The sequence below is a fragment of the Acomys russatus genome, chromosome 4, assembly GCF_903995435.1.
Source record: "Acomys russatus chromosome 4, mAcoRus1.1, whole genome shotgun sequence".
NCBI lineage: Eukaryota > Metazoa > Chordata > Mammalia > Rodentia > Muridae > Acomys > Acomys russatus.
Window position 1 is genome coordinate 23,353,412 of NC_067140.1, and position 144,179 is coordinate 23,497,590.

A 144,179-nucleotide genomic window follows, 5' to 3' on the forward strand; every position below is an offset into this window, starting at 1 on the left:
CTTGCACTCATGAACTCACATCAGCTAAGGTTATCTTCACTAGACCTGTCTGTACACTATTGAGCAACAAGATCAGTCAGCGTTCTAAAAAATGCCACTAATTAAACCCATTGACTTATAAAAGAAGATGGGATGCGGAAGGGTAACAGATTAGGGTAACGAGAAGAGCGGGATGGGGTCTTAGTCAGGCTTGCTATTACTGCGATGAAATGCCGTGATCAAAAACACTTGGAAGGAGACGGTTTACTCTGCTTAGGTTTCCACATTGCAGTTCATCATCAGAGGAAGTCAGGCCAGGCCTCGGGCAGTACAGGGACCTGGAGGCAGGAGATGGCACAGAAGCCATGGAAGAGTTCGGCTTACTGGCTTGTTCCTTAGGGCATTCTCAATCTGATTCCTTATAAAACCCAAAACCACCTGGCCAGGGATGGGGATGGTACCGCACATAATGGTCTGGGTCCTCCCCCATAAATCACTAGTTAAGAATGTCCTACAGGCTTACATATGCTTGATTTTTAAGGAGGCATTTTCTTAAGTGAGACCCTCTCCTCTTAGATGACCTTAGCTTGTGTCAAATTGGTATGAAACTAGCCAGTACAGATGGGGAACTGGGGTGTATATAATCAAGGTATATTGTATATATACATGAAATGGTCAAAGAATAAGGGATAATCTCTTTAAAATAAAATTAGTAAAAAGTTAAGCATTACAGCCCACCCCCTGTCAACTTGACACAAAAACTCATTACATGACCACCTATTCTTTGTTCCCACATTCTCATTTATTTTATAATGCAGGCCAAATTAAAAAGAATAAAAACCAAAAAAAAAAAAAAAAAAAAGAAAGAAAGAAAGAAAAAAAACCTCCCAAGTCTGAAATATTCCGAACAAATTAACAGCCCAAAGTCTCTTAACTGTGAAATCCTTTTGTGATAAAGAGCAAGTTGCAAATTTTATACATATTATAAACAAGATCATATCAAGTGAATAATCACACCAAAACAAAAACAAAAGCTAACAAAGAAAAGATCAAATATTGCAGCTCCAGAGACCATGGGCGTCATGATACAATCTTCTGGGCCCCATCTGCAACCCTCACAGCCTCTCTTGTAGGCATGGGCCAGCTCCACTCCACATCTGCAAGTTTATATGGTGGAAAGCCTTGGCACCCTTTATATCCATTACCATGAACCCTTCCCCTTCACCAGTGGACCTTTAAGGCCTCTGCAGGAATTCCAGCACTGCCAGAAGGTTGGCACCATGTCTCAGACCATGTATGACCACTGCTTGCCTTCTCTTCTCTACCTCCTCTTCTGTAACTTTTCTTATTCCTTCCCTTCATCTCTTCGCTGCAAACTCTAAGCGTATGAGACAAGGCTCTGCCCAGGATCCTGACTCATTACCGGGGTTTCTTCAGGGAACTGGGGTCTCCAGGAAAGCCAAGTGGTCAAGCTATTTTCTAAAGGGCTTCTTAACTCTTTCTCACTGTGTGGGCTGTGTGTGTGTGTGTGTGTGTGTGTGTGTGTGTGTGTGTGTGTGTGTGTGTCTGTGTGGTGACACATACATGTGTTTGTGTGCATACACAAGCAGAGGATAGAAGAAGTGTCTCCCTCTATCACTCTCCCCCTTACTCCCTTGATATAAGGTCTTTCACTGAACTTAAAGCTTGGAGTTTTGACCAGCCAGGTTGACCAGCAAGATCTCAGGATCACGGATGTCTGCACAGGTCGTGTTGGGATTACAGACACACAGCCATGCTTAGCTTTTACATAGGTGCTAGGAATCTAAACTCAGGTCCCTGTACTTTCATAGTAAGCATTCTTAGCCACTGAGCAATCTTCCCAGCCCCCATACTCTTTATTGTCTAATAAATTTTTATGCAGCCTTTGGAACATAGGTATATGAATTAGGTGTACAAATCAAACACTGATATAAATCATGAAGAAATTCATTTAAAAACAATTCTTTGATATACACATAATTTTACCATTTATTAAAGATGAAAGCAAATTTGCATGCTAATGAGATGGACGTGCTCGTTCATTTTTACATAAAGAATTAAATCCTGGCTGAATATTTAATAGTGCGGGATGTCGAGCATTTTCAATGCTTTTCAGAGTTGCTCAATATTTTGATTTTATAATCATCAATGCTGAGAGCACCACTTTGCATAAATACACAGCACAAAATGGTAGAAGTGTGTTTAGGGCCATTTCAGAAACTGTTGGAAATTCTGTCCTAATCCCAAGCCAGAATTCACTTAATGGGTTTTTAAAATGCAACTCAAGTCAGAAACTCAAACATCAACTCTTAAAGTCAAACACTCTAACACAGTACAATCCAAATATATACTAATTTGATGTTTACATGTTGAGGAGTGACAGACAGCAGGAAATAGGAAAAGCCTTTGTTTTCTGTAATTAAACAGTTCTGTTACTTTGAGAGCAGGAAGCTTTGCATGTGGAGTCGATGCTCTGAGGTCCAGGCTAGGAAGGCAATCCAGTCTGTAACACTTGCTGCACACGTGTGAGGACCTGCGCTCAGGCCTTAGCTCCACTTACATATGTGAGTGTGGTGTCACACACTTGTAATCACAGTGCTAGAGAGACAGATAGACTGATCTATCTGTCTATGGCTCATTAGTTAGCCAGCCTGCCGCTGTGAGCCTTAGGTCTGAGTGAGAGACCTTGCCTCACAGACAACATGGATACTTCCTCAGGAGTGACATCCAAGGTTGATTCTCTCTGTCTCTCTGTCTGTCTCTCTGTCCCTCTCTTTGTCTCTCTCTGTCTCTCTCTTTCTCTGTCTCTCTGTCTCTGTCTCTCTGTGTCTCTGTCTCTGTCTCTGTCTCTGTGTCTCTGTCTCTCTCTCTCTCTCTTTCTCTCTCTCTCTCTCTCTCTCTCTCTCTCTCTCTCTCTCTCTCTCTCTCTCTCTCTCTCACACACACACACACACACACACACACACACACACACACACACACACAGAATGTACTCCCAACAAGCCACTTCTCTTTCTAACGTGCAACAGTCTGGAATCTGAGCTGATGAACCCATCATCGGATGGTGTGATGAAAACATATTACAAAGCGATCAGAACCAAGACTTCAGTGACATAGTTGCATGGTGCAACATGGGTGAACACTGCAAAAACCACCTTAGATTCATGACGCATTTCATTTTGAAGCAACTTGGTTGTTGCCTGTTTAGAAACCTTTTCCTGGTGCCAAATGTGTGTGTGTGTGTGTGTGTGTGAACATCACTTCCCGTTTCATGACCTTAGTGTAAGAAACTGAGTTCTAGAAGTATCTGTGGCATGCGCTGGAGAGACTGAAGGCAGTGTGCAAAGGCTGACTGTGACGTGTAATCTCTTTACTACGATAGGTTGGATACCAACTCCCTGCCCACGGGCTCATTTTTCTTGGAAGGAACTCAGACACATCCCCAAAATTCTTCAAGCAAGGCCAAGAATCCAGTGGGAAGAACCAAGTCAGCACTAGAATGAGTCAAAACATGGGACTGAGCTGATGTCCACAGTGCACTAGAGGCACTGGTGCAGAGCAGCGTGTCCTACTTAGCTGTCAGCTTAACAGCCCAGAGTCGCCAGAGAAGGGAGTCTCCATTGGAGACTTTCAAAGTTGGATTGGCATGTGAGTTCATTTGTGAAAAGATGAAGAGGGCGCAGCCCACTGTGGGTGGTACAATCCCTAGGCAGGTAGTCCTTGGCTGCAAACAAAACTAGCTAAATCTGAACCTGGGAGTAAGCCAGAGGACAGTGTTCCCTTACAGGTCTCTCCTCCAACTTCCTAGGACAGCCCCTGCCCTGACTTCTCTCAACAACAGGCTGCCCTGGAAATGTAAGCCAAGTTGCTTTGGGTCGGTATGTTTTGTTGTCATTTTTGTTTTGTTTCATTTTAATTACAGAGACAGCAAAGAATTTAGAAGAGAACGCAGTACTGGGGAAGTGTGGTGTGGCTGTGACGTGGCTTTCTATGCCTTTGAACTAGTGAGTTGGAGGAACTCTGGCCTGAAACTTCTCTGGGATCCTAACGGGCCACACTTCTAGGAGCTTGGAAGGCAGTGAAGCCTAGAGAACTGTGCACTGCGGAGGAGGCCTGGCTTGTGAGGTTTCATAGGAAGCTAAGAGTCTATCAAGATGTGGGATATGGTCTCTTTGTATGATTTGGCGGAGAGCGGGGGGGGGGGGAGTAAAATCTGTGAAGGCTGATCACCTGGGTCTGATCACCTGTGATTGGCAAGAAAGCCACACCCCCGAAGTACACAGGAGGTGTGGTCCAGAGGGGCCAAGGCTACATCTCATGCTGGCAGCCTAACTTGGCAATGTGTAAGAGGGCCCATGCATCAAAGACATGAAAGCTGCAGAATTGAAGGGGGAGGGGGTTCTCAATAGAAGGAGGCGCTGGCCACCATGTAGAGAGGTCAAAGGGTGCACTGGTGAAGGCGTAGGTAGTCTCATTTGCAATGGAGAGCCCAGCATACTGGAAAACTCCAATATCCAGAGAGGCCCACCAAGAATGATAGCAAGTGTAGAGTGGAGAAAGTCTGGTCCTGCAACAAGCTGTGTGTGTGTGTGTGTGTGTGTGTGTGTGTGTGTGTGTGTGTGTGTGTGTTGTGGGTGGCAGAGGGGAGGGAGCGAGACTGCCTAAGCCTTTGAAGGCGGAAGATCATGATTTAGTTCCAGATACTGGGCATGAGCTGCAGGATCTGGGTTTACATTGCTGGCGTTTGGCTTGGCTCTGATCAGATGCTTTCCATGCCCTGGTTCTTCTCGCTTAATATAAGAAAGTGCACAGTTCGGTTTGTTTTGTTTTATGGGAACTACTATTAAGGGACTTTGGACTTCTAAAGAAACATTGAGTTTGAAAGCATTAGAATTTTTAAAGGCTGAGACCTTTAGAAAAAGATTTTAAAAGCTTGAAATATATGTGTGTGAACGTTTGCTTGCATGTGAGTATGTGTCCCACACGGATATTTGGTACACACAGAGGCCAGAAGATGGCACTGGATCCTCTGGAACTAGAGATACATGTGGCTGTGAGATGCCACGTGGGTGCTGAGGACTAAACCCAGGTCCTTTGTTAAGAGTAGCCAGTGGCCTTAACCTTCTAGTCATCTCTCCAATTCCACAGTGTAGGACATTTAAAGTTGCATTATGCTCTGTTTTTTAATATTAGCACAGTATCTTGGGGACAAGGAGTTCAAAAGTCATGATTTAAAACACTGTGCACATGCGTGTCAAGTTGCCAGGAGGTGGTATGAGCACATTATCTTTAACTGCAACCAGCACAGCCGAGAGTGGCGTGAGAAAGGTGTCTCAATCAAGGGCCTGTTGAGACTGGGTTGACTTATGAGCCTGTTTATGACGAGAGGTCCCAGCCCACTGTGGGTGGAACTATCCCTAGGCAATTGGTCTGGAGCTGTATAAGAAAGTTAGCTAGGCATGAGTCAGCAAGTACCATTCCTCTACGGTTCCCGCTCTGACAACAATCAGTGACGGACTGTGGCCCGGAAGCATAAGAAAAATAAATATTTCATTCCTCTAAATTGTTTCTGGCTGTGGTGTTTGCGTCAGAAACAGAACGCAAACTCAAACAGGAGGAAACTGAAAGGTGAGACCGATGAGGTGGTAAAGACCTGGCCTCAGTTGCCCCATTTTCTTAGTCAAGCCCTTACCCGTTGCTTTCTCACTGCTGTGACAAAAAACAAAAGCAACTTACAGAATGAGAAGTTGGTTCTTGCTCAGAGTACCAGGGTATAGTCAAGGCGGCTGGAGCTCAAAGCAGCTGATGTAGTAATGCCCACAGCCAGAATGGGTCTTCCCCCTTCAACCAACCACATGTAGATAATCCTGCCCACAGTTGACAACTGAGATTAACTGCCACAACCCTTTCCCACTACTGGATCCTGTTTGAGCACATGACGCCATACTTGGCCTGAACTCAGGGTGAGCTTTGTACCATCTTTTGTGAGCTGTGTAATGCTCCTGTGTGTGCAGGACTAGCTGAGGGGAGACCCTGAGAATTCCTGAGAAAGGTTCTCCGGAAGTATGCTGGGTATCATCTCTAAGGCATGGTGTCAACACTAGGACTTGCAGGGCATCCATACCCAGCGAGCATGTGCACCTGGTGGTTATCTTGTAGGCACCTCAGAGGGGAGGCTCTGTTGATTGCTTCCTTTTGGAGTCTTAGCATGGATGCCATCATAGTAGCAAGGAAAGTGACAGGAGTCTCTGGAAAAAGCAGCCGTATCAATGGTGACAGTGGGACAGCTTCAGGGGCTGTGGGATGGCTGCTCTTGGTCTTGCTACTGGAAACATCCAAGTCCCAGGAGTATGGAGAACATCCTCTGGAGGGGCTCCAGGGCCCCCCCTCTTCTCTCCAGCTTCCTGTCCTGACAGCATCCTATGTCAGAGGGCTCGTGAGGTACTCTTCCCACCCAAAAACTCAAACAGTGATGAAACATTTGATGATCCAGTTTCCGAAAGACCTACTCCCAAGAGAGCCAGTCTTCGAGTGACTGTCAGTTCCTTTGGTGCCAAGGCTGCCTCCCATGGGGATCAACATATGGAACTTGTTTTTTAATTTAAAATAAAACAGACTCCCTAAGAAACCCCTTCCTCTCTTGCCTCTGTCTCTTGCTGGCTGATGCTCTGACCATCCTATAAACATGGGAGTGTTGATGCCTCCAAGCCGCTGTCACTGTGCTTAACCTGGAAATGATTACCCACTCTTTTGGCTTGACCATTTCCCCAAGGGCCCTACGGCAGCCCCTGTTGCTGCTCGCCTCAACCTCCTGCATCCCTGGACCTCTAAACAAGTGTGTCTGCGTTGCCTCCTTCCAAACATCTGCCCTCTCCTGCTTTTGGGAGGACTGAGACAAGTCCAAAGAGTTCTCCTCAAAACCCGAATCCTCAGGGTGGGAAGGACTCCGCTGGTGCGTTCTCACCTGCACATGGCTGGTGTGGCACCTGTGCTTGCCCAGGGGGGAAAAACACACCTCTCAGCCTTGCTGTGTGCTGTTTGTGTTCACCTCTACTACGGACCCATTTCCAGGGGAGGGAACCAAGAGAACAGGTGCCAGTTGCTAGGTCAGTGGTGTGGGTCTATATGACCTGTCACTGGTTCAAACCCCAAAGCATGCCTTTTTAACTCCATGGGAGTTTTCCTAGCAAAATACCACAGTAGCCATGTAAGACCATCTCAGCTCAGGGCTGGCCATTGGAGGTATGCTTTAATTGCCCTGAAGGTTGTTTTCTCAGATGTTAGATTGTTCACAGGGGTTCAAGTTTCTTAGCCATGAGCAACAAAAGAGGAGGTGGGGGAAGAGAGAGAAGACACCATGTGGCCAATCCAGCCTCCAACCTATCGCACATCTCTCTGGGCCTCCCTCAGCTCTAGAAGCCCCCTACCCAGCTGTGACATCACCATTCAGCCCCCGCATATGACAGCCTTGTGATCCATCATGAGCCATCTGCTTTCCTGCTGCCAGGGACAGGGGAGCCTGGAGCTGGCCCCACTGGGCTGAGAGGCAGCTGCACCTGCCCATCACAGCCCACGAAGGGCTGTTTGCATTTGTCTGTGTTGGTCCCTCCACACCCCCCCCAACCCCCACTCTCTGAAGATGTGACATCTTCCCATCCAGGCCTGGAGTTTCTAACCAGTCAGACAGCCTCAGACTCGGCAGTGAGATTGAGATTTGATGAGATAAAGCCTTGGGCATCTGTGAATTGGTTCATGGTTCAGGCAGTGATGAAAGGGCTATCTGCTCAATAGATACCCACAGCAAATTCAACCCAGGCCTGAGAGCTTCAGAAAAGTGTCTCTGCTTTAACCTCTTGAAATTTGGGGGCAAAATCCAAACACTTGTTGGTCTTAATCACCCCCTTGAGAAGGAGTGTATTTTGTAATGTGACCTAGAACTATTTTCAGAGAGAGAGAGAGAGAGAGAGAGAGAGAGAGAGAGAGAGAGAGAGAGAGAGAGAGAGAGATGCCCTGGCTGCTTTAGGGGCTCAACTCCAGCATCTTCGTCCTCTAGGCCCATACAGTAAACACTGAGTCTCACTTCCAGTTTCTAAGGGGAGAGGCAGATGAGAGGTTGAAGTAGCTAGAAAGGAAGTGAATACTGAGCCTTTGCAAGCTCTTGTTTGTCTCCTAAAGTATATGGGAGAGGTAAGCAAAGAGAAACCAATTGAACATCAGACGCTTCTTTAAAAAAAAAATGTAAAGGGCTCTCCTCTGTCTCTACCTTGGGACAATGACCCTCCCAAGACAGCAGCCCCACGGGCCCCTTCAAAAGGGCACAGTTACCCCCGTGGCGTCTGTCGGTTCTGCTTGACTTAAAGAAATGGCTCCCTCCTCGGAGTTCCTAAAACATTTTTCATGCCAGCAATTCCCCAGGCGATTAATCAGGTGCTGCCTTGACTATCTCTTCCAGTGTTGTATCGAGCGGCTGTTTAACCCTTGTCAGCAGTGGGGCTTTAGACAGCTTGTCGTTCTGACTCAACAGGAGCTTCTAGAAGGCCAGGCAAAGGTCCATCCCTCTCCGTGTCCTGTGTCCAGTCTCTGAAGATGCCTGGTCTCTTCACCAAGGGAGGGTCTGTCTATCCCCAGATAGATGGCATTTGCATGCAGGATGCTTAGCACAGGACTGGGGCCCACAGTGGACACAAAAGGGCCATCTGTACTGGTACCCTCGGGAATACTGCCTCTTGTTTGTTTGAATATGATTAAGTATCTGAGGGTTTTATTGTTGTTTGGATTTTTAAAAGATTTGTTTTTGAGAGGGGGGGGGAATATAAAAGCAGGTGCCCTCAGGGTCAGAAAAAGGCATCCCTCTGAGCTGGAGTTACAAACAGTTGTGATCTGTATGACAACAGCTCTAGAAACCTAACTTGGGTCTCTGCAAAAGCAGCAAGCACTCTTAAACCATCGATCCGTCTCTCCAGCCCTGTTTTAAAGCTGTATTAATGATCAATATGGGATGCCATGGCCTGTGTGTGTGGAGGGTTGAGGGCAACTTGATTCAGTCGACCTGTTCTTCTACTTCCAGAAACTGAACTCAGGTTTGAGGCTTGCATCACTGGGTAGCAAGAGCCTTCATCTGTGGAGCCATCTCACTGGCTCCCAGGGCCGAGCACCCCTGGGTGCTAGGCACTGTGCTTCCGCAGACACCAGGCTCTGGTCTTGTTCTCTATCTACCTTTATTCTCCACATGGCAGGCTCTTTGCTTCAAAGTGACTGTCACAGACCTCCCAGGCTAGGTGAAAGCAGTTGTTTTGATCTCAACTGTAGTGTGCGGCTTTCAAAGGACAGAGGCTTTGTGGATAGCAATCTCCCACAGTTCCTCCCCCAGAAGTAAAGAAGGGGGGGGCATGTCTACCAGACAGAGCCCGGCAAAGCTCTGCTAGTCTGGAGTGGGGCCTCTGAGAGGCCCATGCCCCCAATGTAGCTGAAAAACATTCGTTTGTGACTCAGCAATTCGTTTCTTTGGCCCAAGCATAGGAAAGAGTGCCACAGGCAGCTCGTGTTTATGGGATGGAGGCTGCAGTCCTTCCAGGCATGCCAGCCACTGCTGGGCCATTGGTTGTCCTGTAGCTGTGTCAATTCCTCACCTGGGGGTGCAAGGGAAGCTGGGAGGGGTCTGAACTAGGGAATTCTGGAGGAAGGAGAGAGAGGCCTCCTGCCCTCCCAGAACTTTGTGGACTGAACTTCTTGCCCTTTCCTGATCCCCTCTGTATTCCAAGACCCCAGGCATCCCTCTCCTCGATATTAAGGCTTTCCATTTACGGATGTGGTGTGCCCTGTGTGCTGGGAAGTGTGCAGAGCCTGCAGTGCATCACAGTACAGGCGGGCATGTGAATCACCATGTTCCTGCCATGTTTGAGAGCTTTATAGAAACCCCATCTTGGAGCTTTCTTGCAGCCAGCTAGACCCTGGAAGTAGAGGAGCCCCTGAGCTCTCCTAGGCTGCAGATCATCCTATTCAAATGTCAACATTCAAACCCTGCCTCGTTCCTGCCCGAGGTTTATGACTCTCCCGGGGTCCATTCCACACCCCACTTCTCAGCCAAAGCCTGATTTGGGGGCAGCTGAGACCAGCCCCAGGCCCCAGAAGGAAAGAAACCTACATCTCCCTAAGGGCCACCAGCCAGGGACAATGGATCCTCTGTCAGCCAGTAGTGAGTATTACAAAAATCTAAAGACATTATCCTGGCCCTGGTGAGACGTTTAGGAAATAAAACAGATTTTAAAAACACACATATACATGAAAAATGAAATAGAGGCACGGCTGATGGTGAGGGACTCCAAGGTGACCTCACCTCGGTCTGGCCCTGAAAGAAAGGAGAATAATCTGTAGCTGTTCTGGAAACCCCACGCTATGGGCAGACCTTCAGGGAGGAGCTTACCCCAGTCAGGGTGAGGTCAGCCCAGCTGAACCTCACAAGGTGGCTGCGAGGGCCCATCTTATTGTCAACTTGTCTTTACTATGACAGTGTCTCCAGAAAAGGTTAACTGAGGCAGGAAGACCCACCCTGAATATGGCTGGCACCACTCTGTGGGCTGGAGTCTCAGCCTGCATAAAAAGCAAGCTGAGCATCAGCTAGATATCTATCTCCCTCCCCCCCCCCCCTCCTTCACAACGGTGGTTGGAGTGTGACCAGCTGCCTCACATCCTGCGGCCATGCCTACTTCAGCATGAGAGGCGGCTCCCTTGAACTGTGAGCCTAGCAAACTTTTTCATCCTTACGTCACCTTTATCGGGTGAGTTGTCATAGCAAGAGGAAAAGCTAACTAATACAGTCACCTTATTTGGAAGTAGGTTCTTTGAAGATGTAGTTAATTATGTAGATTCAGATGCAATTGTCTTTAGATAATCCTGGATTGAGGGAGCCCCAGTATCCAATACGGTGGGGGTGGGGGGTGGGGGGGGGAATCCTTGTGAGAAGAGAAGAGGATTTAAAACACAGGCAGTCATGGAACAACACAACAGAGAGTAGAGTAATTCATCCACCGGCCAGGGAGTGCCGAGAGTCACCAGAGGCCGAAGGGAACGACCCCTGGAGCCTTTGAGGACAGCCACACAGCCAGACTTTCTTCTAACTCTGGTCTGGAACTGCTGGTGGCCACGAGTGCATTCCTGACTATGCTGTTCCGTATCTAAAGAGCATGATTTTTCAGTTGCCTCCATGATCGCTGGTCCCACGGTGGCTACTCCATGCTTGACTGCACTGCTCACCTGAGCCCCTAGGGTTGACGGGTGGGGAGTGAGGAAGGCAGATTGGGCAAGGACATAAGCTTGTGCAGGAGACACAGCTCACCTTGCAGCTTCCCATGCAGGAAGAGGTGAGAGTAACTAGCGCGATGCCCAGTGCTCTGCCGGAATTCTGGTTTCCATGGGCTTACTTACCACTGACCTTCCAGAAAACCACCAGAGCCTCATCCATCTCAGTCTGCAGCCATATACTTATGTGGAGCTGCTAAGTGTGGTGTCAGAAAGGTGAGCAGGCCAGGCCAGTTTGTGCCTTAGAAGAGATAATCATAAAAAGATGAGGTGCCAGGGTCTCCTGAGACCTGCTGAGGCCAAAGCTGGAGTCATCTCTGGGGAGGCACCCATAAGGCCGGGACCTAGACAGTAAGGAGTAATGTTTCAGACAGAAGGAACATTGCGCGTAACAGGCCTGTACAGCGACTCCACCAGCTCCGGAGACACTTGTTTTTGTTGTTTTGTTTAGGTTTTTGTTTTTGTTTTTTGAGACAAGGTCTCTCTCTCTAGACTTGGACTGCGCTATGTACACCAGGCCGGACTCACACTCACAGAGATCATCCTGCCTCTGCATTTCAGATGCTGGGATCAACGTGTGTGTTACCATGTTCAGCCTTTCTCAGATGCTCTCGAGGACTCAATGTCTAGGTAACATGACGGCGTGGGCCCCTGGGAGGACCAGGGTTTCTCATTTGTTATTTAGCTGAGGACAAGTGCCCGAGAAAGGAAGGCCCTTCACCACTCCCCGGGAAGCCTCTCAGCCGCAAGACAACCTTAGTAGAAGTAAATAGTGCCTCCTGTCCTGGCGCCCTCAGGCTGAGGAAATCTTCCTTGGGGACCGTGTGTGTGACAATTAATAAGCAGTGCCTGGCAAGAATGGGCAGGGAAGTGGGGTCATCCTTCATAGGGAGCTCCTCTCCAAACCCTAACCCAGTAGCATATATGTGATAGGTACTTTAAAATATTTATTTGACTGGCTCTCCAATCTAGGGGAGGAGAGAGGGAAAAGAGACTGTAGGTGTAAAAGCATGTGGCTGCTACATGACAGATGAGATGCTCCTCGGAGGAAGGCCAATCATCACAGGGCACCTGAAACTGCTTTGTATGCTTGGCACCAGGAGCTGGAGCTGCCGTGGCTCTGCCCAGGAAAGAACCTTTCTTACAGGGGGCGAGGGGGGGGAGGGTTGGGGGGCTTGAGACAGTGTTTTACGTATCCTAGGCTGACCTCAAAGTTCCTATGTAGCCAGGGCTGACCTTAAGCTTAACTTTAATTACTTTTCTGTTGCTCTGGTAGGACACTGTTACCAAGGCAACCTATAAAAGAAAGAGCTCATCTGGGCCTTGCGGCTGCAGAAGGTTTGAGTTCATGATGGCGAGGAGACTTGGCAGGACGGAGGTGACCAGAGCAGCAGCAGTGGACGGCTCACATCTTCAACTGCCAGCAGGAAGCAGCAAGTGCACTGAGGATGGCAGGAGGCTTTTGGAACTGTGAAGCCGTCCCTGGTGGCACACATCATCCAACAATGCCACACCTCTGATTGCAAGCGGTTCTACTAACTGGGACCAAGCTTTCAAGCAAATGAGTCTGTGGAGTCCTCTCACTCCAAGCATGGAAGGCGCCTTCTCCTGCCTTTATCTTTTAGGCACTGGTGTAACAGATGTGCATCACCACACACGGAGTCTAACACTGTAGCCCAAGGTGGCCTGGAAGTAAGTATCCAGCCCCTGGACTTGGGACAGATTTCCTGTCTCAATCTTCCCAGTGCTGGGGTTATGGGTGTCAACCAGCCTTCACCTACCCCAAGGAGGGGACTGAGCTCAGGTCTTTGTGCTTAAAAGGCAAGCACTCCATCATGTAGGTCTGTCCTCAGGCCTACTTTTCTCTTTTCGACTCATGAACCTTTTCCTGGAGACTTGCTAGCCTCCCAAGTATGTTTGGTTTCTGTTGCCGTGACAAAAACTCCCGTAGGGAAGAACGTTTACGTCAGTCAGCTCACCATTCCAGACGCAGTTCACCATTGCAGGGGAGTTAAGGCAAGAGGACATAGAAGCTTCTGGTCTTATCATATCTACACAGGAAGACTTTAGTGCATGCACGCCTATGCTAAGATCACCTTTTCCTTATTTTATCTTCCCACTCAGTTAATGCGATCAATACAATTCCCCACAGAAAAGCCAATTGGATCTAGATACTCCCTCTCTGGGATTTTCCTCCCAGGTGACTCTAGATTAGGTCAAGTTGATAATTAAAACCAGCTCCTATAACTCCACCTCTTGTCAACTGATACACTGCCAAGCTGCTTCATTGTAAGCCGTAACTTTCCATGCCTTGTCCTCAGTTCCTCATGGTTCTTTCTCATAACATTTAAAGTCCTAATAAATAACAATTCCAGGCCCGGTGTGGGGGCGCACGCCTCTAATCCCAGCACTTGGGAGGCAGAGGCAGGCAGATTCCTGTGAGTTTGAGGCCAGCCTGGTCTACAAAGAGTGTTCCTGGACAGCCAGGGCTATACAGAGAAATCCTGTCTTGAAAAACAAAAACAAACAAACAGACAAAAAAAGTTCCAATTTTTTGAAAGTCCAAAGTTTCTCTACTGTGAGCTCTTATGAATGTAAACCAACAGGTTAGGCCAGCCTACCATGTAATGGCACAGGGAAATACCCTATCCCCAAACGGAAGCGTGCTGGTTTGGATGAGTGTGGCCCTCAGAGTCTCATAGATTTAAATTTGTAGTCACCAGGGAGTGGCACTATTTCAAAGGATTAGGAGGTGTGGCCTGTTGGAGGAGGTGTGCCAGGCCCAGTATCTCTCTCTCTTCCTGCTGCCCACAGATCTGGATGTCGAACTCTCAGCTCCTTCTCCAGCACCATGTCTGTCTGCATGCCACCATGCTTCCCGCCATGATGATAATGGACTAAACCTCTGAAACTGTAAGCCAGCCCCAATCAGATTATTTCTTTTATAAGGGTTGTTGCGGTCATCATGTCTTTTCACAGCAATAGAGCAGTGACTAAGACAGAAAGTATCAGAGCATTAGCAGTGAACAACAGGAAGTACCAGGGCATTAGCAGTGACCAACAGGAAGTACCAGGGCATTAGCAGTGAGCAACAGGAAGTACCAGGGCATTAGCAGTGAACAACAGGAAGTACCAGGGCATTAGCAGTGAGCAACAGGAAGTACCAGGGCATTAGCAGTGAGCAACAGGAAGTACCAGGGCATTAGCAGTGAGCAACAGGAAGTACCAGGGCATTAGCATAAGGTGAACAAAACCAAGACCCAACAAGGAAACATGACTCTTACGGCTCCGTATCTAGCATCTTGGACTTGTAACCCAATCTTCTGGGCTCCATAGGTCTTAGCAAGCCCCACCCCAGCTCTGCCCCCGCATACACAATTTCTCTTTTAGATATCGGCCTTCTCTACTCCGCACCTGTAGTTTTTCTTAGCAGACATTCCATAACCCTGGAAACCCCAGTATCCTGGGGTCACAATGAAGCTTCACCTTCATAGCTCCACACATGGCTTTTGGGGTCCTCTTTGCAAGGACTCCAACCCTACCAGATAGTGCCCGACCTCGGCTGAACTCTACAAAGCCGCTCAGTCTTCCGTCTTCGCCACGAACCTGGTGCTATGTGGACAATGCTTATGTCACTGACGAGTTCTGCTGCCAGACGGAGATGTATCCACGCCCTCCTGAACCACAGATACACCACCTTCTGTGTGATGCCCTTGAGCAATCGTCTTGGCATCGTCCCAGGAAGGACAGGGAACTCCTCCACAACGCTGTCCATCTTTCCTCCATCAACCGCAACTGACAGACAATTCAGCAGCACTCCAAGTGCTATCCTGCCTCGGAATTGCCCTGGCAAACAAAGCAGCGGATCATCTTCAGACTTAACCCTCCTGAAGCTCTCAGGACACATGCAGAATACAGCCAGGTTCTTGGCAAAAAAAAAAAAAAAAAAAAAAAAAAAAAGGCACACAAATGCTCCTAGCCTAATTCTACTCCCAAGCCCCGAAACTGATGAGCTGGCCTTCCATTGTTCATGTTTCTCTCAGTGGTCTCCTCGTTCAAGCTCCCACACAAATACCTCATGAAGTTGTGTTCACAACATGCAATGACTTCTAAGCTCCCCTACCCAAATTCCAAGGGCTTAAAAACCACATGGCCAGGTTTATGGCAGCAAGACCTTGCTCCCCTGTACCAACTTTTGTTCTAGTTTCATTTTTTTTTTTTTTTTGTCACCACTAAAATCCTCTGACAAAAGCCACTTATTAGAGAAGGGGTTTATTTTAGCTCATGGTTCTAGGTAAGAGCCCATCACTGTAGGGAGATCAAGGCAGGAGGGTCACATCTCATCCACACATAAGAACAAAGAGAAACAGGAATGCATGCTTGTGCTCGGCACATTTAATTTTTTTTTAAACCTTTTTATACAGTCCAAGACAAGCTCAGGGAATTGTGCCACTCACAGTGGGCAGGTCCTCCCCTGTCCATGAACATAACTAAAATGATCTCCCTCTAGACACTCCCATGGGCCAAGCTAATCTAGACAATCTCTCATTGAGATGATTCTTGATTGTGTCAAGTTGACAAGTTAACTGTCGCACTGCAGAACAAGAAAAGGTGAATCCCCGGCCCCTGGGCTTGTGCCCGTAGCTAGTGCTACAAATACCTCACCCTTCGTGGGGCAGAATGTGCAGAGTTTCCACTTCTTTCTCAGAATGGAAAGGTCCCTGCCGCCAGTACACACATATGGCCCTGATTTACTTGCTTGCTTGTTGGCCAGGGCTCCTCTGGTTACCGCAGATTCTTTCCTCCTCTCCAAGTGAACAGTCACAGGGTGGTCTCCCAGGGAACCTTCTCCAAGCTTGTCCCTGGTGGAACCTGATGTTGTGGAAATGCCAGGAGCCCTCTCTCTCTCTCCGGAAGTCTCCACCTCCTTCCCCTACACAACATCCTCCAGGTGGACACGGAGCCATGTGTTTCCAGAGTCAACTTTCCAGGTGATCAAAGGAGGCCACAGTGAACAGTGTTACTACTTTACAGTGAGTTTCATGGATCGGTGGCTCTGGCGACATGCTCCCCACAGTGTGGAAGTGTTTCCAGCCCTGAGACAGCAAGAGATTCTTATCAGGCTCAGGAAGCTGCCAGCGATGGGACAGGACACTCCTGCTGTCAGCCGGGTGATTTTGCCTCCAGTGCACATCTGTAACATCTGGAGCTTTGAATTGGCAATGTGTGGCATGTGCTATAGGATCCAATAGCTGGGATGCTGCTGTGGTCTCAAGAGCCATCAGCTCCTGGCATGGGACACCCTAAACTACAGAGATGCTCTCCTGGCCTGCTTACTCCCCAGGCAATTGCTCACTGAATTCCCTTGGGCTCTAGAAATAGCCACACCCGCCCAGGGCACACACTGGCCCAAGGATCTATGGGAAGAAAACTTTCTCAACGACAACACGGTGTTATTATCTGCCTTGCATCCCTCTGTGCTCGCCCAAACTTCCTCTTTTATTCCTCTACGTGTAGCTTTGTGTGCCTTAAAAACAAAATCGAGTGAGGCGAGAGTGCACGGTACTCCTCCCCTTATTCCAGTACAGGAGAGAATGAAGTCATCCAATAACGCATCAGTCAGAGACAAAATACACATCAAAATGGGTGGGGAGAGAGGGTGTGGGAGGGAGGAGGGCGGAGGCAGGAAGGGGTCCCTACTGAGTCTTCTTTTGCTGGCTTGCATAGGTCTAGACATTCTGTAGAATCTTTTGGAGAGTGGCTTTGCGGTCTTTCCATCTGGAGAAGCAATGCGGGCACCCGATCACACGGATGCAGGAAAGAGACCACCCAGCAGAAGGGAGCCTGCCAGCCGAGCTCTGAAAAGAAAGAGCGCCTGGAACACTAGCTGGGAAGGTCCTAGTTCCTGCTTTCTGCCCACCTCAGGGCTGTAAGCATTTCAAAAGCAGAGGCTTACAGCCCTGTATCAACTGGCACTAGCCGAATTATACTTACCCCAGGCAAGTCCTTTACCAATGGTCTTACTGGTCCCTGACCCTTTGACCTCTGCCACTCACAAGCTTTCCCCCCCCCATCCCCTTCCTTTCCCTCTCTCTGCGACACTCATTCACTGGAAAGTTCCCTGGCCTCTTCCACACCACCTCCTCTGGAGGCCTTTTTTGAGCATCTTTCTTCCATGTCCACTGTGTGCTTTGCTGTCCGTGTTTCCCTAGCAGCCCCTCTGCCGGTGCCTCAATGTTTCGGTTGGCTTTTCCTCTCTTCGTGGGCTATTATGCAAGGCCACTGTGGATATTATGAGTAGCTCTCCAAATGACATCACCGAGAAGTGAAAGAGTGACCTCAGGATAGCCACAGGAACTCCCTAAAGCTGCTTCTTCACTGGAGAAATGAGAGGGCAGAAGGGCTTTCACGGAGATGATTCATTAAGGGTGCAGAACCGTTACAAAGATGGCACCCAACAGGGAGAGGGAGGAACAGGCAGACAGCTTCCCCAAGGAGTCGTGTGTTGTTTTTGTTTGTTTGTTTTTACCATGAACGTAGAGCCTGGGATGTTTCCTTCTTATCAGCTGGTTCCACATCCCGTTTGCCTGTCGTCTGAAAACACAAAGGAGCTGTGGCAAGGGAGCCCAGAGAACACCTCCAGGTTGCATGCTTGGCCCTCCACTCCCCTAGCCCTGTGAGGATGATCTACTGGGGCCTCCAGCTTTTGAAAACCAAAATATTCTTGGTTCTCACACCACCAACATAGGCCTAACACTCTACTGGCTAGGCCCCAAGAAGCCAGATTGGGAACAAACAGAGACACCAAGATGGTAGACTTGGGCCTCTCCCCTATGCCATGCTGGCCTTCATCAACCCTACCTTAACTCAAAAGAGGAGGCCTCCTTCACACTCTGTTCCGGGTAGGCAGGGGCCCAGCTTCTAAGTGGCAAAGGATTTGGTTGTGTTCGTGACTCTCCTGTTATACCAGATCCACCTGGTGCCTCAAAAGTTCCCTAAGACTAAGGTCCATCCACCTGGACTGCCATGTCTGTCAAGAGCAGTCCCTTATATCACAGCACACTGTCTTGAGCCTACCTGTCTGTCCTCCATCCGCCAGCTCAGAGGTCACACCTTGAGATGAGACAACTACCTGCTGCATGCCCCTCCCCCTAACTTTCCCAACAATCTGGGTCCCCAGGACTGCCAGGTAAACCAGTTATGTCAGATGTGGCGCCCACAGTGGCCTCCTGTGACACTCAGTTGGGTGGTGGCTTTATCCCCACAGTGAGGACTGCTTTTATCTCTCAGGAGGTTCAGCCAGCCGTTGACTATTCATTTATTCCTTCATTCACTTAACAAATATTTACCCAGCCCTTGCTCTGAGTAAGGACAGAGCAGAAATGAATTACGCACACACACTCTCACAGCTCTCCATGGTGCCAGAGGGGGAGATAAGAAAATCTGTGCCAGCAAATCATTGTGGGGCTCGCTGTTCTTTTCAGCAGCTGGGTTCTGCTGCTAATACCCTGGTTTTCCTTAGGAAAGTGCTACTGTGCCCTGTTCTCACCCAGTGTGTTGAGGGTGGGGATGGGGTGGGCAGTGCCAGACAGCTAGATAGCAGATAAACTGAACACGGCCAGGGAAGGCTCAGTGGCCTAAGGGGGCCTGTCAGGGATGAGGAGAGGTGATCTGATTTCATTTTGATGCCTCTGCAAGGATGACCCATGAATCTAGTAATGTCAGAAGTTAACCAACGTCGTTTGCCAAGGAATTCTGTCATCAGCCTAGGAAGGTGTCCTGAGGGTGGAACTTCCTATCCGGACAGAGGCAGAGAGAAGTGTTCACAGCCAGTGTCCATGTGTGGCCACAGGTCACCTGTTGACCAGGGTTAGGTAAAGGCATGCTGTGTGGACAGTGGGCTCAAGGTCTTCCACTGAGTGGGTTGTTCTCGCCAACCTACCTCCACTTTTGAACCTACTCTAGGTCGAAGTGATTTTACCCCAAAGTGAAAAGTAAATACCAATTAGTTAGCTGGTTGTGGCCCTCGGAGGAAACTAAGGCATGAGGATTAAGTGATTAAAGCTAGCCTGGGCTACACTGAGAGATCATGACAAAATGATGATGATGATGGTGGTGGTGGTGATTATAATGAGAAGAGATTAGTTGTCCAGTCAGCTAAGCAGTGAGCCATTGGTTTTCACAAGGACAAGGAAAAATAGAAGAAAAAAATTGTCTGATTCTTATGTTTGGTCTTTTTTAAGTTTCCCAGATATCTTGAATGTTTTGTGTCAGTCACTTTTTAAATTTAATATTTTCTTTGACAAATGTATTGATTTCTTCAATCGTGTATTCTACACCTGAGATTCTCTCTTCCATCTCGTCCATTCTGTTGGTAATGCTGTGTCTGTAGTTTCCATCTCCTTGATTCTGTAAGCTTGTATTTCTTTATTGCTTATATTTCCATTTTCAGGTCTTGGATAGTTTTATTAATTTTTCCCTTGTTTAGTTGCAATTTCCTGTATGTTATTAAAAGATTTATTCATTTTGAAAAAAAATTGTCTGAGATTTGCTCAGCTTCCCAAAACTTAAATAGTTTGACTTCAAGTTCAAACTGTCCCCAAGCCATTGTGTGACCCCAGGCAAATAGCTTCTTTTCCCTGGACAATACAACTTTAGGTATCTGTCCGATAAATGTGCTATTTCTGTGTATTAGCTACATTTCTTACTGCTGTGACAGAACAGCTGACAAGAGCAACTTAAGGGAGGAAGGTCTTGACTGGAGTCAGCATTCAGTCATGTCCTGTCCTCATGGGGAAGTCACAGCTGCAGCACTGAAAGGTGGCCAGCCGGCATCCGCTTGCTTTCTCCTCCTTATTCTAGGACTGCAGCCATTGGGATGGTGGCACCCACATTCAGGATGGGTCTTCCCTCCTTGGTTACTGCAGTTTAGAAACTTCCTCAGAGATATATCTGGTGGTTTGTTTCCTAGATGACCCTAGAACCTACCAAGTTGAATCAATATTCACCATCATATTCAAAATCGATGAAAGAGAAACACCCATAGCTGAATGGGAGCTAGAGTCAGCAGCAGGCCAGTGACCTGGGAAAATGGCTGCCTGCTATGGGGCTCCAAACCCTGCAATGGCTGCATCATTCCCAACACAACTACTCAGCATTGCTTCCTCCCTGTTTTTTCCTTTGATCTCAGGCAGAGCAGAGCAGGACACTGACTCAAATACAGACCAAAGTGCTTGGGTGTTGCTGTCACATGCACTCTGGGACCCCAGACATTGAAAGGGGGACACCCATATTCAGGATGACTCTCTCTCCTTAGTTACCATGGTTTAGAAATACTAGGAAGATGACACGGAAAGCCACAGAAACGATCATATGTCCATGATACTTTTATCTGAAGAGAGCTCCTTTGTGGGAGGAAGGCTGCTCCCCATGAAAAGATGGGGTTCTGAAGAGGACAACAAGGAGCCAGGCCCCCATACAGGGCTGGGCACGAAGGTCTTTGAGTGAAGTCCAGACAAGCGCCGGCACCTTCAACTCCCAGAATCAATCTCTCTCTCTCTCTCTCTCTCTCTCTCTCTCTCTCTCACACACACACACACACACACACACACACACACAAACTCACCAAGAGAAAGACGGAGACAGATACTACTTTTACCATTACTCTTCAAAGGAAAACCTTCGTGGCTTTCCTGACCCAATTTGAAAGATGCCTTCCCTCAGGCATGCTTTCAGAGTAAGATCCAAACTCCATCCTGTGTCTTTCCAAGCCCAACAAAACCTGAGCCAGCTTCAGGTTCCCAGCTTCCCCTGCTGCCCCCCCCCCCACCTTTCTGCTCTAGCCTGCTAGACTCCTTCCTGTTCCTCGAAGACACCCTGCCCATGCCACTGCAGCCTCACCCTCAAAGTGCCTTCTGTCTCGGTGGCCTTTGCACAGCAACACCCTGCTTCCCTCAGCAGTACGTGCTCAGAAAGATCTCTTGAACTACAGAGGTCTACAACAGGACACTGGCTTTCTATTGGCAGTCACACCTCTCAGAGGTCTCATTTGCTGCTCGCTTTCTGGCTCTTCTCCTCAGAAAAAGATTGCAAGGCAGGGCTGCTCTCTGGTCTTGTTCATCTTCTATGAGCTGGGAGCCGGGCCTGGGCCAGGATGGGTGTGTCTTCCAGGAAAGCAGAAATAGGAGCTGTGTATAATAAACCTGCTGGGATTTATAGAGACTGACTGGCCAGTTCTGGAAGCCGGCAAGGGAACCTGCTTATGAATGTGTCTCTGGCCTGCTGTGGATAACTGACATCCGTAGAGTGCACCACAGGGAGGAAGGCAGATTCGAGGCAGGAAGAAGGGGAGCAACCTGGGTAGAGATCGGCACGACAGAGCTGTGGTCATTGTTTCTGACTGTGGGCGGAACAGCTGAGGTCTGCACGATGGCCAGGAGTCAGTTCGCAGACATATGGGTGTCATTGGGTGGCACATTGGTTTTAGGCAGGCGGAGTTGCCCACACAATGTTTGTCGATTACAAAAATGGCCACCACTCCCCCTTCCTTCCATGTCTTGCAAGTGTCTCTGGTGACCCAATGAACTATAGACATACCAGGAAGAGAATTCTGAGAGCCACAGCTGCACCAGCCTAGGGATACACTTCCCCAACCATCAACACAGGTCTGCGGCAGCCCTGATTAACGCAGTGCGGAACAGCTTTGGGCTCCTCTATGAAACCCCCAGAGACAGATATATCATCCTCTGGGTGGTCAGGTTTCTGCTGCCAACCCCAACATCTGCAGGCCTGTGGGACTGACCTCTCTATCCCGGGCCTGAGCGTCACCCACCTTTAACAATCCCAGTCTCACACAATACCTCCTTGCAGGCAGTTCACACTGAGGCTGAGCTGAGCTGGTGTCTGCACACATTTCCCAGTTCCTTTCTGTGGACCCACTATCAACCTATTTTGATACCCCCATAGTCAAAATATACAGTTCTTATTTTTTTTTTTCACATGAAATTCTGGATCTTGAGTTTTCATAATTTCTTTAAAAAAAAAATTTTTTTGTTTTACATTTATTTACCTAGAGGGGGCACATGTGGAGGCCAGAGTTCAACCTCCAGGAGTCAGTGGTCTCCTTCTAACATGTGAGTTTTGGGGACTGAACCCAGGTCTTCAGGGTAGCCATCTTGTCTTCTTAGGGTTTTCTTATTTTAACATTGCATCTCAGAGCTCTTTCCACATAGACACACACAGATCCCCTTTACTCTACTTGGGCTGCTTGGGGCTTCACAAACACAGATGTGAATTAACTTAGCGTGTTACATTTTTTGTTGGCCGCTGAGAAAGTTCCCATTTCCACGCAGATAAACAACAGCTCCTTCTTGCGCATCCTGGCTTGTGTTTCTGCATCCTCCATGCACGGCTGACTTCTGGTGCTCCACAGGACTTGATAGAAATGTCTCCTCCGGGAAGCCCACCTAAACCATTTCACAGTAAGTGTTAACGTGGTTTGTCTCAGTCTCTCAAAGGTCCACAAACCAAAACCTTGGTCTGCCATTTTGTGGTGTCATGGAAAGATGGTGGACTCTCTAGGAGGTGGGCCTAGTGGAAGTGACGTCATTAAAGTTATGCACAGGTATGAGGTATTGGCCACCAAGGGGTCAGCAGTCTCTTTCAGCGTACACCCCTCCCTTGATGTTCTTTCTCTGTGCAGGCCCTGAAACCACAGGACCAAATGACCATGGACTGACCTCTCTGGAAACAAACATTTCTTCCTTCTAAGTTAATTGTTTTCAGCTATTTTGTCACAGCCACACAGGCTGCCCTCTCTCCTTGGCTTCCAGGCACAAGCGCATGCCTGCTGTGTGACACTGTTTCCGGGAAGATGTCATCAAACGTGTCTCACCCCAGACAGGGAGCCCACAATGGACCAAATAAGGAGACCATCAGAGTCCACCTTGGGTTTTATTTGGGTTACTTACAGGAGTATGTGTGAGGGGTGATTCACAGCCACAGCAGCAGCAGAGATGACTCATTTGTCAGATGTATCACCAAAGGCCACCCCAGCAAGGGTGACAGCTCATGAAAACTGAGACCCTAGAGCTCGCTGCACAGCCCGCAGGCAGCTCAACAGGTCAGAGACTGTCTCCTCCAGGCAGCTCTGCTGGTTTCAACTTCTTCCAAGCAGCTTGTCCCATCTGAGCCTCACCTAGGCATCTCAGCTTGTCTGAGAGTATCTCCCCCCACAGCCTCTGTTGTTATATAATCTTGAGGAAGGAGGAGCCTGGTATCTGGTCAGTTTCAGGAACTTCCTGAACCAACGTAGTTGTTTATTTCCTATGTCTGAAGGGACTTTCCTCCAGAAAGGAATGATTCGCCTTCCCTTTGACCATCTTGAACCTTAATGAATTGCCTCCACTATAAGAGATTGATGCGTGCCTGTCCTTCCTGTGTCCTAGCACCGTTTACGTCACACCATTCAACACACATTGGGAACTCAACAACTCTTTGAGTTCAGTGAACAGCAGACTTCAGTGGCCGACTTTCAGGGGCTGTGAGTGTTGTCTCCCTAATTTCACACATCCACCCCTCATCTCCCAGACTTGTAACTACTCTCCTGAGACCCGCTACTCCAGCTTCCACAGTGTCCCTGCTGGCAGCACTCTCCCCCCTGGAGGCCTTTCCCCATCGCTCACACTTGGGTCTCCCTGCACCTGCTCTGTCATGAAAGCTTCCATTGAAACACATCTCATCTTTCCCCCACTGTTGCCGCCTGTGTAGTCACTTAAGCATATTTTTCCAAGCTCCATTGCCCACTAATTGTTTCCCGTCTGTCAGCTTTGTGTCCCTGGGCTAGACTGTGTTCTTTGAGAGTGTAGCTGCCTCTGCGATACTACAGCGTCTCCCACAATGCAAGGCTTATAGAAGCTGTTCAACGGTTCAATAGAGCAATTGGTTCCTCCATCCGTTGGGTCAGATTCCAATACTAATTGCTGGATGTTGTCCCTGGGGCACCAAGTAAATGCAGAAAACGACAGTCCTGCTGTCACAGCAGTGGTTACAAGTCACATAGAAAATGCCCATGCTGGCCCTTCCAAAACACCCCATAATGTAAGCTTAGGACTCACATCCTAGCCATCAAGGACGAAGTTGGTTGAAGTCACCCTCCATCCTTTGGAAGATGCTTATAATATGCACCTCTCATTCCTAGCTCTCGAGGTTACCCACACCACAGGAGAAGAGGAGGAGAAGGAGGAGGAGGAGGAGGAGGACCTGGAATGAATGGAATTTACTCAAAACCTGGAGTCTAGATATATTTTCAGACATAATTTTATACAAGTCCTGCTCCTTTGACCTTTATTTCCATAAAAAGGCATGAAGTGAATTTGCCATCCCACCCTGGTGGTACAGTGATGTCACGGGTGATATGGCCAGAGGAAACCCTGGTCTGGGCCAGCCTGTTCTGTAAACCATGTAAGACTGCAGTGCTTGTGCTCAGAGAAGTGGCCGAAGTCTTGGCTGGGGTGGGGACGAAAGGGGGCAGGCAGTGTTTTCTTGTTGGCACCAGAGGTCTAGCCTGAAAGGTGAGGAGAAAATTTTGCAGAAGAGGATTGTGTGGAGACAGGTAGTCACAGGCAAGGATAGCAAATCTAAACTGGACAGAAAGGGCAGTGTGGAGGGATTGGAAGTGGGCGAGGCAGGGAGGACAGAAAGATTTCCGGCTTATTAAGGCAGTCTGGATCCATTTTTTCTACAGGCAGAAGGAAGACAAAGAAGAGATATCAACAGCAGAGGTACATGGACAGAACGATCTTTTCTAGACAGGAGATGGTTTAAGAAACACCCCACAGCTGAGCCAGTGCTTAAGTCATGGAGTCCAGCTAAATCAGCTATTGCTGTCATTTCCCAGACTAAAGAAGACAGGACCAGTGCAGAGGCTGTGGGCAAGGACTGAAGGCCAGACCCAGTGTCTTTGAACTCTGGTTATGGATGGCATGCCAGCTGTTGTCAGAACCAGTGAGAAGCAAGGCTGGTAAGAGCATGATTGACTGATGACTCTAATCAGGCATTGGGGGTGGGGAGTGGGGGTGGGAGGGAGAGAGAACCTGGAAGTTCATGCTGCACTCGTGGGATGTTCTAGAAGCTCCATGCAGCTGGCAACAGAGAGAAAGTGAAGGGTGATGGGTTGATGGAGATGGTCCAGAGGCAGATGACTCCTGAAATGAACATAGATGAGAGGTAATGGGATAAAAAGCATAGGGCTGGACCAGAGGCATAAGAATCAGGAGTGAGTTCTGGGAAGAGGAGATGGCATCGTGTAGACCCCACAGTGGGTAGGAAACTGACTAGAGGCAGAAATCTGTGGTACCCGAACAGTGGACATCCACATTTTTGGTTATAACTCACTAATTGATAGAGTCTAACCCTGGCCTCTTTGCCTTTCTAAGTTACTTCAAGAAGTCATAAGACCAGCACAGGGAATAATCTTACCAACTTAGGGAGTTCTTACCAATTTAGGGTTCGGGGCAAAGGATGTGACCCAAGACTTGTCATTGAGAGTCGACTGTAAGGCTTTTGTCAAAACCATTGAGAAGACAAGTGTCCTGCTCCCTGCTGGGGTTGTGATATTGTAGGACACCAGTACAGAGCTTTTTAGACACCAATTTGTCACCTCTCGGGGAGGGCTGGCCTGAGAATGAAAACCAACATAGAAGGAGCGAGGGTGAGCATGCACTGTTCACCGCCCCCAGATCCTGCTGCACCGAGCATTTTTATTTACTTGAGCCAAGAGAACTTGCTTTTCAACTGAAATTCGTTTGATCTGAGTTCTGTCATTAGCAACCAAAAGAGTGCTGACCCACACATGGCTACATAGCTAATGAGAAGCCTCTGATGGCAAAGGCACGTCAGGGAAAAGGCTACCATCTAGCCCTGCACTTGCACACCACACAAATTACCAGTGCAGGTCACTGGTTCTAAAAACAAACAAACAAACAAACAAAAAAAAACAAACCCCAAACTAGACATTGACAAGCTGGCTGCACCTCAATACCTGTCAGTGAAAAAAAAAAAAAAAAACACAAGAATTTCCTTTCTATCCCAAGGAGAGGGGTGATACCAATGAGGCCCGGCTTGGCACAGCAGCCTCACATGCCTGCCAAGGGCGATGGCTATGATGGGATCGGATTGATTTGAGGCCACATGTGTTAACATCATCCCAGCCAAAGCAACGCAGACATGCTCTGCTGCTGTGTGCTGTTCCAAAAGAGGCTCCCTGGTTGGCTACAGAGACCAAAAGCTAGGATGCCAGATAGCATGTGAGCCCTGAGGTTGACCAAATGTGGGCTCAGAAGGAGGAGAGTCCACTCCGCACACCATGGATTTAGTAAGAGAGTGGCTTTATATTGAGTGGACATGGGTTGTGCAAAGACTCAGAAATAAGGGACACCAGGTGCTTAGGTGGCGTGGGCAGCCACTGGAGTGGCTGAAGAACCACACTGGATGAGAACTGAGGACTTCATTCTCTCTGTCCACACAGCCCACTTACTATCTTATCTTTACTGGGGGGGGGGGGCGTGCGTTCCTGGCACCAAATGCATTCAGTCTCATCTCTCTCCATGCAGGAATCCATCTATTCTTTCCACCCATTCCACAGACACTTATTGCACCAAACTGTAGGGGGCGCTCAATCTGGAAGGAAGCGTTTCCTAAGCAGACTAGGAAGAGCCCACACTTGGAGAGAAAAGTCCTTAACTGAAGCCTTGGAGTGGAAGCTGCCTTCCACTGTGGGGCCAGTTAGAAAGGGTTTTGGATGCTGGCTTTCCATCCCAGGAGCTCCTCTGCTGAGGGACAGAATGGAGACTCTGCAAGCCCAATACCAGGAAGACTGTGATGGACACCCCTAGGATGAATCAGATCAACTCCCACACTACATTCTAATAGAGCAATGTGATAGCAGGGACTGACACTTTAAGAGAAAATGAGGAGAGAAAACACTTAAGATGGAGACTAGTCCATCCATTAGCTTAATTCTTCTGCCAACCAAGAGGAGATTGTCTCTACTTAATATTAGCGATAGTGCAGTGAGAGAGAGCTCCTGTTTCATGCACGGCCTGGTTGAAGGGGCTGTTGTGGCCAGAGGGAGCTGTCTCCGGGCCTCGATCAGGCAGTGACATGATCAGATTTGTGCTCTGGAAGGGAAAGGTCACAGCAGCTGCACTGCAGAGGATGGATGAAGGGAATGAGACGTGCGGTTGTCATGGGGCTGTTGGAAAAGTACTCATGATGAGAGTTAGAATTTGGGCACCTCGCGTGGAGAGCCAAACCCCTCGAGGGCAAGAGTTTGGGTCTGTTTGTCCCCTTTTGACCGACAGCTAGCCCCTGCCACCAGTAGGATCTGAGAAACACTTACAGAATTGAATTGCCTAGGACAGAAAGCTAATGGGGTCTGTATGAAACAACGCCGGTGCCTTCTGCCATTCTCTGCTTCAAAATGAGCATCAGAGCTGAAAGCAGAGCCAGGATGCTTTCCGGGGTCAGAAACCCGGGAGCTTGTGAGCAACAATTTAGGTGGACAGAATGCAAAGTTCCGTTTCCTGTGCCTGCTTATCCTGTCAGATCTGTGCAAGTGAGCTATTCCTTAGGCTTAGGGCTGTTTGCTGCTTGTCTGGGTAAGAGAATGGCCACCTGCCTTTCTTTCTTTCTTTCTTTCTTTCTTTTTTTTTTAAAGGTCAGAACTCAGTGGTGTCCATTGGGACTAGTTAAAAAATCCCTTCCTATGAGAGAACATTACAGGCACATCTGGATTCCCAAACCGTTAAACAAGAATCTGCAACACATGCTTGGATGCTGTTCAGTTTCTGTAACTATGGCTGTCGGCTTCTTCTTTGGGCGTGTGGAACCCAACCAGTGTTTTCAGATGGCTGGACTGCTGCAGGAACGGCCTCCCGTCATGCTCACTGTGCTGAGCTGGGATTAAGGGCTTTTCCAACCACCTTTCCTTTAAGTTTCTTCCCTGAAGGCTGTGTGAGTCTCCAAAGGTTGTGAGCTCATCCTGTCAAGCCACTAGCCTGTTCTTAAGAGCCTGTACCTGCTGGCAGCCTGGGTTCACAGTGAGAGGCCATGTTTGTGGGCCCCTTGGGCACTGATTAGGATGGTAAGTACGAAAGGACTTCTTGTATCCATAGGCAAAACATTAGAGAGCGGGTCTGAAGCCCAAGAAACAGGACACTAGGGCTAGGTAGGCTTGGGGAGTATTTCAGAATCCTACCCCAGGCTAAGAATGAGTCACAGCTAAAGCCTTTCAAACAAAAAACCATCAACCTAGATTTCAGTTTTAGGGCTACACATACTTGGCCATGAGGGATGCTCTAAAAAATGTTTCTGCAGCTACTTGACAGAAAAATAAAACAGCTAAGAACATCGAAATATAATAACCCCTCACCCCCTACCCCCACCCCCCACCATGGGTCAGAGCCTACAGGGACATAAACCCAGATAGGCACAGAGATTGGCTTTCTCCCCAGCTCTTAGCTCAAGCTCGTGCCCAGAACCGGGCACCTCCACGAGGCTCGGGCTCAGCAGCTCCAGGCTGCTCTCCAGCTCCTGTGCTGAGGCCCTGGACTCCTCGTCTCCCCGTTCCCAGGCCCAGGAGTCGCTTGAGGTGCCTGTTTTGAGAATAAGAGGATTCTTGTTCTATTATTCATATGCACGAACGCTGTTCATTTCTCTTGAAGAAAGAGAGGCAAGCTTGGCTGGTTTCCTAAATGTCTTACAATAAATATGTAAAATTGACCAGGAAGGGTCGTCATCATAGGCTAGATAGAACATAACACCAGGAATTATTCTGCTAAGCTTCCTGAACGCAGAAAATGAACAAACTACCATTCTATATAATATTTGTCCAGGATCTGACAGTTTACAAACTGCTTGTATTTGATCTTCACAATAACTCTAGAGATGCGGTCAGGGTACAGGTCGCAAAGATTATATAAACTGGATATATATGTATATATATGTGTGTGTTTGTATATATACAGTATACATTAAAAGAAGGCTCTAAAGGCTTTAGAGACGCTGGTTGGAGGTCAGAGCATTTGGGAACGTAATTTCAGGTCTACAATATTCGGGCACGTATTTAAAAACCATTTATTCAGAGCTTGTTACAAGCCAGATGAGATGGCAGTGGGTACAAAGATGACTAAAACACAGCCGTCCAGCGTAGGAGGGAGATCAGGTTCTAGCCAGAAGTAAACAAGCCCCTGCTTTGCAAGGGGGGGTGGGGTGGTGGTGGTGGTGGTGATGTGCTCTAAAGAATAGAGAATAGGCCCACAGCTCTAATCCAATGTTCCTGCGGGAGACCTGCTCTGCAGTTGTTTACTAAACGCCGTGTGCACCGAAAGGAGGAGGAGGAGGAAGGGGGGCGGGAGGGAGGAGAAGGCCTTTGCCACGTGACTGGGGTCAGCTCTCACCGAAGGGGTCTGTGCTGCCTGAACTCTTACCTCATTGCACAAATATCCTCCGGGGTCTACACAGGATTCCTCGCTTTTCTTTCCCTGAGATAAACCCGGGGCCTGTGGTTTTGGGGCAGCCAAGTGCACGGTTCTACCGCCTCAGCGGGGTCTGGGCTGCCTGTCGCCCCCTCTGCTGACCGTCCGGTGCTGCGGGGAGTGGGCGCTGCTGTCCTCAAAGAGCTCGGCTTCCAAGGTTCTGAACATCAGTGCGCACCGCTGCTCGCCGGCGCCTCGATTCTTCCATGCATTCATGGTGCTATGTGCCTCAAAGATACTTTGCAGACGAATGCTTAGTTGCACACGAACGCACGAACACGCGCCTTTAGGAGGAGAAGCACCCCGGGCTCCCGCCTGACCCTACTTGACTCCCATGTCTGTCTCACCCGGGCGCTAAGCTCTGCTTGGTTGGCACCCGAGAGACTCAGGAGCTCCCTAAGTGTGGCCAAACTGTTCTCAGTCAGACGCCAGAGCTGAGGCCAAGAGTGCAGGCAATGCACCCCACGAACTCGCGCTGCAGATGCAGGTCTGTCACCCAGGCTTGCTGATGACCCTGGACTCCTGGGCCGCTCTGCTCTAGGGATGGGGCAGCTGCAGCCCTACGGCCCCGAGGGCAAATCGTCCCCAAGCCAAGCCAGGATAGCAGCGAGTTGAATACGTGGCTCCAGAGACTGGGAGCCGACCCGAAGCCCAGCTCAACGGATAGCCACGACACAAAGTTCTTCTGGGAGAGAGTGGGACTAAGGAAGGGGGTCTCCAAGTTACAGGGAACTTTCCCACTTGACCTGCACAACACCGTAGTGCCCCTTGTAGAGTGTGGCACCAAGGGTGGGTGTCAGACAACCCCTAGCTCCCCGCAGCGAGGCCTGAAAGGCCTAGAGCTCAAGAGTTTTTGGGGGGGGAGGCTGCGGGTGCTGGTTGTTTTTCCGGATACTTTTTTTTTCCCCACAGTTAAAAAAAAAAAAAAAAAAAAAAAAAAAAGGAACACCATCACAGCAGTGCCAGCCTCCTGCAGTGGAGCGTGCCTGGCCTGCAGAGGCAGTCGTCTTCCACTTTTCCTCACTTTTCCTCCACCCCCGCATAAAACTAGGCTCTGCAAGAGCCACATTCTTCCTGCTTGGCAATTCTACCAGAAGTTCACAATTGCCTGGACCCCAGTGGTGGTTTTCGGCCCCAGGGCCAAAGTTTTGAAGCTTTTTTTGGGCCAGGACACCCGCCCCAGAGCCTGAACACACTTAGGAAAAGGGAAACAGGGCACTCCGGGAAATACCCCAGAGAGGGCGGAGCGCTCCCACCCCCGGGGCAGGGCAATAAGGGAGCTCCCGCTCCCGGAACGTTACAAACAAAGCTCATGAACGTCGCAGGGGGGCACCCGCGAGGGACGGACAGGAAGAGGGCCGGGGGAACGCCAGAGCCCGGGACCACGGCACGGAAACGGTCCTGGGGCAGGGTTGCAGCCATGTCTCAGGATGGAGGGTGCCGGTGAAGAGGAGTAAAGAGGCCGGGGAGGCAGACCGAGAGGTCCTCGTTGGTGGCCTGCAGTCTGCTGGCAGTGGAGAACCAGGCCACCCAGGAAAGGAAGGGGTCGGGTCACGCTGAGCCCTGGAAGGCTCAGTCGATTGGAGGGAGCTGTAGACGCTTTCTTGTAGTTCTGGGACCGGCCTGTTTCGTGTTCTGAGCAGGCCTTTTGTGAGGAGAGTTAACCAAATTTCGGAGTTAGAGCCACATGTCAGCCACGAAAGTGCTAAGTTAGGGTTAGGGCGCCAAGACCTTAGGGGAGGTCTTCAGGAATGAGTGGGTAGGGGGTCTTCTCCGTTCCCTAACCGGATTGGCGAGTGAGACGCTTGTAGATCCGTGGTTGGATTGGGGAGGGGTCTCCAGCACGTTCGATTTCAACGCAAGGATTGGGGGGATTCAAGTGCTTAGAGATCTGAGCCAGGCCTTGGGTAGGGGGAGTCAGACAATTGGAAAGCCTAGGTGGTTATTTGGGGAGGGGGTCTTTGCGCTTTGGCGGAGCGCAAAATTGCGCCTTTTTAGCCTAAGGCTTTTTCGAGAGGTTTCTATGCAAGGGTGGACCAGCTAGACCAGACCAAGAGAAAGAAGTTAAAAAAAAAAATTGGGAATCTAAGGAGGTGGGGGACCCTGAGAGGGGGGTCACAAAGAGTGAGAAATGGCCACCAGGCGTTTAACCGACGCTTTCTTGTTGTTGCGGAATAATTCCATCCAAAACCGGCAGCTGTTAGCCGAGCAAGTGAGTAGTCACACCACCTCCAGCCCTCTGCATTCACGTAGCATTGCTGCGGTGAGTCTCCTGGCGGCCCCTCCAGACACACACACTGTGTGCACTGCGGCTCTGCCTGTCTGTCTGTCTCTGTCTGTCTCTCTGTCTAAAAAGGAAAAAGGGAAAGGAAAAAAAAAAAAAAAAAAAAAAAGGAACAACAGCAAGACAACGACGACTAGGAGTGATACCTAAGTGGAAGGGTTCCTTGGCCAAGGATCCAGGGGCACCCACAACCCCCAATGGGGACCACAGTATCAAGCCCTACTCTACCTTACTTGACCCTTCTTACTTTGTGGGCCTCCTAGTCCTCCTCCCCCACCCCTCCATCGTCACAGCAAGACCAGCAGCTTCCATTTACATATGTTTTAACACGAGGACTTGGAACCTAGGCCTTTCTCCAACCTTCTTTTTGTTTTGTCTTGTTTTGTTTGGAGGCTCTCCCCCCCCTCCCCCCGCAATGGCCTCACTTTGGTTCTGTGGACCAGGTGGTTGGTTAGCTGACTCAAATCCTTGCAGAGCAACCCTCCCCCACCCCCACGTACACACACGGAGTTGTGTTGTTGCACGTGTGTGTTTCTATGTGTGTGTGTGCGCTTGCTTGCTTGCTTGCTGATTTTCTTTTACCACCATGTTTCTTCCAACGGCCCTAAGTCCTCGGTGTGGCCATGCACCCTACAAATAATTGCTCTTCTTTCTCTCCCCCCCCCGTTGGTGAGACTGCAAGGTGCTAGGCTAGGCTCTTCGTTTTCCATTTCCCACACAGGAAATTAAGCTTTCCCCTCCATTCGAACTTAAAAAAAAACCATGATTCGGATGTGAAAATTAACACCTCCTTCAAATAGCACATTGGTTTTGATTTTATTGAGCAGAACCTCACCTCATCTAGCAGTAGAGGGTTTTTGTTGTTTTTGTTGCTGCTGTTGTTCTTTTTCAAAGCAATGTTCCAGAAAGCTTGCTGTATTTGGTTTGTTTTCGATGGAGGCTTTGCCTTCTTGAGCCTCAGATTACTGCTCACAGATAGGGGGCAGGTCTCAGTGATCCAGCCAGACGAATATTGTTAGCTTTGTAATAATACCCTTAATTGAAAAGGGAAGGTTTGAATGGAAGCAACTCTAGAACATGGGGGGGATGAACAGTCACCCCAAGACCTTTGTGGATTGTATTTAAAATAGGATTTGTGAAACCCTTTGCCTTTCCCACCTTTTAGACACTGTGTTGCTCTTTTATCATTTATGGAAGTGCTAATGAAAAATTAAACTCTGTGTCATGATTGTCAACGTGTTGTTAAGGCAGTTGTCCCTTTTTAAAGTCACCATGGAAAATATGTTTGGCTATATGATTCACAGAAAAGGGACTTGAAGCCGTACAAGCAGTTTTAGGAATTAAAAAAATGCAGGATGCAAACTTTGGTCTCAAGCATGGAAAACTAGCTCTGAGTGTGTTGGGGCTTTGGTTACATTTGTGTTGGAAGGATTTTTATATTTGTAAACTGAAAAAAATAATATTGCATAGAAATAAGTGGGGGGAAAATCTTAGCATGAAACCGGGTTCATTCTGACATGGTTTTTGAAAAGACTCTTCAGAAATAAAGGGAGAAATAGTGAGTGAGGATGGAATGAGTGCAGTCTGGTGGGTCTTCAGTTATGTTAAATAAGGGTCGCCTGTGCTTTATGACTTAATTTTATGTTACTGCATGGGGAGGAAAACAAAAAAGAACTAAACCCACGCTAACCCTTCTAGGGTCTCAGTTTTAATTGGTGAAAAACATGTTCTTTGTTTTTAAATTTTTAATTCTGTAAAGTTTAAAGGACCCTGACCTTTGGGTAACATGAGAGAAAAAATTTAAGCATTAATTCAGAGAGTTTAAAAACACAATGTCTTAGACGGTCGGTCAGCTTTAAAAAAAAAAAAAACGTTGCCGAGTCCAGCTGCTCAGCTCAGCTGCTTTTTAAATGTTTTTCTAAATTAGACTGTTTGAATATATATATGTTTGTATATCAATATATATGGAATAAAATAATTTAAAATGGTTAGCTATAGTATATGGTTTAGAAAAGTAGTTAATGTCAAGAAATATATGGATATATTTGGCAAATTCAGACAGTTTTTTGAAAGTGATTTATAAATCCAACAAACATTCATATTGAAGTCAAGAACATTAAAAATATATTATGTCACACTATTGAATATATTGAATGTTTTTATTAGCCTGTACTTCCGGGATTTTTCTTAGATGACTAAAAGGAGTCAAGTCCGTGGAAATAACCTGTGTGATCAGGTTGGACTACAGCACCCTCCTCCCGCAAAACCCAAACAAACCAAAAAACAGATTTTTGCAGTCCAACAAAAATAGTTTGCCTAACTTAGAATTTAAAAAGCAAAAATACATTTCTATATTTTAATTCTGTTCATTAAAAAAACCACCATGCTATTAATTCTCGGTGTTTAGGACAAAGTAGTATTTTTCAGTTTGTTTGTAAGTTTTTATTTCACAAATTATTTCTGCACAGAAAATAATCAAGAATGACAACACTATAAACAGAGATTACAATTTTTTATAACTGCTGGAAGTCAAACAGCATTATAAATATTTTGAAGAAAAAGATATGCTTAAGACAATTTTTAAAAACTACAGCATCGTTCATACAGTGCTTCTAGATCAGAACAAATTTGAAAACCACATTTTTGGCTTGCAAATTTCAAAACTATGTAGTAAGTGAAACCTTTATCAGTCAGCTTTGAATATGGGCAATATTAGATAATATTTAATTAGCCAACTAATCATAATTAAATTTGTTAATTTTACTAGAGATCTATGGAAATGTTTAATATTGAAAGTGCACTTATATATTCTGCTCTCAAAATAGAGGAAGCAGAAAAACAAAACCTTTTTAGTTGTTAAATCTAGTGATGCATTTCTATATGGAACATTTTACCACGTTACCTTTTTTTTTTTTTTTTAGCACATTTTCAGCTTGGAAAAATTACAAAAAGTTTAAAAGCATATATTTGCCTTAAGTCAAATAAAACAAGAGACAATTTTTAAGTGTATGTTTAAACTTAGATAATTAAAAAGGAAGTAACCAAACCTGAGAATTTAATTTTTAAAAATCATTACCTGGAATTTAAAATTTCTAATTAGAAGAGAAAACTAGACATTGATTTTGGTGTGTTTGTTGTCTCTTGTGTAATTTAAAGTAAATATCTAAAATGATAGACTTTATTTAAAAATTTAATATTGAGCTTTCACATCCTTATTTGAGGCCAACACTGAAGAAATGGATTGCCGAATGGCATGTAAATATGCATCTCTCAGACAACTAAAAACAAGCCGCAGTGGAAGCCTCAAAATTTAATAACATTAGGCCCATATTTTTTTATAATAATGGTTTGAAGAAAAAGCTACAAGTTTGCTGGTGATGATTGCTGTAGGAGGCTGTTCGTCCATGTAGACTTACAGCAAGGTGCAGGTAGATGCATCACAAACAAGGATGGGTTTAAGAAGGACTTTGAACAGCAAAACAAGCAACAGAAAGCCCCAAGAGCGACTGGACCTCAATACTTTGTCCTGATGTCCCTTTTTGTGGGACCCTCATGTTTCCTGTTGTGTGATCAATAGGACATTCGGCAGCTGTCACCTTTTACTTCTGCGGTGTCTTTTCCTTTATCAGTGCCAGCAATTTTCCTGTCTCCCACTCTGTCTCTGGTTTCTGCTATAGCGGATACTAATTCTTCCTGCATGTGGACCCCATGGCTGCCTTGATCCCTAGAGGGTTTCTAGGCTCAGTCATCCCGGCTCAGACGTATAGGTTAAGTTTCTTCCCTGTGAGTGAGGGCTGGTTTTTCTGTCTTCTTTTTAAAATTCAGTACAACATCTTCTCGTTTATGTTTTTGTGTTCATATTAGTAAAGTTAATTGTGAAAAACAGATTGAGATTTGATTTTTATGTCTAAGCCAAAGGCACTTGTTGGTAATTTTCAAGAGTTGTGTTCTGCCGTGGGTTTGGAGCATCCATCACGTTATCCCTCAGGCAGCATATGATAAAGGGAGAGTGATGGATGGAAGTCTGGGAATTTAGTCTAAGCCCTGCTCTGCTGTGGATGTAATCTTTTTGGACATCTTTTGTCTCGTTTCTAAATTGAGGATTTTGAGTGAGGTGATCTCTGGTGGCCCCATCAATTCAACAGTGTTTTCTGCAGTTCTGTTTTAATACTTGTTTCTCCTGACCAAAGCACACAACCTTACTTTTAAATTGAAAAGGAGAAATCCATAGTCAACAGCGGTGTTGTGGCTGTCAGCTCAAGGTTACTGATGAAAAATACTTAGAAGTAGCTCCAATACTGTGCAGAAGTAACTTTTTGACATCGTGTCTGCCAAGTACAGTCAGTGCCTCATGTAGGTAATTGCAAGCAGTTAGATAAATGGATTTATGAAGTTAAATTATATATGTGTGTGTAGTGTGTATGTATATATAAACAAATATATTTATATTATATATATATATATATATATATAATATATATATATATATATATATATTTTTTTTTTTTAAACAAATCTTGGAATGGCTGAAATGGGGAAGCTGATTTGGTTGAGATGTGTGTTGCTCCGGTTTCTTGTCTCTTGTGATGACTCTAGCCAGGGTGGGAGCTGTTGGTTAGTGTTGACAGCCTGACCTATGCGCTGCTAGGGAAGCATGCAAAATCTATAAATGGAAGCTGGAGTTAATTGCTCCTAGATTAGTTTGAAACTAGCACATTATTTTTAATAAAATGTGTGTTTGGGGTGGAAGAAACCTAAGGATTAACTATGGTTATGAGGACCCTGAGGTCCTTACTCAGTCTTGACTGTAATATTAGTGAAGATTTATTGAGTGCTTACTGGGTGCCTGGCAAGGCTGAGCCTTTTCCACATGTAACCTTGTGGTGTCCTGGATGAAGCTGGTGCTCATGGTTCATATGAGCAGAGTGATGGGTAGAGGAGTTAGGAACTGACCCTGGTCACCCACCTCACAAATGTGGGATTGTGGGTAAGGCCCTGGCCACACTGGCCTTGGCTGCTTCCCAGGGGGTGTGGAAGGACTTAGTTGTTTAATTACATTTTCTTCCTCTTTCAGTAGCTAGCCTGGTTTTTTATTTCTTTTTACAGCTGTCCACAGTCAGTTTTAACTTGCTCATCGAAGGGCCTCAGTCTGCTGGAAAGTCATGTCTCTGTTTGTAGGCTCCAAGTATGAAATCATTGTATATTTCTTTTTAGATGTATTTGCTTTTCTGCGTGTAAAGATTCCATTTGAGCAGGGAGACTGACCTGTGAATGGGGGTGCTGTGTTGGATGAAAGTGAGGCAAACTTTGATTTTGGCAGCAAGAAGAGTAAAGTAAACATCAGTATAGCACAGACCTGTGCTTCCAGCTTGCTTTGCTCAGCTCTTCCAGACCCCTGAGCAAACACAGATGGGTTTCCACTTCTCAGTTTTATGTAGAAAGTTCTTTAGACTATAAATTCCAAGTGCTATTTGGAATTTTTCAATGTTGGCTTGATTGTGTGCCACGGGCAGGTCACAAGCCTCGGTTTAGACAATGTGAAGGTTTGGAAGGTGGTGATGGGCACCAAGGTGTTTCCCTTGGACTATGCTATGGTAATTTTCTGATGGTAATTCTTCTGTTTTAACACAAGTCTTGGCTAAATTTCCTGGTAATTTTGTGGCAGGGGTTTTGAAAATGTCCTGTTTTTTAAGAAGTAAAAATGAGGTTGGTCTCTGAAAAGGTGGTGTTCTGAATTCAGTCCTGATGTGCAAGTAACTCCAGGAATGATTAATAAAAATAGAGGCTGGAGGGTGGGATGGGGAGGAGCGCGGTGCACCTGGCTGCCCCTATCCTTGCCATCAGCAAATACTGCGACTGTGACATTTTGAAGTGTAGTTTTGAGTATTTGTGTTGCTTTTATTCCTAGAATCTCATGATTGTAATTTCCCTCTTAGTGCCTAGTAATTGTAGGAATGAAAAGAAGAGGATGTGTGTGGCCAGCTAACAGCCCAGCGGCACGGGCTCACGTGAAGGCTGCTTCCACAGTGGTTGGCAGTGCTGCAGTCCACTTTCCACGCTGGAGCCCTAGAGGACCCTCACAGGGGCCCAGGCTGCAGCTCCACTGTGTGCTTCGTCTTGCACCTGGGTTAGATAAAAAATGTCCATGCTTTTCTGGATCTGCTAAGCTTTTAAAAAATAGATATTTTGTTTTCTTTTTAAAGCAAAGTGAGATGAGATACGGTGAGATATGTCTGTGGCTTAAGTGTCCTCAGTCTCAACCTCAGCAGCATGCCCATGTGACACGTCTTCGCACCAGCCGGGGAAGTGCAGGAGTGCGGAGGCTCTCAACCTAGATTACTATACAGGAGCATTGTGTGATCACTCTGCCTGTGGACTTTGTTGTTGTTGCTGTTGTTGTTTTGGTTTTTTGCCTGCATTGTCTAACACTATTTTGGTATCAATAGTCAAGTCTCATTTGTAGTACTAATCTTTAAATAAGAAAATTATGTTACTTATTTTTTAAATTTACTGCTAAACATAAAAAAATCAACACAGTTGATTATTGAAATTCACAACTAATTATTTCCATGATCAATACTGTAGAAAAAAAGGACCTTGTTGTTTAGATTATCTGTCATTAGTAACTGTCTCCTCAGAAGATAGAGTTCCATGTTGATCTAAAAAAGAATCTTTAATTTTCAACAGAAATTTAACCCTCGAGTGCCCAGTGTTCCCTTCCCACACTGGTTAAAACTGGGTCCTTTTGCCTCTGCTTTGTCTCTTTAGCTTGCAGCACTGTGTCACACTCTGCACAGCTGTGCCTAGTCATGCCCAGCAAATGCAGGAATGTCGCTTTCTCTTCCCACAGGTGTCTCTATCCCAGGGGATAAAGCCGTGGCCACAGGACTTAATTTGTACAGTCCTTAGGTGGAGTCGCTGCAATATTATTTGAATGCAGTTATTGGTAGACACTTTTGTGGGTTGTTTATATGTTAATTTTGTTGCATTCGCTGGGTTGATTGCCATGGTAAAATATGCATTTATATGACACATTAACATTATATTTTAGCATTTATTTTATCTTCAAGGAAATTCACAAATGATATTGCGAGTTATAATTGATATTTATGAAAAAGATTAGCACTGTACTTTAGTGAAACAGAACAAATATGTTTTTGCTTCTCTGCACTGTGCTTTAATTTTTACAACTATTTATTAATTACTGTCTCCTTTAACAAAAGAACTACAGTAAATAAAAATACATGCTGATGTAGCCTTTTATAACAAAAAGGATCCAAGACAACCTTTTAAGTGTTGGGCTTTGTAGTCTGTTTGAGTAGCTTGATACATTCTCCTCACCTGACGGCCTTGTGTGTCTGTCTGTCCATGTTTTTCTCCTGCTCTTCCTGCCCGGATGGCCCGACGGCAACACCACAACCACAGGAGCTGGACGAGGTACTGTGCTTTGGGTAGTTCTGTGTGTTGGGTGATGTTAACGTGTATAGTAACTGTTTCTCTGCAGTCTTTGGTCATACGTACGACGCCAGCCCTGGAGTACATTCAGAGTCATTTGAATGACTGTGTGAAATGCATTGAGTTCATACTTTGCCTAGGAGCCATGTCTCCTATTTGGGAAAGTTCTCAACTTGGAGGCAGCCACGTGTGAGAGTTGCTTGAGTAGGAAGCAAGGTACCTGCTTACAGGATGACGGTGCTGGGTTCCTGATTTCTGAGATAAAGGAGATAGAGTGGAGCAAGGGGGGACAGGCCATCTAATGGAAGCCTCAGACAGCTAGGAGGGAGCTGTAAGTGCTGCTGCCATCTCACTAGTCCCTGATGCTCCAGATGAAGCGAGGGATGCCCTCTGCTTCAGTTGCTGCTGCAGTGACCAAGTCTGCCTGCTCCTGACAGCACGTGCTTGGCCTTCGTTTCTTAGTGCCTCGCCCTGAGGTGAAGAGAGTATGCACGTGCATCACTGGAGTTTAGTAGCCCTGCTAAGAGTGGTGGGGGACAGGGATGTGACACTGCTGCTGGCCACATTAGTCTCTCTTTCTGTCTCAGCAATGAAGGGCCAGCTAGGGCTCTTCTGAGGGCTGAACTTTTACAGAGGAACAGAGGCCAGGTTGGTTTGTTTTAATATGTAAGTTTGCAAGGGAAGGCAGATCAGGAGATGAGGATCACTTCATTTTATAAACCTGCAGGTGCCGGATCATGGGTGTGCTTTAGCTGTACATTGGAAGAACCTAAACTTACAGTTGTGATGCTAACAGACTCAAGCATTTTTCCTTGGGAGCTAGTTAAGCAAAAGGCAGAACTCTTTAATTTTTGTGACTGTGTAAGAGAGTCCCACCCAAGAAGGCTAGGATGAATGAACTTTCTGATCCACAGTCAACAGAGGAAGGGGAGTGAGTACAAATGGTGACAGAATCTTAGTCCCCTGTGGAAGAATAACCCGTACTCGTGTGTTATGAAAAGATACATGGAATTCCATTAACAGTGGGTTCCTCCAGAGATTGGGAGGGAGAATGGGGTGAAAAGAAGTCTTTGGCTTTGAGCCCTGCCCTTACTGTACATACAAATTTAACCATTGATATGTGCCACTTCTGTACTAAAACACACCCTCAGTCTGAGGCTCAATGCCCAGGTAGGTGCCAAGGCTAAGCCTCTTTATCCCAATCTAGGGTCCTTGGTGCCAGCAGCCTAGGCCTTGAGCCTTGGACAAAGGAGGAGTGAGGTCATGGAGTGGGTCTCTTGGGGCGCAGCAGATGTAGATAGGTTTGCTAGTGAGACTCCTGCTAGGTTAAGGTCTGACACAGACCATGGTAGGCACACATGGAATATGGTAACAGAGCAGGGCATAAGGTGGTGCGTCCTCACTGAGCCGATTGCAGCTTCCAACACTCTAGAGAGCTGAGGGAAGAGCCCTCAGGAGAGCAAGAGAGCCCGAAAATGTTTTTAACATCTTAGGGTCAGCCTCGTGATCAACTTGCTTCCAGGCTGTCCCCTCCTGCTCTTGAGACTAGCCTTGTGTAAGAGGGGCTTTGCAGACCCTTTTGTGTTTCTTTCGGGCTTTTGAGTTGGGGGTCTCAGCATGTAGCCCAAGCTGGTCTCCAGCCCTTGGCAGTCCTGCTCCCTCAGCAGCCCAGGTACTGGGGTCACAGATGTGTACTGCCATATTTGATCCCTATTTGCATTTCTTATACTTAGCATCTGCGAGCGAGCGGGGCCCTGGTGGAAGTGGGTGCATTGCCGTGTGTGGAACAGTCTTTGCACTTGTGCTCTTGGCTCTGCACACCTCAATTCCCTCCCTTCTCCAGCACCATTATGTTTTTCATGAAGTGCAGCTTTCAGAATTATAGGCGACATACTTTATTTACCTCATCCATCCATTCCACCCATTTACTGTTCCCTCACTCAGCTAGTTATAATCGTGTGTTCATTACTGTGGAGCGCCAGGTGCCAAGTGAGGAGCTAGGGCTGTGCTTGGGAAAGGTGTCCAGAGGCTCACCTCACTCGGGGAGGGCTGCCTTCAAGGGAGTGTCTTCTGGGAGTAGCAAACATCTGCCACTTGGGCATCCTGGCATGAAGCCATCGATCTGGCAGCCCCTACTCCCTGCAGGTAGTCCTGCAGGCATACATGCTAGCTACTCTCTTGTTCAAGCTGAGGACCCTGGAGACACTGCTCGGGAAATGTGCGGGAGACTTCTGGCTGAGGAGGAGGCCATTCTCTATCTATATTGTTGTCAGGGCAGTATCTGCTCTCTCTGTCTTCTGTGTCTGGTATTTGCGCTTTCTGCCTTGGAGAGATAATCTTCCAGAACATGGGAGCTATTAAAATATTAGAGGGTACAAATGTCAGGATCCCAAACCACCTTGACCTGTGATCCAGCTCTTGTAGCCTTGAGCAGGCGTCCATGGCCCCACTGAAGGTGGGGAAGGAGTGTCTTCACTTGCAGAAGCCAGATCTGCAGACGTGCTCAAGGCTGTGATGACGGCGGCCGGGGCTACCGCTCCTCTTGTTTTTTAGCTTGTGTATATTGAGGAAGGAAAGTCAGTAAATTAAGAAGATTATCAAGATAGTGTGTGAGATTCTCAAGGTTTGTGTTCTCTGTTTTGTGTGCCGTTTAGGAAGTGTTTTTTAGTCATTCCATAATGAGAAGAGAAAGCATTATTTGTAATCTCAGATTAAGATAATTTGGTTGTGACATCCCGATTCCTCCGTCCACTTCCTTATCCACTCCTCTTGAGCCTAGAGACTTGGTAGGCCATGGCGTCTGTCCTCCTGCTTAGACTTCAGGACACACAGCCTGCTGCAGGAGTTGTCAGGCTATAGTCTGCAGCCTTCCTCCTGGATGCTTGGATGTTGACTGCTCATGCAGGCCAGTTGCAGAGCTGCTCTTGGTCCACGGTTGCGTTTGGCTTAGATCTCCGTACTGTTCCTCAGTCTCACTGAATTAGTCTATAGGTGCAGGTGGGTTCTGTGAAGAGTGGGAGGCTGTGTGTCAGGAACTGCAGGATTGACAAGGCAGGGTGCATATGTTTCCTCCCTGGGTTAGGTGTCTGAAGTGCAGGCAGGGTGACAGACACTTCTGTGAGCACTGCCAGGGCTCAGAGGCAGGCCAGTCACCCGTGCTTCTTGGAGGACACAAGAAATCTTAAATTTATTTTATTTTATTTTATTTATTTTGGTTTTTCGAGACAGGGTCTCTCTGTGTAGCCTTGGCTGTCCTGGACTCACTTTGTAGAGCAGGCTGGCCTCAAACTCAACAGCAATTCGTCGGCCTCTGCCTCCTGTGTGCTGGGATTAAAGGCATGCACCACCACGCCCGGCTAAGAATTCTTAAATCCTTAATTCTCTAATGTACAGCTTGCATAACACTATTTCTTATTAAAAAGAAAATATTTTATTTTTTACTTGAGATATACAAGTTCATTTAAGAAAAGCCTTAACTCATGAGGGCTTTTGGAGAGGGAGAGTTGAAATGACGCAAGGACCGCTGGAGAGAAGCATGGCTGCTTGTGTGCTCTGTGGGAGGTGGCAGCCTGCAGGCTGGTGCGTGCTCAGCACCGCGGGTCGCTAAAGGGGAGGAGGTTCGGAAAGTGAAAGGGTGGTTATTTATTGTGTTCGTAAGATACATTTTCATGTTCCTGTTTGTTCCCGTTTCAAGAGGTTGACGTTATCTTCAATTGTTTTTCCTTTTGAAAACACGTGTTCTTTTTCAGTAGTACACATTGATACACAGTACAAACCTGCACTGATAAGAGACATGGAATGTTTCTTCTCCGTAGGACAGGGTTTCTGTCATGATGAGCTATGGCCATAGACTCTATCAGGGACAAATAATTGGCCACTTGCTAGCCCACAGTCCTGGTGCAGCGCAGGAAAGCAGGAGTGGCTGTCTAGGCTGGCACCTGTTCCTCTTGAGGTCTCCTAGTTTGTCAGCTTCCCTAGGACCCATAAGCGAGTGTCCTGACCTTAGTTTTGATGTACATTAGATGAGGACATGGCTCATATAAAAGAAAGTGCTGCTTAAAACAGCGCGTTCCTCGTCCGCTGGATATCCATACATGCTTTGTGACTTCTAGTGAGAGCACAGGTGAATTTAAAGATACCATCACCCCACATCCTCCAGTTTAACGTACATTGGTTATCAATGAAAATAGCACTGCCTATTTGTTCACAAATTGATCCTTTCTCTTTTGAAACATGTGGGAACGATGCAAATCGGAGATTAAGCTCTGTGGCTCAGTAAGTAGTCGGCATCATAGCTGTTTACGGTTGTGATTTCTGTGGGTGTCTGGAGTTGAGGTCAGGTTCCACCCCCTTGTAGCACTGTGTCTGTTGGGCTCTGCTAAACACAGCAGGCCAGAGCTGGGGTAAGCAAGAGGCTTGCCTCTGGCCAGGACACTCCCACAAGGGTGTTCCTGTGGAGTGGACATGCTTCCACATGGTCACGACAAGCCTCTTCAAACTGGCCCTTGAGTGCCAGGAGCCTTCTCCAGCCTGTGCAGAGGGTGCAGCAGGATCCGAAGCCCTGCATCTCCTTTGCTGTCTGTTTACCTGTCCACTGTATCCTGGTTTATTTGCTTGGTGAACGGCAGTTGTATTTCATGGGTTGCTAAGAGTGAGCTTGTGGATGGGTCGGAGATTCTAGAGTTAGCTGGCTGAGGTTTTCATCTGTCACATCACCAGTAACAAGCCTAGTGGCTTAAGTCAGGCTGCTCAACTCCTCTGAGTTTCAGTTCTGTATTTGTAGATTGAAATAATATTCCTTAGCTCACCTGGCTTTTGTGAATATTAAAATAATAATTAGTGAAGACTTAAAGTGGTAGAATTGCCATGACTAAAGGACACGCCATTAATTTAGGTGTAGCAGTATGGTGGTTCTGCAGCGGTGAAGTTGACCAAAGTGATATGGTCACAACTCCCAGACCTTGGTCCATTTCTGGCATTGTAACTAACCCTTGCTGGATGCTCGGGGCGGTGGAGACCAGGCTACTGGAAGTGTGTGTGTGTGTGTGTCGGGGGCGTGGGGGTGCATGTGTGTGAGTTATGTTGGGGGATTGTTACAATTGGACTTTGAGTGTGAGCTCTGTCTCCAGGATTGTTGGGCTTGTTACTTGAGTTTTTAAGACTTTTTGTTTCTTGTGTGATAGTTTTCATTTGTGAAAATTTTGGATTTGCCTCTTTAATGTTAGGTAAGCAGATAGGAATTTGACAGATGCATAAAAATAAATGTCGATGCTTACAAGCAAAGAAGGGTGAATGTTGCTCATTCACAAAACACTGTCTGTGAGGGCATCTGTGGACCACTGCCCATTGTATCGTGTTATCATTTGGTTCTTTTGAAATTAGCATTTAAAAATCTTATGCTTTGGAGGACCTCTAGATCCTTTCAAATCCACTCATGGCCTCCAGGCAGAATAAATAAATAACCAGGCCAATCCTGTGATTTTTCCCCTTCCACTCTCAGGCAATATATATTGCAGATTTAAAAAACAAAAACTATCTGTCATTTCAAAGTAAGGGAAGTGCTGCCAGTGTGCATGCATCTGAAGCAGACAGGACTGGCTACAGAAGGTGGTGCGGAGACTGACGCAGGATTGCTTTGGCCCCTGAGGAGAGTCCTGCTAACCTTCTAAGCAGTTCTTGGACACATTTTTAACATGTGGTTAGTGGCCTGATGACTGAGGTAACTGGACCAACATGATTTCTACAGCAGCCTATTGCTGTCACACTTGGCCCAAGCTCTGTTTCCAGCACAGCCACACCCAGCACACTCCACGCTCCGCTTCCTGCTGTCCTGGCTTAGCTGTGTTACTGAGAGGCCTTTCCTTAAGGAATGGGGTCTCTGACATTTTCATTACATTTCTGTAGCCAAGTCAAAGCCGTGTCCACAGAATGTCCAACAAGTTAAGAACTGATGCATGAAAAGGTGGGAGTGGGGTTCAGACCCTAATGTGTCAGGCAAGCTTGTAACACAGCACAGGCGTCTCTCAGGGAGGGTAGGGAGGCCCACATTCAAACTGACCTCTGATTATGCCATTATTCCCCGTAGCTTGCTGATGACCGCATGGCACTGGTGTCAGGCATCAGCTTAGATCCAGAAGCAGCAATCGGTGTGACAAAGCGGTCACCTCCAAAGTGGGTGGATGGAGTAGATGAGGTAAGTTAAACATTAGTTTCTAAGTGTTTGCTTGATTTTTTTTTTTTTTCTTTGAAGTTTGGATGACAACATAGTTTAGAATATCTGTCATATGAGTCAGTTCCGCCACAGTTAAAAGTTGTATCTTCAGACACACTCACACTTTGAGTTTATTCATTTATATACCACATAATAAAGTAAGAGAGCGTTTGTCTGTTTGCGCATGCCGAGATTTAGACTGACCATTAGCAGCAACTGTCTGAATTATGGAAAGAAATGAAAAATTATGGAATAAAGAAGAGTGTGTGCTTGTTTGTTTTAGATTTATTTATCTGTCTGTCTGTTTCTTTGTTTGCTTTGTTTTTTTCTAGGCAGGGTTTCTCTGTTTAGCCCTGCCTGTCTTAGAACTAGCTCTGTAGACCAGCCTGGCCTCAAATCCAGAAATCCATCTGCCTCTGCCTCCCAAGTGCTGGGATTAAAGGCCTGTGACATCACCTACTGGCTTATTTTACTTTATGTGTATTAGTTTTTGCCCACATGTATGTCTTTATGCCAGGTATGTGCCTGTGGAGATCATAAACAGGCAGTGAATCCCTGGAACTGGAGTTACACAGATCATTGTAAGCCACCATGTGGGTGTTGGGAACTGAACCCAGTGTTCTATAGGAGCAACAGGTGCTGTTAACTGCCTTTTTCTTTGTCCTTTGTAACTTGAATTTAAAAATTACTCCTGGGTCAGTAAGCCTCCAAATTCAACTGATGCAGATTCTGGTGTAACTAATCGTCTTGAATACAGATGGACAGCTGCCAGGCGTGAGTGAAATTGTAGTGACTTCATTTGTTTAGATACAGTATGGTGTTGGCCGGATTAAGCAGAAGATGAAGGAGTTAGCCAGCCTTCATGACAAGCATCTGAACAGACCCACCCTGGACGACAGCAGTGAGGAAGAGCATGCCATCGAGATAGCCACCCAGGAGATCACACAGGTGAGGTCGCAAGTCAGTCATGGGCGGTGGTGCCCATCCAGCCAGTGATGTCCTGGCTTCCCACATTCCAGCCTAAAACCCTCATGGGGCGGGCACTTGGAAAAGGCCAAGGGTCTAGGAATGGTTTTCACAGTGTGTGGTTTTCTTGGAGGTATGGGCACTATATTTCTATTGTTTGTAGATACCGCTGTTTTTGATTACATAAAAATTAGCTTCAGCATAGTAAAAGAGTTGATCATTTAATGTTAAAATGTATAATTACTATGACACACTAGGACTTGCACTTTTATGCTAGGCACAGTTCTGTAAAAAGATATATTGGGTATTTTAATGGAAGCATGATATGCTTGAACTAGTCTTCAGGTGATGTGACTATTGTCGAAGCTTTGGTGTTTGTGCTATGTCTCCTTTGTGCTTTGGGAATAGGCATTGAATGTTTGAAACAGCCATGAAATGTTTTGCCTTGGTCTCTAACTCAGCCTTCTCATCTGTAAAGTGGGCATAAAAATAACACAGTACCTGCCATGGACTCCTCCTGTAGGAAGTCAGGGCATAGTCAAACATGCAGTGTCTAGTTAGGCCTTCAGGGTGTGCATATGAAACCTCCAGTTACCCACTTCCACCCTGAAACATACATGTGCGCAGAGCATGCGTGCGTCTGTGTACACACACACACACGCACACACGCACACACACACACACACACACGCACACACACACACACACACACACACACACACACACACACACACACACACGCACACACGCTGCCTTGCAGAGGCCTTGGCTAGGAGAGGCTTTTGATGTAAGCCAGAGCTATTCTCTCAGCTCTTCCATAGGTGTCAGCATGCTGTGCAGGCCCTTCCCAGCCGGGCACGAAGGGCCTGCTCCGAGCAGGAAGAGCGGCTACTGCGGAACGTGGTGGCCTCCCTGGCACAGGCCCTGCAGGAGCTGTCCACCAGCTTCCGGCATGCACAGTCCGGCTACCTGAAACGTGAGTGCTGCCGGCCCTGGTTGAGGGACTCTTGAGTAAGAAACATTGTGTTTTCTGTCCTCCTTTGGGGCTGTCTCTCCCGTTCAGCACTTGCCTTTCATTGTTAACAGCCAGTTAGGCACATTCACACCTTCTGAGCAAGAGGAAGCTGCCTCCCTAGGGGACCCTTGTTGGGGAGAGAAGGCTTGGCTCCTGTGCAGTGGTACAGACAGTTCTTGTCCAGGTGAATAGCATTCATCTCTGGCTGTCCGCAGGCTCTGGAAGTCACCGTGTATTTAGAGAAGGCTTGTTGATGTGACACTGGGCTCTGCAGCACTGATGACACGTGTGACAGCTAGTTGCTCCACACAGAGTCATCTACATGGCCCTTGGGACTTGAAAGCAGGGTACAGATAGTCTTACATCAGCTCACCCTGTTACTGGGTTGTTCTGTATTGTCATTGTAATGAACAAAACCCGACTTACTCCTGCAGCCCTACTCCCTCTCCCCCAACGACCCACATATCCGTGTCTTTACTTTGTTCCTCCAGAACATGGTCACAGTGCTTACTAGAGATGCTCCAGAAAAGAGATGCTGACGTGTGCTAATGTGTTATGACAGCAGTTAGAATAACTGTTTCTGTTTCGCTTAGAGAGTCTGAGATGGTTGTGTCCTGTCTATCTTGGCGTCTCGCGAATTGGGCATTTAGAAAGTGGCTGCCCCGAATACCCTGAACACTTGCATGCTGTTGCAATGCTTTAACGCAAGGCTCCCCTCTGGAGGTGGGCTTCTTTAGACCTGTTTAAGGGCCTCCCCTTGCTATTGGGTTTTACTCTAGATTGCCTTTTTAATGGTAGAGCAGTAGCCACAGGCATTCAAGTAAAGTGGGCTCCTCTCTGCTAGGCATGAAGAACCGAGAGGAAAGATCACAGCATTTCTTCGACACATCGGTGCCACTGATGGATGATGGAGATGATGCCGCCACTCTCTATGGTCAGGTACATGATGGACAGCCATCTGCTTCTTCTTTTCCCAACTTCCCTGCTCCTGTGCCATGCGTGGGGACGGGGGCTGGGGGGAAGCTGAGTAATTCTTGCTGCAGGAGGAGTTCTCTCTCCCACTTGTCACAGGGCAGCCTGCGGTCTATTTCCCAGAACCCAAGAGGCAGGAAGCCATCCCTGGGCCTGATGTGGTCACAGGTGGCTTCCTTCTTCACCCCACTTTAGCTACTGTATTGCACACCATGCTGTTTGGGGTTAAGGTCCTTATCTGTTGCCAGAAGCTTTATAAAACTGTTTCAGAGTTTATTTTCCCTAAGTGTTGTCTGAGCTGGCCTGCCACAGCTTTCCTAGCAGGGAGACTCTTGTTTGGACAGGGCTTCACGGACGACCAGCTGGTACTGGTAGAGCAGAACACACTGATGGTGGAGGAGAGGGAGCGAGAGATCCGTCAGATTGTACAGTCTATTTCTGACCTCAACGAGATCTTCAGGGACTTGGGAGCCATGATTGTGGAGCAGGTGTGTGTCCTATAGGCATCTTGCCCATCCTTCCTGTGGTCCCTTTACATATTTAAACCTGTGCTCTTCATATGCTGGGGTGTGTGTGTGTGTACGTAATATGAGCCATTGTCTTTCGCTTTGAAAATATCAATGTTTTTTTTTTTTTTTTAAATCTAAAGAAAGAAAATATGGAGTAGTGTTTTCTGCCCCGAAGATATGTGTGTGTGTGTGTGTGTGTGTGTGTGTGCGTGTGCGCGCGCGCGCGCGCATGCACGCACATCCTTTGGAGGCCTGGTGGACTCTGACCGAGCCCAGCCTGACTGCCAGTGTACAAGATTCCCTTCTGACAGTGGCAGACTGCTGTGTAATGGCTGCTGGAACCACTAGCTTTCAAGTAGAATTAAATCGTTATTCATTGTTACAGTCTGATTAGGGCTTATTACTATTAGATTTTATTATCTTGCCAGCAGGGATTTGTTTGGGTCCTGGTCCCATGAAACCAGCTATAGAGTAGAGTGTTGAGGCACAATCAGAGTTGGCTAGTTAACTGCCATGTTTCCAGTGATATGCCATCTTTCCTGGTCCATCCTCCATGCTTCCTGAAGAAACCAAGGGACCAGACAATTTAATAACCTGTCTTTGAGACTCAAGTTGTCATTTTAGACAGTGATTGAAACAAGCTGGCCAAGGTGATAGAACCTGGCTGGTATTTTCTGTCCAGATCCACGTATGTAAGCAACAAGCAGTGGAAGGCCATGGCCCTTTGTGGCCCAGAGCCAATTTCTATGAAGTAGATTTTTAAGCCCTCGCATGTCTGGACGTGGCACCTCTCTAGAGGCTGCCTCACAAGCAGAAGCCTGCTTGTCATTGTTGCTGCAGCTGACACAGTGCTCTGTGCTCATGGCCTCTGCTGCTTCGGGGCTGATGCTGCTCTGGTGTGGGTCCCGTGGTCTGGGATGTGCCTGTCTCAGGGTTGGAAGTTCAGTCTCTTGAGCTGTGATCACTCACTGCCAGAACTGTCTCTTACTGCCCAGGGCACAGTCCTCGATAGAATTGACTACAATGTTGAACAGTCCTGTGTCAAGACGGAAGACGGCTTGAAGCAGCTCCACAAGGTAGGGACGCTCTCCGTGCTGGCTCTTCAGGAATTGTTACCACATCCTGGGGATTCCTAGGAGGGTTCTTCTGTCACAAGTCCTCAACCCAAGATGCTGCGAGGTAGAAATGGACTCCATTGTTTCCACTGGGTGCAGATATGGGGCGGGGGGCGCTTACCGTCCTGCTGCAGCCTGGTTGTCAGGCAGACCTTGCCTCAAGATCAGACAAGGCTGAGCCTCTCTGCTGTGGAGCCTGGAATTTTCTTTCCTGTTTAGAAAAACAAAACAAAACAAAAACCCAGCCAATGAGGCCTTGCTTGTTGTGTGCTTACTGCTGCTAACTTCAGGTGTTGGGGTTCACTGCTGACGAGTTGCTGGTGGGGAGCTCACAACAAGGGTAAAAGTCTAATTATCCTTTACTGAATTGATCTCCAGAGACGTTTGTGGCAGCGAGGAGGGTTGTGCTCTTGTTGACAAGGCCTCTTTTGTGGGGCTCGCTGCATGTCTGTCTGTTTAAGAAGTTGTTGGAAATTGTTTTAGAAACCCACCCTATAACTGTTTATGAGAAATGGGCTTATGAATACTTGAGGTCATGGGTGTGGTTGGGCAGGTGGCCCTTGTGAAGGGAAAGTAGCCAGCTGGGCGTGGTAGATGTAATCAGTCCTGTCCACTTTCAGTGCCATTGATACCTACTGGTACTGCTGGCCTTGCAGCAAGCTGTTTCCTATGTCACGAGCAGTCACATGTTCTTTCACCGTGGTAGCAGGTTGTAGGGTCTCAGCGCTGTAGGCTCTGACCTTCAGCACCCCAGCACTATTACCTCAGGGTAGGACAGCCTTACTTAGTAAGGCATTTAGAGTCGCAGAGGCGCCAGCCCACCCCACAGGCTAAAGCTTTGTCAGCTTCCCACTCTAGCGGTTTCTCCTTGGGCCGGTGTGAGGGCTGGATGGGACCCAAGTAAGACTTTGGTTTTTGTCTGGAGTTATTTGAGTTTTCCCAGTGTGTGGTTTGCATTGACTCCTTGGTTCTTGGGTTGCTCTGAGGGATGGAGCTGTCCCCAGTCCACACTGTGGGAAGGCAGCTGAGACTTAGGAGTTCCTCCCATTGGCCATCTCTCGAGGTGATCTCCTGTCCTGTTTCTAGGTGAGGAGGGGCTTCTCTGTTTCCTACGGATGGTCAGCTTCCAGTCCCAGCAGTCTCTGAGCATGTTCTCTTTCTTGGGGTGGGGGATGTCTGTGTCAATCACTAACCGTGTAAAGGACATTAGTGTCTCTGTACCACCACACATTGATATATGTGGGGCTCCCCAGTGCTTCTGGGTGCTGCATATTGGGGGAGGTGGGCAGATGGGCTTTGGAAGCTCTCCTATGAGCCATCAGCCCTGGGGTGGGGGTGGGGGTGTTCCTTAGGTGACTGTTATACCAACATATGGGCACATTGTCCATTTCTCCCTCAAACAATGAGGTACTCTGTTTCCAGGTTCAGAGGAAGTGACCCTAGGCCTCTTGAGGTCACTGGTTCCATGTTCTCTGGTTACCCTTTCCTGCATTGAGAAGAAAGACAATGTACATTTGTCCCAGGCACAGGGACCTTCTTAAGAAGCCAGAGTAGGAAGTAGCAGGCCCAGTGTAACTTGGTGTCTCTTGGCCTCTGTCCTCACAGTAGATCCCAGTGTGGATCAGGGTCTTGGGGGTTGAGTTCATATTGGTGGAGGGTCTAACCATGAGGCCTGGCATAGCAGACCCAAGACTTGTATCAACTCTGTGGGGAAATGACACCTTCCCTCCTCTCTTGTAGGCAGAGCAGTACCAAAAGAAGAACCGGAAGATGCTTGTGATCTTGACATTGGTTGTCATCATCGTTGTCCTCATTGTGGTCCTCATCGGTGTAAAGTCTCGCTAGTGGCACCAGGTTTTTGAGAGTGCTACTGCATGGATTCCTTGGGAGTGAGGGCTTGGCTGGCGCCCCACCACTGCACTCCCTTCAGAGCGCGGCCCACTGACTCAGCAATGGGCAGTGGACCTTCTCGTGGACGCCTCCCAGCTGGTGGACTGGAGTGCAGGCACGGCCTTGTGTTTCCATCTCTGTCCAGAGTTTAAGAACTTGATGCTGTTGCTGAAGAGACTGGCCTGTGACCAGCATAATATGACCATGTGTTTTAGAAGGTGAAAGGAGTGGAAAGTTTACAGGAGTTGCTGAAGTTTCTGCGTGATATGTATACGCTCATTTTTAGCACTCGTGTCTGAATACCATGTTAAATAATTTTTGGGGAAATTTTTTTTTAACCATCTGGTTTTTAAGAAGTTTGGTACCAAAAATTTATGAGTAGAGGCAAATGCCTCTTTATCTTCCCAGATGAAAACAAACCAAGAAGTCCTTCAAGGATTTATACTCCTTTCCCATTAACTTAATTTAGCTTTCCATCACTGTTAACGATCAGAGTAACAAAGTGTGAAAAATAAGAAACTATCATTGATGTTAATTAACACATTTAGACGGGCCAGTTAAACCAGCTTCATGGGTTTAAATCAATTGTAAATAGTGTCTTTCTCATTCAGAATTTTGCATTGCATTTTCTACTGTAAACCAAGAGAGGTTACTAAGCAAACCCTCTGGAATCAGAAAGTTGGTCATTTGAACCAACCTCACATTATGAGAAAGCTTGACAGTGTCACGAACTAGATTGAGCCTGTGTCCCCAGCCATCCTTACTCAGTCCATTACTTACATTCTAGCAACGTAATGACCTGTCCAAACCTGGCTCCATTTAATGAACTGTGAATTTACACAGAGGCCATTTTAAATGGGTCACCCCATTTAGGATTAGTGGATCTCGAATTATTAACCAAACATCACTCCATTTCAAAGTAAAATATTCTACTCATGATTTGACTTATCGACTCTTCCGTTGCCACTTAGCAATGCCAAGAAAGCAGTAATATTCCTGAGGACAGTGAGAACCTCAACTAGGGAAACCCTGTGTCTGTCTGTCTGTCTGTCTGTGTGCGCATATCACATGCATATCAGATCACCAAAGTAGGGTTCTGTTTACCTCCCTGTTAACTCTATGGTGCTTGTGTGCCTTGCAGAACTAGAGTGCTATGGGCTATGACGGAGCTTTGAAGATGAGGGTATGAGTGTCTCATTTTCCCTGTTATCAACACTGCTGTAATTTTAGTAGTCTTTGTGTAATTTTTGATGGCTTTTTAGAATTGTCTCTACCTGTCTTAAATTATGTAAGAGTATGGCCCTGTTAAGTGTGTTACATTTTTATTTGGACAGGCATATGAAATGCCTCCCTAGAGTTCACCGAAGGGTATCTCGAAACTCCAGCTCAGATCTAGAAATTGAATCAGGCAAGACCCATCATGAAGTCAGCCTCCCTGCCTGGGCTATGGGATGGTGGGGTCCAAAGGGTTACCGGATTCTTTCCCGGTTGGGAAAGAGGAGTCAGCACCTGCTTCAGGATCGGGTGGGGGATTCTGCAGCCTCCTCCCCAGCCTCTGAGGTCAGAGGAGCTGTTCCTGGGTGCACTGGTCAGATCAGGGGGCCTGCTTCAAGCACTCTGTGGAGGCCATGATGAGTAATTGTGAACGCCTTGAGGAAAAGTGACTTTTTAAGAAAGAATCACTGTTTATTTATATTTATTTCCCTGAATAGGATTTTTGGGTTGGTTTTTCCCCTAACCCAAATGGGTAACCTAACAGTTCTGGTTAGAAATTGCCCCAAGGACCTGTGGGAAGAGGGTCTGTCTCCTTCTGCCTGGAGCCAGTGTGGTGGTGGTCTGGGCCCAGCCACCCTGATGATCGTCCTGAGGGGGCATGGACAAGCCTGGCTTGTAGCTGGCCCCAGAGCCTTCTGCACTAGCTCTGTGGGGTCCCCAGTGCCCTTTTCTGTTGAGCCTGCCCTGGGGGTAAGATCAGACGCCTTTGAGGACAAAAGAGGAGCTAGTGTTGCGCCGCCAGGGCCTGAGGGCACTTGCTTTTGAAAGAGGGCTCCTCTACCTGCCGACAGCCACTGTCTATGCTCGGCCTGCCCTTAAGTCTGGTCATGGAGGTGACAATCACTTAGGCCAGTCTCTTGCTATGTCTGGGAGGCACCCTGGGGAAGAAGCCCAGCCCCTGGACACCACCTCCCTCTCTTGCCCTGGTGGCTCTTGAAGAGTGGAGTGGAAGGACAGAGAGTGGAAGTGTTGGTCCTTCAGGGCCCCTGATCTTTCCTAAGAGTAGCCGAAAAGTGCTGTCTGTCACTGTTTGTTGAGGGAGGGGGCATCGGGGTGCTAGCTGGGCCACTGTGGGAAGCAGTGTGTGTCTAATTTAACGGATGCACCACTTTCTCTGCTAATTGAGAGAGCATTATTTATTTGTTTTGACACAAGTGCTTGCAGTGTTTCATCCCAGCTAATGGCTTCTTAAAGGTAATAAAACCCTTCAACCTAATTGGTCAGATAAGACTTTTTCCTTGTATGCTTAAATAAAGCAATTAGTGAAGCGCTTCTCTCCAAAATGACTTTTTTTTTTTTTTTGTCTTTTTTTTTTTTTTTTTGTAACTAATTTACTGTTACTGGAAACTTTTTGTACAATAAAGCAATCTCACAGATTGAAGAGCAGTCCCGCATTCCTAGTATTAATTTTAATGATGGGGGTCATATTTTCTTCAAATGTGTTTGTTTTAGCCGTGCCTGGGATCTTTGGGGCCATGGCTATTTATTTTGTGCCTGAGGCCTCTGCCTCAGTGTCTGAAAGTCTATTTGTTTGTCTAATGGAGGCCCGCAAAGGGACCAATCAATTTGCTATCCACATAAAAGACAGATAATTATTTTTCTTTATGAAAACATGCTTTATGTGAGCACTAGGGCGTGCTTGGCACTCTTCAGATTGTGCCCAAAGAGGCTTGCGATGCTTCGTAAATGTCTTCCTTCAGTGTGGTATGACAAACTTGAAGGACAGTGTTTGCTAGGAGTGTCCTGGTCCTCCAAGGAGGCAGCAGAGTATTGGTGTTTGTACACATGCATACCTGGAAGAGAGCAGAGGTGGCCTTGGGGATGTGATGGAGGGCCAGAGTCTATCACAAGACTTGAGTGGTCAGTCTTGAGCGCTCCACACAGAAAGTGCAGTCTCTTGTGTCCTGCACTCTGTTGTTCTTGTACTGGAAAGTACGGTCCTTTCCTTCTCATCAACCATTAGTTAGCCCAGACATCACTCACTCTCAAAGGACAACCATTTCCCATAAGGCTAGAAAGTCAAGTCCAGTGGAGTGGCATTTAACCCCTACATCTTGATGTGGCTTGAGGTGGGAAGGCCTGTGAAGAGAGTCTATGTAGCCCAGGTTGCCCTTGAACTTGTGACCCTGTCTTGACCTCCCAAGTGCTGGGATTTACAGGCAAGCACAAATGCTGCCGTGCACACAGAGCTACGGATGGCTATACAGTGGAAACCGTAGTCATCTTTGCTATGGAGTCTTTGGTGATCTGGGCTTAGAATGGTCACACGAGAGTTTGCACGTAACACACAGTGCCATTAAGCAGAGTGCTCTGAGATTTGGGCGCTGGGTCAGAGTTGGTGGACCGTTGAGGTGTGACCCCTTTGATTCTTCACTGTTGGAGAACAGGCTGGGTGTGAAGCTTCACGCCATCGTGTGTGAAGTAAGAGCAGCCTTCCTCGCTTGCCGTTGGGAAGCCCATCTACCCGAACGTGTACAGATGCAATAGCACCATGCCAACCGGGAGCCTCCTGTCCCATCTATGTGGGGACCACGTGAAGACCTTTCCATGGTGGCTCAGGGTTAGATGGATGAGGGAGGCCAGCAGCATCTGTGTCCAGGGTTAGTACAGGGCAGGGTTTTCCTTCCCCTGCTCCATCTCAAGTGTGTTTCGGAGTCTCCTTCTGCCCAGTGCCTGTAAGTGTGGGTCTCAGTTGTATTCCTCTGTCTGTTGGCCCTTTGAAACCTCTGGGTTTTCTTTGAACTCTCTTGACCACCCACACGGCACCTTTAACCTTGTGTCTGATGTTTTTGTTTAGTTTTGAAACTGAAAGGAAGCAGACCCTGCAAGTTGACGGGTGTCAGAACAAGCTAATGAGGGCACTGGTGGACATATAGACCGCTCGTGTAGAAGGGCTTCCTGTCTGGGACTCAGAAGTAGACTGGGGGACGCCGGCTGTGTGCGTCTTGTCCCCCATTCCATACCACCTTCAGAGAGACTGAACCCTTCTATGCTTTTTTTTTCTTTCTTTCTTTCTTTCTTTTTTTTTTTTTTTTACCACATCAAGAGACATTCCACAGAGCCAAATGGCAGAGACGCGTGCACAATTATCTGGTCAATTGAGGCAAAAGAAAATAATCATTTGTCCAATTGTGCAAATGAGCTCCCTGGACTGTCCTGAATGCTGAGATAATTGTGTGGCCCTCCACTTTCATTCCATAATCTGGCCAAAATGGGCCATTTAAGCAAGGCTCCATTTGATAATGCACATTCAAATCAGCCTTCGTTAAAACAGGCCACTGGATTTAGCATTTTCTGTTTGTCAACTATAAATCTATTAATTGCTTTAAGCTCATCATCCGAATTCCACCATTAGTGGTCACTGTGTCTCATTTACAGATGTGATGGAGGCCAAGGACCTCAGTTTGTATCATTCGGTCTCATTTTCCCAGGAAGTACTAAGGGAACCAAGTGCCTGTTTTCTGATTTGGCACTCCGACCCAGGGTATCACAGTGTTTCTCTCTTTTATCCACTGTGGGGGATAAAGAGCACCTCCAACACTGAGCCTCTCCCTTCTCCAGATGGGGAAACTGAGGCCCGTGCCCAGGTGTAATGCAGGTTAGAACTGGAGTTGTCAGCTTCCGAATTTTTAGACCAGCATTCCTTTCTGCTTATTCCATTTTAATTGTTCATTTCTTTCCATAAAATTAAATGACCTTCTTCAAGAAAGATTTAATGGTCAAGATGTGATTTGGTAAAAAGCTTCCTCAAGGGTTTTTTTTCTTATTACAAAGATGAGACTAGGCTGCAGCTAAGAGAGATTTGCAGACAGTGGTGAGCCATTATCCCCAGTTCAGTTTTTTGTGTAATTGGTGTGAAGAGATTGCTGCTGATGAATCAGCCTGCCGCCGAACAGAAAAATAATGATTGTATGGTGACGTGGCCGGGTGTACGCACATGTGAGCTTGCAGTTGTTTACAAAAAGGTATATGTCTGCATAAAACACTCAGTGAGGTTGGTAATGTCATTTTAAAGCTGTAAATAATAAAAAATAGTCTCTGGCAGACCTGGTTCTACAATTGCCTGAGAATGCGGCACTTCATTTCAACACTATGCGATGGCTAGAAATTGATTTTTTTTTTTTTAAATCCAATTAAGCCTCAAGGTTGGTTATCCATTTAAAAGGTCGGATGAGTTAAAGAGTGACAGTACCTTGGGTTCATGTAATAATTAGATTTACACAGAACTCCAGCCCTCGTGTCTGCCTTATGGAGGCCTATGTTTTCTGTTTGCACAACTCTGAGCTAGCCAAGCCCCCAGCTCACGATGCAGACAAACCAGCCAAGCAGGGCCCCAAACTTCCTGATTCCCCAGCAGTTAACTGACCCCTTCAGATTTCCAGTCTGCCCTGAGGAGTGTGGGGCCCAGTTTCCGGACACCTTCTTTTCTATAGCCCGGAGAGTCCTGGAGGTGGGAGGTACCCTCTCATCAAAGACTCAGTTCGGTCCAGCTTCAGATGCTGTGGGGTTAACAACAGCACCGCACAGCTCACAGCTCGATGCTGTGAATGCTTGGCACGGGGAGAGGAAGGCTTCCACATGGTGTGCTCGGGTTCTTAGGGGTGGCGTTTTAAGTGTTAACTAGATTATGAAGATGTTGGGGGAAAAAATCATGAGCCTGAATAAAATGCTTTTTTCTCTGCTTGAGCTGGAGTGTCACTCGCATTTTATAGATGGTTGAGAGCTAGCATTTCACCCTGCACCATAATGTAAGTAAGGCATTTCAGTGTGCTCCATCCATAACTGAACCAGCCTGAAATAAGAGAGCATCTAGAACATTCCACCCATAACTATGAACCATTCTGAAATAAGGGACCTTCCGGAACATTGCATCCATAACTATGAGCCAGCCTTGAATAAAGACCCAAAAGTTTCCATCCATAACTTTGGAGCAGCCTGAAATTAGGGCCTCCCTGATGCAGTGAGAATATTGAATTTGCTCTGTTGCTCACCACTCCAGACAACAACAAAAGCCTTAGAATTTCAGGTTAGCTTTCTGCCTCCCCCACCTTTCCTCACACCACTCAGTTGCCCAAATCCTCAACAACAGATTTATGATTCCTTTTGAAAGGTCTGCGTCGGATAGCACAGATAGACTTGTAATAAGCACACGGGGTTTTGGAAGCAAATGTGACGCAGGCTGCAGTGAGTCATCTCAGCACCCTGGAGAACTCGCCTTCTAACAAGATCCTGCCAGGGAAGGTTTCTCCTCAGGAAAAGATTTGATCAGAATAAACATTCTCCCCCGTTTTGCTTTTCTGTAAGTCTGCACGATTCCGGGTCGAGTTTGCTTAAGGGAATGTGGGCCTGTGCTTGCCGTTACTCACATCCCTCACCCTCTCCAGTCCCAAGGCTCTAGGTCTTCAGTATGCCCTCAAAAACTTTGGCAACTACAAAAATAATTGTGCTGGTGTTCGGAGGTATATAGGAATTTAGCTCCCGAGACATGAGGGTTATTGCTACTTCGAGCTCGGAGGCTAATTCAGGGACCAGCTCAGCCCCTCTTCTCCAGGAGTCTCAAGATCCGGTGTCCAAAGGACCAGGTTCAACTTGTTAATAAACAGTTCATCTAGGACATTTTTATTAACACACTTTCTCTTGTCCTGTTGATGGCAGAGAGTGAAGACAGTCACAGAGATGAGATTGTACCACGTGTGCTTTTCAAGCCAAGTCCAAAAGACTGTGTGGCATCTTTTGTGTGAGGTGCATGGAGGTACCAGCTATATTTTTCTCAAAGAAGAGGCAGGCAAGATAAACCAGAAGCTAGTAGAAATGGCTACCTGTAGGGGTAAAGAGGCGATTTGTGAGGGATGAATAGAAAGCAGGGGCGGGAACAAGCCCTTTTTGAGCATCCCTTTTTACAGCTAGAATTTTTGAGCTAAAGAAATGGTTCGAGTATTCAGAAAAGAAAATACAGCAAGAAGCAAGAAAAGCAAGTCACCACTTGAACACAAACATGAACCTAAGTGTCTATCACAGATAAACTATACAGAAACAAACCGAATGGTGGGCAGGCTGCAAGCATAAAAAGAATAAAGATGTGTGGTCCAGAGTGGACCTGGTACTGTTTGTGGTGGAGGAAAACAGGTGAGCATCCGTGGGAGGGTAGGTGGGTGGCAGGAAGAAGCTTATGGAGGGATTGGGATGGAAAGAGCCTTGACATCCTATGTTGACCCATCTCAGCCCAACAAAAGGACCAGAGGCAAGGAAAGACGCCATGGCAAGCAGCACTGTGGGATCCAGTGTGCCTCTACTTAACCCACGGGTTCCAACACCACCCAAGGAGCCACAGCTTCCTGAAGTGGCTGGCTGGGTTTTGGATGAAAAGGAACAGTGAGTGATTCATCTCATAATTCTAGAACCGCCCCCCCAAAACAAAACAAACAACCCCCCAAAAACCCCACCACCATCAACAATAAAACTATTAGAATGTGTTAGAAGGACATGTGAACCCACCCAAGGGGGCTGCTACTGGCCTGAGTGACTGTATTGAAAGACAGGTAGTACCTGTGAGCATACATAAGGAAATGGGGCCAGGGTGCTGGGCACTAGGGCCTCATGCTTGCTTTAATTCCCTGACTTGTTCCTTTTGGAAACAGAAACTCTGCTTCTTTACTCTGTGTTGGACTTCTTACCTGTTGTGGCCAGTCCTGGGACACAAGAAGGAAGCCGCTACTTGGAAATAGTTGGAAGTTACAGTCTAGAGGTTGGAGCCATGGGACCATTATTTGCACCTAGTACAGTGTTAGGGCTGGACCTTCACTGACACTGAAGACACTGAGATCCAGGGCATCCTAGCAGTCCCAACGTGCCCTTCCAGCCCTGGCAGGGGTCTCAGTTTCCCCATTAGGAAAAGAGAGAGGATCTCGTAGGGAGAAACTCAACCCCTCACAGTGGGTGAAATCAAGTGTCTCTTCTGCTCTCTGGGCTCAGAATACCACATTAAGACAATAGCAACAGGCAGGTTCTTTGGTCCTCTCCGAGAAAACAAGGCCAACAGTGTAAGCCAGAGCCCTTTGCTGCTGTGCATCCATTAAATAAGAGAAGTAGGCGCTGGGAATGTGGCCCAGTTGGTGGAGTGCTTGCCTGCCTAGCTTTCAGGAAACACAGAGCTTATTCCCAGCTGGGAATGGCACACACCTGCAGTCCTTGCATTTGGGAGGTAGATACAAGAGGATCAAAAGTTCAAGGTCAACATCAGGTACACTCAAGAATAAAAATAAGTGACAGACATAGTGACTATGAATGGCAGAATTGGTCTGTAAAGTGAACACTGCTTTTAATTTTATTGTTTATAAAGAGGACTTGTAATTTTACCAGAAAAGATGCCTCAGACTCCACTTGAATCAACAGTAAGGGACACTTAGACCCTGTACCCCCCTCATGAGGGACAGTGGAAAGCATGATAGAGATTTTTGCCAAATGCCTTTAACCCAAATCTAACGGCGAGGCAGCAGGCAGATGCAGACTTGACGACATCTCTGTGACATGTCCATGCTGTGAAAGAGGGGGAGTGTGGGGGGCAGGGATTATTTTGGATTCTAGGCGACCAGAGAACCTGACAGCCAAATGAAACACCTGATCCTGGCTTGGATTCTGGATGTGAGAGGAAAAAGCCACAGAGGATGTCTGAAGAGGAGGAGGAGGAGGAAGAGGAGCAGGAGGAGGAGGAGACTGTTAAAAGATAGTATTGTTTGAATCTTCCATCTCCGATGTGTCTCACTGGGCTGTTGCTGGGATGAGGTGGTCCAACCGGTGTCCTTTCCCAACACACACTCTGAGGTGCACAGGGAGCCATGTTTGCAGTTCGCTTTAAACAATAAAGAAAGATATGCTTATACATTTGTATACATGTGTAAAAGTAGCTTTTCTTCTCCTGGCTTAGTTGTCTGGGAGGATTACCACCTCCTGCTAACTTAGGCCTGGTTCTGGAAGCTTCTAGCCTCTGCACAATCTTAATCTAGGCCTCTGAGACTTACTGCTTAATGAGCTCACCCTTACTTGTTCTTTCTGAGCTCTGGGCTGGTTCAACTCAGCTGTTCTGGCTTGAAATCTTCTCCCTGCAGATTTATTTAATCTGGGCCCAAAATTGCTCTGATTGGCCTCAAACTACCTCAGCAATCTGCTCTAATCTTCTGGCTTGTTCTGTCTTCACTGGAGTTCTCTCTCTCTCTCCCTCCCTCTCTCCCTCCCTCCCTCTCTCTCTCTCTCTCTCTCTCTCTCTGCAACCCATCTCTCTCTATTACTGTGGTAGTAAAGCTGCCTCCTTTCTCTGTAAAACTGCCTCTTAAGTAGCTTCGCTTTTCTCTCTTCTCCTGAGAGTTAGGCGTATCCTATTCTATTAAATCTTCTCTGATTCGTCACCTTTTCTGCCACTCAGTTACACATCACTTTCAAACATGGGTGCTTCCATCTACTAACTAACTTTACCTTTGTTTGCAATTAAAGGCATATACCACCATGCCTGGACCTCGGCTTTTCATTACCTGATAATTGCTCTATACGAGGGTGGCCTTGAACTCAGATCTGTTTGCCTCTGTCTCCTGGCAAGACATGTTTGTATTCCAGCTGGCTCAGACAGACCTAGAAGGTCTTTGGATGTGATCTCTTTCCAGAACAGCCATGTTCTAAATTAGCATTCTCCTACATACATGAATATGTATTGGTTATAAACATACACAACCTTGCTGAGGGGCACAAAATTGTTCTCATTGTACCAGTTCTCCAACTTTCTGTAGTTAATGAAGGTGTTTTTTGTTTATTCACTCATTTTAATGCTCTAGAAAAATGTGTTTTCCACAGCAGTAAGCTCCTCTTACTTTGGGGGACTCTGGTGTGAAGATAGGTGAACCATCCGGTCTTACCGGTTACAGAATGCACCCAAGGCATTTCTCATCTTAGGGAACTCAGGATGTGGTGCACAGAGGCAAGACACAGATACCACAGTTGGGGCAGCCTTCACGGAGGTCACATCAGCATCCTGGTTTTGGCTGGTCTGGGCTCACTTCTATGTTGGTGATTTCAGCAAAGGGTCATAGAGTTGGGGCCACCAGACCAGAGCTGGCTTTCACTTGCTATGCGTTCATTGTAGATCACTGTCACCAGCAGTGGACCTACGTTCATTTCACCTGAGGCTTGAGACACTTCTGACCACTGTTCACTTGGGTACAAGGCCAAATACAAATTCTGGCCGAATGTGTATCTTAGACTCATGCTGGGTCTGGTCACCCGCGTTCAGATGTCCTGAGTGACTGTGTCCTTTACCACTCCAGGGTGCCCTAGGAACAGTTAGTTCCCTACGCAGGATCACACAGCCAGCAAACTTCAGCTCATCCTTCAAGACCAAGTCAAAGGTCTGTCGTCCACAGGGCCTTCCTTGCCTCCATCTCTCCCAGCCAGTGGGTGTCTGGATTTTGTGGTCGTGTGACTCCTCCTATCCACACATTTAAGCAGCTTTCACACACTGCTGTTCTCTTTGGAGATAACAGGGCCCTATAGCTGTTCAAAAACTGTTTGCTAGATAAATAAATGTTTACTGGATTGAGGAGGCTGAGGCAGGAGGATTGCAAGTTCAAGGGCAGCCTAGACTAGAGATGAGCTAAGACCAGCCTAGTGACATATTGAGACCCTGTTTTAAAAGGAAAACGAAGAGAGATCTGGGGTGTGAATCACGGCTGAGCACTTTCCTAGCAGCACGAGGCCCTGGGGTTTAGTCCCTACCACCAAAATAAATCTGTGAATGCATATATGACCGGTGAACGAAGATGCCGTAACCCATGACGTGTGCCTTCTCATGCCAGATACTCTAGCTCTGAGGAAGTGTGTGGATCAGTGAGCGTAATCAGCCTTAGGGGACACGGAGGACATTAGAGCCATTGTCCCAGAATGTGACCTATTAACTCCTGAGACTTTCCTCTGGTTTCTTCCAGAAGCCTTTGGACGTTTCTTCCATTTCTGGGCTGCAGCACATCCCTGCTGGGTGTGGACTTGGTTCCAACTCATCAAAATCGTAAGTCACTGCTTGGGTTGCAAGATCTGGCCATTTGTTTTAAACTTTCCTTTAAAAAAAAAAATTCATACCTTCATAAAAATGCCTATCGACAAAGCACCCTGTCCTGTTTGTGTTACTGTCTGTGAAGTCGGCTGTGACAGGGAAAGATGTTGCCTGAGACTTTTCCCTGTGGCATGTTTTGTCTTGAGGAAACCCATAGGCATCCAAAGGGTAATGCTCAGTTGGGTTTGAATTTCTCTATTCGGGGATGGCATGAAACCAGGACTGGAGAATACTTGCTTGTGGGAAGCATCTAGCTAGCGTTCGACCTTGCTGTGCATGGAGTAAGTGTTCAGTAAAGGTTGGCTGAGCGAAGCTTCTCGTCATCTTTGTTTGTGGTTCACAGAGGTTATTTCCTTTATTTATAAATAGGGGAGAGTTCTGTGAGTAGCCAGGCCCTATTGTCAGAAATGCTTGTGTGTGTGTATGTGTGTGTGTTCATATGTGGGTGGGGACATGCACATGTGTGTGAATTTACACATGTAAAAGCTAGAGGTTGACCTTAGGTGTCTTTGCTTTAATGCATCTCCATCTTGGGTTTTTGGCAGATTTTATCTCCCCGTAATGTATTCATTTTGTGTTTGTGTGAATGCTTGGGTGTGACACAGTACTCATCTGGAGGTCTACCAGAGTCGGTCTGCTCCTTCCCGTGAGGGAACTGGAGTGGAACTCAGCGCATCAGGCATAAGGAGAAGTGCCATCTCAAAGGCCCCACCTTGAGTTTTGAGGCAGTGTCTCTCACTGAACCTGAAATTAGCCAGCTGCATAAGACCAGCTGGTTGGCAAACCCCAAGGATCCTTCTGCCCCTGGGCTGGGATTACAACCCGTCTTTTTATAAGAGTCCTGGGGATTTGCCTCCTGCCTGAACAGCAAATACTTTACCCACCCACCCATCTCCCCAAGCCCTTTGAAATGCTTTTCGGATCTCTCTGTGGTCTGTAGTGGCTACAGAGAGAACAGACTGCTCACCTGCCCCTCTGCCCCCGCCCCCAGCTCCCGCTCTTACCTAGGCTGTCCACCACCCCCGCCCCCTCCTCCCTGCAGCGAACAGCTTGCTGTGGGCTGGCCTATGGAAGCCCTACTTCACCCATAGGGATCAGCTTGAGCCTGCCACCTTCTAGGAAGATTGCAAGTCGTCTTGGTCCCCTCCCTCGTGCCTCCCTCGTGCCTCCCTCGTGCCTCACACTGTATTTGCAAACACCAGAAAATCAGGATAGATCTTTGAGGAACACTTAGTACCCTTTACAAATGTGTGAAAACATTCAGTTGCTGTAAAAACTCGTTTTGTTTTGTTTTGTTTTGTTTTCAAGAAAATAACATCCAATTAGTGTTGACTTCTGTGTCAGGAGAGCCAGCATTTCAAAGGAATTCCCTGTGCTCATTCAGCTACTGATTTGTGATGCCCTTCCATACTCGTTTTCAGGGCTGGCCTACTCTGGCCTATGTGTTGCTAAGGCACACCTTCAAAGTTGAGGGGTTGGGCAGCACAGATGACTTGTGAGTAGAGACCCAAGGTGGGTGGTGCCTCAGGGTCAGTGGTATGGAATGCTCTGCTATGAAACTGGCTTTGCTATGGGTTTTGTTTTTAATTTTTAAACTCTCTCTCTCCCTCCCTCCCTCCCTCCCTCCCTCCCTCCTCTCTGTTGGGGGTGGCTAGGTGGGTGTGAGTGGGTACCTCTTAATCAATAGATGATACCTTACTGGTGTTGGATTGCTTCTTCTAGATCCGGGGCTAGAACTCGGGTCCTCAGGCTCTGTAATAAGTGCCTTTTCTCGCCGAGCCATCTTGTTTCGCTAGTTTTAAAGGCTGATAATAGAAAAGAAACTCAGATCAAGAGTGACATATACGACTGGACGTCACTGTAGGATGTCAGCCAGAGTCTGGAGCTGCCCAAACCTCGGCAGGGTGGGGTAGCCGCTGGCTCCTTTCAGATGACTTCCTATAACCTCCCCACACTGCCAGCTTTTCCTTCCCAACACAGGTGACAAAGTGCAGGCTGCAGGGGCAGCTTGCTTCCATTGCTGCACCGGTGACCTTCCTGGCAAGTGTTAGGCCAAGGAGGTGGCCTACGCTGAATAAAGAGGGGGAAAATCGGAATGCCTAATTGTCCCGCCCAGTAGCTGCTGCGGCCCCTAGCAAGTGAGGCTGGGCCTGGGTAGGAAGGAGCCCAAGCTGGAGCCGTTCCAGGGGCTCGCGCGCCACTCGCCCCCAACGGTGGCCCAGAAGGCGCAGTGCAGCCCGCGCCCCGCCTCCGCCGGCGCCCCCTCGCGCCCCGGGTGGGCCCTGCAGGGCGGCGCGGCCGGGCGGCGGCGGCGGGGAAGGCGGGGCACAGAGGCCGGGCGGGCCGGGGCGGCGCCGAGCCGGGCCGGAGCAGGGCGCAGGGTGCTGGGTGGCCGGGCCGGGGGCGCAGGGGGCAAGATGGCGAGCGTGGGGCTGCAGTTCCAGGCGAGCGCTGGGGACGCGGACCCCCAGAGCCGGCCCCTGCTGCTGCTGGGCCAGCTGCAACACCTGCACCGCGTGCCCTGGAGCCACGTCCGCGGGAAGCTGCAGCCCCGGGTCACCGAGGAGGTGAGCGGGCCGCGGCCGCCATGCGCCCGCCAAGCTGGGGCCTTAGGACACAGGCCCCGCCTCGCCCGTGCGCCTCGCCGGGTCCAGGGCTCAGGTCGGCGACAGGCCTGGCCTTCTATCCCGGAGGCCCTGGTTGCAGCGAGGCCCAGTCTGTGTCACCGGCCTGCCTGGGCCGAGCCACCTGCATGAGCCACGCCACGGGGCCTGGCCTTCCAGAAAGCCGGGTGGCAGCTTTCCGCGTGGCCTCTGGCTTCGAGACCCGCTTCCATGGAAACTGGCCTAGGCCCAGGAGCCTGGCTTCCAAGTGTTTGAAGCAGAGGGTCCCCAGACAGGCCTTGCCAGCCTGAGGCGCAGTCCCACGAGGGTGGAAGGGTGGCAGAGAGACACACACGGCCTGCCTGGTGGTGGTTGGGGTGCCTTAGACAAACAGGTGTGGCCAGCAGGGCATCTCCCAACACACCGTTTGAAGCCAGGTCGGTCTCATGTCTCCTTTCTAATCTAGCTCTGGCAGGCAGCTCTGGCCACGCTCAACCCCAACCCCACGGACAGCTGTCCCCTCTACCTGAACTGCGCCACAGTGGCAGCCCTGCCTTCCAGGGTGAGCCGGCATAACAGCCCTTCTGCCGCCCACTTCATCACCAGGCTTGTGCGAACCTGCCTGCCTCCTGGAACCCACCGGTGCATCCTGGTGAGTGCTGCTGGGCCCTTCAGTGTATACTCAGGAAGCTGGTGGCCCACCTCAGGCAGAGCTTGCTGGCCCATGTGACCTCCCCGTTCTAACTCTTCAACCACTGAGTGATTTACACCAGATCAGTTTGCGTGACAAATCAAGAGGTGCCAGCCTAGATTTATCGAGGCCTGGGCTCATGTCTGTGCCCTGCTCGTCTGTCTGGGAAAGGGCGGTCAACGTCTGGCGGCAGACATTTTTCTCACGCAGCCTCAGGGTTACTGCGGAGCGCAGACCTCTCTGGTTTTGTGCACTGTGGTGCTGCTGTTGGGACAGGGCTCATGACATCTCTCTGTAGCCTCAGCTCCACCCTGCGTCTCTCTCACTGCAGATGGTCTGTGAACAGCCCGAGGTTTTTGCCTCGGCCTGTGCCCTGGCACGCGCCTTCCCACTCTTCACACACCGCTCAGGGGCATCCCGGCACACGGAGAAGAGGACTGTCGTGGTGGAGTTCTTCCTGGTGGGACAGGACAATGGCCCGGTGGAAGTGTCCACCTTGCAAGTGGGTGACTAGAGGGCACACTGCCTCTGGGGAGCTCAGGTGGAGAGCTCTCCCCGCCCCGTTCCCCAGGGAAGGGTTACATTGATTTCCAGGCCCACCCCCACCCCGCAAGGTCTTGTTGCGCTTATGTCTTCAGGTCCCTGGTTCATTCTGTATTTGACGAGTCCTGCCCAAGTGCCCCATGTAATGTGATATGAATCTGTGTTCTTGTACCCTTGGGTACCTGGTTTTGGCCTTTCTTTCTTTCTTTCTTTCTTTCTTTCTTTCTTTCTTTCTTTCTTTCTTTCTTTCTTTTATTTATCTTGAGACAGGGTTTCTCTTGTAGTCCTGGCTGTCCTGGACTCACTTTGTAGACCAGGCTGGCCTCAAACTCACAGAGCTCCACCTGCCTCTGCCTTCCGGGTGCTGGGATTAAAGGTGTGCGCCACCATGCCCAGCTACCCCTTCTCTGTTGCTGAGGGACACAATGTGGACGTCCCTCCCTTGAAGCATGCCTAGCCCTAACTAGCCTTCAGTCCCTTGCATGCGTTCTCTTCCTAGCCACTCCGGCCTCAGTATTACCACTCTGCGAGGTTTCAGGTACCTGTAGCCTTCCCTTGGCGATGGACACTGAAGACCGTGTCTGTCCCCATCCCCAGGAGTCCCTTCTGAGCTTCATGGTCACCTCCTACCACATCCCAGCCTGGACACTTGGGCACAGCCCTCGCTTCTTTCCACACACTGGTAGCCCTGGCCACTCCCATCCCATTGGCACAGCTTTCTACCCTCCTACAGCTGACTCTCTGCATCCCTCAGCTAGCTAGGCGTGCCCACTGTCTCTGCACTCTGTGGTGCTGTGCTGCCTCCTCTTTCCTCCTCACCAGAGTACCCCCACAACCCCCATCCCTGTAGACTTTAACTAGTCCTTTCCTCCTTGTCTCCGCTGACACTGCGTCGGAGTCTGTCACACTGCCTGATGGGTAGCAGGCCTCACATAAACATGTACAGAGGAAGTGAGTGGATGCTGTCTCTCTTGTCATGTGGAAACTCAGGGTTATATTCTTTCCAGCCTCTCTCATCGCTTACTGGGAACTCTGGGCCTGTGAAGGGTCTGCGGGTTATACCTGCCTCCCTTGAGGCCGTTCCTCGGCCCAACACAGCCCACGCAGGCCTCTGACTACTGTCGAGTGGCAGGGGCCTCAGAAGCACAGCTCATATTTGAGCTGTCAGCTCCTAGGTCTTTACTCGGAGCCTTCGAGGTTTAATTACCTGGGACAGGCAGCGGCGCTCCTGTGATGATCAGACAGCGGGGGCGGTGGCCGGCTGGCAGAATCGACCTGTGCCTGCCCTCCTGACATCCAAATCCGGGGGAGGTGATGATGAACTTCACGCTGGTGCCCTGCGCCCCCACAAGCCCCTTAATATCTGTTTCTTCTGGCTAGCACAGAGGCACTGACGTAGCCAGCTATCCCCGGCTTCTGAGGTTTCGGGTACATGGTGGGATTAGATGGAGCTAGAGAGATGTTCCAGCTAGCTAGGAGGAAGGCCCTAGGGCAGAGAAAGGTGGGCAGGCAGGGGTCTAGAGCTGGGCTGGCTCTACAGACACATGGGACCACCTTTCTCTGGATACTTTCTGGATACACCTAGCATCTACAGACACCATTGGGCAGTCTCTGAAGTGTTGTCCTTGGCATGGGGCTAGGGCTCTAGTGGGGGGTCTGTGGTCTCAGGTTCCCGCCCACTCCGGGGTCCTCTGAGACTCATGTGTTCTCTGAGACGAGACTTGGTCCTGTCCCTTCCACAGCCAAACCCTAGTAGGCCATTCAGTGACAAGGAAGACAGGTGGTAGGCCTCTGTGCCTCCGGGAGTCTCATGGAAAGCACCTTGTCAACATTCTGGGGGGATGTGTAGGGGCATCCCCGAAGCTGCTTCTCCCACATGCCCAGTCCATGCCTGGGAACAGCCCAAAGCATTCCCCATGAGTGTTATGTCTCTGATGTCTTTGGTCCCTGGGGAACCGGATGGGAAGAGGACACCCCCTTCCAGCCCTGTCCGTGGACCCCCTATGATGAACTTTTTCCTTCTGTCTCAGTGTTTAACCAGTGCCACAGAAGGGGTGCGACTAGCTGCCCGCATTGTGGACTCGCCATGCAGTGAGATGAATACAGACATCTTCCTTGAGGTTCGTGGCCGCACACCGCTAGAAGAGGGGCCAGGCTGAGCTGGGACGGTCTCTAGATCACCAGGACAGGGCAAAGATGCCTTAAGCCTGTCAGTGCCTTCTGTGGTCTGGAAAACCCAAGGCTGTTTTGATCAAATCCTGGTATTCACCTTGCCCTAGAAGGGTCAGCATCCTCAGCTGAGGGCATAGGTAGGATGGGCCCTCAGTGAGGACGTCTGTAGGACTGAGACCACTAGCTGCAGGAAGCTGAGTGTGCCAGGGCCAGCTCCCCTCCCCTACCCCAGGGCTTAATCATGAGAGGCCGCAGCCACCGGCCTCCAGGGTAGTTCCTTTCCCACCACTCAGCCGTGGACAGACTCATCTTGAGCGTGAAGCCCAGCCTTGCCTTGAGACACGCCTTCTTCACGTGCCTCATGTTGTTGTTGTTGTTGTTGTTGTTGTTGTTGTTTTTCCATGAATCTATCCAGGAGATTAGCCGAGTTGGAAAAGAGCTGGGGATCACCCCCACCATCATCCGGGATGAACAGCTGAAGAACAAAGGATTTGGAGGTGTGTAGCACTGCCCCCCCCCCCGACAGCTCTCCCCCTCCAGGACAGGCTGGGAACCTGGGTGGCAGGGGTAGCAGTGAGGGCATTTGGTACAGGGTCCCCAATTTCATCTTGCTAGGAACCTGAAGGGAATGGAATCGGCCTGGGCTGCAGCCCAAGACAAGAGCGTGTGAGGCAGAGCATCCTGGGGCAGACTGAGGCAGGCTGGGGCAGGCTGAGGCAGGCTGGGGCAGGCTGAGGCAGGCTGGGGCAGGCTGGGGCAGCCTTCCAGGTTCTCGTGCTGATCCTGGGAGCCTCTAGACCCATCAACGGGGCCTTGTGTTCCTCGACTACGCAGTTCACGGCCGGGCTCAGGGTCCCAGTGTGTAGTGTTCTGCATACAGAACACACTTCCTCTGGCTGTCCTGGCCTACATGTCTCCTTCCCTGATCTCTCCGTACCTAGGCACTGGAGGGGAGGCCGGGCTGTCTTGAGGTGTGACAACTGTCACAGTTGTCAATAACTGTGAAACAAGGCCCCGCCAAGGCCCCGGGCTCCCGAGCAGTGCTCTTGGTCATACCCCTCTGCTGGCTTGGGGTTTCTCCTGCCACAGCCATGTGAAGACTACAGGAGGAAGCTCTTGCAGGCTGTTGCCTGGCCTTGGGGTTTGGGGGGAGCACTGCTGGTCAGACTATGTCCCCCCAACTGTGGTTCTCTCCAAACGGCAACTCACAGTGTGGCCAATGTCTACCTCTGAGGGGCGGAGTTGGGAGGCATGACCAAGTATTGCTCACCTCGTCTTCAGGAGGCCCTGTCCTTTGTACTGAGTCCTGTTATGCACGAGCCCCGAGGCAGGATGGGAATGCCTATTGGCGGTGTCACTGGGGTCAGCTGTCTTAGCCTTGCTGGCCCACACACATTAGCCAGTTACACGCTGAGACAGAGGCTACTCATGCTGGGGTTGGGGGGGGTCTCTCCGAGAAGGTGGCAGTGGGGAGGATGAGTAGGAGTTTGTCCAACAGCTATTCTCGCTTTACTTATGGTTGCTAGTGTTGGGTGGGGCACCTGGAGGCATAGTGCCGCTCTTTCTTTGGGAAGACAAGCAGTTTAGCAAAGAGGGAGGGAGGGAGGTGGTCGTGCAAAGGCCATGGGAGCCAGCTGGAGGAGGAAGGCGCAGAGCTCAGGGTAGGAGACCCGTGTGGGCCAGAGAGGCATCATCCAAGAATCATTTCACTCTGTGGTCCTCTTATTTTCCTCCTGGGCATGATACATTTCTTCCTTTAGCAAATTTCCTTGCCTAACAGCATGTTGCAGTCTTAGCCAGTGGAATGGACCTGCATTCCCCTGTCCCACACAGACCCCTAGCAGGAGGAGGAAGGGAGATCTGTCCAGGGTCACTTCTGCAAGAGATGAATGGACCAGCTCATGCCAGCACCATAGTCTACAGCGCATCTGAAAGCCGCTATGGTTGGGGCCTGGGGCTCATTCTCTTCCTTTTCTTGCTACAGGGATCTACGGGGTTGGCAAAGCTGCCCTGCACCCGCCTGCTCTGGCCATCCTCAGCCACACTCCTGATGAGGCCACACAGACCATTGCCTGGGTGGGCAAGGGCATTGTCTATGACACAGGTGGCCTTAGCATCAAAGGGAAGGTGAGATGTGGGTTTTGGGGTACAGTTCAGACTGGTGCGTTCGAGTACGTAGAGCATTTAGTATCAGGAGTGGGCAATTGTTTTATTTAAAATCCCTCCTCTTCTATCCAACACAATTATTTCCAGAACTACTCAGGAAATGGAACTAATAATACAAGCTTAAAAATAACCCCACTAGCAAACATTCTCTTTTATTGAATTCCACACATATTATCTTGCCAGTTGAACTTTTTGAAACGAAAAATATTCCCGTCCAAATAAAGAGAGCAGCAGCATATTAGCACTTCAAATATCATTAATGTATTTTAATAGGAAAAAGACCCACAAAGCAAGTGTCCGTCTCAGGCTCTGTTAATTGCTAATGGACTACAGCATTCAAGACATTTGCCTGGGTCTCTCATCTGGGGAATTTGACTTTATCCAACCCTCAGCACATATCTGTGTTGGACACACAGGGGAACCAGGATTGTTCATCTGCTTTCCTCGGAACCTCAAAGCACTGTTCCTATAACTCTGAGGGGTTCTATCACCCCAGGAACCTGATACTAGAAGCTTCTGGAAAAGAAAAGAAAAAAATCCCAGTTCTCATTTAGAACTTGCAATGCTGGCTGTCCCCGAGATGGCTGAGGTCCATTCTAAGAGCATTCACATATCTGTGCGTCAGAATGTTTCTAACACCACCCTCAAAGGTTTACAGAGAACAGAGGAGCAGTGGGCGTCGTTGGGCTTGGTCACGCTCTCTCCGTGCTTCCTTCTGTGCTGTCATTGAAACGTAGATGTCCCACTCTGCAGTCAGCCCAGCAGTCTTGCCCTTTGTAGCATTTGCAGTAGGTGCGTTGGTGGAGTCTGCCTACCAGGGACAGTGGCCTTTTTACTCTGCCCACAAAGAAGAGAGTGCTTAAAGGTAGATCTTAAAGCCCTAAAGTCAGGTGAGTGCGGAAGACCATGTGGCTATAGCTATAGCAACAGTTGGCACAGCAGTTGTTTAAACGTCAAGCAACTGCGGGTTGGGGGAGGAATGTTTGGTTTGCATGGTCGCTGCTTTAGTGCTGTTGGAAAACGCCATGCAGGCCATGCGCCTGGCACCTCTCCCAGCACACCAGGTCCGAGGGCAGCCTTCTGTGGGGGGTGGGGGTGGAGCCCCGCTTACTCTTGGTGTGGCCGTGTTGATGGGTTAGAGCAAGTGTCATGGCTTCCCTGGACCAGATCTCTGTGATACATCTGTGCCTCCTGTCGCTCAGGAGGAGCACTGGACCTGAGGTCCTCCCACTCTGCCTCTGCTGTACATTACCACGGCCATGGACTCCAGGTGACTGAGCATGGGTCCAAGCCATCCTCCAAAGTGAAACAACTTGTCCTCCTGTCCTGTGATCAAACTGTCTCATAAGCACGTGGTAGAAATGATGGCCATAGTGGGCAGGCCGGTGACTCTTAGCCAACCCACGTGTCCCCTACCTTTGGAAACATTTCACCCCGGTTCAGGGTGAGCCAGGCTTGCCTTCTGAGCCTTACTGAGCACCTGGCATGGGGCAGGACAGTGAAGTTCCAGTATCTGACCCACCAGTGCTTCTACAGCCCCACTCAAGGGCCAGACATGAAACTCAGCATAGCAAGAGGTGTGTCACACGTGACACCCCAAGAGAAAACCGTATGGACCATTCAGCTAGCGAGCTGAGTGGCACCAGCAAAGCTGCTGGTTTTGCATGACCCTTGTCAGTTCTGTTGTAAAGAGTTGCGTGGCAGGTCAGCAACAGTGGAGCAGCAGGTCCTAGGAGGCCTCAGACACTCCAGACAGACACTCCTGATCTCTCTGTACTCTTACCAGCTAGCGATCCCAAGTGAGTGTGGGTGGTGATGCTGGCTGCTGCCTGATAGGTCCTGTGCAGGAAAACACAACAAAAACTGGGGTCTGTTTGAAAATAGTACACCACAAGTAGTAAAAACTAATGAAGATAATATAATTTTCACAACGAGAAACAGTTCCAAGTGTGGGCATTGCACATTTATTAGTCTCTCCTTCATGAGAGCTTTACAGAAGAGATCCTGTGCCGCCTGCGCTGGGAGCCTGTGCCGCATCGTCTCCCTAGGGTGCATCCAGTCTGGCCACATACTCTTCAGAGAGGCAGCAGGAAGGAGGCATGTCCCATGACCGTGGCCACTCTTCCCTGTTCTACCCAAACTTCAGAAGTGGCATTTGAGTGATTGCTCTGACATGGGTCTGGGAGCAGTGCGTGAGCTGTCTTGAGTGTCAGATGTCCATTTTATATGTGGTGGGTGGATCTCTTGGAGGCTGTCAGCACACAGAATTATGCATGAGCAGTACGTTGTGGTGTGCTTCTTGATACCAGAAACCTCACATTCCTTTATGTCACTGTCAGCTCATCAGAGAAGTCCTTGGGAGTGGGGAGGCTGTCAGACGGCTTACACAAGTTTCTCCAAGTTCTGCCTTGTGTGGAGAGCTATGTTAGTGCCGTGAGGCTTGCCCTGTTGTTACTGTGTCAATGCCTTATATGGAAACTAGCCCTTGCTGCTGCCTCAAGGCTGTGGCTGGCTGGGCTTGTCGCTCTCATGGCTGCCCTGTGCTCAGACTGACCTGGAAGAGGTAGCAGAGCTGTGCTGAGATGCAGTAGGGACGGTGACTCACACTCCATTGAGATTCTTATCTTTTTTTTTTGAAAAATTATTTTATTTTGTGCGTATGTGTTCCTGCCTACATGGATGTTCACCACACACATGCCCATGGATGGTTGTGAGACAGCATTCGGGTGCTGGGAACTGGGTCAGTCCGCTCAGCTAGTGCTCTCAGCCTCTAAGTCATCTCTCCAGCCCCAGGAGAGTTTTTAAACTTGAAAAATTTCAAAGTTAGCATTACTGCTTCATGGAGGGGCTTCTTCAAATGAGCTCACCATGGCTTGTTTTCCCTGGAGTATGCTGTGACAGCCTCCACTGGACCAGAGCCCTGACACCTTCACTAGCCATGGCTTCTGTGCATATGCCACATGACTAGGGCAGATGGCCCCTCAGCATCGAGAACCTTTCCTTTTTAACAACAGAAGTGACACAGGGGACTCAGGAGACCTCACATAAGCACCTGAGCTTGCCAGTTTGCGTGGGAGGTGACACCTGTGCAAGGACACACTGTGGTCCACAAACAGCTGCCATGGACATGTTCTGGGTGGGTCATTTTGAAATAGTTTGCTGCTAAGCCTGGGGCCCTGTTTCGTCATTTCATCAGGCCTGTGCTTTTTCTCCGATTAGGTCAGAAAGATGGCTTCTTTTCAGTCATCAAGATGGATTGTTTTTACTTGATGTAACTAAAAAAGCAGCCTGTCTAGGTCCAAAAATACTTTGAGCTAAAATTCAAGCCTGGTATGATAAAACAGGGACCCCCAAAATCACTATACATTTCAAACCAAAATTCTTACTTCTGAAGGCCTGTTGTTATTTAAAATATTAACTTCTCGATTTGAGTTGAGGCCAATACAGCATAAATGCGTAATGACAAATAGTTCCTAGGAGGTGACATTTCACTGGTGGCAGGGGGCTTCAGCTGAATATAGTAGGGCAGAGATGCCCCCTACTGATGGTTGGATGGCAGTGGCATAAGGATGACCAAGGCGAGCTCTCTACAGCGAGATAGGAGCTGCAAGGCAGGGAGAAGGCAGGCACAGAGCTGAGCCTCCCCAGAAGAGCTGTAGGGATGGGCAAGTGAAGACCAGTGAAGGCGGCTTCAAGCTGTCCCTGAAGGAGTACACGGAAGACAGGCCAGAACGGGTGTGAGCGTCTGTGGCAGGAGCTGCAAGGCCAGAAGCTGCAGAAAGGCTGTAACCACCTCAGAGTGGAGACAGCAGGAGCCTGTGGTGAGCTAGAACACAGGCAAAACGGCTTAGTGGCAAGCACACCACCCCCAGGCCCTCGTATCGGAGGAAGAAGCCGTAGGTCTGATTGCCACTCAGTTGCGTGCCCAAGCCTCTTGAGGTGCTGGCTGGGTGACCTCACGTGAGCCCCAGTTAATATGGAGTTTGGGTGGCAAAGAGGGTAGAGGCTCTGAGTGTAGACTGTCAAGCTGGCATGGCATCCAGTGCTCTGTGGGAGAACAAGTGATGGTGAGTCTGGCCACTGGGTAGCTTGTTGGTCTCCCTCTATCATATCATCTCCTGCTTGGCGCATATAAAACTCTATATAAACGATGGTATATCACCACCATTGCTGAACGTGACTTCCTCGTGCTTGCTCCAACACCCTCTTTGGCTAGTCACTTTCATGAGTCTCAGGGAACCCCATGAGGGCAGGGCCCTGGTGTGCCATGCCTTGGGCGCTGTTGCAAACCATCCTCCATGTCCATGTGCCTTAGACCGTCTCTTTTGGTTCTTTTGTGTCACTACAGACCACTATGCCGGGGATGAAGCGAGATTGTGGGGGCGCTGCGGCCATCCTGGGAGCCTTCAGAGCTGCCATCAAGCAGGTGAGGACCCCAAGGTCTACCTTTTCTCTTTCAGGGTCTGCCTGACCCTCTCCCTCCTGGACTCCACTTCCCTGGCAGTGTTGGTAAGAAGTCCCGGCTTCGGGTGCTTGCTGAAGGAAGCAGCTATGCCGGACGTGTTTGGAGAAGATGCATTGGCATCTGAAACACGCTGGGGGGTGGGGGCAATGCTCAGTAGGTGGTGCTTCTGGACTTTGTACCAGCCAGAACTGGGGCCCCACTGATGGGCATTTAGAGTACTGGTCCTACGGGAGGCCACAGCCAGTGACTTAAGGAAAGCCCCTAGCTGTGGAAATACACCACATGTACACACACAAGAGCCCCCCACACCCCTCTGGTTAACTCAGATGTCCAGTTGGCACTGACATTGCCCTTCGTCCTCCTGAAAAGGAGTGTGCCTCTGTGAGAGCCAGAGAATGAAGAGCAGTGGCAGTGCCTCAGCCCACGAGAGTCATGCTGTCGGGGCCATGCTGGAGGGACACAGAGATGGAAAGACTGTCTTGCCGTGGGGGCCGAGGTTACTGCCTGCAGGAAGGACTGTGCAACTAAAGTCCCCGTCTGCAGATCCCTCGGCAGTAACTTGGTAATGTCGGCCTCAGAATGAGGAGGAGGCTGAGGCAGGAGGGCTGCCTCCGAGCTGAGGTTGTCACATGCTGTGGAGTGACATCCGCTGCGTGCTCTGGACTCTGTGGAGGGCTTTCCCCCTACTCGTAGGGACTTCCCGAATCGTACCGAGCTTCACTTCCTCCTCCTCAGGGCCCTGGTCTGTCTGTCTGTCTGTCTCCTGCTGTCTGCAGGCCTGGGAGCACCTGGCTCTCTGTCTTCTTTGACCCCTTCAGAGTTCCGGTCTGTAATGGGGCCTCTCTCCTGCTTCTCCCCTCAGGGTTTCAAAGATAATCTCCATGCTGTGTTCTGCTTGGCTGAGAATGCAGTGGGACCCAACGCCACCAGGCCTGATGACATACACCTTCTGTATTCCGGAAAGTAAGCCCGGCCCCCTCTCACCTCTTGCGTTGTTCTTTAGACCTGTGGCTTCTTCCCGGAGCCAGGCTACGTCAGCCTGAGCCCAAGCAGGAGTGGGATAGAATTCCACCCTGTCCCCAGCCTGATACTCCTGCAGGATGAGGCATGTGTCATGGAGATAGAGGAGCTACAGGGCCTGGGCTCCCCAGGACCAAGGGGGGGGGTCCCTCAGCACTCTGGCGAGCTGCATCTCTGCCCGGGCTCTGCGTCTCACCCAGGACTGTGGAGATCAACAACACGGATGCGGAGGGCAGGCTGGTGCTGGCAGATGGGGTGTCCTATGCCTGCAAAGACCTGGGGGCTGACATCATTGTGGACATGGCCACACTGACGGGGGCACAGGTGAGCATCGCACTTTACCCTCCTTGACTGCAGCCCCACAAGTCTGAACCCCTTCTTGGTAGGCGAGAGCCAGCAGCACCCATGTCCTGCCTGACTACTCGGCCCTTCTTCCCCCGCCTCTCCCTTGGCATATTCTTCTGTCTACCTGCTGCTCGACTTTTGCCGTCTGTGTTTCTCTGCTGTCTCCCCTGGTGCGCTTGCCTGCCTTGTGTCCGTCGCCCAGGGCATTGCCACAGGGAAGTACCACGCAGCAGTGCTCACCAACAGCGCCGAGTGGGAGGCTGCCTGCGTGAAGGCTGGCCGGAAGTGTGGGGACCTGGTCCATCCCCTGGTGTACTGCCCTGAGCTGCACTTCAGCGAGTTCACCTCCGCCGTGGCTGACATGAAGAACTCAGTGGCGGTAGGTGTGGGGCCTGCCTGCACTAGTGGGCATGGCCTCGGGGAGTATGTGAGCACAAAGACCAGTGTCCCATGCACCAGGGGCAGCACTGATGTCTGATGTAACTTTGTCCAGGACACTCACTGAATATGGGCAGAGTGAACACACCCCAAGCCGGGGCCTGACTCATTTGCCCCTTCAGGTCCTTTGCTCCCTTATCCTGGGGGAAGGGGGTAGGAAGATGCCTTGTTCTAAGTTAGAGCACTCTTCAGCCATCCAGACCCTTCTCCTGCTGAGAACAGGGTATCACTGAATGTCATCTTGTCCTCAGGACCGAGACAACAGCCCCAGCTCCTGTGCCGGCCTCTTCATCGCTTCACACATTGGATTTGACTGGCCTGGGGTCTGGGTCCACCTGGACATTGCAGCTCCAGTACATGCTGTGAGTGCCTTGAGGATGCCCCCCACCCGCCAGGGCAGGCAGCTGGCCCACTCCTGCCCCTGAGGCCAGGCAACTGGCCCACTCCTGCCCCTGAGGCCAGGCAGCTGGCCCACTCCTGCCAGACACAACATCATTTCCTCCTCCTCCCTCCTGGCCTGTCCCTCCAGAGCTCCTCTGGATCAGAGCTGCTGCTGAGCTCACCACAAAGGCTCTGTGTTGTGTGTCAGATTATCTGTGGCCCAGCCTCCAGCCAGCTGTGCACACCCTGACCTCTGGTCTCCTCATCCCTGCGAACAGAGGAGCTGCTGTGTGCTGTCTCCCAGCCAGCCTGGCCTGTTCGTAATAGGACCCCCAGACTTATCTCCACCCTGAGCTGTGGCTGTTATTTAGGCTGTGCCCACTACCCAGTTTCCTCTGTCGGCCCTGAACATGTCAGTACATCTTCAGGAAGGCTCAAGACACAGCCTTGTGCCCTAGGACCTCCATGTGGAGGAGGGGACTATAAGCCCTCAAGAGCAACTTTTGCACAGAGGTGCTGCCACTCTAGCCCATGGTTTCCCTCTATCTACAGGGTGAGCGCGCCACAGGCTTTGGTGTGGCTCTCCTACTGGCACTTTTTGGCCGTGCCTCTGAGGACCCGCTGCTGAACCTGGTGTCCCCACTGGACTGTGAGGTGGATGCCCAGGAGGGTGATGACATGGGGCGTGACTCCAAGAGACGGAGGCTCGTATGAAGGCTACTTCCTGCCTGGTGACACAGGGTTCCTTACCTCACTTTGCACTGACTGGTTTTAAGCAATGGAACGATTAGACCTTAAAATGAGTCTGGCTTTTCCCTTTGTGTACCGAGCGGTGATGGGAGTGAGCCATCCTTTTCTTAGAAGACAGCTTTGGGGATTGGTCGGGTCTGAAAGATTGTCACAGATCCCCTAGGTCAGCTCTGCAAACTCTGTCCCTGTCCTCCACCCTGGTCCTTACAGCCACCTCAGGTCACCCTGTGTGGTGAACGAGTGCACCTCCTGATCCAGCCTGGGCTCCTTGGAGTGTCGAGCCAGCCCATGCCCGGGTAGATGTGACCCCTGTTAGGGACCCCATGCTGTGAAGCAGGAAGAGCAGGAAGGCCCCTCCAATTCACTTGAAGTGAAATTAAATATGGCCATGGCACACCCTCACTGCTGCTTAGTTTCCCCCCACTCCTCTGTCTGACAACCTGCCCAGAGCCTGGCTGAGGCTGAGGTGCAGAACTGCGCCAGCCAGCAGCACTGCAGGTGGAGAGGCAAGTTTGCAGGGATGCTCTGAGTCTTCTGACAGTGCTACCTTCAGCTCTCCAGGCCTGAAAAGAAGGTGTCCACTTCTGAGTCTGATACCATGCAAACGTTTATTAATCACCTACTGTGTACATGGCCCCAAGTGGGCCTGAAAAGTCAAAAGCCAACCCAGCCCAATATGAGAAGCTTTGCTTGACAGTTAATAACCATTGTGGGCAGTGGCCAAATGAGTGGGAAGCTGTGGGCTTTTGTGCAGGGGGAGGCATGGTCGTGCCAGAGGGCAGGAGCCTCCACGGATCATTAGCTCACTTAATTGCTTGCAGTAGGCAGCTCATGCCAGCTTCCCCCAGAGACGCCCCAGGGGAGATAGGGGTCGCTGAGGTGGTCTGGCCCCTCCTCTGGGGCAGCTGGCACAGTCACCCCCACCCGTGCCAGGGAGATGTGCCCATGTGGACACAGGAAACAGGTCACAGCAGCAGGGGAGCTGAGTCTCCATTGTGTGGTTACAAAGGCAGCACAGGGCTCCAGCTGCGGGCTCAGGGCCTGGATGCCTAGTTTTGGGGCTTCCGAGGGTGAAGCCAAACGCTCTGCTTCCCCCAAGCAAAAGGGCTAAAAGGTACAACTGCTTCCCCAAGCTCCACTGAAACCGCAGCAGTGGGAGTCACGGAGTTGCAAGACAATTGTTAGGGTGGAGGGACACCCCTGGAGTCATGTCAGGGCTGCAAATAAGAAATGTGGCTTGCCCAGTGTGGATGAGGAAGATGTGCAGAGCCGGCCCAACGGCACCAACCATGACAGCGATGGTTAGTTTTAACTGTCAACCTGACACAACCTAGAGTCACCTGGGGAAAGGCTCTCACTGAGGGATGTTCCACACCGAGTTGGCCTGTTGCGTGTTTGAGGGGTTATTGTCTTAATAAGTTCAGTGCTGTGGGAAGACACAGCCTACTGTTGGTGGCACCATTTCCTAGGCAGGGTTCCTGGACTGTGAAAGCGTGACGTGATCAAGCTCCAAGGACCACTGACGAAGTATTGTAAGTGAGCTAGGCTGTGGTCCTCACCACTATCTCCACCGCTGACTTTCTCCAGGAGGGAGTAGAACCGTCAGATTTCATGCTGGGAGCTGCCCTGCATCTCCCGGACTTGGAGAGCATAGAAGGGCTTCCTCTCTGCGTTAACACCGGGAGCCCTAGACAGGGCCACCATCAGGAGCCTGTGTGTCTCCAATGCTAAGGGAACATGGAAATCCATATGTTGGCCTTTTAGGGAGCCGCATAGATGGCTGAGGCTCGTTAGAATCACAGGGGTGGGGTTAGAAGCCATGATTTTTATGGATAGAGGTGCCTCACCCAAGTTCACCCTCTGGCCACTCCTGTGCCCCGAGTCACCCAGTGTCTGAATTGTCCTCATAACCATAGGTTTGCGCACTTAAGCGGACAAGACCACTGCCTTGCAGGAGAAAGCTAGCTGGTCTCCATGTTTAGCCTGAAGGAGTGGGCTGTACCAGATGGATACGGTCAACAGCCGTGAAAGGACCCCCATTCAGGTTCCAGAAACCCAAGAGGCCACTCCCCCAAGGTCAATAGTCTCTGTGGCAGCAAAGGGGTCTTAATCAACTTTTCATTCACTGGGACAAAAATACCTGAGGAAATCAATGGAAAAGGAAAAAGTTGATTTCGCTCATAGTTTCAGAGGGTTCCATCCACTGTATGGATTTGTAACAGATAGAGGGCAGTTGGTGGGAGCTGCTCACCTTATGGTAGCCAGGAAGCTAGGAAGAGGTGTCCTTCAAGAGCTGCCTCTGCCCATCGGACTTCGCCACACTCGCATTCAGCAGGAGCTCCTCAGTGGCTTAATCCACCAGTGAGGTTAGCGCTCTGTCTAGCCCCATTTCTGCTACTAAACCACCCTGACGAAGAGCACTTAGGAGAGGAAGCATTTATTCTAGCTTAGCATTCCTGGCCACAAAGTCATGGCAGCATGAGCTTGAGACAGCTGGTCACATCACACCCATAGTCATGAGCGGAGAGAAGTGAGTGCACGCATGCTTGTGCTCAGCTCAGCGACTCAGGATGCCCTGCTTAAGGAATGATATTCCCACAGTAGCCTGTGACTTCCCTTAGCATCCCCAGAGTGGAGATAATCCCTCATGGAGACTGTTGATGATGCTAGGATGTGCCCAGTAGGCATCAGCCTCACGCGCCCCTCCCCTCACCACAGCACCACCTTTGCGCACGGATGCACTGAGTGTCAGCCCTCCCACACGGTAGCTCCAGAGGACAGATCCAGGCTGGAAGGAAGAAACAGGAAGTCAGTGCCAGATCCAGTGTCTGCATCTTAGGAGGTCCAGGGCTACTAAAAGTGACTGCAGCAGGAGGAGTGACCCCTTACAAGGCGTGATGGGTGCTTTAGGAAGTGGTCTTTGTTCACCTGACCCTGAGGAGAGCTGAGGTGGCCTCTTGAGCCTCATTGAGATGGAAGAGATAGGGGCTAGGGGAGATAGCTCACCCACTGCTTGTCATGCAAGTCTGAGGACCTGAGTTTAGATGGATGGCACCCATGGAAAAGCCAGCACAATGGTATGTGCCCTTAATCCCAGCGCTCAGGAGGTAGAGACATGAAGATCCTTGAAGCTTGCTGCTCCAGCCTGTCTAGCTAATCAGTGGGAGACCCTGCCTAACTTATTAAGGTAAGACGCAGTTGAGGAAGGACACCAGATGTCAACCTCTGGCTTCTATATGTGAACACACACACAAGCACGCTTACATCTTCATCTGCCTCCCCCACACACAGGTGCACATATGTGAATTCATACACATCTACACACCATACACACAAACACATACTTTTTTTTTTTTTTTTTTTTTTTTTTTTTTTGAAGAAGGGACCTAGGTTGCTTGGTGGTGACGCACACCTTTGATGCCAGCACTCAGGAGGCAGAGGCAGGCGGATCTCTGATCAGTGAGGCCAGCCTGGTCTACAGAGCAAATTCCAGGACAACCAGGGCTACACAGAGAAACCCTGTCTCGAAAAACACAGCAACTAACAAGAAAGGGAAGACCGAATGGGAGTTATTTCTTCAGGGGATGTTGGGGGGCCAGGGGCCAGTGGATAATGAGGGGACACTGAGCTCCCATTGCAGATTGCTTCTAAGCATGATTGCTGGTGACATCAGACATCTGGCCCCAAACCTTTTCATCCAGGCCTTTCCCAAGAAAACATCCTGTGTAGGCACATCCCCCTCCTCACTCCAAGTTATCCCTCCCTGCCTCTCTTCTCAAGCCCTTCCTGCTAGCATCCCCCGCTACCCCCCTCCAGGAGTTCCCAGCTGTAGGGCTTCCGGGAAGGCTGTGCCCTGCCTCAAGGACATGCTGCTGTGCCCCCAAAAGCTCTCACTTGGGAGCTGGCTTGTGGTCCCAGCAGGCCCCTCACTGCCCAGTAAGTGCCTGTTGAATTTTCTGCTGTGTCTGGAGCTCCAGTTCAGAATGTGTTCCCTGGTGAATTAACATTCAGTATTTTTGTTTATTTGTTTGCTCTTTAACAAAAGGTTGTTTTGGTTTGAGATTCAGCAAAAATACACGCTGCATTCAGCTTCCTCTCCATTCAGGACTCACGAAATTAGTTGTTTTTCCAGTCTGTTCTGAGTCCTTGCCTCAAATGAGCCTCCAACAAGATAATGCATTTAAAAGCCCTTGGAAAAGTACCAGCCCCACGCACATGCGGGGTACTGTCGCCCTGTGAGCTCTCAGAAGACAAGCTCTGCAGCTGGCTCACTCCACACCCCGCCCCCACGCTGGGCCTAGACACAGGTCTAACTGGGAAGCTCCTACATAGGGTTCAGATGGGGAGGGGCTGTCTCCAGCTTAATGCCCCAAAGTCCAGAACTGTCTACCCCCAGAGGCATGGGGCTTGTGGTCCAGCCACTGCCAGGGGGGTTGGAAGGGAGGGCAGAGAAAACCAACATGCCTTTGAGGTGACTTGTCCATATACATGTTTAATCCAAAGGCCATTTTGGCTTTCTTTGCGCTGCTGTGCTCCTGAGGGTTTTTGAGATCAATCCAGGGAGGACGCTGCAGTCAGGAAAACAAACCCAAACCCCCATCTTAAAAGGTTCAGAAGCCTGGTTTGTATTCCCAGCCACAGTCAGAACACTAGCTGCCTCCAGCCAGAAGTCTCTGTTCTTGTTGGCTGGGCCCTGCCCCCTGCTCTCGGGGGTGGGGGTGAACTTGATTGCACCCCCCACACCTTTCCTTGTTTTTTATGAGCTGGAGGAATCTCTGAGAATCGCATCCACGCCAAGTCCAGTATGCCATTTAGTATACCAGTGGCATGCAGCTAGCGTCCTCATTCTCCAACATTTATTAACCACCACCTGCATGTAAGCATCCTGAACCACAGACCTCTCTCTTCGGATCGTCTTCCCATCGTGGGCCTTAGAAATCAGCTGTCAAGAGGAGCCAGAACTTCTCTGCTGCAGGCTGGAGAAAGCTGTGTGTGATGTCCAGGGGGCCTGACTGGTAGAAATGACAGTCCTAGGGTTTAACTTAGAGGCTGGCATTATCCCAAACATAGGGTACAACGAACTGTCACAAGAATAGCTAATATGTCACCAGCAGCTTTTGCTGCTTGCTAGACAGCCAGGCCACTGGCTATACGCTATAACCTTGTGCTGTCTGGCACCTACAGACACCCAGGCTCCACAGATCGCTGGCACCTCTATGCAGAGTGAGGGCATCTTACCTGGTAGAGACCATGCACTACATGGTTGCTGTTTTCATCCAATACCCTCTGTCATTTGTCCCACTCCACACAGGGCAGGGTCCCAAAATTTGAATGTGAGAGGTGAGACCAGTACACCAGACTGTGTGTGGCCAGACATGGCACTTGTGAACGCAGTCACCAATGAGCAAGTACCCAGAATGCTCTCTGTTTGGCCCTGGGCTCTGAGGCTCAGTTTCTGAATCTCTAAAACACAAAAGCTTCACGGCATTGTGTGTGCTGCTGCGATGTCTAGGACGTGACCTCATTAGCACTGGCAGCAGAAGGAAACACAAACAAAAACTGAGCTTGGTGAAAACTCTAAAATGTTGTGCATCCAAAGGACTGTGATGACTGGGGCTGGGGCTGAGGCCGAAAAGTGCTCGACGTTCAAGCATGAGAACTAGACTCCCATCCTCAGCTCCACATGCAAACGGGACCAGCTGAGCATACACACAAGTCCAGCATCTGGAGCCTGAGACAGACAGTCCCCAGGGCTTGATGGCCTGCTCATGTTGCTCAACCAGTGAGTTCTGGGCTCTGTGAGAGATCCTGTCTTCCCCCCAAAAATAGGGAGAGTAACTAAGAAACATGCCCAATGTCCACCTTGGTCCTACATACACATCTGCACCTCCCCACAGATGTACAAAGCAATGTACATACACACTATTAACGGAGTAAAAAGGAGAAAATATTTGTAAGTTACATATCTAATAAAGGACTGACCCAGAATACATAAACACCTATAACTCAAAATTATGTCGCAGAGCGTTGTCTCGCAGACACAAAGCCCTGGCTCCTCTCTCCCATCTCATTCTCCCGAAGCGAGACAGACCAATTTAGGTAGGCACAATGGCAGACACCTGTAATTCAAGCTACTTTGGAGACCGAGGTGGGAGAGTCGTGAGCTGGGGACCAGGCCATCTCAAAAACAGTGGTGGCAACAACAAAGCCTCCACCAAACAGCAACAACAGAAAACAGCCTAATTCAAAAATAGGCGAAGGAGTTGAATAGACATTTTTCCTAAGAAGATACACAAACGGCTAATGAGCACATGAAAAGATGTTCAACGTGACTAATGGTTAGAAAAATGCAAGACAAAATTACAGTGAGGTACAACCTCAGCACCCATTAGGGTGGCTGCTATGTAAGGAACCCAGAAGATAATGAGTCTTGATGAGGCTGGAGGGAAATTGGAGCCGTCACGCAGGGCTGGTATTTCGCATGGCGTGAGCGCTGGGGAAACAGCCTGCTGCTCTTCCAAAAGTTCAAGTACAATTACCCATGACACAGCAGTTCTCTTCTGAGTCCGTCTTCAGAGAAGGTGCGGTCTCAGAGAGAGGTGTGCAGGCCCACCATGGTAGTTGCAACGTTCACTCCAGCTAAACACACAAGCAAAGAGAGCAGGTGTGGATAGATGAGGGAGTAAGTGAAATACACGCAATGTGTGTGTGAAGTGGGCCGAGAGAGGCGGGCAACCCAGACCCAAGCGATGACTTGGATGAACTTCGACGCCATTCTGCCAAGTGAAGTAAGCCAGTCACCATCCCACTCACAGGGGTCCCCAGACTAGTCAGATTCAAAGTTGGAACTTGGATGGTTACTGGCCTGAGGGAAGGAAGGAGGGACAGTTAGTTCAATGGGGATAGAATTGAATTTAACAGGATAGGTGGAGTTCTGGAGATGGGTGGTAGGGATGGCTGCACAGTGTGAATGTTCTCAAAGGTCATACACTTTTAAAATGAGCAAGACGGTAAATTTTATGTTGGGTATATTTTAACACACACACACACACACACACACACACACACACACACACACACACACACAAATAATACATTTTTGTGTAGGCTGGTAAGACAGCTCACTTGGTAAAGTCCTTGCTGCCCAATCATGAAGACCTGGGTTCAATCCCCAGAACTCACATGTAAAAAGCCAGGCGAGGTGGCATGAGCTTGAAGTCCCAGAGCCGCGGTGGGGACAGGAAGAAATCTTGGACTCCAGCCTCAATAGCAAGCCCTGGCCAATGAGAGACCCTGTCTCAAAAAAAAAAAAAAAAATCAAGACACAAAATATGAGGTCGACCTCTGGTTCCCACATGCACATATGTGCACACATACCCGAGCACATCACAGACATGAACACACACATACAAAGACTAAATAAGGACTTTAAATCATGGGTGGTCTCTGGGCTTCCGTGGCAGGGAGGTAAGCTGGTCTGTGAAGAGTGCGTGGGCTTTGAGGCCAGCAGAATTCTGACCAACTCTGCCATCTTGGTCACTTTGAGACTTGAAGTTTCCCCCAAGTCTTTCATCTGTGTGGCGTGCCTGTTGATCTGCCGGGGAGCCATCTAACAAAGGACACACCCTTTTCTGTTCCCTACCTATCGACAGGGCACTCTTTCAGCCAAGGCCCTACCTGAGCTAGGCAGGGCGTCTCCAGGGCTCCCTCCTGGCATGGCTGAACATTTGATCAGGGTTACTGTGGCTTCCTTTCTCCTTAAATTAGAGAACTATTATGTGCTGGCTAAATGTTTACATGTTCTTGCTCAGAGCTACATTACTGAAGTGGGAAGTGGTCTCAAGGGACAGAGGCCAGTGCCTGGGTCTCAGGGTCTTCCCTTCCCAGCTGATGACCCATCTCTGTCCCTCAGCTCTGCTTCCTCCAGTCAGCCTTCACTTGGCCCTGGGAACTCCAAACAACATAGCAACACACGGGTTCCGTGAGACATCTCCCCCCCCCCCCCCCCCCCCGCCAACGGAAGGCATCATATCCCTCTGTGGTCGGGAGACATCAGGGTCTCCTTTCCTCCCACGCTATAAATAAATAGCTGGCAGATGTGGAGACGGCAGAGAGGGCCACGCCATCTTTCTCCTTATCTTTCAGTGCATTTTAATCCAGTCATCTGACAAGCAGGCATCTTACTCCTTCTCAGTGTCAGATGCCAAGAGACAATGTTGAAAAGATAATTTCCAGCTTCATGATGGTCACAGCCTAGCTGGGTGACGAGTGCTCATCAAATTGTCACACAAATCAAGACACTAAAGACTGCGACAGCCTCCCCAAAACCTCGGTAGGTGATACAATGAGGACATTTCGGAGACATCATTCAAAGACTAGGCAGCTGATGGGCTGGAAGGAAGGCTCAGTTGGCAAGAGTGCTTGCTGTGCGGGCCAGGTAAGCTGAGCACACACAACCTGGATGTGGAGGGAGATAATGGATGGCTCGAAGGTGTCCTCTGACCTCCACAAGCTTGCTACGGCACACGGGCACACACACACACACACACACACACACGTACGCACACACGCACGCACGCACGCACGCACGCACACCTAATTATTTTTTAAGGGCCAGCTAATTGAGCTGAGAGTACAGGCATGCAAGCTTAAATGGAGCAGAAGATAGAGAAAATCCATCTAGAGGGAAATGCATGCGCAGACAGGAAGGAAATGCATGCGCAGACAGGAAAGGCTGTAGCACGTGGGCAGAACAACGAAAAGGCCTCTGTAGTTGGAAAACTGGGAGATGAGGTGGGAAAGCGAGCTGCAGACAGAGATTAGTTTGCACTCTGAGAGCCGTGGAAGCCATCAAGGAGTTCTGAGCAGAGAAGAAGAGCTTGGCCGACAGACCCCACACCTGTGAAGGGCCCAGGCTGCACCTCATCAGAGGCTGTCTCCGCTCACCCATGTTCCTGGAGCCGGGTTGCACACCCAGGAGCCACTGGTGGAAGTGCAGGTTGTGTGTGGTGCATGGTTAGGGAGCCCGGTCTCTGCTCTGTTCCCCCAGGCTCCTCCTTACCTCCCCCCCTCCACAATAGGATTGTGCCTCAGTGATTCCATCATTCCCAACTTAGCCCTTGCTCTTGCAACTGGAGAGAATAGTAGGCCTGCATTGCACTCTCAGGAGGCCACAGGGGCCAAGCACGGTGTCTGTGGTTGTTGGGAAACCAGAAACAATGTGAACTCTCAATGAATGCAAAAGCCAATGGCCTAAAAATGCTACTGGGCAGAATGAAAGGAAAAAATGAAATAAGATGCTCAATCTTCAGTGTTGGCTTGACTGGACTTTGAATTGCCACGAAAATGCACTCCTGGGAGCATCGGGGCGGGGGGGGGGTGAACTGAGAAGGAAAGATGCACCCTGAATGAGGAGGACACCATCTCATGGGCTGTGGTCCTGGGCTGTACAGAAAGAAGAGAGTAAACTCCCTGGTGGCAGATGCAATATGATTGGATGCCTAAGCTCCTTGTCACAATGGACTGTTTCCCTCTAAACTGTAAGCCGAAACAGACCCCTTGGTTTTTACGTTGCTCTTGTCACAGCCATGGGAAGAGTACGTAACACATGCAGGGAGAAGCACGCTGCCTGAGCTTTGTCCCTGAAGATGCTCCAGTCCCTGGAACAGAAAGCCCCGGCTCCAGCAGATCCCACTGTTCTTGCCCAGAATACAAGTGAGCTGAAGTCAGGCTGCCAAAACACTTGGAGGTCAAAGGTCTGAGCAGTGACACCCTCCACCACCCAAGCCCAGGCTAGCCTCTGAGTGACACAGACAAGAGTGGGGCCACCATTTACAGGAAGATTCCAGGAGCTTACAGTGTGACCCTGGCTGAGCAGCTTGCTAGATAGAAGGAAAAAGCAGAGGGGCAGACTGAAGGCGCCAGGGAGGAGGAGGAGTTAAGGACAGAAGGAAAAGGCACAAGAAGAGGGGGAGAAGGGGCAGGAGGGTGAAGAGGAGGAAAACAGAAAAAGAAGAAGTCAGGGTGGGGAAGGGAACACTAATATCCTCCAAAGGGTCTTTAACAGGATCCAGTCTTCAACACAGCGAAGACAAACATGCAGGATAAAAAGTTAACATTACTCAGGTAAACATGACCAATTTTCAAGAGAAGAAAAGCAAACGATAAAACAAAACAAAATGCAAAAACAAAATACCAGACAGCAACAATACAATGAAGCAGTAGCCACATGTAAGACGGTCTAGATGTTGAAATTAGCAGAGACTGAAGAGTCAACTCTCTGTGCAGTCTTTACTGGGGTAACACTAAAAATATTGATACAAATGGGGGAAAAAAATCAAAGTTTAACAAAGAAAACCTGTGAGAGCCACCGAATGTAATGTGGGCCCCGGGGCCGGGGACGACAATAAATGATGTGGACGTGAGAGAGCTGGCGCAGTCTCTGCAGGGTCTGGAGTCTGGTTCTTCTCAATGCACAAAGGTCATCAAGGTCATCAAGCCATCGTTAGCTGTGACAGGCAAATCATGCTATACCATGACAAGGGCATTAGCATCAGAGAGAAATTGGTGGGGTGAGGGGTGGCTGGAAAGGAACTGGGAACTTTTGTAAATGGAAAATTATCACTAAACTCAAAGGATAATTAGAAAGCAGTTAAATCGAAATTCTAGAATTAAGGAAAACAGTATCTGTAATAACGAAGCTGACTAGGGTCATGGCAGACTGAAGACGGTGGAGGGTGGAGTCAGTAAGTCTGCTCAAGAGCAACAGAAAGGGTCCCTGTCTGAAGCAAACAAAGGACTTCAGATCAGTGGCTCTGGGACTTGTGGGGCAGTGTCGGAGTGTCCAAAGGTTGTTCCTGAACTCAATAAGAAAAGAGAGATTGATGCAGAAAAATAATTTTACTTTTTTCTTAAATTGTATTTTAAAAATTTTTAATCATGTTTATCCTTGGGTGTCTAGTGCATGTGAATGCAAGTTTCCACAGAGGCCAGAGGTACTGTATCCCCTGGGGCTACGGCTATCAGCGGTGGTGAGCTGCCTTTCACACAGCTGCTGGCAGCTGAAGTCAGGCCCTCCGCAAGAGCAGTACATGTCCCTAACTACTAAGCCATCTCTCCAGTCCAATTTTTCTCTTCAAAAAGTTTTTAATGTAGGGCTGAGCCCTTGTGAGTTTCCCCCTGTCTATGTGACTTGTCTATTGGTGTTGTCCTTGTTCAGCTCATGTTTGGCAGCCACGGTGAGATGCTGAGAGCTAAAGAAATAGCCTTTCCCAGGGAAGAACACACCAATTGGTTATCCAAAACACACACACACACACACACACACATACACACACACACACCAATTATTGAAAAAAGAGGCAGCAAGAGCAAAAGGATATGAAAGGATTCGGAGGGAGAAAAAGGGAGTGGAAAATGACGTAATTATATTTTAATCTCAAAAAACTATTACATTTATTTACTTATTTAGTATGTGTGGGAGGGGCAAAGTACATACTTGGAGGTCAGGAGATAATTGGCAGCAATCGTTGGCTCTTTTGTCACTTTGCAATACCCACCTTCATCTGCTAACCTTCCCCAAATTTGGCAAAGGAGTTAGTCTGCAGGGTCAAGCAGCTTAGAAGGCTCAACCAGGGTAAATTCAAAGAGACAAACCTGCAGAGGCATCATAAAGAAACCAACAAAAACCAAAGACAAAGACAGATCTTGAAAGCAGGTAGAGGCAAATTCTGGCTGGGACAGCAGGAAAATGGCAGATTCCTTATCTGAGACAGTTGTCAAAAGCTAGGATGGGTACCTTTAAACACATGATGAGAAACTGTCCGCTCAAGATTCTATACCCAGCAAAAATAACCATTCTAGAATGAGTGCAAAGCGGGAAGCCGGAAAGTGTGGCACTTCCCCCTGGTTGACACAAATCTGAAACAAAACATCAGGCTGCGGGGAGAAATGGGTGCTGTAGCTGAATAAAGCCCAGTGGACAGACACACATGAGGTCAGGAAATGCTGAACTTTGAGTGCGTATTTTAAAAGTATAGGGTACTATGCAGAGGAGGGAAGAGAAGCCCCTCAGTGAGGCTGAGCAAAGTCCAATGGAAAGCACACACACACAGCTGGTGCCTGTGAAAAGAAAGCTTGAGACAGGAGAACCCTGTGCTGTTCAGCTAGAACCACCCAGAAAAGGCTGCCCTGCACATCCAGTCTTGCTCATTGGTAACAGACAGGGGACTTACTTTGAAAGAGGGCTGGCAGCCAAATATCTTGGTTAGAAAGGAAAAAACAAAAACAAAAACAAAACAAAAAAACCCAAAAATGAGTCCTGCGTGTGTCTTGTCTCCAAGACCCAAAGGCCTCTCCGCTTTCCCTGGCTGAGTGACTAACAACCCTAGGAATCACTGGGGACCAAGATATCTGTGTGACTTAGACTCATTCAGAGATGCAGATCTACTTAGGTAGGCAGCACAAGCTGCAGGGAGAGGAGGGGAGACGAGGGAGAAACTGGGGGAGGCACAATGGGAACAGAGAGGAGGGAGAAGGATGCTGGCTGTGATGTGAGAGGATGTGGACAGAGAACCAGGGGCCAGAAAAGAAAACAAGGGACATTGTAGAGTAACGAAGGGAATGGTCCATGAGGTTGGAAGTGTGTGTACACTGACTGCCACCACATCCAATTTCAGACAAGATGGGGCATCTTCAGGGTGATACCGCTGTAGCAGAGCATCTGGTTTCATAAAACAAATACTACTGGACATACAGGCACAGATGGTCTAGACATAATAATGGTGGGTGATCTCACTCCGCTGATCTCATGGGAAGACTGGTCATTCAGACAAAACAGCCAATAAGGAATCTACAGAGTTAAATACCATCGCAGACCAGAAGGACTCAAACGTCTTCTGTCTACAGACTACTCCAATGACCAGCTAAGGGCTGATTATTCTCAGAGGTACCTAGAAAATTCTCTAAAATGCTCTTCACATTTTAAACCATAAAGCACATCTCAACAAATGCAAAAGACCCCAAACAAACCAACAACACCACCACTAACAACAAAAACAACCCTAAAACACTTCCCTGTATTTTTTTACCAAACCATAATGGAATACAATTAAAAATCAATAGTAATATAACTGCTGAAACAACATAAACATGGAGACCGAACAACATACTTTTGAATGATTGGTGAAGAATTAAATGAAAGCAAAAACACAGCTTACCACAACTTGGGGACCATTGAAGACAGTTCTAAAAAGAAAATTTATAGTGTTAAGATCCTACATTAAACAAAATTTCCAAAAGAGACTGAAAATAAATCCAGGTGACCCAACGCCCACTTCTGGCCTCCATAGGCACTGGGTACATACGTGGTATACAGGCAAAACATAAAGGAAATAATAATAATAATATAAAATTTTAACACGGTGGAAATGGCTACATGATCAAAAGGGATCTACAGGCTCAATAACATATCCACCATTATCCCAAAGATGTTCTTCCCAGAACTAGAAAAATAAACCTTAAGTCAAACGGATCACAAAAGATGCAGAATTTGACAAAGCAAACCTGAACAAAAGACCAGCAATGGAAAGATTGCAATGCCTCATCTTAAATTATAATATCTAGCTGTAGCAACAAAGACGGTGTGGGACCATCGCAAAAAAACCAACACACAGGCCAAAGGAATAGGGTGGAAGACCTAGAAATGAACTCTCAGAGTGACAGCTATCTGATTCTTTTGTGAGGGACAGTGTGTGTGTGTGTGTGTGTGTGTGTGTCTGTGTCTGTGTGTGTACTTCTACATGCATAGGTGTTTATTTGTATACATGCTTGTGGGGGCCAGAAGTCAATTTTAAGCATCATTCCTCAGGAGCCACCCAACTTGTTTTGAGACAGAATCTCTCACTGGCACCTGGGCCTCACCAAGTAGGCAAGGCTGTCCAGCCAGAGAGCCTTGCGGGTGGGGGGGGGGATCCTTCTCCGTGTGTTGTGTGCTAACACTGGGGTTCCACGCACACCTCTCTATGCATGAGCATCAAAGCCAAGCCCTCATTCTTGTATATCAAGTGCCCTACCTACGACTGTGTCCCTATAGCTCCTGGTTTCTTAGAAAAGGGCCAAGTAGCCTCGGCCCATAATTTAGGACAACTAGGTGCCTGCATGCAGAAGAATTAAGCAAAACCCCTGTTGTCACTCTGTAGCAAGGTCAGTTCAAAATGCATTACAGTCTTTAATGTAAACTTGAAACTACTGTGGGTAAACACCTTTAGACACAGGATAGATGACTACTTTCTGAATGGGCTCCAACAGCTTAGGGAATAATAGCAGGAATTGACAAATGGGCTTCATCAAACTAAAAAGCTCCCCACAGCAAAGGGAACAATTACCAGAGTGAAGAGACAGCCACAGAGGGAAGAAGATCTCTGCCAGGTACGAGTCTGACAGGAATCGATACCCAGATATATACAGTCCTTAAAAATTAAACAACAGGGGGCCAGAGGAGGCTGAGTGGCAGGAGAACACCAGGGGGCAGGGAATATTTCACGACCCCCGTGGAAGCAGGACCAGAGAATTCCACAGGGCTGGAGGATGCCAAGGGTCCAGAGGACACAGCTCAGGGTCAGAAAGCACCTGGGAAACAGGCCTGCACACTCATGGAGCCCCCGAGGTCCCTAAAGAATCTGGATTGGAGAGATGGATAGCTCTCGCTCCCCCTCTGCCACCCAGAACTCCATGGAAACTATGAGAATGGAAGGGTTTGAGGATTTCATCTTAGAGTCACAGAGCTGTCAGTACTTCATTCTGCAAGCATGCCTTTTATCTCTTACTTTTTTTAATCTATGTACACATATCTCTCATGATAGTTTTGCTTTTGTTTGTACCTTGCTCGGTTACTTTAGGAGTGTGCTCATGTTTCTACACACACACACACACACACACACACACACACACACACACACACACACACTCACCCCGGTCTGCTAGGTTCTTAACTATTTTAGTCAGCTCACACACTCTCCATCTTTTTCCTATTCTCTCTTTCTCTCTCTCTTCTTTCTCTTATCTGTATTTACTTCTTCTTTTACTTCTTTAAAACAGTTTAATTTTATTATTTTACATCTACAGGTGTTTTGCCTGCACGTATGTCTGTGTGCCACACATGTGCTTTGGGCCCAAAGAGGGTGTGAGATTCCCCTGGAGTCCCAGATGGCTGTGTGTCACCATGTGGCTGCTGAGATTGAACCTAAGTCCCCTGAAAAGCAGCTGGTGCTCACAACTGTCGAGCAGTCTCCTTTTGACCTCTTAGTTATAACTTTGCCCACTTAGCGATCCCCAAACCTACAGACCCCAAAAGTACCCAACGCTCCTCTCTTAGTGGCTTTACACACTCTCTTCTTCAAGGCTGATCGACCATTTCTCAAGCCTTATCGCTACACAGCCCCAACTCTTCAAAATTCATCTAATCCTTATTTTTACTTATCCCATCCCCTCCCACTCCTAATTTTCTTACCTAAAATATGGGTATATTCTAATCTGTCCTTGGTTGTTTATCCTCCAGTCATTTTTTTTTTTTATCTCTCTGTAGCCCTAGCTGTCCTGGAACTCACTATGGAGACCAGGCTGACCTTAAACTCACAGAGATTCATCTGCCTCTGCCTCCTGAGTACTGGGATTAAAGGTGTGCCCCACCACTCCCAACATACTCTAGTCTTTTTTTTTTTTTTTTTTAAATGTCTAAGGGCTACGGCTATTAATTAGCTATTGTGACAATTACATAGTGATAATACCAAACAGCTGTGGTTGCTCTCCAGTTAATACCCTACTCAGGAAATCTATACAACTTACTATGCTAGGCCCTTAGGGCTCCTGGACTAAGGAATTGCTTTCTGAATTACCACCTTCAAATCCCACTAGAACATTGCAAATACTGCAACCGAAAGAATATAGCTGACAAAAGTTAAGCCAAGCAAAGAACACCAGATACATAAACCCCAATCTATTAACTTAAGAAGCACAAAACGCCAAGACAACATAATTAAATTCCAGATGGAGAACTCAGATCATAGGTATGCTCAAAGACACAAGCAAAATCTGAATAAAATAAGGAAGGCGGCAGAAGACATGGGAAAGGAACTCAATGATGAGAGGGAAATAATCAAACAAACCCACCTGAGAGTCTAGAAACAAAATACAATAAGCCCAGTGAGAAACTCCATTGGTGGGGGTGGTGAGTTGTCTCAGTAACAGCACAGGTCCAGAGAAGGCAGAATATCTGAGTCTGAAAACTAGATGGGGGACAAGAATAGTGCAATAAAGTAAAGAATAAAGCAATGGCTGGTGGGATCGCCAAGATGTACGGGAAACTCTGAAAATACAAACTGCTTGAGTTATGGCCGTAGACAAAGGAGAAGGATCTTGTTCTAAAGGCATAGAAAGTATTTTCAAAAGAATCAAAGCAAAATTTCCCAGAGTTAGGAAATACGGTGTTAATTCAGATATAGGAGGCATTTAGGATACTAAACAGACAAGACCAGAAAAGACCTTCCCCTCCCCCATATCATAATTAAAACATTGTCTAAAGGAATAGAATTGATAGAATGCGTGGGAGCCATTAGGCTGCCTCACAGGATGCGTCAGGGAGTCCAACAATCATTATCTCACAACAGAGAGGCTGGAAATCCATGACTTGTCTGGTCCATGAGGCTGAATGGCTCAGGAGTTCCGACCTGGTGCTTGGGGCCTGGCAGACTGCGAGAGAGCCGCTGGGTGTCAGTCTTCATGGATATCCTGAAGATGCTGGATTTAATAAAGGGTGAGGCAACAGAACAGGTGAACTTGCCAGTGGGAGAGAAAGCAGGCAAAAAGCAAAAGCTCCCTTCTTCTAGGTCCTTTTATGTGGGCTGCCAGTAGAAGGTGCGACCCAGACTTATGGCAGGTCTTCCCACCTCAAATAATCAGATTAAGGAAAAACCCTCATAAGTTGGTAAAGCTTGGGTTTTAGTTATTCTAGAGGTAATCAAATTGACAACCCTGATCAGTCATTTCAAACAGTAAATATAGAGAACAAAAAGCATACATTGGAAGTGGCCAGAGAGTCCACTATGTCACACCACACTACACAACTAAAATTTTGGGAGCCAGAAGGGCTGGGAGCGATGTACTTAAAGCTCTGGAACATGACAACAACTGCCAACCTTGGCTACTCTGTCCAACAAAACCATCTGTCATACCTGAAGGAAATATAATAACTTTCCATGGTAAAAAAAAAAAAAATAGACCAAAGGTGTTTATGACCGCGAAGCCAGTTCAACAGAGAAAACTTGAGAGAATCCTGTAGACTAAAGAGTAAAAATGAATTTACCCATGAGGAAGACCACAAGAAGGACTAAACCATGCCAGAATAGTGAAAGAAATCCAATCATTATAAAAGAAACAAAATGACAGGAATCAATACATACAACCTTCAAGAATAATTCTAAATATCAGTGTTCTCAACTCTCCAATCAAAAGACACGGGCAAGTAGAGTGGATCAAAGCCCTGGAGCCGTCATTTCATTGCCTTCATAAAAATATACCTCACCACAAAGGACTGACACTGCCTTGGGGTGGAGGGATGAAAAAAAATATTCCAAATAAATAGACCTAGAAAACGAGCAGGCATCACTATTCTAATATCTGACGTCACACCAAAACTGGCAGGAGAAGATAATAATAGTCTTTTCTATTGATTAAGAGAACATTCAACCTTCTAAGAAGACATTACCATTCTTAAACACATAGGCCCCAACACAGTGCCTCCAACTTCATAAGATAAATATTACCAGTGACAGTGTCACCGATAAGCCCAGTACAACAATGAAGGGTGACCAGTATCCTATTCTCACTAACTAACTGATGATCTCAACAAAACCAAACATGGACGTGTCTGAATTAAGACCAAATGGATGTAACAGACACTACAGAATATTCCATCCAAATACTGCAGAATTTACTTTTCTCCTCAGCATCCCATGAAACTTTCTATAAAATAATCATCTTTTAGGTCATAATGCAAGTCTTAAGAAATATAGAAAAACCGAAATAATGTCTTATATCTTCCTGAACACGGTGGAATAAGACTACAAGAAGAGAAAATCAAGGACATACAGAAGCTCCTGGAGCTTAAACAACACACTATTGAACAATGAACAGATCTTTGAAGAAGTAGAAAGGAAAACCATCCCTAGCATTGAATGAAAATGAAAACACAACATACCAGAACCTATGGAACACAAGCTGTAGGCGCTTACTTCAGGAAACCAGAGGACCAGGCCAGAGAGGTGGCTCAGCCTTTCAAGGCCAAGGCTTACAACCAAAAAGACAAGAATTCAGACAACCAGACCTCTAACTCCAGGAGGACCAGAGAGCAGACAATTGAAACATTGAAAACAACCAAACAGAAATATTTAAAATGAAAGAGATGGGCAATCAAAATTTAAAAACCTCATTAATGAGCAAGACCATGTAGAAGAATGAATTTCAGGGATGGAGGACAAAGTAGAGATAATTCAGACAGACATATATAAGGGGGGGGTGAGGGAGCATGAGCAAGATTTCCAAGAAGCCTGGGATTTCATGAGGGCAAACCCAAGAATGTAAGGTGTAGAAGAAGAAGTAGAGGTAAATTCAAATGGAATAAAAAGACTTGTTGAATTATAGCAGAAAATCTGAGTTTACAGAAAAAAAGCAGACATCCAAACAGAAGAGGCACATGAAACTCCAAATAGACATGACCAAATAAGAAACTCTGCATGACACATTATAGCCAGGATATCAAAAATACAAAGTATAGAAATAATTCTCAAAACAGCACGTAAAAAAAGTCAGCTCATACACAACATCAGAATTACCTGAGAATTTTCATCAACAACCATAAAGCTGAAAGGATGTGGAAAGAAATATTCCCAGGTCTAAAATTAAACAACTGTGGCCTAGAATTCTATACTTGCAAAGCTGTCTTTCAACATCAATGAGGAAATAGAAGCATTTCAAGATAAACACAATTAAGGTCACTGGTGACAGCCAAGCCAACACCACAGAAAATTCTTAACTGACTGTTTTATAGGGAAGAAAAAGAAAGATAGACTTATTTGTGTGATTATGAAAGTATAATCTTATGTAAACAAACTAGATTTAGGGGGGAAAAAACCAACCATGTCTGACACACCAACTCAGCAAACCCTCAAAACTAAATACAAGAGAAAAATAACAATAATCCAGAGAGAGCATCCCCAAGACATTCATATGAAATAGCTAACTCCTTTTCAAAACCTTCCATGCAAATGGCTACATCTCACCACTGAAAAGATACAAACAGATTGTATTAAAATACAAGAACTGACTGTATGCCACCTCCAAGAAACATATTTAGCTACCAATATAGTCAACAATATAATATCAAAAGATGGAAAACAAACTACCATGCAAACAGAAAATGCAAACAAGTGGCATGGCTGTCTTTGTATCAGACAAAGTAGACTTCAAATCAATACCAATTAGAAGAGATAAAAAGGCATACTACGTATTAATCAAAGGAGCAATTTCTATAAGATATTACAATTGTGAACATTTATCTATCAAATATTGGAGTCCCTGATTACCTAAAGCAAAAAGGGTGAAAAAAACCATATAGTTTTAACACAATGATAGTGGAGACTTTAATACTCCACTCTCATATTTGGACATATTTCTAAACTAAAAACAAAGGAACTTCAGAGCTTAAATACACTATAGATAAATATCACAAGGAACTTTTTCCAAAATTGATCATATCACAGGATGTAAGTTAAGTCTGAACAAATACAAAATCAATTACAAAAATTGAGATAATTACTTGTGTTTTATTAGGCCATAATGAAATAAAACTAGAAGTTAACAATGAGAAACTACAGAAGCCATAAAAATAGCCTCACACTAAGCAGAACATATCTGACTAAATAGTGAGTCATCCAACAAATCAGGAAATTTACAATGACTAGAGATACGTGATAATGAAAACACATCCTATCAGAGCCTCAGGAATGAAGCCAAGGCAGTCCTAAGAGGGAAACTTACAGTGGAAGTGCTCATATTAAAAACAAAGCCTTACAGAGAGCCGATAAACAACCTAATGATGCACCTCAAGGATTCAGAGAACAAGCACCAATTTAGAAGACAGTAGATAGTGAGGAATACTAGATTATCAGTATGAAATGAAAGATTAGGAAAGAAACTAATGAAACAGAGATTAAGAGAACAATACACAAAATCAACCAAACAAAACGTTGAGTTTTTTGAAAAAGGTAATTATATTGACAAACCTTTTATCAAAGTTATGGACAAAAATAAAGAGGAAGAAAACACAAATTAACAAAATTAGAGAGTAAAGGACATTATTATAAAAGATGCCAATAAAATACAGAACATTGAGATTACTATAAAAAATTAAGCTCTAAAACATTGGATAACTCAGAAGAAATAGAAGAATTTCTAAACTCATATAATTTACCAAAATTAAGCCTAGAAGATATATATAACTCAAGGAGTGTCATTACAAGCAATGTGATCAAAGCTATAACCAAAAGTATACCCCGGAAAAGCCCAGAACTAGGTGCATTCACTGATTTTTCTTTTCTTTTCTTTTCTTTTTGTTTTGGTTTGTTTGCTTTTTTGAGACAGGATTTCATTGTGTGGCTCTGGCTGCCCTGGAACTTGCTCTGTAGACCAGGCTGGTCTCAAAATCAGAGATTTGCCTGCTTCTTCCTCCTGAGTGCTGGGTTAAAGGTGTGAGCCACCACTGCCTGGCCTCACTGCTGAATTCTATCAAGCTTTCAAGGGAGAGCTCATACCAATTCTTTTTAACTTGTTTCATAAGACAGAAAGCAAAGGTACATTACTAATCGCATCCTAATGTTATTCTCATATCAAAACCAGGTAAAGACACAACAACAAAGAAAACTACAAACAAATTTCTTTGATGAACAAAGATGAAAAAATTTTTCAACAAGATATTCAGAAACTGAATTCAGAAACACACTAGGAATATTAGACATTACAAACGAATGAAAGAAAGAAAGAACAAAGAAAATGCTGTGGGCAAGATAGTGGCACATGTTCTTGATAGATAGTTGATATGAAATACCCAGTCTAATGTGACCAGTGCTGCTCACTCCTGGGCTGGAGGCCCTGGGTGTTAAAAGAAGTGGGCTGAGCAAGCCATGAGGAGGCAAACTAATGAGCAGCACCCCTCCAGAGTTCCTGCCTCCAGGTCCTGCCTTGAGTTCCTGCCTCCAGGTACTTCCTTGGATAACAGACTACACATTCTAAAATGAAAGAAACCTTTCCCTTCTCACCTTGTCTTTGATCGTGGTGTTCATTACAGCAATAGAAAACTAACTAAGACAGCAAGGAAATGAAGCCAACCTAGTAGTCGATGAACAGAGAAATGGATAATGGATTTCTGGTATGGATATAAAATGAAATATTAGTCAGCTCTCAAGAAAAATAAAATCACAAAATGTGTAGGAAAATTGGATGGGCTTAGAATGTATGATATTAAGATTAAGTCACACGGTCTCAAAAAGAAAAAAAAATAATCCATCATGTGTAGATCCTAGCCTGCAATATATATACATATATGTATATATGAAAACAAATGTACATGTGGGTACAATAGAACATACAGAAAGGAAAACAGGAATGGGTAAATGTTAGGTGATGAGGAAGGACACCCTAGTCATGGAAGAGGCTCTAAGGCTAATTGTTTGTCTAGTTTTAAATTTTTCATGGCTGTGTGTGTGTGTGTGTGTGTGTGTGTGTGTGTGATATATAAAACTGTTTGACAGTGAAAGTGTAAAGTCCAGTGGGAAGCTCCATGGCTTCAGAATCGCAGCTCCAACAGGAGTTCACTGAGAAGGATGGATGCTTTGCTAACTGTGTAGCTGTTTGTTAAGAAGGACAAACTCTGGGTCTGTCCAAATTAAAAACATAAAGTAAATAAATCAGAGGGAATTGAGCAGATGGCCCAGAAGTTAAAAATCAAGCTCTGCTCCTGCAGAGAACTTAAGTTCAGTTCCCAGCACCCACACTACCTACCACCTGTAACTCCATCTCCAGGGAGTCGGATGGCCTCTTCTGGTCTCTTTCTACACCCAGACACAGGTGGCATTTACACACACATACATGCCTACACATAAATAAAAATAATTTTAAAGTTAAAACAGTTTCATTAAAAAGAAGAGAGAGGGAGAAATCAGAGAGATTGCAAGTGAATAGTGATAAACTATAAAAGCTCTTGCAAAAGAAGAAACAAAGGACCAAAGTCACTAGAAAAAGAGAAATCAGTAGGATTAGGTTAAAAGAGAATGTAAAATCTCAATGGAAAAAAAAATGTTAGTTCTTTTAAAAGATTAACAAACTCTTAGCCAAACTAACTAAAAGGAAGAAAAAAGAGATCCAAATTAATAAAGTAGGAAACAAAAAAGGATCCATTACAACAGATACTGATAAAATTCAAAACATCATGAGGTCTTGTCTTGAAAATATATATTCTACTAAAGTGGAAACTCTGAAAGAAGTGGATTCATTTCTAGATACATATATTACCAAAATTAAGCCAAAAGGAGATTAAACAGTTTGAACATACTGATACTAGACAGTGAGATTGACACAGTAATTAAAAATCTCCTGACTAAAAATGTCCAGATGGGGATGACGTCACTGGTGGGTTTCATCAGGCGTTCATAGGAGAGCTGACAGTAACACACCTCAGGCTTCTCCAAGGGCAAGAGAGCAGACACTACTGTGTTCTCCATGTGAAGCTGCTTTGGCCTGATAGCAAAAGCAAACTAAGACGTAACAACAACAGAGAAAACTACAGACCAGGTTCTTTAGTGAACACAGTAGATGAAAAAATTCTCAACAAAATGCTTGTCAACTGCATTCAGGAGGCCACCAAAAAGACTATTTACCACAATCAATTTGGCTTTGTTACAGAGGTGCAAGGATGGGTCAATATATGTAAATCAATACATTTCATTAACTACAAAAATGGTCTCAAGGACAGAAATCACATGGTCATCTCCATAGACGCAGAAAAGATTTTTCTGACAAAATCAAATATCCTTTCATATTAAAAGTCCTGAAGAAACTTGGAATAGAAGGATCATAGCTCAACGTAATGAAGGCCGTATACGGCAAACCTATGGTCAGTGTCATGTTAGTGGAGAAATCTCAGAGCATTCCCACCGAAACCAGGAACAAGACCAGGGTGTCCACTTACTCTACTCGCATTCAACTTTGTTCTAGAAGGCTTGGTTAGACCAATGGGATGAGAGAAGGAAATACAAACAAAAGAATTCAAATAGGAAAAGGAAGAAGTCAAAATGTTTCTATTTGCAGTTGATGTGACTCTATACTTAAGGGACCCTAAAGGTTCCACCTTCAGCAAGAGTACAGCACACAGCATTAACACACAGAATCACTAAGTTTCTATATAGCGATGACAAGAACAATGAAAAGAGAAACCAGGAAAATAATTCCATTTAGGATAGCCATAAAGCAAAACAAACAAAAACCCCTTGGAATAAACCCATCTAAGGATGTGGAAGATACCTATTGTGAAACATTAAAACACTGATGAAGATGAGGAACATCCCAGGAGACGAGAAGACCCGTATGTAGTTATGAAATGGCTGTCTCACCAAAAGCAATCTACAGATTCATGCAATCCAATCAAAATCCCAATGGCATTCTCCACAGAAACAGACAACGCTGTCTTAAAATTCATATAGAAACAAAGGAGACCCCAGTAGGCCAAAGCAATCCTGTACAAAATAGTACTGAAGGAGACATCAATATGCCTGATTTCAAGCTACGCTACAGCACCACAGTATTGACTGACACAAAAACAGAGTCATAGATTGATGGACTCAAGAGGGCCAGGTTATATGGCCACCTAACTACAGACATCTGAATTTTTTAACAAAGATGCCAGAAATACACATCAATGGAAGGGCAGCATCTACAACAAATGGCGCTAGAAACCTGTCCGTAAGGTTTGATAGGATTTGCCTGTGAAGTCAACCTAGCCAGAATCTTTGTTCTCCTTTTTGAAAGGTCAGTCATAAAAAAACAAAAAACAAAAAACAGAAAAGTTCTGTTCAGGAAAGTGAACAGCAATTCTATCCGTGTTCTTCCAATACACAGCAAGGAGAAGAGATCCTAAATCACTTTACAAGGCCAGGATTAAATCACTCTGTTACCAAAGCTGAAGACATTAAAAGAAAAGACAACTGGGAAACTGGGCCGACAGGACAGCTTAGCAGGGGAAGGCGTGTGCTGCACAAACCTGCTAGCCTGATTTGAAATCCCAGAATCCACAGAAAGGTAGACGGGACCGACCACCTCCACCCCCGTTGTTGGGCCAGACGCGCACATATACAATCATGCACAATACACAAACTGCTAGTAAGGTTTTTTTTTTTTTTAGGAAAAAAAAAAAAAAGAAAGAAAGATTACTTTATACCTCGTGAACTGATATGTGAAAATTATCAACAAAACAAAGTAATATACTGGAAGGAATTCACTGTGAGCCAGAGCAGCGTATCCTGGGAAAGGAAAGTAGTTCGACTTTAGAGGATAGATGGATGACATTCTCCAAGTCAGCCTACTAAATAAGAAAAACACTGAGCATTTCAACAGGCCAACGGAAAGAATGTGGAGAATCAGTGGCGAGCATGATGGAAATTATCTCAGCAAACCGTGAAAAGATGATGACTCGCCTGGAGCCTTCTGCCTGCTGAAGCGCAGCTGTGAAAGCCACAGCCAACACCACACTCAGTGGTGAGAACACCTAATTCTCTTCCCTTCCAACACCAGAAACAGGGCTGTGATGGCCATGCACCATGCCTGGACCACACGATACAGTGGCCTCAGGGCTGCAAGGCGAGAATGAACTCTGGGGACAGATGGTAGTGGCGGGTAACAGGGTGATGTGAACGTACTTCATGTCACAGAACTGGGCCGGCAAGGATGGGAAGCTTCGTATGTGTGTTTCCCCACAATTTTAGAAAATTAAAAACATTATCAAGTCCAAAATAGACACTCTACAGATGGAGAGTAGGCTATGGACGCAGTAGAGCGGGTGGGGGAGGGGGAGGGCGTGGGGCGTGGTAGAGTTCGTCCAGCGTATGCAATGTGCTGGCTTCATTCTCACCTCAACAACAGCCTCCTCAGATGAAATATTCATTGAATGTTCACAGCGGAAATGACAAAAGAAAGGGTCAGTGGACTTAAAGACAGATGCAACATAACGAAAGAGAGAAAATTGAAGGCCCCAGGAAGTGCACTAGAGCATGAAAAAGAAATAGAAAAGAACTGACAAGAGGGAAAGAACCTGTGCTTATCCGTAGCTGACTTGATTGTCGGCAAAAACAAAAACCGAAGCCACTGAAAATCCATTGGTGTCCACGAAAAGGGCCCTAGAATGCTAAATTATTTTAGTGAGGTTACTACAACGTGAAATTGGCTGTGTTTCTATGTATTAGAAATCAACACTGGAAACACAGATTTTAAGTCCGTTGTCACACAGAGCTCACGACAGGAACTCAACGTGAATGGCATTCAACTGTCAGTCAATGGAAGGACAATTAAAAATGCTTTTTGGGTTTATTTTTAATTATATATATATATATGCTTCCCTCTACCAGAGAGAGAGTGTGTGTGTGTGAGTGTGTGTGTGTTCAGGTAGATGTCCACATAGGCCAGGTGAAAGTTTGTGATTTCCCTGGCTGTGACCTGCCTGAAGTGGGTACTGAGAATTCAACTTAGGATCCTCTGCAAGGAGAGCAAATGTTCTTAACCATTGAGACATCTCTCCAGCCTTCAATTTACATTCTTAATTAAAAAATAAAGGCGAATGTAGCATGCGTGGACCAGCATGAAGACTGCCAGTTTTCAAAAGGGAGTGCCGAGCAGGGGCCTCTCCGCATGAGGGAGGAGTCTGATCCACCCACCCTCAGCCCTTGGGAAACTGAGGCAGGTCCCAGGGTTCCTCATGTAGCCAGCCTAGCTGCTCCAGGTTCAGGGACTGGCCCTGACTCAAAAATTAATGTGGAGAGTAATGAGGAAGATACCTGATGCTGGGCCTCCACACCACAGACTCTGGTAAGCACACCCACACAACTGTGTCTCTCTGTCTGTCTGTCTGTCTCTGTCTCTGTCTCTCACACACACAAACTTAGTAAACTTAAAATCTTATTTTAACCTTTATTATAAAAGAACCATTGCCCGTTTAAAAAAAAAATCACACACCAGAATTAGGCAGGCTCAAAGACCACAAGTCTGTGAACGTTAATGCAGTTAGCATAGCCATTGGGAGCAGAAGCTGTGGACTTCTACACTGGATTTTATACTTTCACTATCAAATATATTTTTATGCACTTACTACCACTAAAACCAAACCACCACCACCACCAACACAACAGAGTTAGGACCAGAAAAAAATTAGCTTTATATTTTCTTTCATGACGTGTATTTTTTAAATAAATTGTTTAAATAAACAGCTTGTGCTGTCCATACAATATTTCCCTCCACCCCCGCTTTTTTTTAAGAGAAGGGGACTGTGTCCCCTCTTGAAGCAGCTCAGGACCTGCGTGCCAGATGGAGCACACAAGCACAGGGGGCAGACACTGTTCTCACCCTGCCTAGTCACGAAGTCAGGTTTGCAGAGGCTGAAGAATGGTCTCCCAGGAGATGGGGAGTTAAGCTTTTCAAACACTTCAAACTGGGCACAGATTCAGGCTTGCGAGATGAGAAAGAATCTGTGGGCAGCGGTGGGAGGCAGCTCAGCACTGTGAATGGAGCAGGGCTCGGCAGCTGTGCCCAGCAACAGGTTCCGGCGGCAGGTTCCACGCCTGTGTTTGGCCACAGTTTTAGAGAATGTGAAAACTCAAGTCTAAAGAGATGCTCCTGAGCTGGGGAAGCACAACATTTCAGATGAATGATCATCCAATGCGCTTCCACAGCAGAGACAACAAGACAAAGAGGTCAGTGGATGCTAACGATAGGAGAGGAAATGAACGAGCGTCTATGATCAGCCTGGTGATGCCAATCAGCTGAGCACACATAGAGTTAATCTGAGGCACAGGTGTGAACAGAAAAAGAGACTTTGAAGAGAAATAGCCAAAAAGTCCCTCTAATATGGTGAAAAATATCATTGAGATGCCAAATGATCACCATGACCCAAAATTTTACATATACATACATACATATCCACAACCACATATGCATATATACATATATGTGTGATGTGTGTGTGTGTGTGTGTGTATAGAAAACCTCAGTCACAGAGCGGAGGAGCCAAAATAAAGGGCTGATGGCGACCAGAGAAAAGACATATTATAACTGGGGACCACACCAATCTTCTCCACCAAAACGACAAAGCTGTTACATTTCAGTTGTTAAAAAAGAGTGGTGTGATGGGGGCTGGGGAGACAACTCAACGGTCTGAGGAACCGGGTTTAGCTTCGCAACCCCTGTGTACAGAGCTGGGTGAAGTGGTGCCTTCTTGTAGTTCTAGTGCTGGGCAAGCAGAGACAGGAGGATCCCTAAGCTCCCAGGCCAACCAGGGTAGCAGGATGGGGGAGCTTCAGGTTCAGTGAGAAGAGGAGGCAGCAAGGGGATTGAGGATGATGGGCAGCATCGATCTTCGACCTCCAGAAGCATGTGTATACAACACACACACACACACGAGAGAGAGAGGGAGAGAGGGAGAGAGGGAGAGGGAGAGAGAGAGAGGGAGAGAGAGAGAGAGAGGAGAGAGAGAGAGAGAGAGAGAAGAGAGAGAGAGAGAGAGAGAGAGAGGAGAGAGAGAGAGAGAGAGAGAGAGAGAGAGAGAGAGAGAAAACACATTAGGGACCAATGCTGACACTTGATTATCTGGAGACCTGCACTAGGGTTTTCTAAAGGACAGGGTAGCAATGGCTAAACCCCACAGTAAAGGCAGCGGTCAAGAGCAACTGAGGTGATTAAATACAGCGACAGCTCAACCTTTAGCCGTGATTTTTGGTTCCCCGCCCTCCCAAAAATGACTGATTGCTTAAGCTGAAATTCTCAGACTGTACTGTAGGTGTACAGCACGTGTAATGTACAGCACGTGTACCTGAGAGGTATCCAGCAACAGTACCCAGCAGGTTCTGCGCCTTCCCAGCAGGCTCTGTGGCTCTAAGCAGCTGTTGGAAGCACAGCCTCTGACTGACGACGCATTCCTACCACCTTGGCCCCTCTCCAAGCAGTTCTTGAACTCTGTGCTCCCATTCGCTGTGCTCTGGCCTAGAAACTCTCTCTAGGCAGAAAAGGAGGAAAGAGGAAATGAAAAGCAGAGAAGACACAGAATAACTTGTAAACGGTCCAAACATACCAGTTAATAATAAGAGACTGAACCATCAAGGTGGCTCAAAGGCCTGAGTTCAATCCTTGAGCTTACATGATAGAGGGAGCAGACCAACTCCTACACGCACTCCTCTTGTACGCTCAATTTTCTTAACCAATATATTTTATTACAACTTATTAACCAAGCGTATGTCACTTACAACCCGACTAACCAAACCAATAGGAAAGGAGGATTAAGGAACACAATAACAAAACCATAAGGATATCAGTTCAGAGGAACGATTCTCCTGGCATAAACAGCAGGATTTCCTCTGCTGGAACCTGGAGTAACCAGAACTTGGAACCTCAGCAGGAGCCGGAGTCCCGAAGCCTTCCGTCAAGTGGTTCTCTCTAAGAGCATCTCGAAGAGGAGTGATGAACAGCCAAAACTATCCCAAGTCTCCAAAAGGCCCCGCCTCCAGTTCTGGGCTCATTTATATATCTCCTCCCAGAGTCTGTTCACGGGATCTTTTCAGCTGGCAGCAATCAAGCTCCCGCACGAGGTGGTTTGTCTTCTAGTGGATTAACATCACCTGTTCTCTCACAAGACTGTTCCTCATCCCACTCTTGGGAAACAGGTTTATCTCTCCTTCATTCTCTGGCCTCCACACACCTGTCATGTCAGGTCAACCACAACCTCAAAGAATAAAAAATATATTGTTTTTTGAGAAAAAAAAAAAAAAAAGAGAAAACAATGCCCCAAATTTCTTCTAAGAGACCTACTTGTGTGTGTGTGTGTGTGTGAGAGAGAGAGAGAGAGAGAGAGAGAGAGAGAGAGAGAGAGAGAGAGAGAGAGACTTGTACATGCGAGAACAAATGTGTGTTTACCACAGTGTCCCAGTGGAGGTCAGAAGATAACCTTAGGTGTCTGGCCTCACCTTCCACCTTGTTTGTGACAGAGTCTTCAGTATTAGCCTCTGTGTACACCCACATAGCTGGTCCATGAGCTTTGGGTTCCTTTTGAGGAGGCTTCTGTCTCCACCTCCAGTCTTGCTTAGGAGTTCTAAGGTTCCAGTTTTATAAAAGTCCTAGAGACTTGAACTCAGGTCTTCATGCTTGCGTGGCAAGCTCTTTTACTCAGTGGGCTGTCTCCCAGTCCAAGAACTGTGAACCTAAAGGGTTAGAAGTGAGCAGCAGGGATAGAGACCGCAGGAGCCAGACTTAGATCAGAGAATTGAAGATTAGAGGCTCCTATAGGGTGAGAAGGCTTAACATAACATAACAAAAGGGACAGTTCCTGGATGACCAAACCACCTCAAGTATTGAAGCCCCCCCCAAAAACAAAACAAAACAAACTACCACCACCACCACCACCACCACAACAACAAAAAAACACCAGAGCTTCAAAATCCAAGAAATAAACTCTGGTGGTTTTGGGAAGAGAAACAGGTAAGTCCAGGATTGTTTCAGTGTCTCTCCTTTCACAACTGAGAACCAAGAAACAAGTAAGTAAAGACACTGTCAGCCACAAATAACATGTGTTCTCATCATCTTCACACTGGGGCCTGGAAGGTAGTAACGATGAATGAGGAAATGCCCCGATATGGAACTGAAAAGCACTCCAGTGGCCTGTGAGTTAAAACAATTACAAGAGAAAAAACAAAAACAAAAACAAAAAAACAAACTATTGAACAGAATAAGATTAAAATGACTTAATGTTGGGGGTATAGCTGACCTTAAAAAAAAACCAAAACAAAACAGAAAAACGTTAAGCAGTCAATGCTTCTATTTGGCAGGTGTGAACAGCTTAAGTCATCTGATTCTTATGGAACCGGGAATGCAATTAATCCCAGAGTTCAGGGGTGTAGAAGGATCTTCAAGCAAGAGCTGGACTTGTGGCTGTGTGAATAACCCTGAAAACCCTCTAGCCAGATCGGTCATAGAGAACCACACACAAGAAATAAGTTATTGTGATGAGAACAGAGGGAGTCCCTCGCAACAGATTAATAACCTAAAAGACACAAAATACAGAAGGCCAAGCCAAGGTGTGATGTGTTACGTGGGGATCCCAATTATTATACATAAATCAGAACTGAGCTGTACTTTAAAACGTTCTCACAGGCTGGAGAGACAGCGTATTCTGCTCCTACATGAGGCCTGGGTTCTATTTCTAAGCCCTACACAATCACACGATATCGCTAGTTCCAGGAGACCTGGTACCTCTGGCTGCCTCAGGCACCAGCAGTCACATGCACATGCCCCCACACAGACACACATGCATACATATTAGTTTTCAAAAATTAAAAATTACCACAAAGATTAATCCACAGTCCAGCTGGCTTATGGGAAATTCCATCATACATTTGAGAGGAAAAAGTTCCACCAAAATTCTAGAAAATAAAGGATGAGGTTAACTTCCAAAGTCATCTTAGGAAGCCTGAGTTCCCTTACCGAAAGCCAGAGCAATTTTGTGCTAAGAACATAAAACTACAAAATGGTGCCTCTCAGACACATGGATGCAAAGATTCCTGAAGAGATTAAAACAAAACAAAAAACAAATATATTACGTAGTAAAAATGCATATGTGGATGGACTTTGAAATATATGCACATGTGTGCACATTTATACACGTGTGCTGTTTATATTGAAGAGAATGCCTGATGGTTAAGTGAATTTTTTCCTGGCAATTCAAGAGAAATGGTGTAATTGTTAAAAAAAAAAAAAAATCAATCAATTCAGTCAAGTTGAAGCTAGAATTTAGACACTAAGGGGAGGCCATATTATCTCAGCATGTCAGGGACAGTCTTTGTCAAAATTCAGCATGCAGCCACAATACAAAACAAACAGAAACACAGCCCTCAGCTAACCAGGACCAAAAAGGAACCGCCTTCACACAGCAGACCCAAAAACTACAGACCTGTGAGCACCTAACCACTCGTACTAGTTACTTTCCATTGCTGTGATAAAAGACCAGGACCAACGGTAACTTGCAGAGGAGTTTATTTTGGCTTATGGTCCAAGGGCACCAGAGTCCACCGTAACTGGAAGGCATAGGCAGCGAGCAGCAGGCATGGTGGCCAGAGCAGAAAGCAGAGAGCTTATCTTCAAACACCAACTCAAAGCAGAAACAGTGAGTTGGAACTGACAAAAGGCCATATGCTCTTAAAGTCTGTCCCCAGTGGCATCTTCCAGCAAGGCTACACCTCCTAACTCTCCCCGTGTAATGCTATCAAGTGGGAACCAAGTGTTCAAATGGGGCCATTTCTCATTGAAGCCACCGTACCATAGGTTTATGGCTATGTACGGAGTGCTTTCTTTTTAACATTAAGACTAGGATAAGTACAGCAGGCATGGTGGTGAACCTAGCTAATTCCAGCACTTGAGAGGCAGAGGCAGGCAGATCTCTGTGAGTTTGTGGCCAGCCTGGTCTACATAATACATTTCAGGCCAGCCAAGGTGCAAAAAAAAAGAATAAGGGAGAGTTTCCCTGTTTTTTTTTTTTCCACTTTTAGGCTCTGCAGTGAAGCAAGAAAAAAGAAAAAGAAACTAAAAGAAAATAACACATGCCATCAGTTAGCAAGGTGCATGAGGCTGGTGCACTGGAGCTACGCTGAGGAAGAAATGAGACTGACCTAAGGGGATGGGGCCACAGCTCAGAGGTTAAGGACACATTGCCCTTCAAGGGAGACGGAGTGCAATGCCCAACACACCAGATAGCTCACAACTGCCTGTCACTTTTCCAGCCCGAGTGACAGCTGCACTCATAGCCCACCACACACACAAACATAAGCAAAAATAAAAATCTAAGAAATAAAAACAAAAAGACCTAACTGGACTGAGATGTGTACTATATTCATGGACAGTAATATCGTAAAGGCGTCAAATGCTTCTGATTTCATCTCCAGCTTTATTTTGTTTAATCTGGTTGATGCTCAGAACTCAAGCAAGAAGGTCCCCTGTAGTGAACACATAAGCTGCCATGGGGCAGCACTTCCAGCTTGTGATCTCTGGGTTTAAGGCAATTCCTACTAAAATCCTGGAAAGGCTTTCTACATGCAAACAAGCGCAGTCTAAAATTTACATACATGTGCCAGGCTTAGTAAAGCTGACAGAAGAAGAGGGAATCTGCCAGATGTTCAGGCTTACGCTGTGGTTGCAGTAGTTGACACGTGGTCTCTGTAGAGGAAAAACATACACATCAGTGGACGAAGCAGATGGAACTAGACCCACAAGGTGTGCCAACAACTGATTCTTTTTTTTTTTTTTTTTTTTTTTTTTTTTTAAACAAAAGCATAGGAGCTGGTCCTTAGAGCGTTACGTACAAGCTTCCCAACAAATGGAGCTGAAAGAAGTGGTTGAAGTTATTCTTATAAAAACAATGTTTGTTTATCTCAGTTTCTCTCTTAAGCTGGCTATCACACAAATAACTGATACTCTTTTATATTTGTTTATAAAGCTACACAACACAATCTTGAGCATTTTTAGTCTGTTCTTAACCCTCTATGCTACCCAGTCTTACTCCCAGCGAACATCCCAGCGATCCTTGCGCGTAGTGGCTTTTCTGGGCTCCAGCTCCTTCCTCCTGATGTCCCTCGGCCCTCTCCCCTTCACCAAATCCCCTGCTTCTCCTCACTCCTCCTCCCATTGGCTGGCAGGAAGTCCAGCCCTATTTTCTCTGCCCTGCTCATCGATTGGCTGGAAGGTGTTTTATTGACATAACAGGGGGGCAATTGGCAAGCAGAGTTTTACACAACATTTAGACAGGAAATCAGAATTTAAGCTACGCAAGAGCCTGGTGCCTACAGCAAGTGGGTGTCCACTCACAAGGAGGTAAATGTCTAGGTCCAGCAAGATGGCTCTGCAGGTAAGGGCGGCCGCTACCAATGCTGAGGACCCACATGCTGGACGGGGAGAACTGATTGCTGAATGTCATCCACGCAAACCAACGGCGAGCATGTCCTTGCCCCTCCCAAATATATATATTAGAATATATATATATTAGAAAAGAGAAACCATCTACCTATATCTTAACTGAAAGTGACTCAACATAGAGACTTAAAATATAAAGCTTAAAACTTTACAGAACATTATAGCAGTGGGCTGGCTAGATGGCTCAGCAAGTAAAGGTGCTTCTGCACACGCGTGCGCGCGTGCGTACACAGAGAGGGGGGGAGGGAGGGAGGGAGAGAGAGGAATAAATGTAATTTAAAGGTTTAAAAAGAAAAGAAAAGAAAAAAATTACATAAGAAAATATCTCCACTATTTAAGGGTGGGCAGAGTTCTTAGATTGACACTCAAAGCAAACTATTGCAAAGATAATTTGGTAAATTGAAACTAGTGAAAATTTACAAGTAATGGGGCTGGAGAGATGGCTGCTTGTTGAACCAGAGGACCCAGGTTCAAATCCCAGCACTCACATAGCAGCTGACAACTGTCTGTGACTCCAGTCCAAGGAATCTAATGCTCTCACACAGAGATACATGCAGGCAAAACACCAACGCACATCAAATAAAAGTAAAGACTTTTTAGGAGAGTAAAAGGCCATGGTCCAGACCATGGGGAAATATTTTAAACTGTGTGTTCCCCAAAAGATGAGTGCTGATCATACATTAAGAATTCTCAGCAGTAAAACAGTCCAATTAGGAGGTGGACAGAAAGAGAAAACCGGAAAGGAGCTGGAGATGGGATTTAGCCTTCGGGAAGCTGCTAACACCTTTGTCTTTAAGATAGTGCAACTTAAATTAATTTACCAGGCGGTAGTGGTGCACATCCTTAGTCCCAGCACTTGTGAGGCAGAGGCAGGCAGATCTATGAGGCCAGCCTGGTCTACAGAGTGAGTTCCCAGACAGCCAGGGCTACACAGAGACACAAGGAAACCCTGTCTTGAAAACTTAAAACAAGAGTTGTTATGTTTACCACATGTCCCCGTTTGTTTCTCCAGTGTTGTAATGAAAATCCTGCCCACTAGAAACTTGGAGAGAAAAGGGTTTATTTCCACTTACAGGTTGCAATCTATCATCAAAGGAAGCCTTGGGGCAGAGCTGAAGCAGAGACCACACAAGACTGCTGGTTACTAGATTGTTCCCTGTGGCTTGCTCAGCTACTTTTCTTAAACAGCTCAGGCCCACCTGCCTAGGGGTGGTACCACTGCCTCACATTCACACCCACAGGCCACTCTGTCACTGGTAATTCCTTAGCTGAGATTCGCTTCCCCAGGTGTGTCTAGGTTTGGGTCAAGCTGAATAAACAAACACTTAAATGAATGGAACAAATTAAAAACTAACCACCATACCATAACTCTTTGTCCATTATCTGTCGATGGGGCGCCTACACTGATGCTATAAGTTGGCTATTATGGTTGGTTCCTCAATACATACAGATGGGCCAACATCTATGATATATGCTGACTTTCACTTCTTTGTATCTGGAAGTGATGTGCCTGGATCATCAAGCAATTCTATATGTGATTTGTTTGTTTGAGGCCCTGCACACTGATCTTCCTGGTGGCTGGACCAATTTACATTCCCACTGTCACCGTGCCACCCCACCCCCAACCCTTGCATCCTCACCAGCACCCGTGACTTTGTTCAATGGAGGGTATCCTTCTGGCACAGAGAGAGGAAGGATTCTTGGTGGAGGCTAAGGATGCCGTATTTTTTCTTCTTGTCTTCGCTGCCAACTTACACTTCTTTTGAGAACCTTTGCACTCGTTGACCCATTTATTGGTAGTATGATATAGTCTTTAGTTAGCCCACTGGCAGATGAGAGTGGAAGGCCATACTCTAGCGTGTCTCTTCACTGTGGCTCCTTCTGTTTCCTGCACAGTCGCTCTTCAACTTGATATACTACAAGGCTGTGCATTTACCTTGAACGGCGTTCCCCCAATTTTCTCTGGTAGTTTCACATTTCCAAAACTTTTTAAAATAACAATTTGATTTTTAATTGTGTGTTTGCCTATGCATATGTATGTAGACCACAAGTGTGTAATTGCTCTGGAGGTTGGAAGGGGCCACCGGATCCCCTGAAATGCACAGCTATGAGCCAACTGATACGGGTTCCAGGTACTGAACCTTGGCCCTCTGCAAAAGTAATAAGTGCTTGCAACCACTGAACATTGATTTTTGGTAAGTGAGCAATAGGGGTGTAGTTTCATTCCTCTACATATGGATATCTGCTTTATCTATACCTTTTGTTAAGGCTACTATATTATTATTATTATTATTATATATATTATATTATTATTATTATTATTATTATGTTTTTTGAGATAGGGTTTCTCTATGTAGCCTTGACTGTCCTGGACTCGCTTTGTAGACCAGGTTGGCCTCGAACTCACAGCGATCCACCTGCCTCTGCCTCCCGAGTGCTGGGATTAAAGGCGTGCGCCACCACCACCATACTGTATTATTTTCTCCGAGTGTTTATGTGGCATCTTTCTCAAGGGGCTGATGGCCGCAGCTTCACAGTCTAAGTCTGTGTCGTCTCTTCTATTCCACAGATCTACAGAGTGTGTACACTGTGGCTGTATAGTATGCTTGGAAATTAGGTATTGAATCATTTCTCCAGTATTACTCTTTTTGCTCAGAATTGTTAGAGTTGTTTGGGGTCTTTCATGCTTCCATATAAATTTTAAGATTTATTTTCCAATTCTGTGAAAAATGTCTTTGGAAATTCGATGGGGAGTCCTTTGAACACAACCATTTTTCACAGTATCAATTTTGCCAATCTGTGATTGTGGGAGTCCTTTCCATTTTCTGGCGTCCTTTTTCAGGCTCCTCTTATTTTCAGTGTTCCCTACTTTTCATTATAGAGGTCTTTTCATACTCTTGGGTGGCTTTACTCCAAGGTTTGTTTTGTTGTTGTTGTTTTAGACCATTATGAATGGGATTATTTTCCTGACTTCCTTCTCAGCATGGTTATTTGTGGCATATAAAAAGCTACTGATTTTGTCCCCTTGATCTTTTCTGCTGGGACTTTGCTTAAACCACTCGTCAGATGTGTTTGCTGTACGTTCATTCCGGTGGGATTCCATTTGCTGCAAAAAGAGGCGATTTGCATCCTTCCTATATGTGACCCTTTGCTTCTTTCTCTTCCTTTTACTTACACCAAGTAAGTGAAGGCAGAGTGGCCAAGCTTGTTTCATTCTTGATTTGGGAGGGAAACACTTTCAACCCCCTCATTTAGCATAATGTTGCCTACGGGTCTGCTGCGCATTTGCTCCTCTTCCTGCTCCCCCTCTTCTTCCTCTTCCTTGATTTGTAGACCAGTCAAGCTCAGAGATCTGCCTGCCTCTACCTCCTGCGCTGGGACAAAAGGCAGGAGCCAGCACCACCCTGCCTTTCTTATTTCTTTAATAGTGTTTTTATTCTTTGAAAGGTTCATACACTTACACGGCGTTTATTGACCACAGCCATCCACCACCAGCTCCATCCATCATCCCAGTGCCCCCAACTCACCCCTTCCTTTCTCTTTGTCTTCTTTGTCATTTTATTTTTGTTGTGTATTACCTCGTGCCCACTTAGTGCTTCCCATGAGCACACAGGTATATGGCCACCCACTGAGGCATAGGGTCTTGATCTATCTATAACCAGTTTTGTTTGGAAAGGAAAGTTTTGTTTTGTTGAGACAGGCTCTTGCTGTCCTAGAACTCACTCTGTAGACCTGGCTAGCCTCCAACTCACAGAAGTGCACCTGCCTCTGCTTCCCAAGTGTGGGGATTCAAGGTGTGGGCCACTATGTCCTACCTAGTGTTCATTTTTTTCAAAGCACAGGTTTATCATGAAGGAACATTGAGTTTAGTCAAAACTCTTCCTGATTTTGACTCTATTTGTGTGCTGTGTTATATCCATTGATTTGCGTATGCTGAACCATCCTTGTATTCCTAGAAAACGTCAACCTGATCATGGAACCCAAGCTTTTGAATTCAGCTTGATAGTATTTATTGAAGATTTTTTGTGCTTTTTCATAAAGGAAATTGATAGTTTTCTTTTTGTTGTTGTATTTTAACACAGTCTGGGATTACTGTATTAATACTGTGTTATTATTGTAATAATTACATAGTGTAATACTTGCCTTGTAAAAGGAGGATGAGGTTTTTTGTTTTTGTTTTTGTTTTTGTTTTGTTTTGCTTGTTTTTGGTCTGGATGATGGCGGATTGATGGGATTGGGAGGCAGAAGTTAACCGCTATTATTGTATAGAACTATCTAGCCAGTTATGTCCAGTAGTGCTTATTTTTTTAAACTGGATACACTAACATTCAGTACATATACAGCATATATTTATGTTAAATGATCTGAGTCTAATTATCAGAACCCACGTGGCAGAAGGAGAGATCAGACGCCTCCAAGCTGTCCTCTAACCTCTAAACACGCACCATGCCTTACATACACACAACGAACAAAAACATAAAATAAGTACACAAACAAAGATTAAAGTCAGTCTCCCAGAGGTATGGGGTAGCCTGGTGAACACCAGAGGATGGTGTAGGGTGGAGAATGGAGGGGAGATGCCAGTCAAAGATACAAGGTTTCAGAAGAGTTGATTCTAGTGGTCCATCTTAGAGCACGATGATTATAGCTGATAACACTTGGTTGTTTTTTTCAAACTTGCTAAGAGTACATTTCCAATGTTCCCATGACAAGGAAACAACCTAATTTAGCCAGTGACCCTATAACATTTGAATCACAGAGCACTCCTCAAGTATACATAGTGAGTATTTCTTTGATACGTATCTAGTTCTTTTGTGTGTGTGTTTGTATTTGTGTGGGCACACATGCCGTGACATGCATGTGGAGGTCAGAGTTGATTCCCTTCTTTCACTACACCAGCTCTGAGGATTTTATTCAGGTCATCAGGCGTGGCAACAAGTGCACACTCATGGGCCTTGATGATCCTACACTGATTCTTTATTATAGTTTTCCTTTCTTTTTCACTGATAAGCATTTGGAAAATGCTAAAAAAAAATTTTTTTTAAAATAAAAAATGAAATCAAATTACAAGATATTGCTATTTAATGATTATTTTTTGATTAAAATTTTAAATTTTGAAAAGAATAAAACAAGTGATGAAAAGATAACTGTTAACAAAGGTCCAAGTTAGCTAACAGGGACTCTTCATGGTCTGAAGGCCCAGAACCAGTCCATCTTGCCAGAGAAGGCACATTCAAGTGTTAGTGTGCTTTTAAGAATCTATTTTATTGGGGTTTCTTATGCCTCTACTTCCCTTCTCCACCCTAATTCCTTCCAACACCTCAACACTAGGTAAGAGAGTAAGAAGGTTAGTGGGGAAAGGGGGCCTAGGTCTCTTAGAGTTAGGATTTTCTGGCTCCTTAGAGCCAGTCCAATCCTCATTTCATGGTATCTCCACCTTCTTCTCATCCAAACCACAACAGCAGCGCCTAGGAGCAGCGGGGGGGGGGGGGGGGGGGGGAGTAGCAACAGCTTTCTACTTCCTCAGAGTGTCTCTTCCTCCTGCCCACCCTCCTCTTCTCTCTCTCTCTCTGGGCCCTGGAATTTATTCCATCTCAGAGTCTGCAGAATGAAACTATCTGCAGCTGGCAAAGATCATGCTCCTTCCAGAGCCAGCATGAGGCAAATAGTCTGCTGTGGTGGACAATCTAAAGCAGCCCCATATCCTTCACCTGGCATTAAAATTAAATCATGTTTACATAACATAACTGAGTTTTTAAAGACACCAAAAACTCCCACCACACTCCAGGCTTCTTGAAAAGTAGCCTCAGGTACCAAACAGTGGCTTACATGCAGAAGGCATGGAATAGGGCCTATAGCCCCGAGTACCAGACCACATCCTCTCAAACCTACTATGAGTTAGTTCCTTCCTGAGTATTTTTTCAGCAAACATGTTTGAAATATTCAGAATTCTTCAGCTGAGAGAAAAAAAAAAAAAAAAAAAGGATGACTTGAGTAAACAATAGAAGAAAGTGCAACCAATGAACTATCCTTAGATATGCAAATTCCAGAGCGGAAATGAATACAAAACCAAGACAACGTTTCTCTTCCATAAATTAGTAGTCCCATAATAGTGACCCCTGGTGAAGATGACCTGTAAGAAGGTTCCAGACAAAGAGTTCAAAAGAATAATTATAACTATATTCAAACAACTCAAAAAAGACATTAAGACATAAGAAAACAAAAGCAAAGAGCTGAATGAAATGTATGGGTCAACCGAAGATATAAAGCAGAGTTCATAGACTTTCTGAGAAGAAGCCAAACTAATATGATGAATCAAAATTTTCTAAAGGATGTTCGTCCAAGTACAAAAAGCCTATAGAACACCAAATAGGAACAAACCAAATCAAAACAAAAACAAAACCCAAAACAACATCAAAACAAAAAACAACAGAAAAGCTTTCATGACATAATATAGTTAGAACATTAAAAACAGAATAAAGAATATTGAAAACAAAAAAAAAGTCAAATCATTCATAAAAGCAAGCCCACCTCAATACCTGATTGTTCAACAAAAACTTTAAGGCTGGAAAAGCCTAAAGAGATTTATTTCAAGAGCTGAAGGCCCACAACTATCAACTCAGACTATTATATCCAGCAAAAGTATCTATCAAAATTGAAGGAGAAACAAAACCTTCCCATGATAAAAAGAAAAGGAAGAAAGAGAAAATGAAAGGAGTTTATTACCACTAACCCAGCTATACAAAGGATGTTGAGTACTTCACTCTGAGGAGGAGGAGAACATTACCCAAGGGTTCACTCAGAATATCCAGACAATACCAAGACAGCTGGTTTGAGATCTTTAAGAAGACACCACAGAATCATCAAAGTGACAAGATTTAATACACACATGTCAATAATAACTCTGAATATTGATTATCTCAATTTTCCAGCAAGAAGGCACAGAGAAGCAGATTGGATTAGAAAACAGAATCTATCTGAGAAACAGCCCTCAATTTCAATGATTGCCTTAGGGCCAGAGACTGGGAAAGGTGTTCCAAATGGAATTAGGAAACAAACAGCTATTCAGAGATCTGATGAAGTAAAGCTCAAACCAAAAGTAGTCAGAAAAATAAGGGAAGTCACTACATGGTCATGAGAGGAACCAAGACGATTTTTACAAGTTAAAAAATTTATGAATCTCATTCATGTGTACCTAACAAATTTCCCTAAAAAATTACTACTGGGTCCAAACCCACAGATTAATCCCAACACAGTGATGGTGGATTTAATACCCAACTTTCACCAATAGACAGATCATCTGAACAAAACTAAAACAGAGAAACATCAAAGTTAAAGTATGTCATAAATCAAACTGGCCTAATATACATATAAATAACATTCCAGCCAAACACTAGAGAATACATTGTCTTCTCAACAGCCAATGGAACTTCCCCCACTACTGATCACATGTTAAGACACAAAGCAAGTATAGGAAAATTTAAATATCATGCTATGGTCTATTGGATCGTAATGGGATAAAGCTAGCTGTCAGCATCATTTGAAACTACAGAAAAGACACAAACTCATGGAAACTAAGCAACACAGAACTAAAAGATAAATGGATCACAGAAGAAAACAAAGCAAGAAAAAATAAGATATTTTGATCCAGGTGTGGTGGCACAAGCCTTTACTCCCAGCATACGGGAGGCAGAGGCAGACAGATCAATATGAGATCAAGCCCAGCCTGGTCTACAAAGTGAGTCTAGGACAGCAAAGGCTACACAGAGAAACCCTGCCTCAAAAAACAAAACAAACAAAAACAAAAAACAACAAAAAAGAAGGTAATTTCTAGAATTGAATGAAAATGAAAACACAAAACAGCAAAGTCTATGGAACACCATGGAGACAGTTCTAAGAGCAAAGTAATAACACTAAGAGAATAAACTTATATATAGTACATGGGATTATATTGATATATAATAAACCAATATATATGTATATATAGGTGGGTTCTCAAATTAATGCCTTTTAAAATAAAAAATAGACTATGCTCTCATAAAATTCATCCTGACCACAGTTTCTTTCCTCTCTACTACTCCCAGTTACTCCCACCTCCCCTTTCCCCTAGTCTCCCTCCATTTCGCTTCAGAAAGGAGCAAGCCACCAAGAAACAATCAAACATAGCCATAGCATCCATTCAGAGAAGAACCTGGTGCAGGCTGTGCAGGCCCCACAATCGCCTTTTCAGTCTGGGAGCCCATATGAGCACTGCTTAACTGATTTGATGGGCCGTGATTTCCGGGTGCTCTCCGTTCCTTCTGGCTTTGTTTCCACCTCCTATTCCTTGGGGTTCCTGGAGGGAGAGGAGGGACCCCCAGTGGAGACCTCCAATTTAGACTCTCTGTGCTTAAATGTCTACCTGTGTGTCTCTGCACCTTCTCCCACAGGCTGTCAGCCGAAGCTTCTCTGATGGTGACTAGACAAGACACAGATCTGTGAGTAGAGCAGAATGTCGTCGGGAATTAGCTTCACTGCTTTTTATTTGTTTGTCTTTGTGGTTGTTCACATGTTTCTTTCTCTTGTTTTGGCCAGAAGTGTTTGGTTCTACCCCTAGGTCTTTGGGTTATTCAGTTTTCCATTCCTGGCCATCCAGGCAGTCTCAGGCATGGGCTCGCTCTCCCTCTCCCCTCTCCCTCTCCTCTCCTCTCCCTCCCTCTCCTCTCCCTCTCCCTCTCCCTCTCCCTCTCCCTCTCCCTCTCCTCTCCCTCTCCCTCTCCCTCTCTCTCTCTCTCTCTCTCTCTCTCTCTCTCTCTCTCTCTCTCTCTCTCTCTGTATGCCTCAAGTTAAACCAGACATTGGCTGACGGCTCTCAGATTCTGTGCCACCATTGTCCCAGTATATCTTGTACGTGGAACAAATTGTGAGTTGAAAGTTTTGTAGCTGGGTTGGTGTCCAGGTTTCCTTTTCAGTAACCTGCACAGTACTTTCCTGAACCAAGGAGACTAAAACATAGAGGTAAGAGCCCCATGCAGGCGCTATTTCAACTTTTCCACATTCAGTGAGCTGTGTAGCTGTTGTCCTTAGCAATGGGGCCCTGCTGTTGGTTTCTGGAGAGTGACTCTCTGACACAGCATCGGTCTGGGTTGTCTAGGGTTCTCCACTGGACCTCCTCTATCAACAACTCCATCAAACATGACCCAGTTCTACCACTGAAAGTCTTGCCTGGCTACAAAAGATGGCCACTTAAAACTCTGTAGCCTCCATTACTAGGGAGTTATACTAGGGCCATCCTGATAGGTTCCAGAAGGTTCCACTGTACTAAATTTCTCCATTGCTCCACAAGTGCCCCTCAACTTCACTTTCCTCACCTCCACACTCTATCTCTACCCCTCCCACACACCTGATCCTTCCCACCCCATGTCCACACACAAAATCTATTCTGTTTCCCCTTCCTAGGAAAATTTGTTGATCCCCCTAAAGTCCTCCTCTTTACCTCTCTGGGTCTACAGATTGTAGCTTGATGGGCATTTACTTAACAGCTAATATCCACTTATAAGTGAGTACATACCATATTCATCTTTCTGGGTATGGGTCACCTCATTTAGGATGATTTTTATTTTTAGTTGCATCTATTTGCCTGCAAATTTTATGATTTGAGGAGAGGTTGTTTGTTTTTGTTTTTGTTTTCAACTGCTAAGTAATACTGCATTTTGTAAATGTACCACCACATTTTATTTGTCCATTCTTCTATTGTGGGACATCGAGGTTGTTTCAAGTTTCTGGCTATTACGAATAAAGCTGCAGTGACCAAAGTTGAGAAAGTGTCGTTGTGGTAGGATGAAGTTTCCTTTGGGTATATGCCCAAGAGCTAGGTCTTGAGGCAGACTGAGTTCCAATTCCCTGAAGAACTGCCATCCTGAATTCCATAGTGGCTATAGAAGTTTGCACTCCCACCAGCAATGGAGGAGCATTGCCCTTGCTTCACATCCTTGCCAGCATTGAGTTGTCATTTGTGGCTTTTTTTACTTCAGTCATTCTGGCAGGTGTAAGATGGAATGTCATAGTGCTTTTGATGTGCACTCCCTTGATGGCTCAGGATGTTGAGCATTTGTAAAGTGTTTCTCAGCCGTTTGAATTTCCTCTATCGAGAAGTCTTTGTTCAGATCTGTACCCCAAGGCTCTTCCCCATCTTCTCTTCTATCAGATCCAGTGTATCCAGTTTCATGTTGAAGTCTTTGATGCACTTGAACTCGGGTTTTGTGCAGGGTGATGGATATGGGTCTATTTGCATTCTTCTACATGCAGACATCCAGTTAGCAGCACCATTGAAGATGCTTTCTTTCTTCTTTTTTTATTGTATGGTTTTGGCTTCTTTGTAAAAAAAAAAAGAAAAATCAGGCGTCAATAGGTGTGTGGATTTCTGTCTGGGTATTCAATTTGATTCCATGGATCAATGAGTCTCTTTTTATGCAAATACCGTGTATCTCTTATTTCTACAGCTCTATAGTACAACTTGAAATCAGGCATAATGATACCTCCATCAATTCTTTTATTGTTCAGGATTGTTTTAGCTATTCTGGGTTTTTTTTTTTTTTTTTTTTGCTTTTCTATATGAAGTTTAGAATTGTTCTTTCAAGGTCTGTAAAGAATTGTGTTGGAATTTTGATGGGAATTGCTCTGAATCTGTAGATTGCTTTTGGTAGAATGGCCATTTTTTTCCTATATTAAACCCACTGATCCAAATTTCCATCTTATGGAATCTTCTTCAACTTCTTTCTTCAAAGACTTGAAGTTCTTACTGTACAAGTCTTTCACTTGCTTGGTTACGTCACCCCAAGGGATTTCACATTATTTGAAGCTGTTATGAAGATTTGGTTTTCCTGATTTCTTTCTTAGTTCATTTATCACTTGTACACAGGAGGGCTACAGATATTTTTTTAACTTAATCTTGTATTCAGTCACTTTGCTGAAGGTGTTGATGAGCTGTAGGAATTCTCTGGTAGCATTTTTAGGGTCACTTATGTATTCTATCATATCATCTGCAAATAACCATGCTTCAACTTCTTCTTGTCCAACAATTTGTACCCCCTTGGTCTCCTTCAGTTGTCTTATTGTTTTAGTTACAATGTCAAGTACTAAAAAAAAAAAAAAAGTCAAGTACTATATTGAGTAGATATGGAGAAAATGAACAGTCTTATCTTATTACTGATTTTAGTGGAATTGCTTTGAGTTTCTCTCACTTAATTTGATGTTGGCTATAAGCTTGATGTATATTGCCTGTATTGTATTTAGATATGTCCCTTGTATCCCTGATCTCTCCAGAACTTTTCTATGAAGGTGTGTTGGAGCTTGTCAAAGGCTTTTTAAGTATCTAGTGAGATGTGGTTTTTTTTTTCTTTCAGTTATTTATATAATGGATTACATTTATTAATTTTCATATGTTGAACCATCCCTGCATCTCTGGGATGAAGCCTACTTGCTCATGGTGAATGATCTTCTTGATGTGTTCTTAGATTCAGTTTGCAAGACTCTTATTAAGTACTTTTGCATTAATGTTTATAAGGTAAATTGGTCTGTAACTCTCTTTTTTTTTTTTTGCAAGTCTTTATGTGGTTTGGGTATCATATAAAATGAATCAGGCAATGCTTCTTCTGTTTCTATTTTGTGAAATAACCTGAGAAGTATTAGTGTTAACTCTTCTTTGAAAATCTGGTAGAATTCTGCATTAGAACTATCTGGCCCTGGGCTTTTTTGGTTAGGAGACTTTTTAATGACTGCTTCTATTTCACTAGGGATTGTGGGTCTGTTTAAATTGTTCACCTGATCTTCATTTACTTTGGTAAGTGGTATCTACAGAAAATATTATTTATTTCTTTTAGATTTTCAAATTTTGAGGTGATTTAAAGTAAGACCTAAGGATTCTTTGTATTTCCTTGGTGTCTGTTGCTATGTTCCCCTTTTATTTTCTGATTTTGTTAATTTGTTTTTTGTTTGTTTTGGTTTTTTTTTTTTGAGATAGGGTTTCTCTGTGTAGCCTTGGCAGTTCTAGACTCACTTTGTAGAGTAGGCTGTCCTCGAACTCACAGTGATCCACCTGCCTCTGTCTTCCAAGTGCTGAGATGAAAGGCGTGCACCACCACAGCTGGCTGATTTTGTTAATTTGGATATTCTCTCTACTTTTAGTTATTTTGGATAAGGATTTCTCCCTCTTAATAATATTCTCAAAAAGCTGACTCTTTATTTTATTAATTCTTTATGTCAGTTATTTGTTGTTGTTGTTATTTTTATTTTATTGACTTTAGCCCTCAGTTGGATTATTTCTTGCCACCTACTCCTCTGGGGGTATGCTTACTTCTTTTTGTTCTAGAGCTTTCAGGCGTACTGCTAAGTTGCTAGCATGGGATCTCTTCTTTTTTAAATTAAATATTGTTTTTTATTTTTATATACAGTTATATTATTACACATATATACAATAAACTACCTATAGCAAGAAGAATCATGATACAATCAGGAATTATATAAATGTCACAATCTTAGTGTTTTGGCTATTTGTATTTGGCAGCATTGAAGAAAACATCTTTCCTATCTTGGTGCATCTAAAATTCTGAATGTAAATCAGTATCTATCATATCTCATCATTATCAACTTAAAACATCTATCTAGCCCTAAAAAGATCTTGACCCCGAAACAAATAAGCTTAATTGTAAAATTAAACTATGTGATCTTCAACCCCATCAGAGACTTGAGAAGGAATAAAAATGATTACCTGTGTGTACAGGGAGTGCAGGTTAGTAGCTTCCCAGATGAGAAGATGACAGAGACAGTTCGCTACCTGAGCAGTCACCCAAAACTCTGTATAATGTTGGAGCATCATCTTCAGCCTTCTGGCCCAATATATCTGACAGACACATTTGTGAGGCAGGAACTTTTGAGGACTTGCTTACCCTGTCTTGGCAGAGTTTGGCTGTCAACTCTGCCTGCATCCAAGCCTCCCCCTTTTTAGGAAGAATTCTATCTGTGGTAGAAACGAGGACATTTTGCCCAGTGGCTTGTTTGCCACATTTGAAGCCAACTCCATAAGGAAGTTCTTTGATGCTCATCATCCTCTTTGAGGTAGGCTGGATATTGCCAGTAGTTAACCTGTCTCATTGTCAATGAATCTTTAAAATAATACATATGTTTTATTTTATTTTTTTATTTTTTTGTTTTTCTTTTTTGGAGACAGGGTTTCTCTGTGAGCCTTGGCTGTCCTGGGCTAGCTTTGTAGACCAGGCTGGCCTCGAATTCACAGCGATCTGCCTGCCTCTGCCTCCAGAGTGCTGGGATTAAAGGCGTGCGCCACCACTGCCCAGCAATATAAATATATTTTAAAATGCCATGGTCTGCATGTCTCTGAGGTTTTTGAAGACGTTATGTAACTCTCCTTTTTTTAAAAATGGAGGCAGTTAGTGCTATGAATTTTCCTTTTAGCACCACTTTCATTGTGTCCCATAAGTCTGGGTATGTTATGTATTCATTTTTATTGAATTCTAGGAAGTCTTTAATTTCTTTATTTCTGTCTTGATCTGTTTTTTTATTCAGTAGAGAGTTGTTGCATTTCCATGAGCCTGTAAGCTTTCCGTTGTTCCTACTGTTGGTATCTAGCTTGGGTCTTTGGCAGTCTGATAGGATGCAGGAAGTCGTTGCAATTTCCTTGTATTGTTGAGACTTGCTTTGTGTCTGAGTGTGTGATCAGTTTTAGAAAAAGTTCCAGGAGATGCTGTTTGTATGAATTTTTTTTTTGTAAATATCTGTTAGGTCCATTTGTCTAGTAGTTCCAGTATCTTTCTGTTGAGTTTTTGTTTGGATGACCTGTCCATTGGTGAGAATGGGGTCTGAAAGTCTTCCACTATCAGTGGGTGAGAATCAGCATGCGATTTTAGCTGTAGTAGTGTTTCTTTTATAAAAGTGCATGCTCTTGTGTTTGGGGTATAGATGTTAAGAATGGAAATGTCATCTTGTTGGATTTTTCCATGGATAAGTATGAAGTGTCCTTCCTCATCTGATTTGATTAATTTTGGTTTGAAGTCTGTTTTGTTAGATATTAAAACCACTACACCAGTGTGCTTCTTCACTCCATTTGCTTGGAATATGGGATATCTTTTTCCAACTCTTTATCCTGAGGTCACGTCTATCCTGAAAGTTAAGGCAAATTGCTTGTATTCAGTAAAGGATGAATCCTGTTTTCACGTCCATTCTTGTTAATTCCTGTTATTTTGCTATTGTTATTGTTGTTGGTGATGTGTGCGTGTGTGTGTGTGTGTGTGTGTGTGTGTGTGTGTGGTTTTACTATTGTGAGATTGTTTATTTCCTCTGTTTTCATGGATGTAGGTAACCTCCTTAGCTTAGAATTTTCCTTCTAGCATTTTCTGTAGAGCTAGATTTGTGAAGCGATGTTGCCTAATTTTGACTTTATCATGGACTGTCTTATTTTCTCTATATATGGTAATTGAAAGTTTTCTTGGGTATAGTAATCTTGGCTGGCATCTGTAGTCTCTTAAGAGTCTTTAGTACATCTGTCCAGGCCCTTCTGGCTTTTAGATAAAATTAATTATCTTAATGAAGTACTTAAATGTACTTGGGAAAACAATAAAATACTTTTTCAAACTATAGATGGCATCTTTTTTATTGATGTGTGTGTGTTTTTAAATACATAAATACAAGCTGTTCAGTTTGTATAATGTTACATGTATGTGTATGTTTTTAGGGCTGACCATATGGCATTAGATAACCGTTGGTGTGTTCTGAGTTTGAAAGCAAGTAAGGAAGCATATAGGGGAGGATTTAGAGAGGGGAAAGAGAATGGGAAGATGATTTAGTTATAGTTTAATGTCAAAAATAAAAGAAATAGTTAAACATTTAAATATATATGTAATTTTAGGTAAATAATATTATTCTTTTAAAAAATGTGTGGGAATAGATAACCAAAATCTGGGCTAAAATTAGGGAAGCAGAAACAAATGAACAACAACAACAAAAAAACCACAAAGAGTCAATGAAACAATGAGTTGGTTCTTTGAAAACATAAATAAGATTGACAAATTCTTAGCCAACTTAAAGAAAATCAAAAGGACCAAGTCAATAAAATTCGAGAAGAAAATGGGAACATTACAACAGGTACCATGAAATTAAGAAAATCATTACAGATATAAAAATACAGATTGAAGAAGAAGAAAAAGAAAAAGAAGAAGATGGCCCACATAGCACATGTCAGGCCAGCCATGACTACAATGTGATCCTGTCTCAAACAAAACCAACAATGCGAAACAAACAAAAACATCAAAATTCTCTATTCTACTAAATTGGAAAATCAAACAAAATGGATAAATTTATAAGTGTATGCAACATACCAAAGTTAAACCAAGACAAAATAAATACAAACAGATCCATGCCAGCAATGGAATTAAAGAAGCAATCGTCTCTCATGTAAGAGAGCCAGGGCCACATGGGTTCACCATAGAATTCTCTCAGAGCTTCAGAGAAGGACTGATGCCAATAAGACTTAAATTATTCCATATGATGAAACTGGAAAGAAGGCATCTGAACTCCTTTTATGAAGTCAGCATTGCCCTGATACCCAAACCAGAAAGAGACACCAGACACGAAAGAGAAGACTGAAGACTGATCCCCTTGATGAACAAAAATGCAATTATTAAATAAGACTCGAAGAAACCAAACTCAAAATCACATAGATAATTCATAAAGACTAAGGTGACTTTATTTCAGAGATGCAGGAATGGTTCAATATACATTCACTCAATCAATGCTGCCTGCCATATAAATAGACTCAGAGATAGAAATAACATGATCACATCCTTCTATGCAGAAGAGGCCCTTGACAAATCCCGGTGCCCCTCCCTGATAAGGGGCACGAGAGGCTAGAGACCTAGGGACCAGAGCAAAACACAACAAAGGCTGTATTTGACAAATCTACTACCGGCACCATCTTTAATAAAGAAAACCTCACAGCGTTCCAATTGAGGAACAGACAAGCCAGTCCACTGTCTCCACCCCAGGTCAATATCATGCTTAAAATCTTAGAGCAGCAAGACAAGAAAAAACCATGAAACGAATACCAACAGGGAAGTTTAAAAAAAGGGGGGGGGGGTGTTTCTCTGATGACTAAGGATATTTAGCATATCTTTTGGTGTTTCTTGGCCATTCAGTATTCCCTTGTTGAGATTTCTCTGTTTAGTTCTGTTTTTAAATTGGATTATTTGGTTTCTTGGTGTTTAATTTCTTTAGTTCTTTATATATTTTGCATAGGCTGAGGTCAGATGGTAGGGGAGGAGGGCTCCGCGTTTCTGAGGACTGAGGGAAATGGGAGTAGGGGGAGGAAGGAAGAAGGAGGGACCAGGGAGAGGGCTACAATTGGGATGTAAAGTGAATAAATTAAAAATAAACAAACTTAATAAAAGAAAAGAAAATAAAGAAAAATGGAATCTTAGGGCTGGGAAGGTGGCTCAGTGGTTAAGAGCACCGATTGCTCTTCCAGAGGATCTGGGTTCAATTCCCAGCACCCACATGGGAGCTCACAGCTGTCTATAACTCCATGATCTGACACCCTCACACAGACATACTTGCAGGCAAACACCAACTCACATAAAATAAAAATAAATACAATTTAAAAAAAAGAAAAAGAAAAGAAAGATGGGATCTCATGAAACTAAAAAAACTTCTGTACAAAGGAAGCTATGTACAAGGAAGTAAAGAGGCAGCCCACAGAATAAAAGAGAATCTTTGCCAGCTACACATCTGAAGAGGACGAGTGTCTAGAGTATAATATATACATATATTATATGTAAATATATTTACTTTATTATTTGTATAAGTAATTATATATAAACAATTCAGTCTTTAACATGGGCTATTATTAATAATTATATGAACAATTCAGTCTTCAAAATGAGTTGCTATGAAATTGAACAGAAAATTCTCAGAGAGAGAAATGCAAATAGCTAGGAAACAAAAAAGTCTCCAACATCCTCAGCCATCATTGAAAAACAGATTAAAACTCCTTCAGGTTTCTACCTCACCCCAGTCACAGTACAAATAACGAGAAATGCCGCTGTGGAGATGGAGAAAGGGAGCATTTGTACACTGTCGGTGGGAATGCAAACTAGTGCAGCCATTTTGCAAATCAGTCTAGCAATTTTTCAAAACACTAGAAATAGAATTACTGTATGACTCAGCTATACCACTCCTGGGCACACACTCAAAAGACTTAATATCTGACCACAGAGACACTTGTGCGTCCGTGTCCATTGCTGTTCTAGTCCTGGTAGCTAGGAAACGAGGCAGCTCGGATACTCATCAGCCGGCCAAGCCTAATGAAGTCGCAGAATATATGTACAGCAAAATGTCACTCACACGTAATGAAAAATGAAATCGTGACATTTGCAAGTAAATGGAGGGAACGGGGGCGGGGGGTGGGTGGAATTTTCTATGAAGCAAGCTTGCCCGGACACAAATCCCACATATTCCTTCATACATGTAGGTCCTGGCTTCAAATCTTATTTTGTATGTTTAATTTGGAGTACTTGTGGAAGCCAGGAAACCAACAATGAGTTTAGATGAGTTTAGGTAGGGGGCTAGTTGACTACAGGTGAAAATGAAGGAGATGCGCATGCTGGACAGAAAGGTTCTTGCGGGTTGTGGACTGATGGAAACAGGAAAAGTCTTCGTCTGCATAAAGCATTGCGTGAAAGAGTCACGCCAAAACATGATCTTGGAACTCTACATGTGGTATGAAAGAACAGCCAGAAACTGCTGGGGTTAAAGGTTAAAACGAGACAGGGGCTGAGGGGGAAAATGGTAGAGGGTGTATGAAGAAGCAGTATATAATTCTAGCATTTTCTAAGATATTTAAAAGTACAACAAATGTCCTTTGGATAAAGGTCACCCATACGGGTAAACAATGTTGCTCCCAAAGGACAGAGGACATTTAAAGAAAACTCTCAGTGACAGGCATGGCATACCTCACTCCAAAGCAATACAGGCTGTTGTCATTGCTTTTGGTTGCCCATTTGAAGTAGATGGCCAAGTCCATATTGCTGAAGACAACATATTCTTTGGTTGTAGGAGACAGAGAAACAACTTCAACTGACTGTGAAACTATCTCCCTGCTGGCTAGCTTCCACAATGCCACAAGGTGTTGAGGGAGAAAAACAGACATGGTCTTACCCAGCAGCGGACCCTCCATGTGACAAAACCAACCTACCAACAATGTGTGTTCACTGGTGTAATAGTGGCAAGACTGTTCTTGGTAGTAACCAACTGTTCTCTTGATTGGGGTTGAGTCTTGTTTACCAGAGGGAATTCATGGTTAGTATTGTAAACATAGTTTAATCTCATAGCTAAGGAAGTCATGGGTCTTAGGGGAGAACTTTTTGATACTGTTTTGTTAAATGTTCGTGTTGTCAAACTGCCTTCTACATATTTATATTTCTACTCATAAATCTGCACAGCTCTCAACCTTGAACCTCTAGAGACTCTTCTTACTGCAGTGGGTAGTGGTCAATGTAGGAATTCAGATCTGGTCAAATTGTTAAAAGTTAGTAATTGTGAGTGCTCAAACATAGACCCGTTGACCCTAGACCTTCGACCCTTGACCCCAAGACTCAGGGCACGTGAAAGACCCCAAGACGCATGAAAGAAGTGGAAAAAGTGTAAGAGCTGGAAGATGGAGAGGAAAACTGTCATGTGTTGTCCGTTGTCACCCGCAATGATATGGGTGCTAAGCACACAGACTCATGGCAACTGTTGTTACTCGCATAAGATCAAACATGGAGCTGTAGCAATGGCTCCAAGGTCAAGAGCATTTGCTGCTCTCATAGAGGACCCATGTTTGGCTTTCAGAAATTGCATGGTGGCTCACTCACAACCACCTGCAATTCCAGCTGCAGGGCAACCTGATACCTCTGGCATCTATGGTCACCTGCACTGGCATGCACATATCCACACACAAAGATACACACACACACACACACACACACACACACTTTTAAAATAATAAAAGTAAAACTTACAAATTACAACACAGAGAGGAAGAGCCTCCCAGGGCTCTGCCCCTAGCTGAGGAGTTACTGACAGTTGGCAGCTGCCATGGAAGGAGAGCCATTTTCTCTGAGAGCCTGACCACTGGCAGGTTGTCCATATGCCCTAGTGGACAATCCTACAGGCAAGTGCATATAGGTGGCACTGACTGCATGTAGTGCCTTGTAAAATAATCTTTAAAAGAGGATTTAAATGTGTAAGGATGGTATATTAAATAGGGGATCAAAGGAAGAGTTGAGGGAAATTGGACTAAGATAGATTATATACAGAATGAAATTTTCAAAAAATAATATTTTAAAAAAGAAAAGGCCAAAACAGTCCTCAATCTTGGAGAAAATATTTGAGAAACAGACAACTGAGAAAGAACTTTAAAAAATTGCTTATTATGAATGTTTGCCTGCGTGCACATGCATACACTGGCCCAAAGACCACACCAGGTTCTCTGTAGCTGTTGTTACAAGGGTTTCAGTCCCAACAATGGCTCCTCTGTAAGAACAGCAAGTGCTCCTAACTGCTAAGGCAGCTTTCAAACCCCAAGAAAGTGGTTTTTATTCACACCATGAAGGCCTCTTACCGTTTATTAATAGTAAGATAACAGGCTATTTTAACTTAGCTTAAATATCTGAGTAGGCCACTGTGGAACGTGAATATGTGTCAGACACACAGATGAAAAATTTCTCAATGTCACTCATGGGTAGGCACTTGTCACATTAAAACTACAACATCACGCCATCACACACCTAGTAGAATGGCATTTTTAACCTTAAACTGTTCACAATCTGGAGACACTGAAACTCTCACACATTGTTCAAGAGAATATAAAATTGTAATTACTTTGAGACCAGTTGGACAGAAGGTTGTTGTTTAAGTTAAACAAGGGGCTGAAGAGACAGCTTAGCAGTTAAGAGCATTTGCTGGTTTTGCAGAGGGCCCACATTCAGTTCCCGGAAACACATGGCAGCTCAGAACCATCCCTAACTCTGGTTCCAAGGAATCTCGCACCCTTTTTGACCTCCGGGGGCACTGCACACAACTGGAGTGTGTACTCCATGTGCTGAAATTCATGTACATTAAAAAAAAATCTAATAAAACTTAAGCAAAAACCCACCATAAATCCAAGGAATCTACTATGAAGCATTAATATTTTCCCAAGAGATATAAAAGCATAGCCATACAAGTTCTGGCATAAGAATAACTTTTATTTGTTCTGGAAAAAAAAAAAAAACACTAGAGACCGTAGCAACCCCCATCATAAGATACTTGAGGAAGCATCTCTTGGTATGACTCTTTTTAAATTTTATTATTTTATTTTATGTGGTCTTCGCCTGCATGTATGTCTGTGTACCACATACACGCCTGGAGCCTTGGAGCCTTGGATCTCCTGGAACTACAGATGGTTGTGAGCCGCCACGATATGGGCACTGGGACTTTAGCCCAGGTCCTCTAGAAGAGCAGCGCCATTAACAATTGATCTCTCCAGTCACACATGCTGATATTTCTTTAAATGTAATATAAGAAATCTCTCACAATACATATAACAATATGGGCTTAATGGAAGAAGATAGGTAAAGATCATAGACTATACACGGTGTGATTTGATCCATACAAATTAGTGGACAGTGAAAATCCATACTTCTAGAGAACAAATCTATGGACATAGGGGAACGGTGGAAGGAAGAACGAAGCCCTAGTGACGTGTGGCAAGGTTTTGTGAGTAATAACACTGTTCATCATCTTGACTGTGGCACTAGCTTCTCAGCTGTCAGCATCTACAGTCTGCCTGTATTGTGGTTAGTTGTAACTGCCAACCTGACACAGCCTAGAGTTCTCTGAGAGGAAAGCCTAGGTTGAGGCATTGCTTACATCAGATATGACAAGGGACATGGCCTTGATTGTTTACTGTCTATCATGGGTGGTAACCATCCTAGGCAGGTCATCCTGGCATGTAGAAGAAACCTAGCTAATCGTGAGCCTGTGAGCCACCAGAGAAAAGTCCAGGAATCAATGTTCCTCTGTGATTTCTGTTTCAAGATGATGCTTAAACACTGACTCCCCTCAGTGATGGGCTGTTGACCTGGAAGTGTTAGCTAAATAGACATTTCCTTCACAAGTTGTTGGGGTTTTTTGTTTTTGTTGTTGTTGTTTTGGTTTGGTTTTTTGTTTTGTTTTAGGGTTTTTTTTTTTTTTTTTTGGTTAGAGTGTTTTATCACAGCAACAAAATAGAATGAAAACAATCAGTACTTATCAATTCATATATTTATACATGTGGTATGTATTATATGCCAAGTATATCTCCATAAATCTCCCTTACAATTTGTGACAGGATTACTAAGAAAAATGGGGAAAACAACAAGCTGCCAATATCAGACATTAAAGGGGAGGCATTACTATAGGTCCTACAGATGCCAAAAAGATAAGAGGATAGCGAGAACATTCTGTGCCAATAAACTCACCATTTAAATGAAATAGGCAAACTCTTCGGTGCACACAGCATACCAACACTAAAGAAGATATTCAGACTATATTAAAGCCATTGAATTTGCTATTGAATCCTTCTAACAAGAAAATTTCGGACCCAAAGTGTTTGGTATTATCAAAAACACAAAGAATGAAAGATACAACTCTAAGACCAATTTACTCAGAGAACAAAGGAGAATAGACTTCTTGATCACTTTAGAAAATTAATATACTTTAGATACAAAAACCGGGCATGATAAGAAAATTGAAAACCAGGTGCTCTCATAAAAATTCGTAGCACAGCATTAGTAAATTGAATCAAGTGAAATGTACAGTTATAATGCATTGTTATTGTTTTCTCCTCGAGGAATTCATAGATAGCATTCAAAAGTTAGCCAATCTGATTTACCGTAAGAACAAAGCTGTGTTTGTTTAGAAACAGGTCTCATGTAGCCCAGGCTGGCCTCAAACTTAGTATGTGAGGATAGCCTTGAGTTTCTGGCCTCCTGCCTCCGTCTCCAGAGAGCCAGGATTACAGGCTGCACCAGCACACCTGTGCATGCTGAGGCTCAAGCCGGGGCTTCGTGCATGCCAGGCAAACACTCCAATAACTGGACTGCACCCTCAAGCCCCCTGTGAGCCAAGCGTATGGGCGAAACCAAAAGGTGTAGAAAACATGTCAGGCTTGATCGAGTACACGTAACTGACCAAAGCTCTCAGCAAACTTGGTTGGGAAAATGTCTTCAATCTGATAAGAGACAATAAAAATTCTAACTATCAAATTTATTGTTGAAACACTGGAGTCTTTTATCGTAAGACTAGGACCAAGTCAAGGGTCTCTTCATGCGTCATTCTCCCCCCCCCCCATCGTCATTGTGCTAAAATTCTAGCTAATGTAATAAGACAAGAAAGACTAAAAGCATATATATTAAAAAGAAAGGTTCAGGGCTGGAGAGATGGCTCAGTGGTTAAGAACACGTACTGCCCTTGAGAAGAACCCAGTTTCAGTCCCAAGCACCCACATTGGATGGCCACCCATGACAACTCCATAGGATCTAATTCCATCCTAACAGCCTCCACAGGCACCACATTCACATGCAAGTACCTACATACAGCAACACATGGATGCATACATAGAGTTTAGAATTTTTCTAAAGTCTTAAGAAAACAAACAAAACAAAACAAAAAGGTTAAAATTCCCTGTGTTTATGGTTTCTGTAACAATTTACATAGAAATCTCTACAAGATGCCCAAGAGTGGCCCACCCTTATTGGTAATCAAATTAAAATTCCCTGGATGAACAATATATTGAGCCAGATGCAATGTCTCACGCCTGTAATCCCAGCACTCAGAGAGGCAGAGGCAGGAGGATCACTGTGAGTTCGAGGCCAGCCTGGTCTACAGAGTGAGTCCAGGACAACGAAGTCTACACAAAGAAACTATGTCTCGAAAAACCAAAAAAGAAAAAACAAACAAACAAACAAACAAAAAACCAAAAACCCAACATCTTGCTACACAAAGTAAATGTATGAAATTGATTATATTTTTATTCTGGTAGAAAATAATGGGAAATGAAAATTTGAAAAATCTCTATTTGTAACAGTATCAAAGACAAAATACTTAAACCTTAAAGCTATATGAGATCTGTGTATGAAAGTGCAAACTGCGTTGGCAGGAGACATTAAATGGAGTAAATACATACTCCGCACCTAATCCTGGTAAGATGTGTATTTTTCCCAGACTGAACTGGGGTTTTTTTGGGGGGGGTAGGGGGGTAGGAGGTGTTTTGTTTTGAAAGGTTGTGTTTTTTTCCTATTTTGCCTTAGCTTTTGAGCCAGGGTTTCACCCTGGTGCCCAGGATGACCTCAGACTCCCAATCTTTTTGCCTTAGTCTCCTGAGTGCAGAGGTACCAGGTGTGACCCACCACACCCTGAGGAACTTTGCTTATATACTTTCAACACAAACAAACTCCAAATGTCATCACAGGTGTCTGCGCTGTTCTTAAAATCTAAATGGAGATGAGAGATATTTAAAGTAATCTTCGTGATCTCGAGAGCAGACGACCAGGTTGAGGAACTCATCGTGCCTGGTCATCAAGTGGGGACGGTATCGCCAATCACAGACAAGCAGTCAGTGGGTTGGAATGGTGAAGCCATAGGCAGCTTTCTTTTCTGCAGCCAGCCCACTTTTCACCAAGATGTCATGGCGACCAAACGGGAAAAGAAACTTTTAAAAAAGCAAATGAGGCATTAAAAAAAAAAAAAAAACAAACTAAGAAAAAGTATTTTATAAAATAGCTAGTTATAGCTGGATGGTAGTGGCACACATCTTTAATCCCATTTAATCCCAGGACCCAGGAGGAAGAGGCAGGAGGATATCTTTGAGTGCACGGCAGCCTGGTCTACAGAGCAAGTTCCAGGACAGCCAGGGCTACACGGAAAAACCTTTTCTCTAAAACCAAAATTAAAATAAAATAACCAGCTACTTGCAGCTCATAAAGGTCAGTTTAAGATGGTTGTATCATAGACCCAACACGGGGCCCTGGGATGGTAAGGCCTTTGTCTAGCACAGCATGTGGAAGACTGTCTTGGGCTTGACGTAAGGTTAAATTTTTCTGTCGAGGACCCCAAGTATGTTAGTCACAGAAAAGAAACACCAATAGGTCAGACACAACGCTTTAAACTTGTGTTCATGGAAAGTCAACAGGAATAAAAGAAGGCCAGGCCAGCCGCAGGTTGGGAGAAGGTTTGTAGTTCACAAACTGACAAGGAACTCTTCAGTAGAATAGAGAACCCTACAGTTCACTAGCCAGCCACAAATAAGAGAAGAAGAGGGAGGAGGAGGAGGAGGAGACGACTCGGATAGACACTTCTCAGTGTCGGTTGCCGTCGGGGAAACACGAACACAGAGCCCCCACACCACGCCTGTGAGTGGCTAGCTTCCCAAACACCAGCCGGGCCTGGCACGCTCCAGGGAAGAACCTTCAGCCGCTTTGGAACAGGTTCTTAGGGAGTTAAACATCCAGTTCCTGTTATGAAACAACCCCAGGATGAGCTGTTTATTTGAGAAAAGCGAGAACGAGCATGTGTGCACAAAGCAGGCACAATCTAATGCCTGCGAACAGAAGAATGAATAAATCATATATATTCATACTGAGGTCTACCCAGCATAAAAAGAACATTCACTAAGTCTGTAAAATAATACAGGCGAATCTCAAAAATGCATCGTGCAAACGAGTGCCTTAGCCTATGATTACACGTATATTCAGTTCAAGATCAGGAAAGATTGATCTGTGGCGGCCACGATTAGACCGGCCTGATGTGGTAGGCATGAGCGGGGAGAGGCATGAGAGGACCTTCTGGCAAATAGGAAGGTTGTCATCTATCTTGATTACATTTGTGGTTATGTGACTATTTGCATAACTCAAAACTCATAAAACTGCACACTTATCTGTAAATTTTTCATGCAAATTTTGCTTCAATAAGAAGTTATCCCAATGCCTGCGCTGTTACTCAGCCTTCCGCTAATGCCATTACTGCATCATACACTCCATTTGAAGCTCTAAAATTGCTCCCCAACAAAACCTACAACACAACACAAAATAAATCATCAGACAAAGAGATGGCAATAAACAAAAGTCTATTAACATAATGTCAAAATATTTGGGAGGAAGTAACACATTATCTCTCCCTCCAGAAAGCCCATTTGAAAACCATGTTCTTTCTAACCATGTAATTGGAAATAAAACAAATACTGTTTGCATTATTCTGGTATTTCATCTCTCACACCAAAACAAAACAGAACAGAACAGACTGACTGTTTAAAAACAGGTAGAGATAATCTGTGCTGTGAGAAGCCAGGATGGCAGCTGGCCAGGGATTGGGGAGAAGCAAGTGAGGGTTTGGGGGATGGGTGACTCCATGGTGATGGGGGGCAGGGGAAGGGCAACATCTTACTTCCTAGTTTATAAAACTTCACCCATCTTTTATTGAGGGTTCCAAAAACATTAATCATACGTACACACAAGAAACATTGTCACATTATTCATCGAGTTAAAAAACTGTTCTTTGCAAGCCAACATCAATAAAACGAAAAGGGAAGCCATAGGTTTGGGAAATACATATGTCACCGGCTGGGGAGATGGTCGAGGACTTGTCTCACAAGTCCCAGACCCAAACTCACAATCCATGGAGAAACTGTGGGTGTGGCCAGGTCCTTGCAACCCCAGGCATGAGGAGGCAGAGGTACGGAGCTCTTTGTCCAACTAGACCAGCCTATTTGGTGAGTTCCAAACCACCGATTTGGAGGAGATAAATTGTGTTTCTCAGGATACAACTGAAGTTGTCCCCTAGCCTCCACATACACACATACACGGATCTGTCTGTATACTAGTAAGCATGTGCTTACACATGTGTGTGCGCGCGCGTGCACGCCCACACATAAAAACAAGAGCAAAAACGTATCTTATGTTTTAAGGGGGTTTACAAGTTTGTGTTGTTGGGCTGCATGTGGCCCACAGACTCTGCTAAAGTTTTCCTCTGCCAGACCTCGATCCTGCAGGCCCCAGTCAGCTGTGTCTATGGCCACCTCCCAGCAAGCCCGAGAGAGAATGGCTGTGGATCCATTTAGTGAAGCCACCCTTGGTCTGAATGGCAGATGGGTCGGTCAAAAGGGGCATCTTTCTCCCAGGTACCAAATTGGATAGAGCCAAGTAATTGAGGTTCATCCTCCTAGGAAATCCAGAAAAGGCTGAGAATCCTTGACCACCCAGGGCACAAGGCCACACCCAAGCTCACCCATCTAGGTTTCTTGGGAGCCATGCAGCTCACTGGACTCATCAGATCAGGGCAGGATTTTTCAAGAATAATTCTTATTTGGGGTAAAAAAAAATAAAATAATAGAATAAAAGAGAAACCATTATTTCCTAGGTGTGGACTTACAGGTAGAACCCAGAGACCCTGAATAAGTTAAGTGTGTCTCTTCCCCCTCAGCTGCGTACGCTTAGCAGCCAAAGCCATAGCAGTGGGGACTAAAATGCATCCCTTCTGACACCCAGATGCCTGGCTCCTGATTCAGCGTTAACACCATCTTTAACTTCTTCTCCTGAGGCCAGTGGATGCTGGGCAGGGGGATCAGGAGGCAGAGCTGGGGTTGTCACGCTCTCTTGAGAAGGCCCTGTCATAGGTCTTATGAGAGAGAAGTTTAGACGAGGCCCCAGGGCCATCTGTCTGGGAGGTTTATGTCTCTGACGCTCTAAATCTGGGCTTGGAGCCCCAGGCACAGGTGGCAGGTTGATACCTCCCGTGGCCCAACATCATTTCTCAGCCGAGACCTTTGCATCTCTCCAATGGGCCTGGATGCTCCCTCTGTGTTCGGGAAGCAGCTCTGGTAGAGTTAAGGATGTGTCAGGGGGTCATGGAGAACCCGCAGCCTGGCATTTCGGAGACTGGACGAACATTCCATGGGCTTGTCTGCATAGCTCGGTAAGGCCTTCAGTATTTCTACCGGTGTCAGCAGATAGCTTGAGAAAGGCACTGAGACTCGGGGCTGGTATGTGGCTGCAGAGAGCCTCCTGGTCCCCTCTCCCCTGTCCCCTGCCCTCCTCTGTCCCCTTATCCACTAGCAGACAGCACCAACTAGTGTGGATTCCAGGTCTCTGACCCCCGACCTGGGTCTGGCATTGTTTTCTATTCCCTATGGTTTCATCCTATTGATCTGTATGTTCTGGGGGATAGGGGTGGGGGAGTCCTCCCCTGTTTCCCAAGACGATTGACCAGTTTTGGTTGCACTTTCTGCCTCTTTGTCTCTGTGTTTTTCTTTCTGCCTGTCTGTCTCTGGTTCTCTGTTTGTCTTTGTTTCGGTCTCTTCTTTGATTTGGCTTTCAAAGGTCTTGTTCTAATATCTCTTAACTCCCCCTTCCCGGCCTCCATCAGAATAGCTATCCATCCTGCACCCCTGAACCCTTCCTGACCTCTTTTCCTAGGACTGGAGGGTCGGTACACATCTTGTTTCCTATATTGAGTCCCCAGTCCTTTGAGTTCCATGACTGCCATTGACAGATTCCTGATGCCATGACACAGGCTGGAAGTCCCTGAGACCCTTTGTTGGAGTGAACTCTTCCACAGACCAGTGTGCTGACAGTATTCCCGGGCAGCCAGGTCTTTTTGCTCTGCCCTGACTGGCAAGTCTCTGATTCTTGGGGGAGAAATGTCCAGGCTTAAGGGTCTCAAAGGAGACAGGAGCCCCAGCTAGGAAAGATTCAGCAGCCGAAAGGCCCCAAGAAGACCCCGACAGCCGGCTCAGTGGTGGACCAGTCCTCTGGACCATAGTCCCAGCCCTTTGTATCTGGCTTTCACCTTAATTAGTAGCCGCTTTTCAGAGAAGCAATAAAACAATGCCACAGAAGCAGCCTGGACAGGGCATGGAAGGCAAGAGCCATTTCAGTAATGGAGTTGGTGGAACTGCTATACTGAAAAGAGTGACTGACCACTCTGCGCTATTAAGAATGCCGAGGGCAATGCTGTCCTGTCACCTGCCCAGTTATTAAGGATAACTGATGGCCATCCCACCTCCACCCAGCAGCCAAGGCAAACTGCAGTTTCATGAATCCAGTCAGGGTCCTGGGCAATGGTTCGTGGGAGAGAAGTGCTGAGCTCAGCAGTCACAGGAGTGTGGGCCTGGGCTTCTGATTTAGCAAAGTACCTCCAAGAAGGTGGTGGCAATTTAAACACCACCTCCAGGAACATGGGGTTGCATGTTGCACCTGGTTGGAGGGGTAGTGTCCATAGAGGCACTGGTGAGCGGTGGAGAAACCTGCAAGGTTCTGTGGAGACAGGGAGGCAAGATCGCGCGCCATCTCTGAAGCATATTTCAATGTTAGTTGGAGGAACCTGGGAGGATGCCATATCTGAGTTCCTGGCTTGACAGGTTAGCTGGGGACAGCATGCACATCCATTTCTCCCAGGCCTGCAGTTTTCAGGGACTGACCTTCAGGGGGAAGGTTTGGCTCCCCCATGCCCACACCTGAATGTCTATCTCTGAAAGAGCTGGCTACCACAGCCAAATGTCATTTCTCTGACCCAACTACTTAGGCCTCACCTCAGACCGAGCAGGTGTGGACTGAGGAGAGGATAGGGTGGCAGGACAGGCTCTCTACCATCAGGTTCTTGGCCTGACAAACGGTGGTCATTAGCCAGGGGTGTCGTGGGTGGCTGTGAGGGTTAAAACAGCTCTGGGAATGAGAAAGAAGAGTGAGCGTGTCTGATGATCTGAGATATAGGAAGGCAGGAGGAGAGGCATGTCAAAAGCTGGGCAGATGAGGAGACAGAGAGCTGCATGTGTGGATGGTGGGTGGATGAATGAATAGACACATGGGTAGACAGTTGGGCACATGGTGGAACACATGAGCAGGCATGGATGTGTGGATTGAGGATAGATGGAAGAAGTGAAGAAGGAAGGAAAAGGGAGAGAGAGAGAAAAAGGAAGAGTGGCTAGATGAAGAAATGATGGATGGATAGATAAATGGAAAGACTGAAACATGGAATGGGGCTTGCTTACGTAGACGCAAACACAACTGTTAGGCAGAAGGATGGACCAGCAAAAGCAGAGACTCAAGTATAAGCTGGGAAATACCTGGGCCAAAGCAGATACAGACTCATGCCTATGCCACATCAGCCAGGAAAAAGAACAGTGCTCTTGGGCGGGGCCAGGGGTTTGGCTCCCAGCACCATGCTGTGTATGCTAGATCCATGAGGAGACCATGACTTCTTAGTCTGCGAGTGGCTCTGTTTGTCCCCGACACTGTGCAGCAATTCAGCCTGGTAACAAGGAGATAGGCTCCCCTTTCTTCAGCTTTCTCCCAACTCCCTCAGGCATTGTTCTAAGGGAATATCTCTCCCTTAATTTTCTCCCCCTCTCCAATACTTTTTAACACCAGCTTCCTGGCTCTCTTCAGATGTTGACTAACATTTGGATGGATGGGAATTTTTCTAGCAGGTTCCATCCATGCTGAATTTTGGTTTATGAAGACCCATAGGAAGACTCTGTGAGGAAGGCCTTCCCTTGACCTTTCTTCCGGAAGTGACTTTAGCTGGGGCGCGCGCGCACACACACACACACACACACACACACACACACACACACACACACTTGTACATTACATTCCCTGCTTCACTCTTCTATGCCCTGTGGTACCTCAGGATGCTGCCAGCAAGAAACCTACCACCAGATGCAGCCTTGCCTCGGAGACCTTGCACTCTAGAACTATGAGCCAAACAAACATCTTTGCTTAGAAAGTTACACAACCTCAGGTAATTCAGAGAAGTAATGAAAAACAGGCCAATACACATTTAAACAGGGAGCCAAGCAGAAAGGACATATTTATTCATCAGCCTCTGCTACTTAATGTCCCTGGGAAAAGAAGGGGTTTCAGCAGCCCTGCCTGGACAATCGGGGGGGGGGGGGCATTTTCTAATCTCATCCAATCCCCTCTCACTGTGATTAAATAATGAGAAAGAATAGCAGGAAGTGATTCAGTCAGTCCGCCTAATGAGCACAGGACTTGGGTTTGGTTCCCAGAACTCACATAAAGTAGCAGACGTGGTACCACATGCTTGTAATTCTAGCACTGGTGTGTCCCTGTAGCTTACTTGCCAGCCAGTAGAGCCTATTAAGCTGCAGGCCACTGAGAAACCCTGTCATCAGATACAATCCTGAGGGACACTGACCTCTGACCTCCATATGCATGGACACAGATGCACGGAGGATCACGTGCTCGTGAATGCACACACGTGCACAAAATGATGAGGAACTGGCAAGTTATGTCACCACAGGGTTCCATGGGGTCTTCGTCAGTGTACTCTGTGATGATGCTTAGGGAGCCAGGACAAGGAGCTGAAGGAGACTGCAAGGGACCCAGTTGTCCTCCCCAACTCAGGTATAGGAGGCAAAGAAAATGGCTTTTTCTCTATCTGGTGCCACCACACTGCTTTGTGGTATGGTAGGGGTGGGGAGCTACACCATGAAGAATATTTGACTATGACAGTGACTTGAAGAAACAAGGGAGAGACAGACGGGTCAGATCCCTGCAGTGTCTGAGGTCCACAGTGGGTCCTTGTGTCCCCACAGCACCAGATGCTCAGGCAAGTCTTAAGCCCCTACTAATATACTCCTTAAGGAAGGGCACTGGTACCTGCAGAGGCTGGAGATGAAAAACAAAACAAACAAACAAACAAAAAAACCACCCAAAACTGCCACACCACAGAGCCATAAGCTGGCCCCAGATGACACTGTTGAAGGCGGTCACCTTTTTTTTTTTTTTTTTTTTTTTTTTTTTTTTTTAATTTCTTTGAGCAATAGCTCTCTTTGTAATTTCTCTTGACGTTTGTTGCCTGCTAAATCAATTTGATGTATGGCAGGCAGATGAAGACAGCTCTCCAGCCTGCCCTTCCTTACAGGCGAGGTGCCAGGTACTGATTTTAAGAGATTGTCTTTTTATGCTGAAAACGCTAAAAAAAAAAAAAAAAAAAAATGGCATTGTTTCCTTTGGCAATGAAAGGCCCCTCAGAATTCCCTTCCTTTTAATATCGATAGGTTCCCAAACGTGGGTAAAAGCACGGCTTTCCAAGCCAAGGGAGAGAATGGCCCAATGTACAGTGCTACCCAAGCTGCTCCTATGCTATTTTGGGGTGCTACCCCTACTTCCCAGACTTCTAAAAGCACAAGATTTTCAGCCAGATACGTGGCTTCATGCCTAGAGGGACCTCTCAGGGCCTGCCTGTGGCCAGCCGTGACCCTGGCAGCAAGGAAGTAGAATGCTGCCTCTGGCCTTGGGGATGGACAGCAGTACCACACACACATAATGGCAGCTGGTGGAAGAGTCCTCCAGTTCACCATTGTAGGTAGAGCCTTGTGTGCAGTGCACATATGAAATTGTGATTCAGACCTAGGCCCCCTTGTTTTTATTGTCTATAAAATCAGAAGTTTGGGACGTCTCATCTTAAAGCTTTCTGATTTTACTAACTCTCTGATCGAAAGACATGCTTACTGGGCTATAGGAATTGAGAGGAGCCTCAGCTGACTAACTCTTAATGCAGAGGCTTCTCTTACAGGATAGTTAAGAATCTAGCCTGACGAGC

The 144,179-nt window shown here is 46.2% G+C and overlaps 2 protein-coding genes across 3 annotated transcripts; both read left to right on the forward strand.

Moving 5' to 3' along the window:
- The first annotated feature begins 31,895 nt into the window (after nt 1–31,895).
- Stx16 (syntaxin 16) lies at nt 31,896–53,294 on the forward strand. Of its 2 annotated transcripts, none has more exons than XM_051143920.1 (8): nt 31,896–32,097; nt 45,659–45,766; nt 46,592–46,732; nt 47,561–47,726; nt 48,610–48,704; nt 49,082–49,225; nt 50,242–50,322; nt 52,102–53,294. In XM_051143920.1, the coding sequence occupies exons 1-8, from the start codon at nt 31,966–31,968 to the stop codon at nt 52,204–52,206; spliced, it is 972 nt and encodes a 323-aa protein (XP_050999877.1). In that variant the 5' UTR covers nt 31,896–31,965; the 3' UTR covers nt 52,207–53,294. The 2 variants fall into 2 exon arrangements, with proteins under 2 accessions (XP_050999877.1, XP_050999878.1); XM_051143921.1 differs by having other exon boundaries at nt 31,896–32,046.
- Nucleotides 53,295–66,013: 12,719 nt separating this feature from the next.
- Nucleotides 66,014–79,243, forward strand: Npepl1 (aminopeptidase like 1). Its single transcript, XM_051143906.1, has 12 exons — nt 66,014–66,186; nt 66,689–66,874; nt 67,245–67,415; nt 69,487–69,576; nt 70,044–70,125; nt 71,613–71,755; nt 76,143–76,220; nt 77,122–77,222; nt 77,480–77,603; nt 77,827–78,003; nt 78,314–78,424; nt 78,996–79,243. The coding sequence occupies exons 1-12, from the start codon at nt 66,037–66,039 to the stop codon at nt 79,155–79,157; spliced, it is 1,575 nt and encodes a 524-aa protein (XP_050999863.1). The 5' UTR covers nt 66,014–66,036; the 3' UTR covers nt 79,158–79,243.
- Nucleotides 79,244–144,179: the final 64,936 nt, after the last annotated feature.

Excerpts from the sequence above, each read along its gene's own strand:
- Stx16 (XM_051143920.1), top strand. The coding sequence starts at position 31,966 with ATGGCCACCAGGCGTTTAACCGACGCTTTCTTGTTGTTGCGGAATAAT. Across the intron at positions 46,733-47,560 it reads CCACCCAGGAGATCACACAG|CTCTTCCATAGGTGTCAGCA; the intron begins GTGAGGTCGCAA and ends CTATTCTCTCAG. Across the intron at positions 49,226-50,241 it reads GAGCCATGATTGTGGAGCAG|GGCACAGTCCTCGATAGAAT; the intron begins GTGTGTGTCCTA and ends CTTACTGCCCAG.
- Npepl1 (XM_051143906.1), top strand. The coding sequence starts at position 66,037 with ATGGCGAGCGTGGGGCTGCAGTTCCAGGCGAGCGCTGGGGACGCGGAC. Across the intron at positions 66,875-67,244 it reads GAACCCACCGGTGCATCCTG|ATGGTCTGTGAACAGCCCGA; the intron begins GTGAGTGCTGCT and ends CTCTCACTGCAG. Across the intron at positions 76,221-77,121 it reads TCAGAGCTGCCATCAAGCAG|GGTTTCAAAGATAATCTCCA; the intron begins GTGAGGACCCCA and ends TTCTCCCCTCAG.